Source organism: Patella vulgata, chromosome 5 (genome assembly GCF_932274485.2).
Source record: "Patella vulgata chromosome 5, xgPatVulg1.2, whole genome shotgun sequence".
NCBI classification, from domain to species: domain Eukaryota; kingdom Metazoa; phylum Mollusca; class Gastropoda; family Patellidae; genus Patella; species Patella vulgata.
This window is the reverse complement of record NC_065883.2, coordinates 79888292-80010187: the sequence shown is the minus strand read 5'-3', so window position 1 is coordinate 80010187 and position 121896 is coordinate 79888292. Positions and strand designations below refer to the sequence as shown.

The 121896-nt window shown below is 36.8% G+C and overlaps 5 protein-coding genes and 4 long non-coding RNA genes across 13 annotated transcripts; 4 read left to right on the top strand and 5 right to left on the bottom strand.

Annotated features, from left to right (window-relative positions):
* The first annotated feature begins 4775 nt into the window (after window positions 1-4775).
* LOC126822528 (clumping factor B) lies at window positions 4776-29835 on the top strand. Of its 4 annotated transcripts, XM_056101222.1 has the most exons (15): window positions 4776-4859; window positions 7885-10766; window positions 11337-11461; window positions 14068-14151; window positions 18070-18137; window positions 19207-19275; window positions 19599-19727; window positions 20855-20964; window positions 22055-22178; window positions 23198-23209; window positions 23955-24047; window positions 25516-25633; window positions 26619-26731; window positions 27353-27489; window positions 29648-29835. In XM_056101222.1, the coding sequence occupies exons 1-15, from the start codon at window positions 4833-4835 to the stop codon at window positions 29664-29666; spliced, it is 4110 nt and encodes a 1369-aa protein (XP_055957197.1). In that variant the 5' UTR covers window positions 4776-4832; the 3' UTR covers window positions 29667-29835. The 4 variants fall into 4 exon arrangements, 2 of the variants coding, with proteins under 2 accessions (XP_055957197.1, XP_050407421.1); XM_050551464.1 differs by lacking the exon at window positions 23198-23209; XR_008788208.1 differs by lacking the exons at window positions 26619-26731; window positions 27353-27489; window positions 29648-29835 and having other exon boundaries at window positions 22055-22191.
* Window positions 29836-31482: 1647 nt separating this feature from the next.
* LOC126822555 (uncharacterized) lies at window positions 31483-37481 on the top strand. Its single transcript, XR_007680865.2, has 5 exons — window positions 31483-31691; window positions 32839-33026; window positions 33743-34968; window positions 35763-35892; window positions 36799-37481. It is a non-coding gene; the product is annotated as an uncharacterized LOC126822555 (long non-coding RNA).
* Window positions 37482-38306: 825 nt separating this feature from the next.
* Window positions 38307-41336, bottom strand: LOC126822556 (uncharacterized). The gene is made up of 2 exons (XR_007680866.2): window positions 38860-41336; window positions 38307-38678 (listed from the first exon to the last, which is right to left on the bottom strand). It is a non-coding gene; the product is annotated as an uncharacterized LOC126822556 (long non-coding RNA).
* Window position 41337: 1 nt separating this feature from the next.
* Window positions 41338-93877, top strand: LOC126822550 (transmembrane protein 179). 2 transcript variants are annotated; one of them, XR_007680863.2, is made up of 6 exons: window positions 41338-41502; window positions 43469-43662; window positions 45257-45394; window positions 46153-46243; window positions 47197-47447; window positions 92893-93877. XR_007680863.2 is itself a non-coding variant. In XM_050551499.1 (5 exons), exons 1-5 carry the CDS (start codon window positions 41404-41406, stop codon window positions 47347-47349), a joined length of 675 nt encoding a protein of 224 aa, XP_050407456.1. In that variant the 5' UTR covers window positions 41338-41403; the 3' UTR covers window positions 47350-51991. The 2 variants fall into 2 exon arrangements, 1 of the variants encoding a protein (XP_050407456.1); XM_050551499.1 differs by lacking the exon at window positions 92893-93877 and having other exon boundaries at window positions 47197-51991.
* LOC126822541 (E3 ubiquitin-protein ligase TRIM71-like) lies at window positions 52793-55155 on the bottom strand. Its single transcript, XM_050551485.2, has one exon. The coding sequence runs from the start codon at window positions 54942-54944 to the stop codon at window positions 53478-53480; it is 1467 nt and encodes a 488-aa protein (XP_050407442.1). The 5' UTR covers window positions 54945-55155; the 3' UTR covers window positions 52793-53477.
* On the bottom strand, window positions 68948-75744 carry LOC126822563 (uncharacterized). The gene is made up of 4 exons (XR_007680879.2): window positions 75637-75744; window positions 70053-70160; window positions 69667-69775; window positions 68948-69170 (listed from the first exon to the last, which is right to left on the bottom strand). It is a non-coding gene; the product is annotated as an uncharacterized LOC126822563 (long non-coding RNA).
* LOC126821306 (ataxin-3-like) lies at window positions 88350-90713 on the top strand. The gene is given in 4 exon segments (XM_050549709.1): window positions 88350-88433; window positions 89034-89198; window positions 89495-89631; window positions 90536-90713. Coding segments are annotated over 4 exon segments (504 nt in total). The 5' UTR covers window positions 88350-88409.
* Window positions 93878-98683: 4806 nt separating the features above from the next.
* Window positions 98684-100536, bottom strand: LOC130013045 (E3 ubiquitin-protein ligase TRIM33-like). Its single transcript, XM_056101446.1, has one exon. It carries the CDS (start codon window positions 100282-100284, stop codon window positions 98830-98832), a length of 1455 nt encoding a protein of 484 aa, XP_055957421.1. The 5' UTR covers window positions 100285-100536; the 3' UTR covers window positions 98684-98829.
* Window positions 100537-110234: 9698 nt separating this feature from the next.
* On the bottom strand, window positions 110235-112693 carry LOC126822564 (uncharacterized). The gene is made up of 4 exons (XR_007680880.2): window positions 112613-112693; window positions 111346-111453; window positions 110960-111068; window positions 110235-110457 (listed from the first exon to the last, which is right to left on the bottom strand). It is a non-coding gene; the product is annotated as an uncharacterized LOC126822564 (long non-coding RNA).
* Between the last annotated feature and the right edge of the window lie 9203 nt (window positions 112694-121896).

The window sequence follows — 121896 nt, the reverse complement described above, 5'->3', positions numbered from 1 at the left end:
AACAGGGACAGCGCTAATGCCAACCCTAACCCTAACCCCAACCCTGGACCTAGCCATAATGCTTACCCTAACCCTAACCTACAATCTCGCCAACAATCACGTACGCTAACCTTATTTACTTTACATCTCAGCGACCTTGACAAAAATTGAGCTGGCCTTAACAAATAGATTTAGCCTTATGCAACAAACAAGTCATTTCAGGACTAACATATGGTCCAATTTTTTTTTAATAATTCGGGAATTACGTGTCTAAGTGGGTAAGGCGGTGGCTCGCTAGCCTGGAGGTCGAGTGTTCGATCCCTGCATTGGCCGAGAAAGTTCATCCAGATTTTCCAGCGTGGTTTCCCCTTGCCAGTGATGGGACGAAAACCGAGGTCCCGTATACACATTGGCGTGCACGTAAGAGATCCCTTGGCCCGTCTTCATTATCCCAGTTTAGGAGCAGAACAGTAGGACGTTAAACCCCATTTCATTACATTTATTTCAATAATTCGCTTGCGCGTAGAGCTCTTTAGCTGTGGGGGAAAACCGGAGGACTCTGAAAAAAAACCCACCAGGTTGGCAGGCGATCCCACTCCTTGTCATATACAAACAGGGAGTCCAAACGACGCCACTTTACTAAATGACAGACCTTGTGATATAACGCGCATGCGTTAAACCATTCGGGTCCCCACCGGCCATTAAGTTTAGAAATCTAGCTGTTGATTACAAGTTAAGTTATTTGTTGTTGGTGGTGTTGGTGAGGATGGTTGAAAACCAAGCTGTGATTCTAACTGTAAAATTCTTTCTTTTAGAAAGTAGTTCTCGTATTCGAGCTGAAGCGCTTGCTTATAGAACACCCGCTCTTTTTCTTTTTTCGCTTCTCGAGATTTTCTGGCCGAATCATTGTTTTTCATTCGGCGACTCCAATAACTCATGTCTTTTTGATCGGTCACCACCGGTCTTTTCTTCTTTTTTCTAATGATTGGTCTGGGTTTATAACCGGCAACTGTGACGCCATTACTCAACATGTGGTCGACGTCGATTTCAAAGTTATCCGGTGCCACCAACGCGTCACTGTCGGGCTGTTGTTTTTCGGGTGGTTGTGTCGCCGCGGTCGTCTGATCGCAGGAACTGTCCGGATTTGTAAAGTTCTCAGTCGTTTGATCGCTGCAGTTTAAGTTTGTGTAAGCGTGATTGGCGTTTGAATCATTCATATTAACGCCATTACTCAATTCCCGCCAAATTGACGGGATATTCCGACCAACGTTGCTATAATCGTCGTATAAGTCGACAACTTCCCGCCCAGATATAGGCACCGATTTCGGTGTGAAACGATTTAAATTATTATGGATATTTTCGTCAGCCCACGTTTGACCTTCTGGGTGCTGGTTGCCAGGATTGTTTGTTAGAACATCCATGTCTTCCCGCCAAATTTGCGATCTTTCACAGTTAAAATTGTTATCGTTGAAGTCACAGAATTGGTAGTTTCGCTGGTTGTTCTCGAACTGGTAGTCGCAAACATCTTGTTCTACTTCCCCACTATTTTGGTGCCTGTTGCTGCTGTATTCTGGATTGCACGTGGTCGGCCATGATTGTGGCGGATATGACGTCTGTGATAGTTGGGGATGTCGGCTTAGGTTATAATGGTCCGAGTCATCCACCAAAACACACGAGGCCGATATTATGGCAGATATACTGATATTGGTTCCTCCCGTCATCTCAGGAAAGCCTGGAATTACAAATTGAAACATAAAATGAAATGAAATGAGGTTTTACGTCCTAATTTTCTGCACCGACTGGGAAGTTTTGCTTGGATTTTTGTCCCGTCCGAACGACTAGACGCTGTCCTTGTCAACCCCTCCGTCCAGCACCACTGACAAGAGGAAACCACACTGGAAAATCCCGATCTCGGAGAGCTTTCACGGCCAACACCTGGACTAAACCAGGTAAACTACTGATTAGAAAATGGGGGGGGGGATGGTTATTTAACGCGTGTACGTTGTATCAGAAGGTCTGCCATTGAGTCAACTGGCGTGGTTTCCATTGTTACATAATTAGATTATCTGATGTTAAAGACGCTTCCTGCCAACTTGACACCTGTTCGTTATCGACATGCCTGAAGTTCTTGGTCTATGTGATTATGTAATGATTATGTAAACGTTAACTTGCTGCCATGTTTTATTTAAACTTTCTTTGTCTGATTAACATGTATCGAATGTAAACTTGATATGATACATTAGCCAGATGCCTAATAAGTTCCTTTGTTTGAAAGGGTTTATAAACCCAGATTAAGAAACAAATAGGAGAGGGGTTCAGGCATGACTTGAGAGCAGTCGGAGGCTAGGCGACGTCTGGTATATAGTTGACTCCAGGCCACGCAGGTCATGGAGTTAAGACCGGACAACGGCCAACTAATGTAGTTTAGTTCTGGGTGTCTTTAAAATTACGATGTTTGTACATAATATGTTAGAAGCAGAATAAAAGTATTAATAGAGGCTGAAACTAGTCTTGTCATCCTAACCTTATTAAAGAACCAATACTGTCACACGATTCCCCGGTTGTACGTGACAAGGAGTAGGGTCGCGCTGCCCAACCTCGTGGATTTTCTCCGGGTCCTCCGATACCCCCCCCCCCAACCCACTGCTAAAGACCCCTGCGCGCAAGAGAATTGTTGAAATAAAATTAAACCATAGTTTGTGTAGAGTGGAGGCTAAACCTCATTTTTTTCTCATTCTCTCCGTTTTATATATGAAATATGACATCCGAGTTCAAACCATCTCTCGGAGCCTCAGAGCCTCAGAGCCTGCCTTAGGATATCTCGAACTATGTACCGTTATATATGGAAAACTTTAAAGGGGTTTGTGTATATTTCGAGGTGGTGGGTAATTAAATATCTTACCTTGATAGGTGTAATTATTATGTGTTGTGGTGGAATCCATATTACAACACGGGAAATTTTCATCAAAATCCGTCATTCTCATTCCTACAAAATATAAGTTCAAAAAAATGTAAGTATTGGCGGGTAGGTACGTGAAAACAGGCGTTTGTCGAAAATAATAGCTAGCAAATTTATGGATGTTGTGTGAAAGTTACATGAATAATTAACAGCTATAAATTCAAATTCCGGACGATTTTCAGCACATAGAACAGATAAATAACGAAGTGGGATCCAGAAAGCTAATCGAAATGAAATGGGGTTTAAGAGCCTAGTATTTTGTTCCGACTGGGCTAATGAAGATGGATCAACGAGATGATACCAAATTCAGTGGTGGATTTCTATGATTTGCTTTATCGACTAATAGTCAAATTCGTTTAAAATGTATTTTGATTAAAATATATATATTGAGCTATCAGTCTGTCAGTTTCAAGTCTATAAAATCTATTAAAGAATATGCTTTAATCGGCTATACATTACAACCAAATATACATTTTAATCATCGGATACAATACACCCAATATACAATATAATCCTATATATTTAAAACCAGTAAGCTGTTGTCAAATATACATTGTTAAACGAATACAAATAAATCAATACCATGTATACCGAACATAGTCTTTCATCGATTAACCGTTTTAATTGAATATACCATGTTAATATACATACTAATCGAATATACATTTTATCGAATACACTTCAATCGTCGAATATACAATATCGAATTTCATCTGCTAAGAGATCTTTTACACATGAGCGAATGTGTACACGGGACCTCTATGACCCCAGATTTGCGCACCAAGAAAGCATATCAGATTATATGTAATTAAAAGTGACCGTAGGGGTTTTTAAATAATATCCATGTTAATAAATTTATGAAAATTTCATCAGACTAAATACAATTAACGATTAGTGAATGGGTATCCAGCAGGAATTTTAGAACGGGTGGAGCACATTTTGATTGAGTGCAAATATTTCCCTGACGTAACGTCAAAATACTATTTTTGCCAGTCTATCTCAGAATATATTTCGCCAACCGGTTCTATATTCTAAAACGTTAGACATTTTTTAAAAGAGACAAATTTAAAAAAAAAAATTAATTGTATATGTCTGATTTTGTTTTTAAAGACCCAATACCACTCTTGTTGTAACTGAATAATATGTCCCAATCTTTATTCTGGTCAACAAATTGTACTGTTTTACAATATTCCAATTAATTGATGATACAAATTTCATCTTAACACACCTAATTAAAGAAATTGGAAAATTTCAACTAAATGATTTGAAAAGCCTGACGTAAAGCTTTTCAAATGTGACTTGGATTTAAAAATATTTCTGAACCCTTTGGACAAGTAAAATAGGATTTAATGGATAATTTACACAACAGGTAGGACACTAACACATCTAGTATTTTCTGGAGCTGTCAAGGCAGCAAGAGTGTTATTGTCCCTTTAATATTTTATTATATATACATAAAGTTTGTGATATTTGTTTTTATTTTATTTTACTGTGATAGTTGGTTTTATTTACTAAAAACGATTTGTTGACTTTCTAAATGACCGATTTTAGGACACAGTTTTTTATTTTGTTGGTTTAATTGCTTATGGATAAACAATTAAGGCACTTGAATTTTTTTTTTGGGGGGGGGGGCATTGTTCTTTTCAAGATTATTATAATTAGCATAAACGGCTGTTGATTTTTTAAAGCTGATAATTTCTAGATAATTATATCAGTTCATTTTTGGGTGAAAACAATAGTATAACCAAATATTAGCTGGATGTGAAAGTCTAAGATCTAAGTTCTCTATGGATAGAGTTACAATTGGTGGTTGGTATAAATATCAGTTACGAATATCCAGTGTTTTTGAAAAAAACAACAAAAAGAAGTGTCCTGTTAATCGAGGCTATTCAAAATGGAAGCCACAGATGGCAGTTTGCCGGTAATTTATAATTTTTTCGATAAATTTATGTATTTTACGCCCACATTTTCAAATTACTATGTTATAATCGTTCCCGGGTATCAAAATCTCTATTTTTATTTAGAAAAAAGGCTAAATTTGAAACTGCGGGTTTATTATTGCCGTTTAATAACCCATTTCCAACAACATTTTTTCTTTGTTATTAGGGGCCTATTATAAATTGCATCGTAGCCTATTAAAATAAAATGGTGTTTAACGTCCTACTGTTCTGCACCAATCATGCTGATAAAGGCGCTCATACAACATGCATGCATTACAGCCTACTTTTATTTCGAATTCTAACTGTCAAGGTTCTTTTACGTGCACGCCAATGTGTAAACAGGGGATCAGTTTTTCATATGATCTGCATGACTATACATTGTCCATTAACAAGTCCTCTGTCCTACTGCTACATGTAGATAATAAAATTAATGTTACAAAGAATTATATTTGAAATATTGTAAGATTTTCCCCCTTATTCGACCAACATGTCTACCACCACCGGTTATGATTAAATTTTGTGTGTCAAATGAAGGGCTTATATTTGCCATGATTAAAACCTAGCCACTTGGATGGAATACATCTGAACAACTCTGCTTATTGCAGCTCATTCAGAAGAATTTCCATAATTAAAAACTTGGTTTTCAAGCTACTGTCTGATTCATCGTAAATTTTAAACGGATTTCTTCGATTATGAACAAACTACTTAACTTTGGTTATTATAAACTTACCTGTGTGTTTGTAATGAACTCCCGTTCGATAAAATCCATTGCACAACTAATTATCACAACGATGAGAACAATTTCTCTCTTGAAAAATTTGAAAATTTACTTGTAATTTCGACTGAGTCGATGTCAACAATGTCTTCGTGACGTAATGGTCGAATCCAATATACCTGTTGCGGGGGTTGGTTAACATTGAAAGATAGTTTGACAGCGCGATCATTTTGATCGTATATGGGTTTGGGCGACGAAAAATATCAATTGAAGGCAATTACATAGGAGATTTATATGGAAACCATTGATCGCCAGTCTATCAAATTTTCTTCACAATTAAAATATCACTGATTGCACGGATACTCGTAAAAATAAAGTCATGAATAAACTATAAATATCCTATCTTCTTTATGTTATAAATAATTTAACAAGGATCATGAAGCTTACCTCCGAATTCTCTGAGTGTATTTTTAATTTTATACGCATTCTTTCGATCGAATAATAACCGCTTCAGTAACATCTTTAAGCGTGTTGCGGCAGCCCTCAGCGTGTCTATTGCCGTATTGGGTGCCCGGGTGGGTATATAATGCTACTAAGCCCGTATGACCCCCTAAGAAGCGGAACATTAATTCTCGATTCGACAGTTTTGACCGAAGTGTGATTAAGCCCGTAAAACGAATGTATAGTTGTGTTTGTGCGGCATGCGTGTTCAAAAGTAAATAATCCCATCCGAGTCGCTAATCAAATAATTAGAACAAAATATTTCAAAAAGTAAAGCTATAAAATTTGCAGAGATTTTACTAGAATGTAAAAGACGGTAACTAAATACAGGAATGCGGGTAGTTATGTGTGCGAACGCTCAAACTCAATGCCAATTGTCGTAGGTATCCAGACCACTCGGACCAAAGACCACTCGGACTAAGACCAGTCGGACCAAAACAAGACCAGTCGGACCAATTAAATTATATTATAAGGCTAGACAATATGCTATTTATTTATTATTAAATCACAATACAAAGAAGCAAATAATTCTTATACGGAATTCTTATATTTAGAGTTGTTTGGTTCAATTTTGTGTACGGAAAATAAATCAACGATTAGTTTTAAAATTAATTAATAATGGTGCCAAAAAAAAATATCAATCTAATTTTTCTTTACTCTTGCAATGAGACTCGGTATGTCCAGACTTTTGACAGTTTCTACATATACGGGTATACTGTTCTTGTCTGATAGCCTAATTTTACTTTTTCCACATTCGCGGTATCCCCAGTGGTTTCATTCCGTTCTACCCCACTAACCCCTGGGTTACTATATATGGGGGTTGGGGGGTGGAGACACGTTTTCAAGTTATCCGCCCTTGATGCGTTAATATAAACAGCACATAATAATACGAAGACCGGACGTTTATATGCCCCTTTTTAAACGTGACTACAAGTGTGGTTCTCGATATTTTGCGATTTGGAATACAATTATCAATTTATTCAAACAACACGTTATTATTAGTTCGAGTAGTCATATTAAAACACACACAATTATCAATTATTATTATTATTATTATTATTGTTCGATTTATATAGCGCTTCATTACACGTGTTTATTCAAATAACACTTTATTATTGGTTCGAGTAGTCATATTAAAATAAACACAATTATCAATTTATTAAAATAACACTTTATTATTGGTTCGAGTAATTATATTAAAACAAACGCAATTATCAATTTATTAAAACAACATTTTATTATTGGTCCGAGTGGTCTTTCTGTTGGGTCCGAATGGTCTTTTTGTATGGTCCGAGTAGTCTATTTGTTTGGGCTGAGTGGTCTATCAGTTGGTCCGACTGGTCTTGAACCGAGTGGTCTTTGGTCCGAGTGGTCATGGATTCTTGTCGTAATTGTACTTGAATTTCCTATGCTGTCACCCCTAATACGAAATGATATCTTCCGCAGAGTGACGTAACCATCTTCCATATTGGTATTTTTCTCTGGGAAAAGTTTGTGATATTTCAATTTTTCAAGAGAGAACTTGTTTTCATCGTTGTGATAATTAGTTGTGCAATGGATTTTATCGAACGGGAGTTCATTACAAACACACAGGTAAGTTTATAATAACCAACGTTAAGTAGTTTGTTTATAATCGAAGAAATCCGTTTAAAATTTACGATGAATCAGACAGTAAGAGAACAATAGAATATTTGAAGAAAATGTTGGAATATAAATGTTTATCTTCAATTAGAAATGTGTTTTGATATTTGGAATTAACTGATTTATATTTTGTTGTATTTTGTTTGTAGGTTCAAGATGAAATGAATAAAGAGGCTGGTAAAATGGAGAAAGAATCTAAGGAAGAAGGAACAGTTCTGAAAGTTGAGAGTTCTGCTTCGGAAAGTGTTAACACTTCAAACCAACCCGACTCCACAGCTGTTAAAAAAAAATCTACTAAAGCGGAAACACAGACTTCATGTGAAACACAAAAACTTTCAGATACACCCACGGAATCAAACATCGTAGAAACACAAGCAGAATCTAGTGTGAAAATTGACCAAACAGAGTCAAACAAAAAAACAGTCACAACAGAAATACCCACAGAAAAAGACACAAAAGGAGAAAAACAACAAAGCGCCGACCAAGTTAAACTCGATGTAAAAGAAAAGCCTTTAAAGTCTGATACAGAAACCGTAAGTGCTAATGAAGCTGAAAATACAAACACATTAAATACCAGCAAAGCTGACAATTCACAAAAAACGACAGAAACAACGACGGAAATATCGCAACAAATTATACCGGAAAGAGACAATGTTTCAAAAGTTTCAGCAAAAGATGGAAAGGAAACTGAATCTAATCCATCTCAAGTTCAAAAAATGGAAGTGGACACAAGTGAAAAATTAATTTCTGACCAATGTGAACAACCACTGAGTAATGCCCCCAAAACTGATTCGTCTAATTTAGTTACAAGTAGTGAATTAAAAGCTCATGACATTGTTGATTCAAATGTTACAAATGTCGAACCTGAATCTCGAGACGTTATAGACACATGTGTAGCTAATACTTCTACAAGCACACATAAGTCAGTAGAAAACGAAAAGTCGAACATCACCAGAACTCCAAAAATTTCTAAAATGGACTCAGAAATGGATTCCAAAGTTGGCCCGGATTCCAAAGTTGGCCCGGATTCCAATGTTCACGCGGCTTCTGAGACATTAAAGGCTGCTGACCCAGTTTTAGATCCTAAAAGTGACCCCCTAATCATAAAAGATTCTAAAAGTGACTCTATACCTGTAAGTGACGCCCCAACAGTTGACCCGAGATCCACTTTAGATTCTAAAAGTCAACCTCTAATCGTAAAAGTTTCTAATGATGGTGACGCCCCACCAGTTGACCCGAGGTCCACTTTAGATTCTAAAAGTGAACCCCTAATCGTAGAAGATTCTAATAAAGGTGACGCCCCACCAGTTGACTCAAAATCCTCTTTAGATTCTAAAGGCGACCCCGTTCCAGTGAAGGATTCTAATACTGTCCCTAAAACTGACCCTTCACCAATTCTCGATTCCAAGACTGACCCCATAGAAATGAAAGATACTACTAATGACTCTGTACCTAAAACTAGCCCTGCACCAGATTCTAAAAATGACCCCATTGTTGTGAAAAATTCAGTTACTGACCCTGCACCCAATACTGACCCCAAAGCAAGTTTAGATTCTAAGCCTCATCCTAGATCATCTGGAGATTCTATAGAGAATCCAAAACCGGTGAGAGACACTGTGGCTAAAACTGACTCTTCCCCAGTAACAGATTCTCAAATTGAGTCAAAGAAACCTGTGATAGATGTTATTACGGATCCTGAACCGGTTCATGGTACAAGCTCTGAACCGGTTCATGGTACAAGCTCTGAACCGATTCATGGTACAAGATCTGAACCGGTTCTAAAAGACATTGAAAGTAAAAGTAGAGACGAAGAAGCTATGGACCATGATCCACAACCACCAACAGACACAGACAATATGATAACCAAATCTGATGTTTCATCTACCAAAGAAACTATTGCAGAGAAACCATCAAAATTAGATTCTGGCGTTGAAGAAAATGAAGCTCAGGCATCCGTAGAAATGGAAGATCGAGAAATTAAAAACGAGAAAGACAAAGTAGAGGATGTTTTAGAAAATATTGATGAGATTTTAAATGAAAAGCCAACAAACAAAGAAGCAGACCCTTCGGGAACAGAAAGAACAGAAAAGTCACCCAAGTCTAATATTCAGTCAAAAGAAAAGTCACCCGAGTCTAATATTCAGTCAGAAGAAAAGTTTTCTGCCCTTGATGTGCCGTTAGGCGAAAAGTTACCTGCCCCTAATGTTCAGTCAGCAGAAAAGTCTCCCGCCCTTGATGTTCCATCAGAAGAAAAGTCTCCCGCCCTTGATGTTCCGTCAGAAGAAAAGTCTCCCGCCCTTGAAGTGCCATCAGAAGAAAAGTCTCCTGCCCTTGAAGTGCCGTCAGAAGAAAAGTCTCCCGCCCTTGAAGTGCCGTCAGAAGAAAAGTCTCCCGCCCTTGAAGTGCCGTCAGAAGAAAAGTCTCCCGCCCTTGATGTGCCGTCAGGAAAAAAGTTACCTGCCCTTGATGTGCCGTCAGAGGAAAAAATGGAGGTTGATGAAGTCGAGGTGTCCGCTTTTAAAAGTATCAGTGAGAGTAAAGGTCTGGAGGAAACAGAATCAAATATAGACGCGGTTGAAACAAATTTGGACATAGAAGGCACACAAACTAAAACTGTAACGGAAGGAGAAATAAGGTCTGATGATATCAAAACAATTAATAACGAGAATGGTAAAACTGTAGAACATGCATGTGTTACCTCCCCTGGATCAGTTGATACGTCGGAAGACTCTCAGTTCTCTGTCGAGGCCCCCAACAGCCCTTGCTCCGTTGATCTGAATACCAAGGTTCGAGATGTAGTCACGAGGTTTAAAGAGACGGCTATGGATGGAGAAGGGGATACATCAATGGATGTTCCGGCGTTCGAAGACACCCCTCTTGGTACGCCATTATCAATGTTACATTCCGATACAATGGATAATGCCGAGGACACCAATATGTCAACCTTTTCAAACCAAACAACAGAAGGTCCAACTCCCACTAAACGTCCCAGATTAGGAAACCTAGCCAGTGCTCTAGAAGAATTCTCAAAGTAAGTTTTAAATTCTGTATTAACCAATACTCCAATGCTGCAGGGGGTGGGATCGGATTGTTCAATGGTTAGTACGTGCGTGCTGTATCACAAGGTCTGTCATTGAGTCAGCTAGCGTGGTTTCGATTTCCCGGTTGTACATGACAAGGAGTAGGGTCGCCTGTCCAACCTCGTGGGTTTTCTCTGGGTCCTCAGGTTTCCTCCCACTGCTAAAGACCCCTACGCACAAGCAACATATTGAAATAAAAATTGAACCATATGTTAGTCCAGAAATGAGTGGACGTTGAACCCCATTTCTCCAATGCTGCGATGCAATTACAAGAAATTTTTCTGAAACTTAGTTTACACGCTGTAGTAAGGGTCTGTGACTGTGCTTGATGCCATTTAATAAGATAATTTTTGTTTCCTTACGATTACAATTAATAAACGAATCAATTTCCTCTTCATTTACGGAAATAAAAAATGAATTGCAGAGCTTTCCACCTCAGTAATCGAAATCAGATATTTTCAATTATTTGTCTTTGTTTTCAGCAATATTATAAATAATCATTTATATTTCTTTTTGTTCAGGAATATTATAACTGTCGATAAATTATATGAGTATCAATGGCCACAAGATGGCGGTGAATGGCATATGTTGCAGGAACAAGTCAGTGAATATCTCAGTATAAAATCATTTAAACGGAAATATCCAGGTACCAAATCATATCTTGTTTTATTTTTCCCAAAATAAAATCCCTTAGCAACAGACTGGTCTAATAGTATTTATTCCCGGCCCCAGTTTCACAAAACATTCTCAGGCTTAAGTTAAACATACATTATGCAAGAGCTAAATCTGCCTATTGTCGGTCTTCCTTTGGGCCTCAGATGTCATAGAAATTATATCTTTATTTACACAACAAGCCCAAAATCAACTCTGTAGACCCACGGATGGCTTGGATACGGCTTGGATTTAAACAGGATTTCAATGATTAATTAAATTTTTAAATGGCGTCGTAAGCGTAGATTAACCGTTACGTTAATGTCATACTCCCGGAAATTTTAGATCGAGGCTAAATGATAGAGTGTACGAAGCGAGGCAGCGTGTCAGTCAATTTGATTTAAAGTTCGATATACGGCCTTGATATTACATGTATGTTTAGTTGTGGTTAAAATGAGAGTTTGGATGTCGGTATTATACGCTCTTTTGTCACTTGCGTTTACAGAAAAATTGTAAAAATTGATAAACATCGTAGCTAACATCACCCCAGTTGAATTGCAGCCCCATTGGATCACTGTTTCCTATTTGTCTGCTTAGGGAGTCACGTAGGCCTACCACTACAGTTACAGTACAAAAGTACACACAGGCTAACAAGAAGTCGGCTATAATTATGTACATTGCTGCCTCATTGATTTTGGTCCATTCCTTTCAAACTTTCGCTTCTTATCTATATATTAAAAGTCTAATTTTTAATTTGTAGTAAAAAATAAATGTGATACGAATTGAATTGCAACCCCGTCTCAAACCGAATAAGCTAACAGTACCACAGCCATTGAAAACGTTACTTGATAATTGAGATTATGTAGGTGGAGTTAACGCCTGTCAATCAAACGATCGGCCATTCTCGGAGATGGTGAAGAGAGAGTTGACTCCTATTTCTAGTCAAAAATTACAATGGTGATAACTTTGTTCAGAATTAAGTCATTTGACTGAAATTTTCAATATATTCTTCTTTCATCATCTATTTTTGAACTGTTATAGCAATATCTTTAAGAATTTACTGAACTTTCAATCACTGTTTATGAGAAATATCTTTGATCCAGAAACACAAAACTTTGTACATAGTTTTTTATTGATGTACTTGATACATTAAAACAACAAAAGTTTTATAAACGGCTGTATTTTAGTTAGAATAAGACGAACAATTTTGAGTAAATTCTTAACTTGGAAATTCCTAGAATGTCTTGTGACACTGGGCCCGGGACATGTTTTGGTTGGCAGCTTTTCATCAACTGGTGAAAAATAATCCTAAATTTGGAATTTAAAAGCGATTAGATATTGTGCATGTGCTCTAGATCTGAGGATTATTGATCCAGATGCTTGGATCATTTCTATGATTTAAAATCCCAAAGCGTCCAGGAATAAATAATTTGAGACCATTTACACGGTCTCATCAGTGTGTTGCTAAGGGATTTTATTTTGGGATTATTTTCTAAGGATTGCATCCTTCTTGTCTTACTGTATGACGGAGATCCACTCTGACCTGCAGCGTTCCAGGGATTCTTCCAGTCACCAGGTTTAGTAAGAAGTTCATTCGTCGCAGTCATGGAATTGTTTTATTTATTTTTTTTGTTAACCGATATTAAAATACAGATGTTATGACGTCATCTTATGTTGCTGTACCATTATTTCAAATAATTTACGGGTAATGGGCCAATCGTACATTATTTATACTAGATTAAATATTGGACTCCTCTGAGATAGTGTCGGTATTTTAAGTTGTTTAATAGTCCCGAGCAAGATGTCGAGTAATATGATGTCTCACTCTTCACCATTAAATCACACCTTAACTGATCGATGCATCGTTTATTGTGATGTAAATCCTGAGCTTGACACCATTCAGTATGGTTCTGATGGTTTTACGCAACAAGGTGCGAGGTTACCTGCCCTAAACTCGGACATTATCCTGGCCTGGGTTTCCGAAGATTGACACCATTGCTCTTGTGAGTATGGTCCCATATTTTTACATGACACCTGCCAAACCGTATATATTTTTATAGCCTGGGTTTCCTCCCGCTGAAATATAGCCCTCAACAGATTCAGTCAATGATAAAACCCATTTCCATTTGTAACTTCCTTGCTGTTAAACTTTCAACAGTTTGTGCACAAAACACGAAAAATGTTGAAAATATTCATATATTAAAAGTATGCATTATTGTCTATTTGTATGAAATGAAATGGGGTTTATCGTCCTACTTTTCTGCACCATACAGTGTGCTATTAGGGAAATTTTGCCCAGACAGCGGCACTACAGCCTACTCTTATATCGAATTCCAACTGTCAAGGGATCTTTTAAGTGCACGCCAATGTATACACGGGACCTCAGTTTTTTGTCCTACTTTTCTGCACCATACAGTGTGCTATTAGGAAAATTTTGCCCGGACAGTGGCACTACGGCCTACTCTTATATCGATTTCCAACTGCCAAGGGATCTTTTACGTGCACGTCAATGTGTACAGAGGATCTCAGGTTTTTGTCCTATCCGAACGACTAGACAGCTGTCCTTGTTATGTGATGTATCATTGATTTGTATAATTTCAGACATGTATCGTCGGTTTGTTGATAAAGAAGAAAAAGAATTTTTAATGGACAGAGGAGTTGTAACAGAAACATTGTGTGATTTAGGTGAGTGGTTGCTTACTCTCTCGTCTGTTGTGTCCCAATTGTTACTGGTGAAATTTTGAAACAACTGCAAGAAATTAATGTGCTAAATGTTACCTACGACCAATCACCTTAATGTTAATATGTATTTTGGTTCTGTCACTAGTACTGGGTATTGTTACTGCAAGCACGATAGGATACCTATTGCGATTGATGTGGATCAAATTAAGGACCCAAACAATTTAAGAATATTTGTGTACCTATGGATAATGTCTGACGTGGATAATAAAGAGTGACAGGTTAGTTATTGAAGCGACAAAAAAAAAAACCATTTAAAAAAAGAATCAAGAGAAGACGAATTGCAATACGATGATTGAACGATATATCGTGCCAGCACTATCTATCACAGAACCAAATTAAATAACATGACCACAACAATTGGAAGTTTGTTCTTCTGGGACATGTATTAATAATTTGACTTTCTATTTCGTGTTTAGGGGGGGTTGGATGGCCGAATGGTTAGCATGTGCGTGCTGTATCATACGGTCTGTCATTGAGTCAACTGGCGTGGTATCGAATCCCCGGTTGTACGTGATAAGGAGTAGGGTCATCTGTCCAACCTCGTGGGTTTTCTCCAGGTCTTCCGGTTTCCTCCCACTGCTAAAGAGCCCTACACGCAAGCGAATTAATGAAATAAAATTAACCATATGTTAGTCCCGAAATGACCTAGTTTGTGTCGAGTGGACGTTAAACACACACCACAGTCTCTCTCTCTATTTCGTGTTTAAAACGATAAAATACTCGGTGGCTTTACTTACAGGCTTTTAGTTCCAAATTTTAAAATTTTGAAATTTTAAATATCATTCTCGAGGGGCTGGTTATTTTTCGAGATCCCCGAAGAACTAAATGGAGTTGGTGTTAAAAGGTACCTAATAAATCATCTTTATCCCCAAAAGTAATAATATTTAAAAATTAAACATTCTCTAGACCTGAAATGTTATCTAAATTATTAATTAGACATTAATTAACCTATCCAGACCATAATCAACTTTAGATGGCATCGATAGCCTGTGATATTTACCCGATTGGAATACATTCTTTGGAAAAATAATTAAACCTAAAAATGGATAATCAAGACTTTGTTTTTTATCGTACCAACTTTAATAATGATGATCGAGGCTAATATCTTGGTTTAGAGTGGAGCAATTTGACTGAAATTTTCTGTATTTTCTATTTACGTTATCTATTTTTTAACTATTATAGTGAGAACTACCAACTCTTTATCTAATCTTCCATAATGCCCCTGTAAGGTAATACAAGAATAAATTAAGGAGATATAAGACAATATATGACTTACCTGTAGAACTCGTAAACATTAAAATAAACAGATAACCGAATATTTCCTAGTTTTTATATAATAATTAATAATCACCTGTAGTTTAATCTAAGAAACCAGGTGATAAAGGTGTAAATTACACCTGAGATTTACCTGTATTAATAATTACTTTTCTTGTGGACAGGTAAATTTAATTTCTACATCCCTATCTTCACGGAGGGAGTTTAATCAATCTTCAGATTATCAAAGAGTGTAATTATTATTAACACTATGTCATTTGTAATTCGATATTTGTATGCTACTGAATTAAACTAATGTGTCTTATTGCTTTGGAAGCTGACTGAGGTTGCTGCTTTGAGCAATAGAAATAAACACCTCTTTATTTCAGTAATTACCTCCCCTGTTGAGTGTCATACAGGCTCCCTGTCTCATTTGATTGCCTAAGGCTAAAGCTCCAAAGGTAGATAATCAGAATCTCACCATGCCTTTTCAATAAATACCTTATTAATTAAAATCAGATAGAATCATTTATTTGATATGAGTTTTGAATTTGATTTGAAAAAAATATTAGATATTTTAGAATTGTTGTTTAAGTTTATAAATAGATTGATATTTTATTACATAAAACATACTTTTGGAGCAGCATGTAGATTATACATTATTACATTATCTTCACTGATTGGCATTTAGTAACAGAACATATTAACACAAGGTACAATTTTATGGATACACAATTACTGAGTTTAATACTAAGCGACGTTTCAACGAGGATACTTTCGTCTTTATCAAGCAAATATTAGGAATGACAAATATATAAAAATTGGTTGAAATATACGTTAAGAAAGTATATACAAAATATAAACTAAAGTTATGAATACCTGATAGTTGCTTGTATGAAAGAATTTATAAATTAGAAATATCTAATCAAACAAATATATAAAAAGTGGATGAAATATATATTAAGATATAAACCAAAGTTATGAATACATGATAGTCACCTGGACTAAACATTAAAATCGAATGTATGATTGAATCATGAATACCTGATAGTCGCTTGGACTAAACATTAAAATCGAATATGATTGAATCATGAATACCTGATAGTCGCTTGGACTAAACATGAAAATCGAATATGATTGAATTTATAAATTAGAAATATCTATTCGGTTTAAAGCTTCATACTGTTTAATTAAACACCCATATTTTCTGTTGGAGTATAATTTTGGCAGCTCTGTCCATTTTATTATTTTTTTTCAAACTCCCTGGAATTTTCAATCATTAGTGGTAGCTTAGTGAATAGACGTTGGCTCGCTACCCCTGAATTTCCATGTCCACGACCTTTTGTTGGCTGAGAAAGTTCATCAGAATTTTCCGACGTGGTTCACCCTTGTCAGTGGTGCAGAATGTACGGCATAGGAAGGGACAACATCTAGTCATTTTGGTGGTACCAAAACACTGAGGTCCAAAGCACACATTGGCGTGCACGTAAAAGAACCCTTGGCAGTTGGAATTCGATATAAGAGTAAGTCGTAGTGCCGCTGGTTAGTCAAAATTTCCCTATGGCATATGTCTGTCTTCATTAATCCAGTTGGAGTTGAACAGTAGGATGTTAAACCCCATTTCATTTCATGTTTTCACCAGATTTACTACCATTCAATAGGGACTAAAGATAAAAGCCTGGATATAGAATTTTATTTAACATACATTAAAGATACATTATGGGAGATAAGATAAAGAGATGGCAGTTCTCGCTATAATAGTTAAAAACTAGATAGTGTAACGGTAATTTGCTGAAAATTTCAGTCAAATTGTTCCACTATGAGCCGAGAAAGAAGCCGGTAAAATTTTTGCATAGTCTCGGTTATCATTACTAAAATCATTAATATAAACAGCATAGTCTCGATTATCCACTTTTTCTGATTTAATTATCTTTGGCCGATAGCGGCATATAGGAATCTAATCCAGTCTACATCGAAGGCTAGCTTTGACATCGAGAGTTTATTATGGTCTGGATAAGTTAATTAATGTCTAATTGATTATTTAGATAACATTTCAGGCCTAAAGAAAGACTTGTAATAAGCAGATTTTGCTCTTGCATAATGCATGTTTAAGCAAGAGCTAAATCTGACCATTGCAGGTCTTTCTTTAGGCCTGAAATGTTTTATAAACTATTCATCATACATTATGCAAGAGCTAAATCTGCCTATTGCAAGTCTTTATTTAGGCCTGAAATGTTATCTAAATTATTAATTAGACATTAAATAACTTATCCAGACCATAATCAACTCTCGATGTCATCAGATTCTCAAGATTTTAAGTAGATTAGAACGGTTCTTCCTTTCAATGATTTACTTTAAAAGCCTTGAATATACATGTACCGGTACTGTTGTTACGATGGTCAATGCACAAATCTTGTCAAAATTACAAACAGTGTTAACTTGGCTCAAAATAAAGTAATTTGAATGAAATTTTTATATATTTATTTTACATTATCTATTTTGGAGCTATTATAGTAATAACGGTCAGCTCTTTATCTAAATCTTACATAATATATGTTTAACTATAGAGAGATAAACTGTATGAATAATTTGTATATATTTCTGTAGGTTTAACAGCTGTACGTAGTGACGAAATCTTTGATCTCATGTATAAAGATTATCCAGAAAAATATCAGGTTAGTATGCTCTTATATCCAGTCTTTTTATTAATGGCTTATTCAACCAATATCTTTGTTAAATTTATTTTTTATTATGAATATATTTCATGTGACAGTATTTACAGTCATTACATTTACTTTATCAGGCTGTTGTTGACTCAAAATTAAAATATCTAGTTTCAAATTTTGTTTTCGACTGAAAAGCATGTTGATTATTTATTATGTCTGGTTACCTTGGTAATTAGTAGCACTAAATAATAAACAATTATTCTATTATGTTTTTTTTTATCACAACCAGGTTTTAATTCACTTCAAAAACTTTGCGTTTTGATGTTCAGACTTTTAACTTCAACGTGAAATTTAAGTGAAGTACTGTCGATTGGATCAGACACAAAATAAAAGCAAGATCCCCCGTACAAATTGGACGAATGTGTATTTGATTGATATCAGTTTTTCCATGTATTAGATTTAACATGCCTTGTGGTTTCATTCTATAGGAGGGAGGTTGGATGGTCAAATGGTTAGCATAAGGCCTGTATCATAAGGCCTGTCATTGAGTCAACTGGTGTGGTTTCAAATCCCCACGGTTGTACGTGACAAGGAGTAGGGTCGCCTGTCCAACCTCATGGGTTTTCTCCGGGTCCTCCGGTTTCCTCCCTCTGCTGAAGATCCCTACGCGCAAGCAAATTATTGAAATAAAATTAAACCATATGTTAGTCCCGAAATGACCTAGTTTGTGTTGAGTGGATGTTAAACCCCATTTCTCTCTCTCTCATTCTATAGGGGGGAGCTAAGGTGACTCAGTAAGACATTAGCTTGCTAATCTGGAGGTTACGTGTTCAATCCAGGGGTTGGCCGAGAAAGTTTATCAGGATTTCTGGTGTGGTTCGCCCTTGCCAGTGGTGCAAGATGATCGTTCGGATGGGATGAAACCTGAGGTCTCACATACACATTGGTGTGCACAAAAAGGTCCATTGACAGTTGGAATTTGATAGGCCGTAGTGCAGCAGTCCATGCAGAATTTCCCTAGAATTTAACCCAGAGCAGAACAGTAGGACTTTAAAGCCCATTTTATTTATTATTTTAGGAATTTACTGAGTTTATGCACGGCAAACAACGACAGACTATATTTGAACAACATAAAGAATATGATGCCGTGAGTTTATTTTGATCGTTTACATCTCTAATAATTTACAATAGAGCAATGCACCCTTAAATTCTAATTTTAAGATTCCAAACACTAGAGCAATACCCCCTTTAATTCTAACTTTAAGGTTCCAAGCTATAGAGTAATACCTTTTTAGGTTCCAAACAATAAAGCAATACCCCCTTTAATTCTAATTTTAAGGTTCAAAGCAATAGAGCAACAGCCCCTTTAATTGTAATTTGAACTGTGTTGTTTAAATGTTATATTAAGGTTCCAAGCAATAGAGCAACACCCCCTTTAATTGTAATTGTAACTGTGTTGTTTAAATGTAGTTAAATGTAGAGAAGAGTAAAATGGCTGAATACATGAAGAAAGCTATGAAATCAGCAGCAGAGTTTAATCAACAGATACAAAGAGATAGAAAGGAAGAAAGAAAAGCTTTCTTTGACATGCAGACGTTTGTAAGTTGTTTTATTGATTTCACCATTATAAGATAGGAACCAACATGTCTCCCAACATCAGTGTTATTTATAGTAAAACTCTTGGTTATAAGATAGGGGCCAACGTGTCTACCAACATCAGTGTTATAGTAAAACTGTTTGTTATAATATATAAGTAACACCGGTCACTATATCCTGCACAAGGGGGTTGGATGGCCGATTGGTTAGCAAGTGCACGCTGTCATTGAGTCAACTTTCGTGGTTTTGAATCCCCGGTTGTACATGACAGGGAGTAGGGTCGCCTGTCCAAACTTGTGGGTTTTCTCCGGGTCCTCCAATTTCCCCCCACTGCTAAAAGATACCTACACGCAAGCAAATTATTAAAATAAAATTAAAAAAACATATGTTGGTCCCGAAATGACCTAATCTGTGTTGAGTGGACGTTAAACCCCATTCATCTCTGTCTCTCACTATATAGTAAAACCCTTGGTTATAATATATAAGGACCTAGCTGGCTACAACACATTTGACATATCTGCAACTTAGAATCACTGCCTACCTTATAGGTGTACGAAGTGTGTGGTTACACATGGCCCACAACTTAAATGACTCTGAACATTGAACAGAATATTATTCCTAATTAAATATCTTTTATGATAGTTTAGTGCCCAAAGGGATGGTTTCTATATGATTTTATCTGATTGTATATAAATGTTTGTCTTTGTTCCTCCCCCTTGTCAGTGATGCAGGACGAAGGGCCTGACAAGGACAGCTGTCTAGTCCTTTGGATGATACAAAAAAACGAGGTCCCGTGTATACATTGGAATGCCGCTGCCCGGGCAAAATTTCCCTCATAGCACACTGTATTGCATATGCCCGTCTTCATTAGCCCAGCATAGGAGCAGAACAGTAGGACGTTAAACCCCATTTCATTTTTCTTTGTTCCATATGTTGTATATATATTTTCATTGTACTATGGTTGTCATTCTTTGCTTGATAAAGACGGGAGAACCTTCGTCGAAACGTCGCTGAAATAAATCCTTTAAGAACCTTGTTTGCCATATATTTGTGTCAAGTACGTGTTATTCTCATTTCGGTACTAGTAGGATGTTAAACAAGTTCTATATTGTTTGTTTATTTTGTTACAGCATGTACATTATCCAGAAGGTCGTTATAAAAGACTACCAGCTAATCTAACCAAACCTAGTGCCTACCCTATAGCTTTATTACCCGGACAATTTCAGGAACATTACACCAGGTACTATTCAGTCTTAATTACCTTATAGATACTTTTATTACCTGGACGGGGGGTTTGATGGCTGAATGGTTAGCGTGCGCGTGCTGTATCATAAAGTCTGTCATTGAGTTGACTGGCGGGGTTTCGAATACCCGGTTGTACGTGACAAGGAGTAGGGTTGCCTGTCCAAACTCGTGGATTTTCTCCGGGTCCTCTGGTTTCCTCCCACTGCTAAAGACCCCTATGCGCAAGCGAATTATTGAAATAAAATTACTTAAACCATATGTTAGTCCCGAAATGACCTAGTTTGTGTCGAGTGGACGTTAAACCCCATTTCTCTCATTCTCTTTATTACCTGGACAGGTTCAGGTATATTATACCAGGTAATATTCAATCTTGTATTACCTTAAAGATACTTACCTGTGTACAAACCGTGTGATTTGATGATAAATTTGGACTATAAAGTTTATAGTATAAACATATTCAAACTAAATTAAAACTATGCCAAAAAGAACCATCAGTTAATCTGGTAATCACTTATCAGATGTGGAGCCCATGGAACTGACATGGAAAGTGTACCTAGTCAATTGAGGTCATCTTGTAAAAGAACTCAAGATGAAGAACGGTAGGATGATCTTCTACCTCGCACTGCACACCTATTACATGAAACCCCATTCCATTCTAAGGCCAGGGGTATATATTATTCCATTTTAAGGCCAGGGGTATATATTATTCCATTCTAAGGCCAGGGGGTATATGTTATTCCATTCTAAGGCCAGGGGTATATATTATTCCATTCTAAGGCCAGGGGTATATATTATTCCATTCTAAGGCCAGTGTATATATTATTCCATTCTAAGGCCAGTGTATATATTATTCCATTCTAAGGCCAGGGGTATATATTATTCCATTCTAAGGCCAGTGTATATATTATTCCATTCTAAGGCCAGGGGTATATATTATACCATTCTAAGGCCAGACTAAGGCCCATTAAAAGAAGCTTAAAGTATTTGTAATTTCACCTTGATTGATTGTTTATAATGCTGCTGATGTTGTATTTAACCTTGTTTGATTGTTTATAAAATATAATGTTGGTGATGTTGTATTTAAGTTATACATCCGATGAATTAAAATATCTACCTATCAACACGGCCATGTACGATCCCCCGAAACTTGTTGAACCTGTCCAGAAAGTTGCGAGCACAGAATCTTCGGAGGTAGAAGATAGTCAAGAGGTAATTCATGGAGGTCAGCAGGTTTGGTCTCTCTTTACATCATCTCATTCTATCATTCCAGTGTTTTTAGTTTTCTACTTGTCCCCCGTGTGTATTTCTTATTACCGGTAATTATGTCTACTGCGGTCATCCTGAAAAATATTTGTAAATAATAGGCATTCTTTGATTAGTTTTATCGTGTTTAAGATTTGTTCATGGAGAAGAAAGGGTTAACTTCATTTTTCCTTAACATTTTAGATTCGATATCCTTGAGTGAAATAGTTCGGTGAAACAGCGTCTGTTTTCTTTACTATGATTAGGTTTACTTAAACTACAACTTTACCATTTGAAGGATCAAGGGCTGTCATTGAGTCAAGTTTGTCCAACTTTGTGAATTTTCTACGGATCTTCCAGTATCATACCCTTCATCTCATTTAACCCCTTTCCTTACCTTCATCTCATTAAATCCCTTTCCTTATCCTACCTTCCGTACGTGACAAGGAGTAGGGTCGTCTTTCCAACCTTGTGGGTTTTCTCTGGGTCCTCCGATTTCCTCCCAATGCTAAAGACCCCTACGCGCAACCAAATTATTGAAATAAAAAATTTGAACCATGTGTTAGTCCCGAAATGACTTAGTTTGTGTCGAGTGGATGTTAAACTTAAACCCCCCCTCTCTCTCTCTCTCTCTCTCTCTCTCCCTCTCTCTCTCCCCTACCTTCCCTCTCATTTAATTCCTTACCTTTCCTATCATTTAACCACTCCCCTTACCACGCCCTTTCCCACATTTAACCCCCTTCCCTTATCCTATCCTTCCCCACATTTAACATCTTTTCTGACTTAACCTTCTTCTCATTTGTTTTAAACTAAATAACATCACATTAATTCAAACCAGTATAATTAATGTTTTATGAGTAGACTCAGTCTACTAGCCAGTATAATTAATGTTTTATGAGTAGACTCAGTCTACTAGACTGTATTTTATATTTTTATCAAATAATGTTGCTTAAGCTTTGATCTTTTTATTTTAATGCTGCTAAAAGAAAGTAGCCGAGGTGGGTTTATATTTTATTATTTCAAATCATATCACAACAATTTGTCATAGAGAAGAATTAATGTAATAAAAACAAGGCTATATAGAGTGGTGGATTATACATCACGTTCGGACATGAGAGAGTCATCTCAAAATATATTATACATAAAAAGCCCTAAAATCTATCAAATTTCAAGGTTGTCTAACTTGTGCACTTTAGATCATTAAGGTCTGTCATTGAGTGGCATGGTTTCGAGTCCACACTTGTACGTGACAAGGAGTAGGCTCGCCTGTCTAACTTGATGGGTTTTCTCCGAGCCATACAGGTTCCTACTACTGCTGCTCAAGCAAATTATTGAAATAAAATTGTACCATAGGTTGATTACCAAAATGACCTGGTTGAGTGGATGTTGAACTCCATTTATCTCTTTCTCAGTTTCCCTTAGTGAGCGTAAAATAAAACACAGACAAGAATCAAACAAGAATGAACAGAAACCTCGCAAAGCTCTCCCCCTTGTACAAGATAAGCTGCAGTTTCACATCCAAGTCTGGACCACAAATAACTTCTGGGGGTGTTTTCTTAGTCCCAATTCCAGTGTTTCAATAAAGTCTGCCACTATGGTATCATAAATCAATCTACTTTCAGCTAAATTACAAAGGGTTGATTGTTCACAGAAAATGTATCTTATTTACAGCTTGTAGCCATGTGTATTAATTGTATTATTTACTGGACAGCATGTGTATTGTATTAATTGTATTATTTACAGGAGAAGACCGTGTCTAGTGATGGTGATAGTGATGGTAGTAGTGATTCAGGTAGTAATAGTGACGGGGAGACAGAAAATAAACAAATACCACAGGTAAACCTCATTAATCCTCATTATTTATCAGGTAACATCTACAGCTTAATCTGCAATGTTAGTCGTGGATCCTGATTATACATTTATTAATCAATCTCTAATATTTCATGGATTAATTCATGTTAATATGACCTACTTAAATTGATGAGATTCAATCAGATTTAAATCGTGGCATAATTGTGCATTTTGTCATTCCTTAAAGATACATTCCTGCATATAAACTGGGTGATTTAATGGTATATATGGACTAAAAACACATTCAAACTAATTAATTTGTCATAATTTTGCTTCAAATCCTTCCCAAACATTATAATTGCGAAGTAATGCCCTGCTATAAAAATTTGATCAAACCAGGTCATGTTTACGTCACATAACTTACCTCTCTTGGAAGTCAGAGGAGAATTCATTGCATACATAAGACGATGTTGTCTTTAATCGCTTACTATTTATTACAAATATCGAATCCTAATTCTCGGATTATTCACCACCCGCGTCTTTTTCCGTCATTTTTATCTCAGAAAGTGTTGTACGTCTAACTCTTCATAAAGTTTATCAACTTGTACATCAAGCGCTCAATGTTCGTGTGTGACCTTTGACATCACACGTGCAGAAATTCCTAATCGTCGGGCTGTTGATTAGGGGAACCCTTACATTTTTATCCTGTACAGTATATGCTCCATTTGTGTTTTTCAGGGAATTCAGTATTTTTCTAGTAAGATTGGATATCTCTACTTTCCATATATACCAAAATTGCCATACTTTTATTGGAAATAACCACCCGATAAATACTTTTCTGGGAACCCATCTTTAATCCAAGCAAAAATTTATTCAAATTTAATATTTAGGGATGAAAGAAAAAAATAAAAATCACCCGTAGTTAATCTCCCAGGTTGGATTCAATCAGATTTACATCGTGACATAATCGTGCGGTTTTTTGACAATATCCTTTTTTTTATGGGAATATTTACTCAAATTGATATTATTTAAGATTTAATTAAGAAAACGGAACAAAACCATTACCAGTAAAGATCTTCTGTTTCGAATTTAATCGTATTCACGTCATCACATGATTTTATTATGACTTTACGTAATTTAGGGGCACTCTCTGACTCGCACATTACAGTATAAGAATGCAGACAGACGACTCAGTAGATGGGGGATTTGGATGGCCTAGTGGTCTAGAGTGCCGCACATCGACCTCTAGCTGGCCGGTCACCTCTGGCTTACGGTTGTGGTTTCGATCCCTGGTGTAAGCGTATATGGCTTGGAGGATGTGGCGCCTTCTCATCCTCGTGGGTTTACTCCGGTTTCCTTCCACAGGAAAGACCCCTGCGCGTGCACTAAGATAATGAAAATAAAACAAAAGACAACCGGTCTGCGATATCAACTTCGGTGGAAGCGGACGTTAAACACCAACAACAACAACTCAGTAGATAAATAAACGAAGTTTTTAATTTCTAATTTTCAGAAAGCTGATCCTGTTAAAGAGACAACTTGTCGACGTTGTGAGAAGAAAAATAAAAATAAAAAACGTATCAGAAAAGTAAAAGAAGAAATAATAAACTGTTCTGAATGTGGTGCTGGAGGTATGTACTTATATATAAACTGTTCTGAATGTGGTGCAGGGGGTATTTACTTGTATATTGTATATATACTGTTCTGAATGTGGTGCAGGGGGTATGTACTTGTATATTGTATATAAACTGTTCTGAATGTGGTGCAGGGGGTATGTACGCGAATATTATATTTCTAATCCAACATGACAGCAGGATCCTAGAATCAGGCTGTTATGCATTCTGTTTCTAATTTTACTTTTGGGGGGGGGGGGGCCGAATGGTTAGCATGTGCATGCTGTATCCTAAGGTCTGTCATTGTGTCAACTGGCGTGGTTTCGATTCCCCAGGTTGTACAAGGAGTAGGGTCGCCTATCCAACCTTGTGGGTTTTCTCCGGGTCCTCCGATTTCCTCCAATTGCTAAAAAAACCTTACGCGCATGCAAATTATTGAAATAAAATTGAACCATGTGTTAGTCCTGAAATGACCTAGTTTGTGTCGAGTGGACATTAAACTTCATTTATCTCTCTCTCTCTAATTTTACTTGGGACAGAATTTTGTAATCCATTTGTCGGGCATTCTATTTCTAGTTTAACTTGCGGATAGGAGCTTATTGGTATTTTATTTTTTTAACTTAGGGAACAGGATCTGGGATGTCTCAAAATTCAGTTCTTGTATAAATTCTATTTTTAATTTTACGTGGTTTTTCCAATCTAGGCTCTGGAATGTCTCACAATCTGGTTGTGTATATCCAATCTAACTTGGGGGGGAGGATCTCGCATCTCTCACAGTCTGGTTGTGTATTTTTATTTCTAAGGTGGTTTATCAGTAGTGTTGGACAGATTTGGACTCTCCCTGTGCTTAAGGGGGTTTGGACGGTTCCTGTACTTAAGGGTGTTTAGACGGTCCCTGTGCTTAATGGTGTTTGTATACAGATTGTGCTGTAACAGTAGCATTATTTGGTGTCATTTTAAAGTGTAATATTAAATAAACACAGTTTTATTTTTATCTGTACAGGTCATCCAACATGTTTAGAATTAACAGCTGAAATGGTGGGTGTAATACAGACGTATCCTTGGCAATGTATGGAATGTAAAACATGTGTTGAATGTATGGATCCGTATGATGAGGTAATTTATCACTGTAAAACTCATACCATTTACATTATCAACCGGGAGCTGGGTAAGACGCTGGCTCGCTAGCCTGGAGGTCATTATTAACCGGGAGCTGGGTAAGACGCTGGTTCGCTGGCCTGGAGGTCATTATCAACCGGGAGCTGGGTAAGACGCTGGCTCGCTGGCCTGGAGGTCAGATGTTCAATCCCGGCACTGCCCGAGAAAGTTCATCCAGATTTTCTGACATGGTTTCCCCTTGTCATTGCTGCAGGACAGAGGGCCTGACAAGGACAGCAATCTAGTCATTCGGATGGGACGGAAAAACCGAGGTCCTGTGTATCCATTGGCATGCATGTAAAAGATCCCTTGGCAGTTGGAATTCGATATAAGAGTAGACCATAGTGCCACTGCACGGGCAAAATTACCCTCATAGCACACTGTATGGCATATGCCCGTCTTCATTAGCCCAGTAGGATGTTAAACCCCATTTAATTTCATTATCAACCGATGACCTTTTCTGATTGGCGTTGTATCATAAGGTCCGTCAGTGAGTCAAGTGGCCTGGTTGTACGTGACAACCTTGTGGGGTTTTTGCAGGTGATAGAGGCTATCATACATTCTGTGTTTTTATTACAGGATAAGATGATGTTCTGTGATAGATGTGATCGAGGGTATCATACATTCTGTGTTGGTGTTAAAGCTATACCTACTGGACGATGGGAGTGTAAGAGTTGTAAGGTTACCATGGATACGGCCGTAACACCCAAATCAAAGTGAGTTTTTTCTATAATACAATGTAAAATTATTAGGGCCAGGAGTTCGTACTTGGACATATATGTCGTCTGGGACTGCTTGTATTAAACATTGGGTGGTTGGATGGCCGAATGGTTAGCGTGTGCGCGCTATCTCATAAGGTCTGTCATTGAGTCAGCTGGCATGGTTTCGATTCCTTGGTTGTACGTGACAAGGAGTAGGGTCGCCTGTCCAACCTCGTGGGTTTTCTCCGGGGCCTCTGATTTCCCCCCAAAGCAAAAGACCCCTACTCATAAGTGAATTATTGAAATAAAATTGTACCATATGTTAGTCTAGTTTGTGTCGAGTGGACGTTAAACCCCATTTACCTCTCTCTTGTGTTAAGCACTGACTTAAATTTCTCAAGACCCCCTCAATCAATTCCACCCGTCAGTCAGTTTTTGTATGTGTTTTATGAGATATTCTATAATTACAAATCAAAATAGTCAATAGGACTGAGAAAAGAAATGAAATGAAATCAAATGGGGTTAACGTCCTACTGTTCCCTCCTAAACTGGGCTAATGAAGACGGGCATACGCCATACAGTGTGCTATGAGGGAAATTTTGCCCGGGCAGCGGCACTACGGCCTACTCTTATATCGAATTCCAACTGCCAACGAATCTTTTACGGGACCTCGGTTTTTCGTCCCATCCGAACGACTAGACAGCTGTCCTTGTCAGGCCCTCCGTCCTGCATCACTGACAAGGGGAAACCACGCCGGAAAATCTGGATGAACTTTCTCGGCCAATGCAGGGATCGAACACCCGACCTCCAGACTAGCGAGCCAGCGTCTTACCCACTTAGCCACGTGATCCCCCGACTGAGAAAAGAAATAGCCATGTTAAATTCAGTTTGAATTTCAATAGCTGTAGCATACTAAACTTGTGCTGTCTGTCTACATAGCTGTAGCATACTAAACTAAGGCTGTCTGTCTACATAGCTGTAGCATACTAAACTTGTGCTGTCTGTCTACATAGCTGTAGCATACTAAACTTGTGCTGTCTGTCTACATAGCTATAGCATACTAAACTTGTGCTGCCTGTCTACAGTTAGCTGCGCTTGAGAACAGACACTAAGCTAGTTGAAAGACATTTTAAGTCCTTAATCAAGAATTTTAGTCGAAAACACTAAGTATATTTTTGGATATTGTCAAGTATTTATTCTGCTTCCAATTAATAAAATTGAAGAAGTTTATTTAGTCTCTGTGTGTATGACAGATGTGAAACGGAGTAGAACTGAATCACAAAAGAGTATACTAATATTTTGATATATCGGCCATGTAGGACAGAGATCTATTTTGATATATCGGCCATGTAGGACAGAGATCTATTTTGATATATCGGCCATGTAGGACAGAGATCTATTCTCGAAGTATGAAGTAGATTCATCTCTGTGCAGTAGATGGCTTACGAGAGGATTGATCAAACATTTCTCTAAAACATGGTTACATACATCCTAATGCTCCTAACCCTAACCCAAACATTTACCTAAAACATGGTTAAATACGTCCTAATGCTCCTAACCCTAACCCAAACATTTACCTAAAACATGGTTAAATACGTCCTAATACTCCTAACCCTAACCCAAACATTTACCTAAAACATGGTTAAATACGTCCTAATACTCCTAACCCTAACCCAAACATTTACCTAAAACATGGTTAAATATGTCCTAATACTCCTAACCCTAACCCAAACATTTACCTAAAACATGGTTAAATACGTCCTAATACTCAGGGAAATATTGAGAAAGAGTAAATAAAGATGTGGGGGATCTTCAGAGATTTGTAAAATGTCCCAAAGGGTCTGCTAGTGGAAAAGGGTTAAGCCATCACTAGCCGAATAAATCGCCAAAATAGAAATTCGACTCAATGACACTGGGCACGTTAAGCGAATTTCGGGGTCGATTGATTTGGCTAGTATGCCCATCACTTCAGGATTGTGAACTATTGTATTGGTGTGGTTTACCTTTAGGATTGGCAACTACTGTATTGGCCTGGTTTACCTTTAGGATTGGGAACTATTGTATTGGCCTGGTTTACCTTTAGGATTGGGAACTATTGTATTGGTGTGGTTTACCTTTGTTGAACCATATCTTGATACAATGTAATTAATTTATTTATTCTGAACTCTTTCAGACGAGGAAGTCGACATTAAAACAGGGATATAAAGACAAGAATCGTGGACCAATCAAAATCATCCATCATCATTCATTCATTGTTATCATATTTTTGTATGTCATATTAAATTAAAAATACAAAATTTCATCCCAACATTTTTTTTTATGTCATATTAAATTAAAAACAAAAAAATTTCATCTCAACAATTTTTGTTTGTTGTATTTTTTTTATAGCTCCCTATTAACAATATTCAGTGATTTTAAGCAATGAATTAAGGAAATGGGGTTTTAAGTCTTACTCACGCAGGGCTGATGAAGATGGGCAGTGTATCAGGATATACGTGCACACCAATAGTTTCTTTTACACTGAACCTTGATTTGTCATCCCATCCAAATGACTAGACAGGTTTCAAGAATGTCAAATTAGTAGGACTTTCCTGTTTCACTGTGGACCCCGGAGTTGATTAATTTGTTGCAAATTACTGAAAGGAACAATCCCCCTTGCCTATAGAGACTGTGGGCCTATTCTGTCTGGGGTGTTGGATGGCCGAATCGTTAGCACGTGTGTGCTGTATCATACAGCCTGTCATTGAGTCAACTGACGTGGTTTCGAATCCATGGTTGTATGTTGCCTGTCCAACCTCGTGGGTGTTCTCCGGGTCCTCCGGTTTCCTCCCACTGCTAAATACCCCTACGCACAAGCGAATTAATGAAATAAAATTCACCATATGTTAGTCCCAAAATGACCTAGTTTGTGTCAGTGGACATTAAACCCCATCTCTCTCTCTCTCTCTCTCTCTCTCTCCTATTCTGTCTAAGGGGTCCCTAAAGTTTAAAGGACCTAAACCTTGCATGGTAATCCGTGTAGCATCCTCAAATAGTGTTTTGTTTGTCGTTTTTTTTTTAAATTGTATAAAGTGACTTCATTACACAACACTGAGCAAATAAATCTGATAGAAGTAGGCTATTGGTTGAGGTGTCTTGAATTCTGCTAACTCTGTCACTATCAGTAACAGTTTTGGTCAATAAACCTCATTGAGGCCTATTGTAGCCTAAACATCAAAATCTACCAACTGTTTTAACAACAATTAGTCTTCTGACCAACTTTGCGGGTTTTCTGTGGGTCCTCTGGTACCCCCCACCCCACTGTTAACGGTCCCTATGTGCAAACGAATTGTTGAAATAAAATTGAACCATATATTAGTCCCGAAATGACCTGGTTTGTGTCGAGTGGACCTTAAACCCCATTTCTCTCTCTCTAACAACCTTGAGGGCTTGCTTAAATTTATATGGACATCAATGATTGAAAAGGTATTGTGTTAGTTTGGACACAGATCACCAAATATCCGAAACAAGGGCCAAAGCTATTTTTAGTCTTCCTCTCCCTTTTCCTTTTTCCCCCTTTTGCATGGCGATTTTTGTTGACTTTTTGGTGTAGAATTGAGGAAAAGGGTTTGAAAATACATTTTCTGCCAGGTTTTGGTGAATATTCATAATTTTGATGCGGAAGGATACAAGAGTTGAGAGGTTGGTTACGTTGAAATGTAGGGCCTGAAATTGCATGTTTACTTGTCTCTACTTCCAGCTTGTGTATCTCAAGTTTTTCATGAAGAACCTCATACGTGCTTTTGGACAAGTGGTTGCCACATGTTGCTCCATCTGTGGTAGAAAGCGTTCTACCCAACGAAAATTTGGGAAAAAGTTAGAGCCGGTCTAAGATACGAGAATTAACATTGGAGTCAATGGGGAAATCTTTAGTGATCTGTGTCCGTTTGATTCCAGTTTTGTAAAACGAGTTACCCCTCTTGATTAAGTTAATCTCGGACAACCAGCCATGTATCCGCCCTCCACAACGCACAATACTGGATCTTCAATGAGTTACTTTCTATTTTTCACTCGGCAACCGGCTGCAGATTTCACTCGGCCAACTTCGGTTACTCCTCTACACCAAACCATGTTTCCAAACAGAGTTATCTTTCCGTGACCCGCAAATTATATTTTTAACAATGAGTTGAATTCTATAGGAGGTGTTGGAACTCCCGCAAACAGTGCCGGTGGTGCAAGTAAGTTATAAAAATAAATACAACTGACAAAAGGTTAAGGACCACCTTAAAGTAAAACAAGACAGGAATATTTGGTCATTTAAGTAATAGATATTTTTTAATTGAGGATTTCGAAAAATATAGGAGTCCATTAGATGATCTGGTCAGGAAAAGGATGAGGATTACAGACAAGAGTAGTGATAACCATCGTCATGTGTATCCCTCTCTCACTTGGAGAGAGAGAGAAATGGGGTTTAACGTCCACTCGACTAACATATGGTTCAATTTTATTTCCATAATTCGCTTGCGCGTAGGGATCTTTAGCTGTGGGAGGAAACCGGAGGACCCGGAGGAAACCCACGAGGTTGGACAGGCGACCCTACTCCTTGTCACGTACAACCGGGGATTCGAAACCACGCCAGTTGACTCAATGACAGACTTTATGATACAGCGCGCGCACGCTAACCATTCAGCCATCCAACCCCCCCCTCTCTCACTTGGATCACGTCCTCAACACCTCTTGTTTGATTAGTACCATGGTACCAAAGGAACCTGACACTATTCTTCTTGGAGTGGCAAGACTTATGCTGGAAGTATTTTGTGATGGATATTACATGGTTCCAAATAAAAACCATCTGAGTTTATTGTTGATGGTTAAATATCAAACAGACCTCATTTTAAACGGTGGTGCTTATCTTTTTGACACACATAATTTTTACCGTACTACTGCTCAAAAGCTTTTAATTTTGTTTTAAAATTCTGTTAATTCGTTGATAAATCACGTTATTCTATTCTCTAGTCATGGTAGTCAGTTAAACTTGAAACCTGTATGTTTAAGTTGTAACCACTGTAAAAAGGATGGCTGTAGAAGAATCATGTTCGTTCTGAATCTAAATGTAAAACCTATTCCCCCCCCCCTCCCCAGCCGCTGAACAACAGAAATGAGCAAAGTGAACCTGGGCACTAAACAATATTCAGAATACAAGTTATTTAGAAGTTTATTTTGTTTGTGGCTTGATAAATACAAGAGAACACTTTTCAAGACGTCGTCAGAAATGAACTGTGAAAAAACTTGTATTTAATACACCGGTATATTAGTCATGGTTTATTCAATACAGTTACTAAATGCAGCTTTAACAAACTACATTTTTTAATGGTTTATTTACAGAGAAGAAATGGGAAACATTACCAGACTGCCAGACACGCCCCATTGATAACAAAGGTCTGCCTGCTGCCGCTGTACACAAAACACCCAACCCAGAACCAATCGATGCCACAAAATTGCCGCTAGCAGAAAAAATTCGACGACTTTCAATGTTTTTACGAAGTGAAAAAAAAGTAATCAATGAAATTATGGTGAGGTTTTATTTATTAAAGATACATTATGGGAGATGGAGATAAGATAACGAGTTAGCAGCTCTCACTATATGTCAGTCAAATTGGTCCACTATGAACCGAAAACTAAGCGGATGAAAGTTTCGCCTAGCCTCGAAACTAATAGTCTCGATTGTCTATTGTTGTGATTTAATTATCAATGAGCGATAGCAGCATATAGAATTGTAATCCAGTCGACATCGAAGGCTAGCCTTGACATCGGGAGTTTATTATGGTCTGGATAAGTTAATTAATGTCTAATTAATAATTTAGATAAGATTTCAGGCCTAAAGAAAGACCTGAAATTGACAGGTTTAGCTCTTGCATAATGCATGTTTAATATTTTTCACAATAATCTCATTAAAAACACAGATTCTGCTTTATTTTTATTTTTATTTTTATTCAAGCATGTATTACGTATAAAATTCTTTTATTTGCCCATCTACATAAGACCAGTTGGGCGAGTTTGGGTGGTCGAAGCGTTAATGCGTCATTACCCGCTTGTACGTGACAAGGAGTAGGGTCGTCTGTTCAACCTTGTGCGTTTTCTCCATGTCCTCAGTGTTTCCTTCCACTGCTAAAGACCCCTAATGAAATAAAATGAACTATATGTTAGTCCCGAAATGACCTAGTGTCGAGTGAACAATAAAGCCCATTTTCCTCTCTTTCCCATTAAATCCTATTTTATTTCATTTTAGTTGTTTGAGAATTCTCTGATGAGTTGTAAAGTTGGAATTAGACCAGATTTTTTGATGTGGTGTGTTCCTAGCCAGAGCTATCGGCATCAACAAGAAAGAAATCAAACTGTCATGTTTCAAGAAGGCGGTGGAACTTTATCGTACCCTTCCTGTCACTGAAATTTTGAACCAGGATGATATGACCCCAAAAGTTATCAAGGAGAAACTGGAGAATTTTAACTCGACCGTTGCTAAGATGGAGAAAGAAACAATTGCAGAGTTACCCCCACCATCTATTTTGAAACAGATCCAAGATATTCTAACCAATCCTAAATATGCTTCAACCAATTCAGTCAGCAAAATGGAGTTGGCGGCCTCTGTGGCTAAATGTCGAGTCCGTTGTCGATATGATGTAGAGAGTTGTAAAGCTGAATCAGGGAAAGTTTATCATAAGGGAATGTACTTTATTGACAACATACTACAAGGTGCAGGTGTTTCAGTTTCCAAAAAAACTGCTAAGTCATTGTGTTATAATATGGTGGTTGAACGACTGACCACCATGAATGTTGAACATGGCAACATCTTAGATGGTGTCGAACAGTCTGTCATAACAGAAGCAGAAGCACAGGTTCAGAGCACTTTGGTAAAGGCAGCACCAAATCCTAGGGCATTTGATCTCCGTGAACAGTTTGTCAAAATGAACGAACTTAGCAGTGCCACGCATCCTGCATCCATCATTACTGTCTTGGATGGAATTTTCAACGATGTAAAATTGACGCCCATTTGTCTGTACCGTCGTAGCATGAACACAGAAATAGAAAAGGAGAAAATTTTCTGTAACCTCTATCTAGCTGGTCATCTCATCATGATTGGTGAAGCAGAGAACCGAACAGATGCCCAAGCAGACGCTTACTCTAAAGCCCGATAAGTTTCACGAACTGTGACCCCGAGTTCATCCTCCCCCAACACAGTAAACTTCAACCACACGACCAAGCAGCAACAGATGTTATCGACTTTCGTGTCAAGGGCAACTGCATTTTGGAAGATAACTGTTCGAATCTTCATCGCTTACAATGGACCCGAAAACCTATATCAACACTACCAGCCAAGGATATCGTTGTCTTTGAGGACGTCAGTTGGATAGTAGATCGTAAAGTTCAAGGTTTCTATATTTTACAACATTCATGTTTTGTCAACAATATGTTGTTGGAATGGGAGTTTTTTGACAATGATGATCGTGTATTCAGGTAAGTTGCCTTAAGGCCTAGTCTGGTCTCCCGGCCATAATCTTAAGGCCTAGTCTTGTGTCTTCCGGTCTCAACTGTAAGGCTTAGTCTTGTATCTTCTGGCCTCAACTGTAAGGCCTAGTCTTGTGTCTCTTAAGACCTAGTCTTGAATCTCTTAAGACCTACTGTAGTCTTGCGTCTTCCGGCCTTAACTGTAAGACCTAGGCTGTGTTTCCTGGCCTTAGCCTTCAAGCCAGAATTTCATATTTTCTATGAAAGTCAAAACATAATTATTTCTATGTCTTTTGCTCAATAGGTTATCAACTCACTATTATACGACTATGGGCATTATTTCCCACCCTTAAAAATCATTGACACAGGAAATAATAACACAATTACCTCCCTTGTTTTCCTATTGCCTCCATGCATTAGCTATCTTCAAATGTTGGAATTCGAAAATGATAATTTTGCCAATTTCGCAGCTGGCAATAGTGAATTATAGGATTAATAGGATTATTCTTTAACAAGGTAGGACTGTGTATGGATACCATCTATTTTAAGGCTTTATTTTAATAAATTTTAAAAATATAACTTAACAAATATGAAATTGTAGCTTTAAGATCTAGTCTTGTCCCATTGATCAAAATTTTGAAATGTTCAGTTTGCTTGTTACTCTTCTTTTGTTTTTAGGGGTGGTTGAGTGGTCCAAGCTCATAAGATCTTTCATTGAGTCAAACCTCCTGGGTGTCAGTCCAAAAATGTTGGTTTGTTTTGTGTGAGTGTTAATCCCCATTTCTCTCTTTTTTTACTTTAAGATGTCAGATGAAGATACAGAAGGAAGATGTTGGAACCGAACCTGCAGTGTCTCTTAGTAAGATAGGCTCTAGAAATTTTGCAGCAGCTGATATCTTGTTTAAGCTCTACGAAACACAACCAGTCATAGAGGTAAGTTATTCTATTGAATACTTGAATTAGCTTTAGGGCTATGGATTCCTGAGCTAAATAGGGCCTACATTATATAAAGATAGGTTGCCAGGCAACTAAACATACGCCCACAGCAGCTAAATCGTCCGAGCGGTCGACAAGAGTTGTCGTATATTTGTTCTTTTGTAGGTAATTAGGGGGCATTTAATAGACAACTTCATACAGATGACATTATAATTTTCGTGTGGGCGTATAAAAACCAATTTAGCCAAGCATTGCATTTCTACACCCTTTCACTGAAGCAACGTTCCTGTCCCTTGAGCAGGGTTATCCTGTGACAACACCAGAAGATTGATATATGGGTGGGCTGGTCTAGTGGTCTAATGCATGCCCTTTAGATCATAAGATATGTCCTTGAATCAATTTGAGCCAAGCTTGTATGTGACAAGGAGTAGAATCTCATGTCCGGTATCGTGCATTTTTTTCCCGTTCCGTCAACATGCTGCCAATGGCTATACAAGGGACCTTTTTTCTTGTCCAGTCCATCTTGCCCTTGCAACAAGACGAAAAAAGGCTGGAAAAACCTGAGGAACTTCATTGGCCAGATTAAAAACAGATTCTTATCAATGAGCCAGTGTCCTACACACCGAGTCAGAACCCACCGAGCCAGCGGTTTACCCACAGAGGTGGGTCTTTACCCACTGAGACATTGTCTTACCAACTGAGCTGGTGGCTTAACCCCTGAGCCGATGGCTTATCCACAGAGCTGGCACCTCATGTACTGAGCCACTTTGGTTTTCGTTCTGCTCTTGTATTGCACATAAAAATGCCTTCCTGGCTAGGCACAGATTTGACCTTTAATTGATGAATGCCATTATTTAAAGTTAACCTAGATATCATGTCTTAGTAAATCGTTTTTCATTCCAGGTTTCTGCTTACACTAAACCTGATCAAGCGATAGAATCTGTCAGTTTTGATACGTTGCTTAAAGAAGCGGAGGTGTTGAAGAAAGCTGCCGAGGATGCAGGAGAAAACGTTACAGCTACTACAGCTGAGGGAACTGATTCAGAAACTGAGACCAGTGACACAGATGTTGAAATGAGGGAAGAAGTAACAGATTCACAAGCTAAGAAGAAATATCCTAGAAAACCACATTACCGTCATGCTGATAGATTTATTTTAAAAGCTGCCCAGGCACGACTAGACGAATTCATAAAAGTTAAAATGCTAAAAGATCTACTGTTTGGACCTGCTTTCCCTCATCATATCACACGCCAGATTAACGGCTTACTGTATAACCTCCCCGTTCCAGTTCGCTTTATAAATCATTCCACTAGAAATCAGATGTACACCATTGTAACGCAAAGTATGTCACCGATCAAAATTGTCGCATTTCTCAAAGCCAACGGTGGACAGTCTGGTCGCTTTCGTTTAGTCGACAAATCAGAACTTCCGACACATAAGGACATTTTACCAGAACTTAAAAGTAGGGAAATTTTAACTAAGATCAAATCCAAATTTTAGTAGAAATTTCAATTTTGATTGGCTAAGCACTAAAACCAATCAAATTGTTGGCTTTTTTTTGCTAATAAATATAAGTGCTAGTCTAATGTCTTGTCTCAATTACATCTTCAACAGTATGGTTTTGTTTCTAATTTAAAATCCAAATATTTGTCTAAAGTCTTTACCAGTTGTGTGGTTGAGTGGTCTGATGTATGCTTTAGATCATAAGGTCTGTCATTGATTCAAGTGCCATGGTTTGTTTTGAAGGTACTTCCAACCTTATTTGTCTTATTTTCGCCAGTCATGTTTGGCCGTTTTGACTGACTTGCAGTGAAATTGACCAACTGGAGAATACTAGTAGATCATAAGGTCTGTCTAAAGTTTAGACAAATATTTGGATTTTAAACTAGATTTATAAGGGGCATTGGCGCCATTGGGTAAGATTAGATAAGAGCTGACAGTTCTCGCTATAATAGTTCAACAATAAATAATAGAAACAGAAAATGCTGAAATTTCAGTCAGATTGCTTTGCTCTGAACCGAGATATAGGTGATTCAGTTTTAGGCTACAGAGCCAATTTTCTGAAAGGTAACCTTTTCTGTGGTTCAAGTATCTGATGTGAGAATCTGGGCCCTGTTTCTCGAAATCTTAACAGTGGGAATGCAGTCGACCCTACTCTTGGAAACGAAGCTAAGCCTCTTCACTAAATGACAGACCTTATTATCCAACACGAATGCATTATCATTTGACTCCACCCCCTCCCCTGCAGTGACACATGAATGTTGTGACCAATAACCACTTTCCTGTCTTAAGGCCTTTGAAAACAGTATTCCTCATTATTAATTTGTCCCAACTAATCATGGTTCATGAATGCGTGTTCTCGATATGTTGACACTTCTACGATGGTGGGTGACTACGAGTCATGAGTGAAATAATCTTATTTCGTTTAATCTGTTATACTAATATAGAGAAAATACAATTTACATTTTATGGATATAACTGTTACAACAAATAACACATCTACACAAATTTTTAAGTTGACCTCATTTCAATCAAAGTAAATACATGTACCCGTAAGTATTGTTTATATTCGCGTTACGTTTGGTAGTGGAACCGTGACACTGACATATTGTACATCGTTGACTTCAGGGTTAGGCTTGTTGTCTACCAAAGTTAGGTTAACATCTTCCACTACACTGCAGTAACATCATCAAGCTAACCTTTGCTAAAAGGTTAATGTTAATAACATCCACCAATTAGTCTATACACTAAACACAAGACCTGCAGCATTCAATCTCTGTGATCTGTAAATAATTAATAAAAAAACATATGAACTTACTTCAAATTTACACACTATAACTTATTACATAAACTTTATGTAGATAAGGAAAGTGAATTTTGAGATGCACTCCAATGACAAGTAGTTGATTTACATAAAAATTTACAAAAATAAGAACTGTTAATGAAAATAATAAACTGATTTACCTCAAGATAGATAATTGGAAATATTTTCTATACTTTTCTTCTGAAAAATGAAAGGGCGTAGTTTTATTATAAAACAAGGAACATGTACTACAAAAACATATAATTATTAATGTACCCCCTCGCCAACACGTACATTTGGAATTCATTTAATATAGTTAACTAAAAAAAATGTTAAAATCACAATTAATTATGATACCACAATTACAGGCTGGTAAAATCAACACAAAGTTCATACATTAGATTATAATAACCAGAATCGACTTTAAACTGATGTCTCTCACATATCAATGCCATAACTCTTGCAGTAATCATCAGATCTCGCTGAAAATCAATAGGCGTCTTGTCTCATGACCTTAAACACTGTGTATAAATTTAAAGTCAATTGGATTTTAACTTTAGCCTCTAGAGTGTTCACAAGATTTTTCAAAGTGATCAAGGGCCATAACTCTGGTAGTAATTATCGGATATCGCTGAAAATCATTAGGCTTCTTCGTCTCATGACCTTACACACTGTGTAACAATTTGGAGTCCATTGGATATTAACTTTAGCCTCTAGAGCGTTCACAAGATTTATCAAAGTGATCAAGGGCTATAACTCTGGCAGTAAATATCAGATATTAACTTTAGTCTCTAGAGCGTTCACAAGAAATTGTGGACGACGGACGTATAAAAATAAAAACAAAGTTTAAAAGAATCAACTTAATTAACAAAAACAATAATTAAACAATCAAAAACTAAACAGATAAATCAAATTCAAACGGAACAAATAAAGCAAAGAAAAGGAAAAAAGCAGTTCATTACCATTCTACATTAAAAAAATAAAGGAAATCAACTTGCGAAAAAAACTTTCATAAAATAAGAGTAAAGTAACACTAATGTTAATACTTTTTTAACGACACTACTTGGGCTCCCGGCACCCCTACACCCAAGCCTATCCACACCACAACAAAGGTCCATTTCATTGATTTTTTTCAATTTAATGGTCAAAGCCATCAAAAAAAAAAACCAACCCATTTAAAACACTGAGAAAATAATTTCAAATTCTACCTTTATAATCAAGAAATATAAACTTTAAATATGTAATATGTAATTCAGATCTAATTTTCCATCAAAATCAATGTAAATGGACCTTTGTTGACCAGATTAGCAAATTACATTGATACTAACTTCAGACTTTACAATTTTGTATAGAATTCGAACATTAAATGATCATGCGACCGAACCTCCAGCATGAGGTCCCTAACAATATCTATTTAAGAATAACAGAAACCATAAATTAAAGGCGTTTTTAGGACCTGAGCTTCGACCATATTAGATAGTAAAAGCTTAATTGATTCTATTAGTTAAGTATAATATTTGAAATTAGATCTATAATATATAATTATGATTTTAATAAATCTTAGCTGACAATAACGTGCGGATTTCATTCAGTTTTAAAATTGGTACTATATAGAGCCTAGCCAGTATAGCGATTCTGAAGGGAAAATACCGCTTATGACTCATGACGTCACTCAAATATGACAGAAAAGCACTTATTTTGGTGCCATCCCACGCATTGACTGGTATATAGAGCGTTTTGATCATTTGAAACTTTGAGTTTGACCTGAAACCCTATTAATTAATAAATAGGTAATATTAATAAAACAATACTACTAGGCCTATTTATTAGTATTTAGAATATATATCATATGTAGGCCTACATACACTGTCATACAGTGCCTTTATTTACAAGTTACATCTGATTTATTAACTGATTATCAGACTTATCCATTTGTGTGTATCTCATTGATCATTCTCAGGCTCAAGTTATACTCCTGACAAGTCCATGAGTCACGATACTGTGACCCCCTGTTGGTTGCTGTTGTACTTACTTGTAGTTAAACTGTCACTACTACAACTTAAGGGGTATAAATAAAATGCTTGAAATGAAGTCGGACTAGGTAGATATCTAGGCCTAATTATAATGTAGACTTGTTTTCATATCGATTACCCGACGCCAAGACCACTTCTACTGTACTAGCACTAATTTCAATGTAGGCTACTTAGTTAGTAGTCTTACCCCAAAAGTTAGAAAAGACTTCGTCAGCAAAAAAAATTATTTACAATCGGTACATCTATGATTAAGATTTGATTTATGCAGTTTTAGTCAAATACTAGCCTACTATAAAGTAACAAACTTCATTTACATTACCCAGGTCAGAAAATCTCCTCAGAAAATAAAAGACAACTGTTTAGTGTTTGTAGCCCAATAAATATAAGAAGCTGACGCCGTTAAAAACAGTGTTAGCCTAAACATCAGAATATTGCGCCAAAGGCAAACCAGTTAAAAATATAATTTGCGGGTCACGGAAAGATAATTCTGTTTGGAAACATGGTTTGGTGTGGAGGAGTAACCGAAGTTGGCCGAGTGAAATCTGCAGCCGGTTGCCGAGTGAAAAATAGAAAGTAACTCATTGAAGATCCAGTATTGTGCCTCAACAACAATAATTTTAACTTTTTATTCGCCTGAGGGGTTTGAGGAAGTGTGTGATAGTTTTTGCCAAAATGAAGATTCCGGACGTACAGTTGTTTATCCAGGCCTTGTTGTATTTGACCATCGTCTTTACAGGCTTCACTACTGCTATTTCGGTGGGCCTGACAACGGTGAGGAAACTTTTTTAGAAGTTGAAAGTAAAAGAAGCCGACAACGAAAGTGTTTGTAACCCGAGATCTTACTGACCTACATATCCATATCAACTGTTTATGGCTGTTGACTTGACTGTTTTAGGAAGTTTTACACAACTTGATCGAAATTCTCAATTGTTTATAAGAATCAAATTATTGTTTGTAGGCTTGCTGATCATATTAGGGGCTGTTTATTTAGCTTTCTACTAACTCGCCGGTTAGGCTATATATTTTTTGGACAATCGCACCGTAAAGTAGGCCTACTTTCAGGAACATTGCCAAAATTTGGCGACCTTGAAATGTTTTGATTTCAGGGCCGCAGGTTTAAAGTTCATAAATAGATCCACAATAAAGCTTTAGAGCTTGTTAGTAGACTAATTTTATTGAGAAATGAAAAAACACTACAGAGCTTGGTTTAATTCCTACATTTGTGCTCTGCCTCTGGTGTAGGCATACAATTTTATAACCAGGGCTAGGCTATAACCTGTGTAGGAAGACAAGGCCATGCAGATGAGGGTAATTGGGCTGGGACAGTGGAACTATACTGCCTACACATGGAATTCCAACTGTCTTTTACATATACGCCATATATAGGACCTTGTTTTTTTTGGTCCCATCCGAATAACATGCTATTCCGTGCAAGGTCCTGCGTCACTGACATGGCGAAACCACGCTGCAAAATCTGGAGGATATTTATCACCAAATACCAGGGTCAACTGGGACATCCTGCAAGCCACCATGTAAACAACTAAGAAATGTAATCATTAAATGTAATCAGTAATGGAAGATTAATCAAAAGTTTGCCTAATTAGCCTACATTTTGTTTACTTATCCATTACATATTTTGTTGCAAATACATGTATCAATATTTCCAACCATGAACAGCCTTAATTCTAGCATCAGAGAAGTAAATTATATATAACCCTAATCCAGTGATTTCTCAACCGGTGTGCGGCGAAATTTTGAACTGCGCACTAAGAAAATGTGAAAAATCATGTGATCCAAATTGAGTATTCATAGGTGTCTACTGATAAGTTCATAGCTGTGTATTTCCTTATTTAATAGTTGGAGTCAATCTATGTGTCTATGACTAGTCTCTGTCTTAGACATGGCAAGGTTTGGGGGCGTTTGGAAAAGTGGACAATGAAATATTTATGAAACATTTTCTTTTTATTTCGCTGGAACAATAATAGTTTATCCTATCATCTTGTAAGATGTGGGGAAAATATATTCTACAAAATATATTAATCTGTGGTTGTATGCCGCCTGGCTTACCATGTTTTTATTTTGCAAAATTTAAATTTTCTTCATATATATTTAGCCAGGTGTGCCACTATTTTTACATGTGTTCTAAGGTGTGCCGTAGGTAAAAAAAGGTTGAGAACTACTGCCCTAACCCAACCTATGTATCAACATTTCTAACCTGCCACCTGTTAATAGTCAGGCAATCAGATTTTTGGGGAAGACAGATAAAGTGATAACAAAATTAATAAACACCTGTTTTGCCTTCAATAGCTGGCAAAATAAGGTACCCAAAATTCCATGAAGAAAAAAAACAACTTTTCAATATCTTTTATTATTACGGATGCTGAACAAAGTGGATTTCTGAATAAATACGGGTTGTAATCAAAAAGCATTGGGTAATGGGTATATAATCGTCTAAAATTATATATTCCATATCTTCTGTTGTCTAAAGTACGGTGGTTGTAATTATTGCACACGTCTTGTCAAACCTTCAAAGGCTAATATCTTCGCTCACAATAGATTAATCTGAATAAAAGTTTCAATATTATAGTAAGAACTGTCAGCTCTTTATCTAAATATTACATAATGTATCTTTAACATGCAAAGTTTCCACGATGATACTCTCTCGTTTTTATCAAGAAAATGAAAACTAGTCTAGTCTCATTTTCACTGTGTGATTTTTCTTTTCTTTGTTTTTCAGATGAATTTTGATGGGAACTGCATATTGTACAGTGATGTTAATTGGAAGAATGCAACTTTTAGCACATTTGATTTTTCTGATAAAGTCAACTGTAACTTTCCTGTATATTTTAATGTGTTTGCCTGTATATTCTTCAGTTTAGGAATGTTCTGTTACTTTACCTATGCCATCTGCCAAAAGGATCCTAATATTGGGTTTGTATATTAATAAACTTCAACCTTTTTATAAAAATTCCAACCTCGTGGGTTTTCTCCGGGTCCTCTGATTTCCTCCCACTGCTAAAGACTCCTAGGCGCAAGCGAATTATTGAAATAAAATTAAACCATATGTTAGTCCCGAAATGACCTAGTTTGTGTCGAGTGGACGTTAAACCCCATTTCTCTCTCTCTCTCTTTTTATAAAAATAAGTCGCTATTTACCTGGTGTTGCATGAGTATAGAGAGATTTGCGCCAGAAGTAGTATAACTCTGAAAAAGGTATTTTATTGTCTGCAGTCCTGTTCGATTCTCGGCTTCTCAGCTGCTGCCCTTAACCCCAAATTTCAATCCGTGGGCAACCCTAGTGTAGCTGGTAATCCCTATAGTGTAGCTGGTAATCCCTAGTGTCGCTGGTAATCCCTAGTGTAGCTTGTAATCCCTGGTGTGGCTGGTAATCATGTAGCTGGCAATGATGGTCACAAATATATTAAGGCACTTAAAAATCAGTGAGATCTAAATATTACAGAAAGGATCACAAATTATACAAATTTTTAGTTGAAACTGCTCTGAACTAATGAGATTTCATGTTTTTATGGTTGTACATGGATATCGTATCGTTGTCAATGCTGTTAATTTTATTATACCGGTAATTGCTATGTAGTTAGCCTTTAAGCTCCCATGTTCCTGAAGCAGCGACTGCAAGTTTTACAACATCTGGATATTGCTAGATTGCTTTACAATTCCAGGGGCATGTTTCACGAAATTTTAACTAAGATAAAAACCAAATTTTAGTAATTTGATTGGATAATATTAGATTGATTTCAGTGCTTAGCCAATCAAAATTGAAGTATCTACTAAAATTTGGATTTCATCTTTAGTTAAGATTTCGAGAAACAGGGCCCTGAACTTATAGCTACGATATCACCCTTTACGTGAACAGTAGCGTCCAATTAGGGGTTGTGACTCAAACACACTTAAATCAACCATAGCGACCTGCACGGAAATCTTGACATTGATCGAACCATGAACTTTGCAACTTGATTATCACAGGTAGACATTTTAGCTGGGAAGCGCCAGACTTGGTATTTGGGATAATCGAGGAATCTGATAGGCTCACAAGATGGATGAAATTAGTACTGAAATATGCAGGTATTATGCGAATGCCTTGATAAGATGTACGAAGTTAAGGCGAGATCAAGCCTTCTATTAAAGTTGCAATTGCAAATTTTCAAGTTATATTTTTAAAATGTATTAAAATAAAGCCTTAAAATAGATGGTATCCATAAACAGTCCTACCTTGTTAAAGAATAATCCTATAATTCGCTATTGCCAGCTGAGAAATTGGCAAAAATATCATTTTTAACTTCAAATTCCAACGTTGGAAAATGGCTGCCCCATGTTGTCAATAGCAAAACAGGGGAGGTAATTGTGTTGTTATTTCCTGTGTCATAGATTTTTTAAGGGTGGGAAATAATGCCCATGATCGTATAATAGTGATTTGATAACCTATTGAGCAAAAGACATAAATAATTATGTTTTGACTTTCTTAGAAAATTTGAAATTCTTGCTTTAAATTGTTTTAAAATTTCAGATCACAGATGTGGGTAATGCCGTTTGTTTTGATCAGTGCTGCCATGGCTATCGTCTCGTTCATCGTATCCTGTATTATCAGTGTTGGATTTAAAACACTTTGTGATGGGATAACGAGTTCACCTGGAAGATTAACCAGGTAAAAACACAACAACTATAAGTATTGATGTTCAGATTAAACACCTTATCAAGGGGAGATAATCAAACAGGGGGAGATAATCAGACTGGGGGAGATAATTGGGAAATTGATTAAATAATTTATTTATCTTTCAGACATTTACAAAATTGGTGAAGTCGGGTTTCAAATAAGGTCCTCTGTTCATTTGAATCCATAATTTGTTTCCAAATCAATGATTTAATGACCGGGGAAGGATTTGTTGGAGGGTTAGAGATAGTTTAATTGTGGCTGTGAATAAGATAATTCCTCCCTGTGTTACTGTCTGTTCATCAGTATCAATAACTGGCCGAGAAAGTTTATCAGGATTTCCCCTTGTCTAGTCCTTTGGATGATACGAAAAACCGAGGTCCTGTGTATACATTGGCATGTACGTAAAAGATCCCTTGGCAGTTGGAATTCAATATAAGAGTAGGTCATAGTGCCGCTGCCCCGGCAAAATTTCTCTCATAGCACACTGCATGGGGTATGCCCGACTTCATTAGCCCAGTCGGAGCAGAACAGTAGGACGTTAAACCCCATTTCATTTCATTTCATGTTATCGGTATCAAGAACTGTTGTGAGGCATAGATTTAAGATTTAAAGAGTTTAGGGGAAAGGGAGGTAATCAAAGATGGGGATAGTAATTGCATCATGCTTATAAATACACCCACACACACACCAACAGAGAATAATTTCGAAATTAAAAGGACTGAATTTTAGGTATTTATAAATTCTTTCAGTTGCTCTCAAGGCCAGCGTATGAATTGGAACGCCCAGAGGAATACAGATTATAATGGTTCACATTACTACGCATATTTTACAGTGGCTCAGGTTTGTTCTTTAGATATGATTCCACACTTGTACGTGACAAGGAGTAGGGTCACCTGTCCAACCTCGTGGGTTTTCCACGGGTCTCTCTCTCTCTCTCAAGGGGTGTTGTATCTTAAGGTCTGTCATTGGGTCAACTGACATGGTTTCGATTCCCCACTTGTACGTGACAAGGAGTAGGGTCGCCTGTACAACCTTGTGGGTTTTGCGGTTCCCTCACCTGCTAAAGACCCGTACGCACAAACGAGTTATTGAAATAAAATTGAACCATATGTTAGTCCGAAATCACCTAGTTTGTGTCGAGTGGACATTAAACCCCATTTCTCTCTATTTAAATATCCCTTCCAGAGAAAAATGGAGGTTAACTTCCACCCAAATTAACTAGGTCAGTTTGGGACTAAAACATATTGGATCGTGTTTTCCCTGAGTTACTTCCCCCGTATTTAAATATATTGGAACTTCCCCGTATTGGAATGTATTGGAATGTGTTTTCCCTGAGTTACCTTCCCCGTATTGGAACGTGTTTTCCCTGATGTACCTCCCCCATATTGGAACGTCTTTTCCCTGAGTTACCTCCCCTGTATAGGAATGTGTTTTCCCTGAGGTAACCCCCCCCCCCCCCCCCCATATTTGAATGTATTTGAACGTGTTTTCCCTGATTTACCTTCCCTGTATTGCAACATGTTTTTCCTGAGTTACCTCCCCCGTATTGGAACGTGTTTTCCCTGAGTTACTTCCCCCGTATTTAAATGTATTGGAACGTGTTTTCCCTAAGTTACCTCCCCCGTATTTTAAAAGCCATCCCTCTGTTTTCCTGAGTTACCTCCCCCGTATTGGGACATGTTTTCCCTGAGTTCCCTCCCCTGTATTGGAACATGTTTTCCCTAAGTTACCTCCCCTGTATTTTGAAAGCTATCCCTCTGTTGTTGCTGAAGTTTTATCTATGTTTATTTCAGACAGCATCCTGGATTGGTTTCTTAGCATGGGTAATACAGTGTGCTTTGGGTATCGTTAGATTCGTTCGTAACAGAAGATTGCGATCACAGGCGTATGATAACTCGGTTAATGCCGATACTGCGAAAATAGGTGATGTGGAGCCAACAGCATAAAGTTATTTATTATTGTCATCAACTTAGAATCAAGTTTCTCTGTAAAATAGGTTTTTATTATTGTCATCAACTTAGAATCAAGTTTCTCTGTAAAATAGGTTTTTATTATTGTCATCAGCTTAGAAAAATAAAGTAAAGAAATTGTTTACAGAAAGTTTTTTCTGATTGTCAACAACTTAGAATTAGAATTTAGAATCCAAGAAACTGTTTATAGGTTATTTGAGGTTATCTAAAACAGAGAGATAAGGGAGGTAACCATGATGATTTATTTACTTGTCGGGTTCTATAAACAATTTCTGTAAGATTTAGGCCAGTAACAATTTCTTCATACACAAACAGTACTTAATATCAATCGTTCTATATCATTTTTCATGACGTTAAAACCAGTTTAAGGTTCAGTATATTTGATTACTTCTTATTGACCTATTGACCTTTGTTGATCTGTTTTGACCAATATGTAGTTTAATATGCTGTGTTTACAGTAAGCTATGATATTAAGTAATAAACGAAGGATTGTGTTAGAGAGAGTTACATGTAACAGAGATTAAATTAAGATATATTAGTGTAATTTAAAATAGGTTAATTACAGCAAAGACTCATTGCTGCTATTGAACTCGTCTTTACCTGCTGCTCGTTATTGACAAGTGACTTGTCTTTCAGTGTTAAATTTACTCAATTTACAGTATTTACAGTTATATAACGATCAGCAGCAGGCATTAGATATATGAATATAATAAAATTATACACTGTACAGTATTTAAAGTTATATAACCATCAGCAGTAGTCATTAGATATATGAATATAATAATATTATACACTGTACAGTATTTACAGTTATATAACGATCAGCAGAAGTCAATAGATATATGAATATAATAATATTATACACTGTACAGTATTTACAGTTATATAAACATCAGCAGAAGTCATTAGATATATGAATATAATAATATTATACACTGTACAGTATTTCTCATATCATCATATACTTATCCAAATATATATTTTTAAATTTATTTTACAATATATTTTATAATCAAAGTATTTTTCACTTTATAATAATATTGCTTTCATATATATTTTTAATTTTTTCAATCAAATGTTTATTATTACGATATAGAATGCCTTATATTATTAATGATCAATTATTCCTGTAAAAAGGGCTACCACACACCAGAGTCATAATAAAGGAGATGGCTGATTCAGTCCAGAACGTCTCGAATTTACGCAGAATTCAGTCCTAGTGTGAGTAGAATCGTGACTTTATTAAACACAACGATATGCCTGAGATGTCATGGTGGGTTGATATATTTTCCTATGCAGTCGATGCATGTTGGAAACCCCTTCTTTTACTCCACTGTCACTATTTTAGGGGATTTAGAGAATTCTTTACCGGAACATTCAGTCGAGTATCCCCATATTGAGAAAGTCTGGTGAAATTGTGATTTGGTAACAACATGGCTTGGTTATCTAATGTAAATATAGATAGGATGTCAGCTGTTTCGTACTTAGTTCAACAACGTGTAGGAAAAGGTACGAATCAATCTGAGGTAGGAATGAACTAAGTACGAAACAGCCTGCACCCTATAGATATTTACCCTGGTCTCGTATCTTCCACAGAACTATCATTCTGTTCTGATGTTGATATATCACACCTACAGATTGACTAACAAAATAGCGACTGGCCAGACTCTTTTTATATGACCCTGCGATAGACCAACGATTATTTGTTGATACTAGGCCTATAGGAATCATCAACAGATAATCCTTGATGTGTTCAGGCCTTTAAGCTAGTTTATAATAGTCATTTTTAATGTTATTTATTGTAAAAAAAAAGCCTTAGTTGTTTATATTCACAATATCTATTTAATATGCCTTAAATATTATTATATTACCCAGGGTATTCATTTCAAACATATTTTACCAAGTTGGTGAAGTGATAGGGAACTGGCTTCACAACTAGAATCTCCTGGATTCAACAAAAACATTCAGGATTTTTCAGGTCTGGTTTTCACTCATCCTGGGTGGCATCGTAGTTTGCCAAGTTTGGGTTCTCGGGCTATTGGACCGGGGAGTTTGAGAAGAGTCTGACGAAGAAAGTGTGCTTCGTTCTGATTGGATAAATAATCAAGTTATATATAAGACAATTTTTATGGAAGCTCATCACTGGGTTTAGTCTAAAAGCACAAATATTTGTGCTTGATAATGATAAGACGAGGGGGTTGGATGGCCGATTGGTTGGCATGTGCGCTCTGCATCTTAAGGTCTGTCATTGAGTCAACTGGCGTGGTTTTAATTTCCTGGTTGTATGTGACAAGGAGTAGGATCGCCTGTCCAACCTCGTGGGTTTTCTTCGGGTCCTCCAGTTTCCTCCTACTATTAAAGACCCCTACGAGCAAGTGAATTATTGAAATAAAATTGGATCATATGTTAGTCCCGAAATGACCTAGTTTGTGTCGAGTGGTCCTTAAACCTACCTCTCTCTCTCTCTCTCTCTCTCTCTCAGAGGATAAGAGACCATATTCGTTGAAAGGTCATGCTTTTAGAATAAAACCAGTGATTGATAACCAATAAAAATGGTGTTATGTAAATGTGTTTCCCAATCGCTAAATGCCCCGTAAAGATTATGAATAATCAAGCTCCGTCTGGTTAAAGAAGAGTAGGTCGAAATGTTGCTGTCTGGGCAAAATCCTCCTCTAGCATTGCATACTTGACCACATGTTAGTCTCAAAATAACCAAGGTATTGATTGTGTTGACTGGATTTTAAAATGTATTCCATTTCATTTTGGTTATAATCCGATTTGAACATACCTTAAAGCTCACAGGAAAAGCTGGGACGTCATTTAAGTCCTTCTGCTCATATTCTAGTCTATATTTCTATGAGCAGAAGGAGAATGGCGGAAATCGCTAACGTTGAAATTAACGTGTGGTAGGGAACCGTGACATTCGTTTTATACTTATGGAAAAGAAATAGTGACTAATTTTTAAAATTTATGAAGCTTTTACAGAGAGCTTTAAGCCCAACATTCAAGTGAAATGAAGCACTTCCAGTGAGCTTTAATGTCTGCTTCAAGTGAGAGTGTTGTCAGAGACAAGCGTTTCTTAGGCATTAGTGAGAAGCTGGTCTAGCATTTTGTACATAACATTATGTATGTTATATAAAAGATTACATTCCATTCCTTGTGATAATAAACTATGGTATAATGATAATAAACTATGGTATAATGATAATAAACTATGGTATAATGATAATAAACTATGGTATAATGATAATATGCCATAAAACATATCATAATCATAATGATAATTCATTAGATATGTGCCCAAAAACTTACTTAAAATCATTAAAGAAAGATTTTCTCTTTAATCAAAATAGAATAAAATTTAGTTTTATACCCTGCTGTTATGTTTTAATGTGTTCAGTTATTAAACAAGTTTTATACCCTGCTGTTATGTTTTAATGTGTTGAGTTATTAAACAAGTTTTATACCCTGCTGTTATGTTTTAATGTAATTTAATATGTGTTCAGTTATTAAACATGTATTATGTAAGATTTAGATAAAGAGCTGACGGTTCTTGTAATAATAGTTTAAAAATAGATAATGAAAAATGAATATATTGAAAATTTCAGTCAAATCACTTTATTCTTAGCTAACGTTATGAGTGTTTGATGTTTCAACAAGAAATAGACGATTGTCTAGTACTGTTGCCATAGTAATAAACAGAGTGATGTGTATTTTAATGGTCTAATCCATGCAATATCTCAGCCATCTGAAATTTGATTATGGGTTTGTCTTGTGAATATAGACCTGCAATAGATAGCTTTATCTCCTACATAATGGATCTTTAATCTGTCGCCATGTTTTATACTGTTGTATGATATAAAAATACGAGCACAATCAAAGATGGAAAGTAATCTTTTCCTGTTGCTATGGTAGAATAGATATAATGTAGTATTTTGTTGCTATGGTAGAAGACATAATATTTTGTTACTCTGTTAAAATAGACATAATGTAATCTTTTCCTGTTGCTATGGTAGAATAGACATAATGTAATCTTTTCCTGGTGCTATGGTAGAATAGACATAATGTAATCTTTTCCTGTTGCTATGGTAGAATAGACATAAAGTAATCTTTTGTTGCTATGGTAGAATAGACATAAAGTAATATTTGTTTGTTATGGTAGAAATTAATATACAGTAATATTTTGTTGCTATGGTAGAGATTAATATACAGTTGATATAAAAATATTGAACCACATGTAGATATCAGTCCAAGACTGGAGTTAAAGGCAACTATCACAGATTTTCAGACATTTTCAGATGCAATTGCTTTTGTGCCTGTCATTTGGTTTAAGTACAACTAAATTCATTATTTCCAATGGTGAAACAAATAGTTTTTCGAGTCAATATAATTTGATTATGCAATTTAATTAATAGTTTTGGACTATTCAGACATGATCGGTTCAATTCCACTAATTATAAGGTCCACAGTGTGTCGTATTCTACTCACATGTAGTCAAAGATAACAAGATGTTATAAAGGATTAAAATTGTACATAAATATTAAAATCTCTCACTCATATATAAATAGTTTTACAATGTAATTATATTTTCAAATTAAATTTCATTGTTATTTATACATTTAATTGTTCTTTGTTGTTTCTTTAAAGTGGAGGGGGGGGAGGGGCACGGTGGCTAGCTAGGGTTAGGGTTAAAGTGGAGGGGGGAGGGGCACGGTGGCTAGCTAGGGTTAGGGTTAGGGTTAAAGTGGAGGGAGGGGGGAGGGGCACAATGGCTAGCTAGGGTTAGGGTTAGGGTTAAAGTGGAGGGGGGGAGGGGCACGGTGGCTAGCTAGGGTTAGGGTTAAAGTGGAGGGGGGGGAGGGGCACGGTGTCTATCTAGGGTTAGGGTTAAAGTGGAGGGAGGGGGGAGGGGCACAATGGCTAGCTAGGGTTAGGGTTAGGGTTAAAGTGGAGGGAGGGGGGAGGGGCACAATGGCTAGTTAGGGTTAGCGTTAAAGTGGAGGAGGGGAGGGGGGGAGGGGCACGGTGGCTAGCTAGGGTTAGGGTTAAAGTTGAGGGGGGGAGGGGCACGGTGGCTAGCTAGGGTTAGGGTTAGGGTTAAAGTGGAGGGGGGAGGGGCACGGTGGCTAGCTAACCTGAAGGTCCAGTGTTCTATCCCTGCATTTGTCGACAAAATTCATCTGGATTTTCCGGCGTCGTTTTTCCCTTGTCAGTGGTGCAGGACGGAGAGGCTGACAAGGACAGCCATCTAGTCATTCGGATGGGACAAAAATCGAGATCCCGTTTACACATTGGCGTGCACCTAAAAGATCCCTTGACAGTTGGAATTCGATATAAGAGTAGCCCAGTAGGAGCAGAACAGTAGGACGTTAAACCCTATTTCATTTCATTAGCCCAGTAGGAGCAGAACAGTAGGACGTTAAACCCCATTTCATTTCATTAGCCCAGTAGGAGCAGAACAGTAGGACATTAAACCCCATTTCATTTCATTAGCCCAGTAGGAGCAGAACAGTAGGACGTTAAACCCCATTTCATTTCATTCCGTTTCTTTCAAGTGGATTTTGGAAGTCAGAGTGGCTCAGGGAGTAATGCGCTCGCTAACCAACTAAACAGTAGGTCGAATGGTCGATCTCGGGGTTGGCTGGGAAAGATCCTTATGATTTTTCAGAATTATGCAAGATGGAGGGCCTGACAGTGAATGGTGTCTAGTGTTTTGGATGGGACAAAAAAACTGCAGTCCTATGTGGGCTTGGAGAATCATTGGCAGGTGGAAACTCCCCCTGTCCAGGCAAATATCTTCCATGGCACACTGCATGGTTTATATATTTTTTATGAGTTCGGCTGATGAAGTAGACTAGGATGTTAAACCCGGTTTCAGTTTGATTTGAATAACTGAAGTGTACTGGATGACCGGGACAATAGGTTATCTCTCGTGCAGCATAATAATTAGATTATTTAAAGTTAATTCATATATAGGTTCAATTATTAGTTTTAATCAGAATAACATTAGTCTAATTATTTACATCTTTCAATGCCTGTTATTTTATTAATTGTTGTTTGAATTGTAAAGTTTCTACAGAATAATCAGAATAACATTAGTCTAATTATTTACGTTTTTTATTATTTACGTTTATTTTATTAATTGTTACTTGAATTGTAAAGTTTCTATGATCATCAATAAATCCACTGACAGGATTACTGAGTCTCTTCCAGTCAATAAGATCAGTATAACAGACCCAATCACCAGGTTCATCAGTCCCATTACATTGTTTAACTACAGATTGTCTATCATCTGTTTTATTTATAACTTTATATGTGACGTCAACATTACATGACGTAATACTTTTATCTTCTACGTCATTCAGGTATAATACAACATATAATGATGACCGGTTGTTAGCTACACTGATACTCCATGTAAAACCTGAAACTACATGTTGTTTACCATTATACCTTCTAAACCTTCCTGGCACAGTATCCACATTAAAAACATCTTCAAACATATTCTCATGACAACTTACAACTTTACCAAGTTGATTAATTAACAAAGTTTTATCTATCTCTGCTACTTGAAACGTTGAATATCTTACATCAGGTATATCCAATTTTCTGCAACAACTTTCATCTTTCTCCTGTCTAACTTTAGGTAATCTTTGTAAAACTTGAACAATCGACGATTCTTCTAAAACATTCACTGAATATTTAACACTAGCTTTTAAATCTTCAGTTTGTCTTTTAATATCCTCCATTAATTTTTTGAGTTTTCCATCAACATCATCATATACATCTTCGTCACAGGATGTTTTCATTTGTTGTTTCATCTGGTCTCCAAGTTCTCTCACCTCTCTACAAATTCTATCAACCTGTTCATCTATCTTGTCACATTCTGTCTTCACCGAATCCTTCACTTCACTGTACTTCAGATTTAAACTTTCACTGAAGTTTTCAAGTTGATCAATGTGGGTTTTTATTTCTTCGTTTAATGTTTTTAATTCTCCTTTGATTTCTTCTCTTACTCTGTCATCTTGTAAATTTAAGAATTGGTGTCCATTATGATCAATGACATAGCAATCAGAACAGACGGCCATTGAACAATCTTTACAGTAAAATTTTACACTCGTCTGTTGATGATTTGGACAGACATCACGTGGACTGGATTCATATTTCACGTCTTCTGTCACGGAGTTGTTTGCCCCTGATTCGGTGCTGAAAGTCAGCAATGCCTCGTATCTAACGACAATATGATCTTTACAGACTTTTAATTTATCATGGGTCGTTTTACAAGAGTCACATAAATATTGTTGACAATCTTTACAACTAAATTTAGATAAACTATTTATACATACGTCACATTGTGGAATGTTAGTGTTTACTTTCGGTTTCAGTTCCTTCACTCCACCCTCTGGTAATGAAGATTCGACACGACACAAAGGACACGGAAAGTGGTCATTAGTGGAGGTTTTGTTCACATAATCTTCTAAACAGATGAAGCAGAACGAATGATTACAGTCCAGTTTTACAGCTTGTTGATAGTCATTCAAACAAATAGTACATACTTCCTGTTCAGCCATGATTGTCTCTTTAGCAATGTTGAAGAATCGTTTGTTACATCAGCTGTATAAAACTACAGAATCAATCAGTTAGTCTAATATAACATACGATATTAAAATCTAAAGAATTAAAACACTATAGTGTACAGTCTTACAGGTAAATAGTCTACTAGATAACTATGACAACAACACATTCTCTTTAGCTGTCAATCACATCACGCGTCGTCTCGAGCGCTTGATATTGCCTTGACCTCGGCGTCATACATCACGTGATCCATGTCAATATAGGACTGTGGAAATAGATAAACAATCACTATCCAAGAAATATTTAAAATATGTCTATACTGGCATGACTTCTTTGTAATTGTTGACATTTGGTTTTAATTAATATCATAGTTATGTTATGTTTATATTGATGGTCAGGGTTCACACTTATATTTAGAATATTATCGACAGGTCACGTGTTATGTATTTTATCGTCAGGTCACGTGTTATTTATATTTAGAATATTATCTACAGGTCACGTGTTATCTATATTTAGAATATTATCGACAGGTCACGTGTTATGTATATCTCGACCTGTATTATCAACACACCTCGTGTAAGATATATTTAGCAGAGTATATCTTTTAATATTATGTCATATAAACTGTTGTTTAATTGTATTCTGCTCTCTGTTGGGTATGTTTACGTAATATATTAATAATAATAATGCTTTATTAATAATAATAAATGATAATAATGAAGTTTTATATAGCGTCTTCTCAATTTTGACACATGTTCAAAACGCTTTTTGTAATGGCTCTACTGGTAAAACTGTTGAAACAGGAAAGTCTTTAGTGCGGATTTAAATTGATTAAAGGTTTGTTGATTCTTGATCTGTTGTTGAAGTTCGTTCCATAATCTAGGACCAGCTGAACTGAAAGACCTAAACCCATATGACTTTAAATTATATCTTGGAACAACTAGTGACTGTTTATTTTGAGAGCGAAGTGATCTAATAGGGTTGTAGTCATATAAGAGTTCAGATAAGTATTGAGGAGCTGCATTATTGCGACATTTATACACTAATGTTAGTATTTTGTATTCGACTCGCGCCTCAGCAGGTAACCAATGTAAAGAAGCCAGCACATTTTGGATGTGATCAAACTTATGTGTCCTTGTTACTATTCGGGCTGCAGTATTAAGAACCTTTTGGATCTTGGCTAGAAGTGCTTGTGGGATTCCATAGAGTAAACTATTACAATAATCAATCCTTGATAAAATAAGTGATCTCACAAGTAGTTTACAAGCGTCAGCAGTGAGATAGTTTCTGATGTTGTATATACAGCGTAGATGATAGTAGCATGTACAGCATACCATATCAACCTGAGTGTCCATTGTCAGAGAAGGATCAAATATCACTCCAAGGTTTCGAACATTTTTGGAGAAATTTATTTCTGAATTACCAATGGTGATTTTAATATCAGGTAGTAACTTGAGTTGTTGTGATGAACCTACTAAAAGAGCCTCTGTTTTATCGTCGTTCAATTTTAGTTTGTTCGCTTTACACAACTGCAGGATATATACACGAGTATGGTAAAGCATACAATACAAAGTACAATACAATAATAAACATCAAAGAACATATTATATCCTTACTTTTATCTACAATAACGTATTTCTCTGTTGGTAAGTCAAAGGTAGAATTAACGGATCAAAGTGTTGGGGGGCTAACCGGTCTGCACCCAGTGGCCCAATATAGACATAAAAGTGGGTTCGTGAAAATAGTGGCTAACACATGTGGAGACGGGGCGGGCTGGGGTATTACACGTGACTTCGGGCTTTCATTCCAACCGTGTTACAGAATAGGGTTAGAATAACCAGCTATTGGGCTACAGGTTGTGTTTTAAACCTAGTTTTCGTCCTATCTGAATGACTATACGTTGCCCCTTGTCCTCCATCCTGCACCACTGACAAGGGGGAACCACGCCAAACAACCCAGATGAACTTCCTAGGCCAATACAGGGATCGAACACGGGACCTCCATGCTAGCTATTTACCGTGGGGTTCCACCTTCTCTAGGGGGGGGGGGGGCAGGGGTTCTCGCCCGGACGAAGGGGGTACCGCATACATATCATATCATATGAGAGCTTCGGGCATATTTTCGGGCATGCAGTAGACAAGAAAAAGACGGGAAACAGGTATAACAGGTATCAATATATTATTCTGCACGTCATATATTGTTGTTTACTCAGCAGATTGGAGAGGGGTGCATAACCTGAATATAGCCAGTTTATGTCTGTTTATTTACGATGCATAAAAATCAGATCATTCTAATGTTAGGTTTTTGAAATACAATTTTAAGAAATTGAGATTGGTGTACCGATAAATTTATTTTATGCCTATTTGCTGATTTCGGGTTTTCGACAATTTTGTATACGCCCACATGTCATATATTGTCGTCGCCCCCGTCTGTCAGTCCACCCGTCTGTTGTCCACGCTCTGGAACGCTAAACGATTAAGGTCACTAGAAGAATAATCCTATTGATTTTCAATGATTTCCGATAGAAATGTTGTATACTAAATGCTAGTGTAAGGCAGAACTGGAAGGCAAATGCTACTGTGGGCGTATGTGGGGGAGATTGGTTGTTCGAATGGTTAGTGCATGTACGTTGCATCATAACGTCTATCGTTGAGTCAACTTGCGTGGTTTCGATTCCCCGGTTGTACGTAACAATGGGTAGGTTCACCCGTCCAACCTCGTGCGTTTTCTCCGGGTCCTCCGCCCCCCCCCCACTGATAAAAACACATGCGCGCAATTGTCCCGAGATGACCCAGTTTGAGTCGAGTGGACGTTAAACCCCATTTCTACCTCTCTCTGTGGGCGTATGTTTCGTTGCCTGCCAATCTATTTTTAAAATCCACAACAGGCCAATGGATAATGTAATATTTATTTTAATTAGAATAGACATCGAAAGGGAACGATTAAAACTTTAAAAATCTAAAAAATAAAAAATGGCCAAACAGCAATTTATCCCAGTTCGCTAGGTTTTGTGTATTTGTTCATTATACTATTGGATGAGTTTTCTAGCTAATGTTACTATTTCACAAACTATAAATGATTGAAACAACATTTATTTATTGTTTTAACTATATGTATTTATCTTTTATAATTAACACGATGTTTCTTGCTATTAATACAGTTCACCATGATGATTCCTGACTGCTGTCTATTACAAACAGGCTGACTACGGGGCTGAGATGTATTATATAAGATTTAGTTAAAGACCTGACTGTTCTCGTTATAATACATGTAGTTCAAAAATAGATAATGTAAGATATAGTTAAACACCTGACTGTTCTCGTTATAATACATGTAGTTCAAAAATAGATAATGTAAAATGAATACTGTATATTGAAATATTCAGTCAAATTACTTTTTGCTGAGTAAAGTTGTGATTGTTTAATTTGTTTTACACGGTATAGCTTAATTAGTCTCGATTGTCAAGTATCATTGCTACGATAATAAAGAAATTTAACACTAAATTGTTAAATGCCATCAATTCATTTTTTTTTAATTTATAAAAACAATGTTTTAGTAACGAGATACCGAAACAAACCAATGACTTATATAAATTGGCCTCAATGTTTGTTTGTTTTTTTTAGAACAAATATTTTATATATATTTCTTATTGATTTGTTATAATATTAGGCCAAGCTGCTCTTTCAATAAAACGCTTCTCTCTTTTCTGTTGACTTGTAAATTAAATGAAATGAAATGGGGTTTAACGTCCTACGGTTCTGTTCTGACTGGACTAATGAAAACGGGTATACGCCATACAGTGTCCAATGAGGGAAATTTTGCCCATGTAGCGGCAATATGGCCTACTTTTATATCGAATTCCAACTGCCAATTTTACGTGCACGCCAATGTATACACGGTGTCCCGGTCAGGCCCCACGTCCTCTGTTGACTTGGACATAGTCAAATAAATCCATGAGTGCAATTACATGATCTAACGCGAGCAATTCCGCCCCGCCCTTTCAGTAAAATTCCCCACCCCCAGTCCACTCTCCCTGGTTGACATTAAAAACGCTACAACTTTTATAGTTTCCAATATTTTTTCAAGATATTTAGAGCACTTAAAAGCGTGCGAACATTCTTTGACTTTTAAGTCTAAAATCGACAATCGTACATATATCCTCTAGATAAGATAAGATAAGATTTTATTGTATCGAAACATCCATTGATGACAGCATACAAAATAAACGTACATAAATTTATAAAAATATGACAAATTATATATATATATTTACAAACAAGATAAATGATAATTTTAATCTAGGTTACACATTTACTAACAGGACAAACAATATGATAATCATCTCAGAATACATATTTACCTCAAACTGGTCTGATAGTGAGACAACATTCAACACAAGTATGATGACTGGGTATAAATATTATAAATACATAAATAACAGAAAGACTTAGTATAGGTATTGACATGGAAATATGGTAGCCTATAGGAATTGTGCGAAGAATTCCTAGCCAAACAAATTATCTGCGATGAGATATCAGACTGTAGTAGACATAGTTCATATTATATTTTAATATGATGCTTGATTAATTGGATGGATTTTACTATATTTACATCACATTTTAATTTCATAAAATTATTTTATAACTAAGATTTAAACGCCTAAACTGTGGACTTGGTTGTAACTAGGCATAATCCGTCGTCAGGTCACTGTTGAATTATGGGACGTTATTGATTGTGACGTCATGATAGAGAGAGAGAGAGAAATGGGGTTTAACGTCCACTCGACACAAACTAGGTCATTTCGAGACTAACATTTGGTTTAATTTTATTTACATAATTCGCTTGCGCGTAGGGGTCTTTAGCAGTGGGAGGAAACCGGAGGACCCGGAGAAAACCCACGAGGTTGGACAGGCGACCCTACTCCTTGCCACGTACAACCGGGGATTCGAAACCACGCCAGTCGACTCAATGACAGACTTTATGATGCAGCGCGCGCACGCTAACCATTCAGCCATCCAACCCCCCACGTCATGATAGCCAGGCTAAGATTTACCTGCCTGTAGTTTATTGACACGTCAATGAAACTGAACTCTGAACTAGGAATAATGAACATTGGTTCAGTTATGTCTTTTTATATTAAAATATTTGAATTATGTCCACTACAGCCCGAAATCGTGTCGCCGATAATTTGTCTGGCTAGGAATTCTCCGCACAGTAGAATCGTTGTCCTTTTTTCACGTCTAAAAGGGTTTATAAGTGCTATTATCAATATCGTGAAAAAAAATATTGGAAACTATAAAACTTGTAGCTTTTTGAATGGCAACCAGGGAAAGATTGGGATGGGGTGGGGGGACGTAATTGCGCTCATGGATTTATTTGACTTGTGTCCAAGTCAGCAAAAAAGATATATTTCTTTAAAAAATGAGACATTGTGGCCAATTTATATTTATATAAGCCATTGGTTTGTTTTGGTATCTCGTTACTAAACATTGTTTTTTAAAAACTGAATAAAAAACAATTATCGTTTCTCTGATACTTGATACTTGACAATCGAGACTAATTAACCTATACCGTATAAAACAAATTAAACAATCACAACTTTACTCAGCAAAAATTAATTTGACTGAATATTTCAATATACAGTATTCATTTTACATTATCTATTTATAAACTACATGTATTATAGCCAGAACGGCCAGGCCCCTGTTTCTCGAAATCTTAACTAAACATAAAATCCAATTCTGATTGGCTAAGCACTAAAATCAATATAATATTATCCAATCAAATTACTAAAATTTGGATTTTATCTTAGTTAAAATTTCGTGAAATAGGCCCCAGCTCCTTAACTAAATCACAAATAAGAAAATGAATAAAACTTTAATTCAGGAAATAGTTTACAACAAATAAAATATTTAGTGAAAACAGTCCTTCCGTGACGGCAATAACATTTCTGTCCAATCGGGCAAAATTATGCCCGGGTGATATAGGCTATGCCTGTTCCCTGATCCCTTTTCATAAATTTGAAATAAAATATTGTTTATAAAAAAATAAAAAAAATAAAAAAAATTGTCTTTGTGTGTATTCCTGATTGTCGACGTAAGTTTCTATTGAATTTAAAACTTAAAAACAATTTTTAAAAAAATACCAACTGTGATGGTTCGCTTAGTGCTGGTCCTAAAAAGTAATATATGACCATGTTTTCATGGAGGGGGTATTATAAATAAAAATAAAACCTCCATTATTCCATTATTCGTTAGGTTTGGGATAGTCAGGCCATTTCGAGCTAGGACTGTTCTCCTAGGACGTTATCGAGTTTTGACCGGTCGCGTCCTTATTTTTCGAGTACTAGTTGCATTTTAGGGGTAACTAGTACACCGGTACTGATGACCTTTCTACACAATAACCCACTATATGATCGTCTGCTAAGAGTGCCTCTAATTTTCACCTCCATATAGATTATTTGTCACGCATGTAGATTCATTTCAAACAACTTTATTTAAAACTAATGCAAAAAGAGGTCAAATTAGTTTTTATTAGAATTATTCCCAGACAAGCTGCGATTGTATTCCAGACCCTTGAAAGTGATAAAAAGTGAGGGCGCTCTTCACATCGCCGCCACAAAACGTAGATAAACTGTATATATTTTAATAAGCATTCATTAGTCCACGCAAAGGTCACATTTTACACTAATTGTAGGGTCGCCTGCCCAGCCTCGTGGTTTTTCTCCGGGCCGTCCGGTTTCCCCCCACTGCTAAAACCCCAACGCAAAAGTGAATTATTGAAATAAAATTGAACCATGTGTTAGTCCCGAAATGACCTAGTGTGTGTCGAGTGAACGTTAAACTCTCTCTCTCTCTCTCTCTCTCTCTCTCTCTCACTCTCTCTCTCCCCCTCTCTCTCTCTCTCGCTCTCTCCCTCTCTCTCTCTCTCTCTCTCTTCTCTCTCTCTCTCTCTCTCGGCTTGAAATGTTATCTAAATTATATAACATACATTATGCAAGATCTAAATCTGCCTATCGAAGTATTTAGTTAGGTTTCAGATGTTAAAGAAATTATTAATTAGACCTTTATTTTTTACATGACAGGTTCAATAGCAACCCTGTAGACTCTCGGATAGCTTGGATACAGCTCGGATTTAAACAGTCGTCTATTTAAAATTAAATTAATAAACGGCGGACCAAGACCAAGCTAACGTTTACCGTTAGTTACTGACGTCACTACCAGAGACTGGCGATGAAGTACCTGGCAAGCGAGGATACCATAGTCATTGGTGGAGTTATCGTCTGTCAATCAAAGGATCGGATATACTCGTAGATGGTGCGGACACAGTTGATGCCCATTTCTAGTCCAAACTTCCAACAGTAACAACTCCGTTCAGAAAAAGTAATTTGACTGAAATTTTCAATATTTTCTTTTTTATCATCTATTTTTGAATTAAACTCTTTATAAAGCTCTTAACCTTTAATTAGCCATAATCTGTAATTAACCATAATCAACTCTGGGTGTCATCGCTAGCCTGCGATATGTTAATTACTGTTGTCCTCTAAATGTATGTTTAGTTGCCATTTTTGTTTTCTTTATTGTTTGTTTGATATTTCTTTATTATAAGCTTATATAATATGATATATATGCACTTGGTAAATATTATTACTGTGTAGTTGCTAGTTTTATAGAGTAGGAGGGACATGTTGAAAATTAGATCTTGTGTACTAAATATGTTCCCTCAGAAAATAAAGTCATTAATATTATTATAATGGATTTGAAGACATTTTATGATGGATAATTTAACATAAAAATAGATAATCGAGACTTTGTTTATAATAACACCAACGTTAATAATGATGATCGAGGCTAGTCTAAAATTGAATAGCTAATGTCTCGGTATTTGAGTGAAATTTTAGTATCTTTGTTCATTATCTATTTTGTTTTCTGTTATAGCGAGAACTGTCAGCTCTTTTTCTAATCTTACCCAATGATCCTTTAGAGTCAATAACCACTTCATATGAAAATGTTCAACATACATTCTTACCCAATGATCCTTTAGAGTCAATAACCACTTCATATGAAAATGTTCAACATACATTCATGGCACTCGGCAAACCTCAACAGATTCCTGTACCCTATATCTAATCTCGGCTGTATGACCAAGTCCGCCATTAGAACTACTTTCAAGTTCCCGGATTACAATGGCGTTGTCCATGACGACTAATGACGTTATTGATGACGACGTATTTGAAGAATGTTTTATCATACAAATTTTCAAAGTTTGAAGCTGTTTTTCTTTCAAGTTTATCCGATTTTCTTTAGACAAGGACAAATTTGCACTGAAAATTCTACACACGCTTCGAACGACGCAATTTTGAGAACTTCTTTCTAAACGCGGGCAAGTTTCCCTTATAAGTAAACCGGTGCCGCATCGCAAAAAACATTGTCTGCGATATCACCTCGGTGGAAGCGGACGTAAAATACAACTAACACTAACTAAGCATCGCAAATGTATAGGCGTAGGTGCATATCACTTACTGTCATACAGCCGAGACTAGATGTAGGGTTCCGGAATCTGCCGAGGTTTGCCGAGTGACATTCATGGTTATTCTAGATTCCTCATGCCAGTGTATATGAGGCACCCCGCCCCTCCCCAAATTGTGAGGCGCCCCATAATGATCACACGATTAACCCCACAGCTCGATGAATGGGGCACACAAAACGGCATTATTGATGGGGTGCCTCAACCCGGAATGGCGCCCATAATGCCGAGATTGGTGGGCCGGCCACGAGGATAATAAATCATCATTGTTTTTTTTGGCTTTCGGTCACCGCGGTCCAGGAAACCAGTTAACCACACATTATGCATAATATTCCATTCCTTTCATACCTCTAGCTATTTTCGTATTTTTTGTTTTGTTTTAGCTTTTATTTGCTTTGTGTTTATATTTGTTCTGCTAAATGAAATATAGTAGCCTATAGCCTTAAACCGACGCTATCTGTATGATGTTACACACTGTGATTGTAATGTGTTAACTATGTACTATGTACTATCTGTATGATGTTATACACTGTGATTGTAATGTGTTAACTATGTACTATGTACTATCTGTATGATGTTATACACTGTGATTGTAATGTGTTAACTATGTACTATGTACTATCTGTATGATGTTACACACTGTGATTGTAATGTGTTAACTATGTACTATGTACTATCTGTATGATGTTACACACTGTGATTGTAATGTGTTAACTATGTACTATGTACTATCTGTATGATGTTATACACTGTGATTGTAATGTGTTAACTATGTACTATGTACTATCTGTATGATGTTATACACTGTGATTGTAATGTGTTAACTATGTACTATGTACTATCTGTATGATGTTATACACTGTGATTGTAATGTGTTAACTATGTACTATGCCGTTATTGATTACTTTGAAATAAAGATTTTTTAAAAACCAAAAAATAAAAAGCAAAAAAAGAGAGGTAAATCTGCCTATTGCAGGTCTTTCTTTAGGTCTGAAATGTTATATAAACTATTAATTAGACATCTATTAACATGAAAAGACCTTAATCAACTCTCGATACCATATTATGTGTCGGATTTTCACTGGATTTGAATCCGGTCTGCTGTTCAACACTCATTGATGATTAACCGCAAAACTGGATAATCGAGACAATGTTAATTATCGTAAACAACGGCAACAATGGCAATCGAGGCTACAGTGATTTTAAAATAAGGTTTTAGAGTAAAGCAATTTGACTGAAATTTTTAGCATATTCTCTTTACATTATCTAGTTTCTAACTATTATAGTGAGAACTGCCAGCTCTTTATCTAATCTTCCATAATGTATCTTTAAACATGGTGTATTGTCTACCATTTTTGTCGCCCTTCCTTGCTGGTGCCTGCTTTGTCCATTAATTGTGATGTGTTTAAAACTTCATTTTGAAAAAATACAAATTTGTTTTATGGTTTATTATTGATAATATTTGGAATTAAATTTGTTAGGTGTTTATATTGGTCGCACTTTTCTCTCAAATTAAAAATAAATTGTTTATTGGAAATTAAACATAAACATTCTTATAGCTGTAATAATATAATACCAAGTACGAAAAATCCAACCATTAGTGAAATTCGAAGTCCTAAAAAATAGTGTACTCAGCAAAATTAATGTACGGTTGACCATTTACATATACGAGGTGTATTAGTGGTAACGTGTGTCCAGAAGAGTAAACTTATCATGTCTGGCGCCACACCATTAGACGAAATCTCGGTAAAATAGTGCATATGAAGAACAGTGATAACACATAATTTATGAAAATAGTATAAGCGTCACTTAAAGGAGCTAAATCGCTAATATTTGGGACCTAGAAATTGCCACAAATGGGTCGCAACGCATATAATAATGTAATATGAATGTGTATGAACTGATTTACATTCAATCGTTTCCGTTTTAACTCTAATTTCAAATCAGTTATGTTCGACGAAATACGCCAGAAGTCTCAATCAAATTGCAATCTCTTGCGTCTGGTTATTCCAGTCTACACCGATAGTATTTATTGCGCATGTTCTCCAGATAAGAATATGACGTCACTGTTTGACATGACACGTGAAATATGTCATATACCGGTACGTATTCAATGAGATACTTCACAAAATCCTCTGATGGACATGACGTTGGTTTCTCCGACAATTGATTATAATTCTCCGTAAAAATGCCTATATTTATTATGGCCTACATGTAAATAACAGTAGATTGACATATTTCTTACTAAACTGATAATGGGGGGGGGGGGGGGGGGTGGATGGCCATATAAAAACCATGACTGATTGTTCAAGTGGTGTAGCTGTAGTTTTATCAGACAGGTTATCGAGTATATTATAGGGGCGGCATGGAGGGGGGGGGGGCAAGATGGCATCTGATTCTAGCGGATGACCCGGAGTTACACAGGCTAGACCAAATTTCTTAAGGCCAACTTAAGATTTGGTTAAGGGTGCCGCTGAGATGTAAATAGGGCAGGTGATTGTTGGCGAGATTGAAGGTTAGGGTTAGGGTAAGTGTTAGGGTTAGGGTTGGAATAAGCTCTAGCCTTGTCTACATCTCGTGACACATTTTAAATTAATGGTCATATTTTCCTTTTGGGTATGTCATTTACATGTATTCGATGTTGCTGGATTCAATTCTGTTCTAAAAAATAATGAATTTTGAGAATCCATGACGGCAGAATTTCAAAATGGCCACCACAATGAAATCCTAAATGGCTGAATATTATTTAATTAATTAGTCTTCATTTCGACTAATTACGAACAGCTCAGATAGTGTAAATTCAAACCGACAATCAAAATCTATTCTAACATGGCCATTTTTTGCCAGGCAAAATGTCCCTCATACAACGCCGGATTAACCATGGTGGGGGCCCTGGGGCCTGGAACATGTGGGGGGCCCCTGATCACCAACCGCAGAGCTGTGGACCGCGAGCGCAAAAGTCGCGAAGCCCCGCAAGTTAATTTTCTGCCAGAAAATTAGCGCATTCTGGCGTTATTTCAGTGGACCAATCAATGCGAGTGCTATAAAATGATGGCATTTCTAGAGGAGGGGGCTGGACGCAACCGATATTTTTGTGGGGGGCCCTCTAATGTTGGGGGCCCTGGGGCCTGTGCCCCATGGTGCCCCATGGTTAATCCGGCGTTGCCCTCATGGCACACTGTATGGCGGGTGCCCGTCTTCATTAGCCAAGTCCGAGCAGAACAGATGAACGTTAAACACTATTCCATATCATTTCATTTCATTTCTACAACACGTTCTCATCCGTTGGTATTTGTCATCATGGAGTTAGGGAGCAAGAGAAACGAGGTTTAACGTCCACTCGACACAAACTAGTTCATTCCGGGACTAACAAATGCTTTCAGTTTTTTCGCTTTCCACGCAAAGTCTTTAACAGTTGTAGGAAACCGGAGGAAGCCTTCGAGGTTGGACAAGCGATATAAACCGATCAATCGTATGTTATTTTACAGCTGCAAACGAAAATGTTTCCAGAAAACCAATGTATTGTTAGTTAGTTTACAGCTACAAACGAAATAGTTTCAGTTTTATCCAATAAACCTTTTATTGCCCGTCTGCGTAAAATTATATGGCGTTAAAACGTGTTAGAAATTTCCGTATTACATGGCTCTGATGCCCCCCCCCACCGCGTCTAGAAAATTTTGAAATTTGTCAATGCCGAGAACGCTGTTTAAAGCGCCTCTAGCATTCCAAATTCCAACATAAAACCATTTAAAATAAATGATAATGAAAGAGAAAAAACCTGATTATTCACAAAGTGTATCATGAACAATTCATCTCATAAAAAATTCTTTTTAATTCTATCATTTAAAAATGGGGGGTTGGATGGCCGAATGGTCAGCACGTGCGCGCTGTACCATAAAGCCTGTCATTGAGTCAACTGGCGTGGTTTCGAATCCCCGGTTGTACGTGGCAAGGAGCAGGGTCGCCTGTCCAACCTCGTGGGTTTTCTCCGGGTCCTCCGGTTTTCCCCCACTGATAAAGAGAGAGAGAGAGAGAGAAATAATGGGGTTTAACGTCCACTCGACACAAACTAGGTCATTTCGGGACTAACATATGGTTTTTAATTTTATTTCAAAAATTCGCTTGCGCGTAGGGGTCTTAAGCTGTGGGAGGAAACCCACGAGGTTAGACAGGCGACCCTACTCCTTGTCACGTACAACCAAGGATTCGAAACCACGCCAGTTGACTCAATGACAGGCTTTATGATACAGCGCGCACGTGCTAACCCCCCCCCCCCCTCCCACTGCTATAGACCCCTACGCGCAAGCGAATTATTGAAATAAAATTAAACCATGTTAGTCCCGAAATGACCTAGTTTGTGTCGAGTGGACGTTAAACCCCATTTTTCTCTCTCTCATTTAACTATGAATAGACTGGTAAAAAGGTTGAACACATGGGTATACATCTATACCACAGAAAAGGGCAGGGTACCAATTGTATAGCCGGGTATCAGGGTTCCGGCGCCCCTAGCAGAAATAATAAATTAAACCAAGTGCGAACAATCTAAACCTTTAGCTGCCTTTTCAGTACGCTCATGTCTGACGTTGCCCAATTAAATGTAACCATTGCCTACTGATCCGTCAACAAGACACCATCATTAAATAATTCTATATTCTTCAAGCCTTCGAAAATGAGATGAAATGGAGTTTAACGTCCCACGCCGGAAAATCTAGATGAACTTTCTCAGCCAATGCAGGGATCGAACACCCGACCTCCAGGCTAGCGAGCCAGCGCCTTACCCACTTAGCCACGCGATCCCCTCTTAGTACACGTTAAAGGCAATAACGTCATAATCAGTACGTGTAGCACCGGAGGTGGAGTTAATTACCCAGTATTTTTGATATAATGCATGTACATACAATTTTAGCGGGGATCGCGGTGGCTCGTTAGTCTGGAGGTCGGGTGTTCGATCCATGCATTGGCCGAGAAAATTCATCCAGATTGTCAGTGATGTTGGACAGAGGGCCTGACAAGGACAGCTGTCTAGTCGTTGGGAAAGTAGCCTAGCAGTCCATCGCCACCAGGCCTATGTCTCTCCCCAGTCTGAGCTATGCCTTTTCACCAAATGTCAGCCTCGGTAGATCCCTAGCCGCCAACCCTGAACAGACATACGACAGTTATGAATAGATTATGGAAAGGTGATATTTGTCATTTTCATCCTTCACATCGTCTGATGTGTCAAACATTATATACAGCACCTAGTTAAGGTGTCCAACTATTGATACGTTCAATCAAATAATGGACGTCAGCAATGATTGGTGTTTAACGATATGTAACGGAATATATAACTCAGTTTGAAACGGAATATATAACTCAATTTGAAACGGAATATGTAACTCAATTTGAAACGAAATATGCAACTGAATAAACATAAACCCAAGTAGAAATCTTATTTCATACATGATTTACATTCTAAATTTTCTTCTTTCCGGAAAGGATATGGAACTACCCTACTATAATCAAATCAGTGTATTCAACATATTAACCTAGACGCATAGTCAAAATAATTATTTTATTGGCAATGTTACTCCATTCCTTAAGGACACATCTTTTTCATGCAGATGCTGGAAGGGTTGGTCCTTTTCACAAACTGGAAACAACAATTGGGCAGTCTCTTTAGGACACATCCTGGGATCTGGAGAGCACTAGGAACAATTCTGAAAGAAAGGAACCATATTTGCATAACATTTGACGGAAGGTAACAGTGGTGGCAGTGGTATTCGTAAAAATATTTATTATTATTATTATTATTATTAACTTTTGTGTTTATTTTAATAAAAATCAATTATAAATTGTTGGTTAAACAGCTGTTTTGAGTAATTGATGTTACGCCTAGTTTGTGAGATTTTGGGACTCGGAAGTCAGCACCTTAACGTTGTATCCATCTTGACCCCCCCCCCTCCCACGCTGATTCAATTCCTGGACACGCACTTGCATGTAATTTTAATTCTTGATTTCGTTTTCAGCCAAAGATGTCAACTGTTGAACCGACAGCAGCATTGGCTTGAGCTATAGACCTAGAATTCTGCCCATGATAAATTGTTTTAACCTGTTAACTGATCTATCCCACAATACTGAATTAAAATGTATTCTTATCTTACAAGCTAAACACATATTCGACCCTAAGGTTGTATCTTAAAAAATCAATCGTACCCACAAAAATGTAAAGCATTCTTATTACAAGTATACCGCACACATTCAGTGTAGGAAATCCTAGACTCTCCAACTTCTAAAGTACCTGCAGATGTTTCACATGTTGAACCTGTAATAAAAATAAAATGAAGGAAGCATGAAATGAAATGGGGTTTAACGTCCAACAGAAAGCTGTGGAAGGAGACCGGAGGACCCGCGGAAAAAAAACAATCACGAGTTTGTCATTGACCCTAGTACCTATCACGTACAAGAGAGAGGTCGAAACTACGCCAGTTGACCCAGTAACACACCTTATGATAAAGCGCGCCGACGCTAACCATTCAGCTATCCAACCTCTCGCGACCTGTTTAAATAAAATGTTTTCTAGTTTGTGAATGTCTACTTACTATTTGGATCCCTAGCCTTAGCAGCACAAGCTCCTTCGATTTCATAAACTAACATCGCCAAACACCCAACACCAAGCAATATACTAGCACACTTCATCTTCGGAAAAACTAAAAAATCAATTTTCATCTAATGAGACCAGTATCACACAGCATTTGGGAAATATTCCCCTTTTCTCTTCAGTTACTTCCCGCCTGTATCACTACTGTTTGTAATCTGACTAAAACACAGATCCTATTTCGTTTCGTTTGTTATAGTTCAAAATTTCGTTTTACTTGTCTTTACTCCACTAGAATCTGGAAGAGTTGTTATCATTGACGTGTTCTGGGTGATGTGAAGGATAGCCAATGAAACGGTCTGTTACGGCGAGCTTTTGGCCTGAGGTGTACGGAACTGTGGGCAATCAAAGGTGAGATTGGGACTTTCATGTGGTTCAATTTAATTTCATTCAGTTACCTATGCGTGGGAATAAACCGGTAGACCCTTAGAAAAACCCAACAGATGGACAGGCTACCCTACTACCGGTGGTCGGTAACAATGATTAGCCATGTCTATCGTATATTTAATATTTGCTGACGCCAAGATTGTTCTGTTCTTTAAGCAATTTGTCACCAACCACAAATGAAAAGCTGACCCCTCTTCGTTCTGAGATGATAATTTGGGATGTTACAAAATTTCTCTCCTAATCAAAGCATACTGTCCCTGTTAGCCCAGTCGTTGCGGTAGCACGTTAAACTGGCATGCTAATGCGTACATGAGATTAGATCAACTGTTCCTTGAGACCCCCCTTCCTGCACAAATGGCATGGGGAAACCACGCCAAAAAAGCGCGACTAAAACCTGAAACGACCGAGTTTTCTCTAACTAACTAAGCCAGCGCGGTTCCATGAATCTGTTATGTTGTTCACTTTTTGTAAATATAACTTATTCATCCAAAACGATATTTTTTATGTATATACGTACATGTAGTCAGATGTTCGACTTGTCTATACCGATATGGTGTTAATCCTATAAACAATGGAGTTAATTAGAATTGTTTAATTAATAGGATTAACCACTTTGGTAACAAGTTTCTATAGTTTTAACTTGGCAACGTAGGATATATAAATCCAAGAAACGTGTCTACTAGCCATAAACTTATTACCAGTTGTTCCTACTCTTTAGTTCCAGCCCCGTATAGCATAGAGACTGATTACTAGGCAGAGATCGTCCTTACATTAAATCGAATAAAACTTACCCTGGATTTCAACTTTACAGCACCCAAGGGATATTCTCTGTAAAATGATATTAAATTCAAACAACACGATATTTATATACTTTTGTTATGAACATCTGCTGTGTATGTGTCATCATTTTATTCTTTGATACCACTAAATATCACTGTATTGATTATGTTCATCAAAAAAAGAGTTGGATGACAGGTCGAACCTATTTACAGTTAATAACTCACAAATTGAAACAAAATGCTATTATCAAAGCGAACTACTCAAATGGACAAAACCGGCTATAGGTCAGTCATCAAGTACCTGCAACTGAAAGTCCACGATAAAGAAGTGGGCTGCAGAATTTAAGTGTGGCAGAACGAGAGCCTTAAAGTTACAATTTCATATTTTCTAAGAAAGTCAAAACATAATTATTTCTATGTCTTTTGCTGAATAGGTTGTCAACTCACTATTATACGATCATAGGTTATCTTTCTCACACTTAGAAATCTTCACACCGGAAATAATAACACAATTACCTCGCAATTACCTCCCTTGTTTTCCTATTCCCCCAATTTCTCAACTAGCAATAGTGAATTATAGGATTAATAGGATTATTCTTTAACAAGCTAGGACTGTTTATGGATACCATCTATTTTAGGGCTTTATTTTAATACATTTTAAAAATATGAAATTGTAACTTTAACGATTACTCTCGTCCTGGAAGGTCATCAATAGAACCCATTCAAGAAAACATTACCCGGTTGCATGACATGGCGATGACTGATCGACGATTGACCACTCGACATATTGTCAGTGTTGGGCGCATTATCGCCAACGAGTCAGGAATGGCAAAAGTTTCTGCACGAATGGTGCCAAATATCTTTACTTTGGATCAGAAACGTGCCAGAGACCCGTTTCCTAAAATGAAAAAGGAACTAGCCGGTCGTCAGCTGTGAGCGATTATTTTAGGGTGACTGAATCAAATTTCGTCCTGGCCGGCATCCATCCCTAGCAAAAGTGTGTACACCTCGAAGACTACGTAGAAAAATAATTGGAAACCATGACTGCGAACGTTTTTTTTTTACAGATAGACTTAGAACTTTTCAGCCAGCTCTCGCATATGTTATAGAATATAACATAATTTATAGTATGAATATTCGCCCACTATGCCAGGCGGTGAATACAGCAACTTCAATGTGGTCCAATATAGCCTAACTCAGGTGATTGACCTAAATTCCAAACAATCAATCAATTGTCGCGGGAATGATGATAATAGACTACACTGTAGCCAACATACCTATATTTAGTCCTGGATCTGACTATGGTTCTGTAGGAAAGTTTTAGTAGGGAGAATTTTTTTGAAGAGATGTTTAGTAGGGGGGCTTAGTCAGTATTTTGGACTTGGGTGGACACTCACCATGTGGTAGGGTATTCCCCTATGACGTCATCAAAGATGGCCGCCGACGTTATTTCAATTTTATCCTACCTGCTATAGTTTCAATAATAATAATAATGCATATTTATAAAGCGCCAATCCATCCACAAATGCATGCTCTAGGCGCGTACTATGTACTCTATGGTCACTATTTACACACATATCCGGGCAGACTCTAGCTAAAATACACTGGTAAATAAATGAGTATTTAGTTTTGCTTTTAAAGATTCAAATGATGGAACTGTATTAAGGTGATGGGGTAAAGAATTCCACAATATAGGTGCACGGTACTGGAATGTTCTCGAACCGAAAGTTTGTAGATTATACTTTGGAAGCACAAATCTTGTGATCTTAAAGGGACAATCCCGATTTGAACAGAGTCTCAAAAATAAAAGTCCGAGTACGTAGGAAATTTAAGCGCGGGGTGTTATCTCGCTTCTCAGCCGAGAAGGCTGTGATGGTCCCCAGCTTCCCAATGATTTCTACTTCCCAGTGTCTCAATGCATATCTAAAGAAAATTAAACTGGCTCTTTCTTATATAAAGGTGATACATACATGAGTCAGTTTTGAGCCCCGGGAAATTGACCAGGCTCTTCCCCTACCGGATTGGCCAGTTGCAAAGACGATACCCTGGATATAAACACGGTGGTACTTATATGGGCATCTAGAAAGATGGCTAAACACGTTTCTAAAGCATGGGATTAGCAGACTATGATGTCATTGCCCCATTTTAAACTTCCAGACATATTTTTGTTAGCCTAGATTAACAATAAATAACACTGTTTCAACGTCAAGGTAATTTCACTGTCATATTGTTCGTTTTCTTCCACTTTAACCTAAACACAGAAAAATATAACTGAAGTGTTCCTGAATGACTCAAGTGTCCTAATTTCAAAATATTATTACATTACACTTAATATTGTTACAGTTCAGTTTCACTTTAACTTCGCCAATTCATCATCTTGGATTTCCATTGTTCAATTTCAGCTGTCATCGTCTTCTTCTTCTAAGTAAGGTATTTCGTTTGTCACAAGTTCCAACTTCTAAGTAAGGTATTTCGTTTGTCACAAGTTCCAACTTCTAAGAATTTTTAATCGGCACTTCTTTTGACGACTTGTGTTGGGATAAATTTATTCATCCTCAAATCAAACATGTCATTGTTATCAGATCAAAAACTAAGTAGTCCTAATCTAAAACTGTATTTAAATATTAACCTAAGAGTATTTCTTAACCTTATTATTAACTTTTATTCTTAATTAAAATTAACTTCTGTTGTATTAATACACTGCGAGGTGTCTCTTTAATCATCAGAATTCAAAAACAGTATCAAATTACCTTTGACCTCTTAACCCTAATGATGAGAATTTCTGCTTAGGCTAAGAAGCGATAAGCAATTTGATTGGTGAAGACTTTGGAACATAACAACTCTGCTTTTAATTGAGGTAGAATGTTTAAACTTGATGAAGATGTTCATCAGGTGAATGTCTTGCCTGAGTTCAATGATTAACATTTCGAGCTAACGTTAATCAATTTCATTGGTCAATGCCTTTGAGCAAGGTAATCTTTATTCTATCTTATAGAGAGTGATGAAACTTAGTGTATAGTTTGATTCCTCGATACTTTTGAAAAAAATGAATGTGCGATTAATTAATATGTATCATCTATTTATTTTGGGATATCGGCGGGGGACATCAGCCTCACTGTTGGCTTGTTTATACTTTTGATGGCCTACTCTACATGATTTTGTTAATATTCTTTTGTAAATATTGCTCTACTGTTTTCAAATTTCATTTGTAACTTCTTTAACTTCTGTTATAAAGGGTAAAATGTAAGACAGGCCTCCTGGCCTAATTTTCAACCCTTTGAAAATAAAGTTATTATTATTATTATTATTATTATTAAGATCTGACAAATCATAGTGTGGGTTCACGCCAGGGGTAAAAAAACGGACTTTTGACCCTATCACGCCAGACATTGCTTAATCAATCAGCGCTGACGTTTCTAGTGGTTTACCAACTGTTCCTAGCAGTAAAGACAAGTAAAACGAAATTTTGAACTATAAAAACCAAACGAAATAGGATCTGTGTTGCAATCAGATTGAGTTTATTCATCCCTTGATTCCGTGAAATAGAAACAAATTTTGCCACCAAAGCTGGTTTGAATACTGTTTGGTGCGAAGTGAACGTACCGTTTTCTGCGTGCCTAGTTTGTGATATTTTAGTATGTTTAGGGTAATAACGTGTCTTAAAATGTTTCTATTATAAAGGTAACAATTATTATCGTGATACATATATATATGTAGATTTTATTAACGCTAGGTATATATTCAGGCTATGGACTAGGTAGAAATTAGCCCGATTTTCTTCAAATTTCGGAATGTGACCCCACAAGTATTACATTTGTGTTGTGTCATCAACTTGTCAAAGACGATACCTTGCATACTCCTCGCAGTGTCCCGTTTGATTACAGCTAATCCCACTACGCACTGCTGGAAAGAGGGAAAATTCTTGTTCTAAATTATGATTTGGTCAATAGTCCGATTAACTACCAATCGCTAACTGCGTTACAAAGGCATTACCCTTAAAACAGGGTGTCAAATTGGGCCAAATATGTTTAGGGGAGACTCCAGATTAAACGAGGGATTGTCATGTTGCTGTACTCAAGTGATAGATTTGATTAAACGGGAAGAATAGACACACTCCCTCAAAAGTTCAAGTATCAGAAGCCAATCCAGCAATGGCCAGAGAGGGATATCTCGGGCCATTGCTCCAGGAATATGATACCTTGTAGTCTAATTATCTGACCCAGATGGTGTGGTGTATCGGGTATATTAAGTGTCATATTAAACTGCTCTATATTTACTGTCTGTTCCAAGAGATACCCCGACTCTCAAATTCCTTGCCATTTCTTCAGTTTTTAATTTAAACGGACAAAATTAGTGACATACCTGAAATTGTCATCCCGTTGCTCTCTTCGTCGAGCCCTAACGTCTAAAACTTCGATAAGATCCACTCTCCTCTTGAAAATTTCACATATTTCGACATCGTTTCTTTCTCAAAATATCAACATTACCAGTGCGTCTGCGTATAGGGTAGACATATATCTCTTAATCGGGTACATTCGGTTAGAAATATTTAGTGAAGGAAAATTCGCCCGTTTCTTTTGCGGCAGTAATACTTAGGTTTTAGACTGTGGATCATGTTTTTTGGTCGGATTAATATTATATTATAAGCAACTCGGTTTTTGGGAGCAAGGTCTAGAGATATGGCATTTTTATAAATACTTTATTAGTTTTCCAAAAGTACATAGGTTCTGATCAGCTGTATATAAATATTCAAAATATATTTGTCCAGATTATTTCCCTTTGGATTATCCGATTGACACAGAATCAACGGCATAGTATACATGTTGGCGGTAGCTATAATAATAATTGATACGAAATATTATCTTATCTCAAATTAGCTGATATATATATCTGGATAGTCCTCGTAAATATGCAGAGCAAGGCGGGAATCGATTTTCGTACTCCGTTTTCCCGCAAATGTTATTTAACTTTTTTATTTTATAATACACATGTATTTATATTCTAAACATTTATCTACACGTAGGGGTGATATATAAGATCAACCAAATATCCATGAATCATTTTGAATTTTTGCTATTTCTGAGAAATAGGTAATTTTGTGGAAGTCACTTTTCAAAAGAATAAAATATTGTTCTATTTTAATGACATTTGCACGATTTGATACTGCGACTGTACATTATTGTAACATTCTTGTCATTAGAAATGGCATCATTTTGGCAAAATTGTTACTTTTAACCCTTGTAGCACAAATTAGAAATTTCCCCGATTCTGATTGGTCGAAAAGTGTGGTCGAATGGACAATAAACCCCTTCTGAATTATCAAGGCGAATTACTGCGTATAAATATTACAGTGTACTATTTTTTTCATTTTTGTGCTCAATGATTTCGCGTCTCGTGTTCTAATGATTCAAGAATGGTTAAATGGACAATAAATCCCCTCTAAATACATACCAGGGAGTGTTTATCTCCTGATTAAACAAACTTGAATTTCAAATGTACCTGTTTGTTCATAATTAAATTTCAAAACTTTAATTCCACATATCGAAAAGCACAACCCACTGCGAACATATAAGTATATCAAAAGATAGTTTGTAAATTTATGCAATTGTCCAAAGTAACTTTTACGTTGTTTGCCCAAACACATCTACAGTGATTTTGAAAAAAAAACCCAACATATTTTCAACCCTTAAAGCAAACATGTTTTTTTTTTCTAAAGAGTGTTATTCAATGCCATTTAATAATGATGTTTACTAATTTCCTTTAAGTAATATTGTGTAGATATCCGATAAAGCATTGGTCATTTTGTAAGGGTTCCACTCATCAACATGCTATCAAAAATGGCCATTTCGACTAAATTTGTAACACGTGTATCATGCTCATGGGAATATGTTAAGTGAAGTCCTTTAAAGAATTACGGGCACCGGTGAAACCCGTCATGACTGCATCGCAGTTAAAGTTTTCCATAATTTTCTGAGCTGTTTCTAAGCCCCCTTTTTGCAACATAAATACCGGTATTTTAATATTCCTCACAGTTTACTGCTGGGTCTTAGATATTCATAGTATTGTTATTTGACAACAGTTCAGATTTATTTCAGATATTCAGCTAGAAAAGACCAAAAAAAAGTGAATCTTCGAAAATATAACCCCTTGAATAATTTATTATTGTTATCAACAGTTAATTATTTAAAGATTAAAATTACACGAGATGTCAAGAAATGAATCAAACTATTACGTGTATGTAGTTATTTTGAGAAACAGAATTATTTACTCCTCGCAGTGTTTCATTTGAATAGATCTAATCCCACTTAACACTGCTGTAATAGAAGCAAATTTCTGTTCCAAATTATGACTGGTCAATAGTTCGATTAACAACCAATAGCTAACTGCGTAACAATTTCATTAGGCTTGAAACAGAGCTCCAAATTGGACCAAATATCTTTACAAAACGTTATGCCATGACTCACGAAATTTACGCCGAATTAACCAGTACATAGCCAAAAATTGCATAAAAACGTATTGCGTGACAAGCGAGGCTGTCTAAACGGATACAATATAAACAATACTGTTTGGGGCGAATAATACTTTAACCGTTTTCAATACCTTAAATCACTATCCAAAGTTTCAGGGAAGACACCAGATTAAACGAAGGGCTGCGATGTTGCTGTACTTGGGGTAGATTTGATTGAACGGGAAGAATAGATACACTCCCGCAAAAGCTCATGAATCAGAAGCCAATCCAGCAATGGCCAGAAAGGGATTTCTCGGACCAATAGCTTCAGGAATACGTGTTCTGCGTTGCATAACCTTGATTGAAGATATGAAATGAAATGATATAATTGATGTTTAATGGCACGCCAGCATTAACCGGGCGATAATACGCCAGATTAATTAATAAAATTATTATATAAAAATCGTTTTACTTTTGTTGTAGGCTTCACGAGAAATTAGGTTACATATACAATTAGTCTAATCATTACTCCAGCCTAAATTCAACTTTTAATTGTCTAAAGGCAAAGTCTTAAGCAAAGGAATAACTTATATTGACTATGCAATTCCCGATTACTTTTGCATATTATGGACCAAGTTATTGTGTACGCCTATAGCCCCCTTCAAAATTTCCTTCACATGCAGTTCAGGATAAAATTTGTATGCAGTTTATATGAATATCAAAACGCTACATATTCAACTCAGTTGAGCAAACAGCTGTGGTTTTGGATTCCGTAAAACTAAAAGTTATATTCTACTGGGCCGAAACAACTTCCTTGACATCCAAGTAGACCGAAACGACTCCCGCCAAACCAACGCCCCCTCCCTCTTCGACTCTTCCGGATAACTAGGTCAAACATGGCTGATGTTCAACAGCGCGATGTAAACAAACTATGATTTTTCATGAGAGAGAGGTTATATGGCTTGATCTGAATTTGGTTTCCACGTGTAAGAAAGTGATGGGGTGGCAATTCTAGGTATGTCACTAAGTTTTAGCCGTTTAAATTAATATACGGTAATAAAAAAAACAAAAAAACATGTGATTAAAATATTATATTAAGTTATAGTAAGTTTATTATACATTAATAATAATAATAATAATAATAATGACTTTATTTTCTGAGGGAACATATTTAGTACATGAGTTCTAATTTTCAACATGTCCCTCCTACTCAATAAAACTAGCAACTACACAGTAATAATATTTACAAAGTGCATATATATCATAGTATATAAGCTTATAATAAAGAAATATCAAACAAACAAGAAAGAAAACAAAAATGGCAAATAAACATACATTTAGAGGACAACAGTAATTAACAAGGGTTCAAAGATTTAACGTGTTTTACTAACTCCTTTTTAAAGATAAAACATGCAGACGCATATTAAATTAGATATAATAGAAGAAACTTTATTGCACAAAAAACCTTGCAACGTTATGTACATATACAAATAAAAATAATATTAATTTCCATAGAAAGGGTTCAATATCGAAATATTAACGGCCTATTGAGCCATTGTACCTGTATATAATATGTGACAACAAGGTACAATACTATTTACAAAGTTAAGAAAATTTGATCCAAAAATGTGAACATTTACAGCTTATTTAAATACAGGGGAAAAGTCACCCTAAAACAATCTATTTTTGCATTGGTGTGAACATGAAATATTGTTTGTTAACAAGCAGTTGCCATATAAGATACGCCCGTATTTTGCAAGAGATGGACAGAGAACAAGCTAACAAAAAGGTGTTTTTTTCACAATCAGGTCATAATTCAAGAAATCAAGGTCTCCAGGGGATCCACGAGCTAAAAACTCGATTTCTTGTACAATCGGGTGCCATAATCCAGGAAGTTAGGTCCGGTATGCGCGAATATCGAGATGAATCAAGATCTTTGGGATATAAACATAATTTTCACTTTTATCAAAATCAGATAAAAATTGTTACCTGTAGAGGGACCACAACCTTGGTATTACATACTTTTACACTCTTTGCCTACAAGGAGCGGCCATTTGTCGAGCAGTTTCGATCCGATTTTCATGACATTCGAACTCCATCATTATTGTGGCGTGCACGTAAAAGATCCCTTGACAGTTGGAATTCGATGTAAGAGTAGACCGTAGCGCCGCTGCCAGGGCAAAACTTCCCTCATAGCACGCTGTATGGCGTATGCCCTTCTTCATAAGCACAGTTTAGGAGCAGAACAGTAGGACGTTAAACCCCATTTCATTTCATTTCATTTTCATTTTCACGAAATTCAAACTATACCGTCATTATAGTGAAATGGTGTTATATTTGAACATTTTTTTTTAAATCAAATAAAAAAAATTGACTTCTAGAGAGTTCACAAGCTAAAAAAATGATTTTTCTAACAATCGGGGGTCTCAATCCAAGTTACGATCTGATACATGCCAATATTGAAAGGAGCCGAAATCTTTGGGAAATAAACCTATTATATTTCAAGTTTTATCAAAATCGGATAAAACTTATCTAATTAAATGTGTTTGCAAATTCTGTACAAAAACACACACTAATACGATGCATGTACTTTGACTTGGGTTTAAACATGCAAAGTCTTGTCCAATTAAACATATGTTCTGTTTTCAGAAAAATATTTTGAAAAATATAATTATAAATAGCTCGATCACCTTTATTAAAATATGTCAATTATTTATTCTGGCATACAATACCAGTCTTTTTAATGATAAAACTTGGTTTTTGGAAGCAATGAACAACCGATAATACTTTATATAAAAAGAGCTTTTTATTTTGTAGATCAAAATGTTTTCATTTGATACTCCCAATGGCAATGGCAGGAAAGTTTATAGTTGTCAACATTCATCTAATTAAACAATTTATATCAGGGTAATCTAATGAAATGGGACACGTTGTTTTGATTAGCATACCAAGCAATTAAGAATGAGTTCGCGAGAGAACCATGCAAAATTTAAAAATACCGGCACAAGCGGTGTCGGGCGATTTTGACCAAACTTTGCAGATTTGGTCTTGGGTACCCCATATGCCCCACGTGAAATATGCCACGTGAAGTATGCCCCACGTGAAATATGCCCCACATGAAATATGAGGGTCATCAACCTTGTAGTTACGCAGAACCAGCTATGGCCATTTTTGAGTTAAAAAAAACGTCAATTTTTACCAAAAAAAAAACCCCGTAAATTCAAATAAATTGCCTGTTGATTTTTTTTACTTTTTTTAATTATTTTTTTTATGAATGATCTTGTCTACTACTTCAATATATATTACTATTAAATTTTTCCGAAACCATTTGAGGCCATGAGGAATTTATCTTGAGACGTAGTATTTGCTATATGCTAAAACATATAAATTTCTTGAAGCTATATCTCACCCACTGCGGGGCTGAGGACAATTATATTAATAATAGAAGTTGAGGACTACTAATACTAATATTTAGTTTTGACAAAATGACTGGTACGGATTTCTTTCATATTAAATTTGATGGCCGAACTTGAAGAAAATGACTTCATTTCTGACATAATTTTTCCAATAAAATCATTCATTGCCTGGATTATTAGGCCTGATAATGCCCCATGCAAGCGCTTTATAGCAACCATGTGTAGGGCTGATACAGATGATTCAAGAGTTCCACAAGGATCGGTCCTTGAACCTGTCCTTTCTGTAATGTATACTAAGAATTTAGGACTAGTAACCCTACGCGCATATACTATTTGTTTTTGTCTTTTTGAAATATCGCTTCATTCGTTTGTCTAGTATAGACAGATGTATATGACCACTATGCTAGTTTTTACGATTTGCTGTTCAAAAATTCATCATCCTTCTACTAGATCATGAGATTATATTGCTGAAATTAAGCTTTTCAAACTTCATCGTTTAAAAATGTTAACGGTGTAATTGTGAGCTCAGTTTTCATGATTAGATACTTATCAGACAGATAGTTAGATAGTAAAGTATAGCGATATTTTTTAATTTGAAATACTTATTGGTAATAAACATAAATATAAACGCATTATATACTTTCATCAAATAATTCACGTTTAAAAAATGTTCATTATCAAAACTACAAAATAAATATAAACGCATTATATACTTTCATCAAATAATTCACGTTTAAAAATATGTTTCATTATCAAAACTACAAATACTTATTGTAATCCTTATAAGACATATAGAAATAGATTTCACTAAAAATAAAACACACTTATATGGATATACTACTTCTGAATTTATTAACATGCTACGTTTCGATACACATACAGGTATCGTTTTCAAGCAAATAATGATAATCAACAATAAATGTGGTACAATATATAGGTAACAAGTGGAAACCATTTAACAGAATAATCAATACTATCAACAACGCATTATCAAGATCAAAGAAGTTATATGAATTAACATGATGAAAGAATAACACTAATAATACAAAAGGAAGAGATTAGAGGATAATTGACTACTAATAATACAAAAGGAAGAGATTAGAGGATAATTGACTACATGAAACCGTAACATCAAGACGCTAATTAACTATATGAAACCATAACTATAAGATGAGATGAAAGTCAGAGATAGAAACAATCATCACAAGTGAAAACCTTAACTACAAGATGAAATAAAGGGGGGGGGGGTCATACACTTATGACCACAGACACTTCTCATCACTAACACACACTGATTAAGAATTAAATAAATCAACCCAAAGATTTGGGAGGAAATGTCCTGAGTCTCTGTTTAATTTTGGCTTATGTGTGTAAATAATACGATTTTTTTTCGTTATTTTTGGACTAAAATGGAGATTATTATTACTAAACGAGTTGAGTGCCACCCAATTTTTTTCTTGATCTTAATACTACAGATCTTTGCCTTTTCAGTCAGCATTCCAAAAGAATTTGTATACCCGCAGTGGGTGAGATATAGATGGAATAAAATGACATACCTAAATTGAGCTATGTTGGTACCTCGATGAAAGTCCATCAAACTTTAAGAATGTATACCTACTAACCATATCTGCTACCCTATAAAGTTTCATAAATCTACTCGCCGTAGTTTGGTTGTATCGTATATTTGAAAAATGGCCTGAAAATAATGATTTTTGGGGCCTTTTTCGGTCTTAAAATTTCAAAATTTTTTCTACACTTTAAAAATGGGTAGATTGATCTAAAATTATGGCAGTGAGGTTTGGACGGGTTACCCATCATACATAAAAAAAATGTTGAAAATTGGTCATCCACCATGTGCCGGTCCCTGCATGGTTCTCTCGCAAACGCATTCTTAAATGTCAGCGAACCCAGCATAACACAGACATCCCAAATTTAGCCCTTTTACTGGGCTAGTCCGTGGACTGTATTTGCTCTGTGTATTTCTTCACAGTCAGAGAGAAGATACCCCATCTTGTGGTAACAATGTATTGTGACATCACATCTTGTGGTAACTATGCTTGACATCATACATTAGTATGCAATGATAGTTCTTTAAATAAAAAGACAAAACTTCTTTTTTGAGTGTTATTAAAGAATTTTTTATTGTTCTAGCATTGTAAATGTGTTAATTTTTTTATATTTTTGAACTTTATCCATGTTTTCACTTAATAATGTGGTGTGTGTTTTTCATAAACAGCCTCATTCTGGTCTTTGTTTCATAGAAATTGACAGAAAACTAGAGCAGGTAGGATAAAATTGATACAACGTCGGCGACCATATTTGATGACGTCATAGTGGAATAACCTACCTCATGGCGAGTGTCCACCCAAGTTCAAAATACCTACTTCCACACCCACTAAACATTTCTTCAAAAGAATTCTCCCTACTCAAACTTTCCTACATAACTATAGTCAAATTCTGGATTATAAATACGTTTATAGGATGTCCCTTTGTACAATTTCTGGCGCGGTTCCCTCTTGTCAGATGCAGGACGGAGGGCCTGGCAAGGAGAGCTACCTAGTCGTTCGGACGGGACGAAAAACCAAGGTCCCAAGTACACATTAGCGTGCATGTAAAAGATCCCTTGACAGTTGGAATTCGATATAAGAGTAGGCCGTAGTGGCGTTTTCGGGTCAAAATTGCCCTCATAGCACACTGTATGGGTTATGCCCGTCTTCATTACCCCAGTTCGGAGCAAAAGAGTAGGACGTTAAACCCCATTTCATTTCATTTACTTTCCACTCGGTGCTGTACAAAGTCTAAAACTGGCCGGAAACTTGGCAAGGGGAGTGTGTGTGGGGGGGGGGGGGAATACTTCTTCGGACTATAATCACGTAATGAAAACATTTTTCCAAGGGATCACTTTTACATGTCAGTGCTAGAAATTTTAATATGATGTTTAACGCATAACATGATCATCAACATTCAGTAATTAAATGGCTAATGTATTTTAATGCAATTAAAGGAGCTATATCGCTAATATTTGGGACCTAGAAATTTTTCCAAATGGGTCGCAATGCATATAATAATGTCATCTGATTGTATATGAACTGATTTACATTCAATTGTTTCCGTTTTGACTCTAATATCAAATCAATTATGTCCGGCGAAATACGGCATGAGTCTCAACCGAATAGAAATTTCTAGCGTCTGATTATTCCAGTCTATTGCGCATGCTATCCAGATAAGTTATGGCGTCGCCGTTTGACATGAGTTGTGGAATATGTCTAGCCTGGTTCTTTCTGGTCACTTGTTACAAATGACGATGAAACGCACTATGGTACACGATTCGTGTACCAATGATAAAATGTTTATTTTGTCTTAAATATTGGATATCAGAAGCCAACCTTTTCCCGGTAAGATCACAACATCAATGTTGATTTGAATTGACAAATAATTCGTATTTTCAACGTGTAAGACTTTGGATGATATTGAGTTAGAGACTTAGCTACTTTAAAATCACTGTTTGTAATTTTCACAAAATGAGGCATTCATTATTACCGTACTACTTTTAAATTCAATCATTAAAAGGACGAATCGTTCTAATCTACTTAAAATCGCAGTCACCCGATGGCCCAGAGAGTTGATTTAAATAATATATAGTTTATATATTTAAAGCCTAAATAAATACCTGCAATGTAAATTTAGCATTTTACGTATTTAAAGTTACAATTTCATATTTTCTAAGAAAGTCAAAACATAATTATTTCTATGTCTTTTGCTGAATAGGTTGTCAACTCACTATTATACGATCATAGGTGTCATTCTCACACTTAAAACTCATTTACACCGGAAATAATAACACAATTACCTCCCAATTACCTCCCTTGTTTTCTATTCTCCACCATGGAGTAGCTATCTTCAAACGTTTGAATTTGAAGAGGAAAATGATATTTTTGCCAATTTCTCAACTGGCAATAGTGAATTATAGGATTAATAGGATTATTTTTTTAACAAGGTAGGACTGTTTATAGATACCATCTATTTTAGGGCTTTATTTTAATAAATTTTAAAAATATAACCTAAAAATATGAAATTGTAACTTAAACATATTTAATATTATTATTGTTTACAGTGGTCGATCCTAGTAGGAGGAACGGGGGAGGGGCTAGTAGGAGGAACGGGGGAGGGGCTAGTAGGAGGAACGGGGGAGGGGCTATATTGTTTACAGTGGTCGATCCTAGTAGGAGGAACGGGGGAGGGGCTATATTGTTTACAGTGGTCGATCCTAGTAGGAGGAACGGGGGAGGGGCTATTATAAATTATTCTTTGATAATCGGGCTATTTCGCGAGAGTATTTATGGCGCTCTACACATAACCCACTATATGATCGTCTGCTAATTTCGTCAATGCCACAATATTTATTTTGAAATTTATATTCTGTCATTAAGAGATGTACAGTTGGGGGTGTAGCTGATGGAATTGAATGTTTTATTGGAGTCCAGATATACGAAACAAATTATCATTGCAACCCCTAGGTTTTAAAATATTCTCGGAGGAGAGTCCCCCCCCCACCCCACCCCACCCAGTCTCTCCATAACCAAATATCCCATATCTGCCACCGATGGTCTTTTTCCCCTCCGCACATGGCGCCTTTCATATTTTGTGACTAAATTAATAATCAATTCAATATCAACATATTTTCAAACATAGAAAATAATATTGTTATCTACATTTTCGTCTAGGAAAATAATATTGTTATCTACATTTTCGTCTAGGAATTTCTTTGACTTCACGTCGTGGTGATATGATCAATTAACTCTGGAACACTTTTAACGTTAACTATGTTTTTATATCTTTACTAGCAGGATACCCGGCTTCGCTCGAGGGTCATAACTCCGAAACCGGAAGTGGTAGACTAACGCCACCTGGCCTATGTTACTCCCCGGTCCGAGCTACCCCTATATCCCAAATTTCAGACTCGGGGCAGACCTAGTGTAGCCGCCAACCCCGAACAGACCGGCTTCGCTCGGGGGTAATAACTCCGAAACCGGAAGTGGTAGACTAACACCACCTGGCCTATGTTACTCCTCGGTCCGAGCTACCCCTATACCCCAAATTTCAGACTCGGGGCAGACCTAGTGTAGCCGCCAACCCCGAACAGACCGGCTTCGCTCGGGGGTCATAACTCCGAAACCGGAAGTGGTAGTCTAACACCACCTGGCCTATGTTACTCCCCGGTCCGAGCTACCCCGATACCCCAAATTTCAGACTCGGGGCAGATGTAGCCGCCAACCCCGAACAGACAGACTTCGCTCGGGGGTCATAACTCCGAAACCGGAAGTGGTAGTCTAACACTATCTGGCCTATGTTACTCCCCGGTCCGAGCTACCCCGATACCCCAAATTTCAGACTCGGGGCAGACCTAGTGTAGCCGCCAACCCCGAACAGACGGGCTTCGCTTGGGGGTCATAACTCCGAAACCGGAAGTGGTAGTCTAACACCACCTGGCCTATGTTACTCCCCGGTCCGAGCTACCCCAATACCCCAAATTTCAGACTCGGGGCAGATGTAGCCGCCAACCCCGAACAGACAGACAGACAGACGACAGTCACAAATTAATATATAGATAACATCCATATAGTAAACTTCACACACAGCTATGGCATTAAATATAAGCTAAATATAAGTTCTCTTTCCCTAGCTTGTCCAATCCAAGTGGTGTATAAATCATGTCCGAATGATGTTTGTTTCCCAGCCTCTCAGCCTAGGAGGCTGTGGATATGATGTTACCCAGTCAAACAACGAGTCAGTCGTCATGCGTTTATCTGCTGTTCTAGCAGCTTCAAAAATGTCCAATGGTTTTGTAACCGAAATCCCACTCTATGTCGACCTGAATTCCAACCATCCAATCAGACTCTTGCAGCTGCATTCACAAATAATAATCGATGCCCGAAAAATATCGCACAAAGTAGAGTGGCTCCAGACAAAATGTTTTAACCCATAGTCAATTTAGTACATATTCGTGGTATTCAATTAAAAGAAAGGTAAAATTAGTGTTTTATAAGATTTCGGGCACTTTATTTTGCCAACTACATAGATGAAATAATATTTTTATTTTCACAAGACCCATCTTCCCGAAAAGTCAGATTGCCCGAAAGTTAGACGGCAGTTGTGCAACCATGACAACGCAGGTATGAGGAAGTGCCGAAATAAACAAGCCGGTTACATCATGGACCTATATATACGGCCTACACTGATCAGCTGTGAATATTCGCTAAGCCGCTACAATCACTGATAAGGATGAAATTGATGCGACTTAATGAGCTAAAAATATTAACTTTTTTTCCTCCGACAAATTAAATTCTAAAACATTTTTTGAAGTATTTATAGGTCAAAATTATTTCCTATTTAGTGTAAATGGGTATTAAAATGAGTAAAAGGCAGCATTCTGCCCGATTCAGTAACGTCTTATGTAAACAATGCACGCGCCATTGAGCCAATGATTGACGTCGCGGTATGTGACGTCACGTGTTGAAGGCAGTCATCTATTACAGAGGTCCATGGTCATATCGATAGGCTGGTCAATTAAACATCCCTAAAAAATAAACACACCTTTCAGGTTTTTTTTAACAAAGCCCCCGCCCCCAAACATACACACTTTAAAAAAAAACAATATGTTGTCTATTCAAATAGTTTTAGTTGTTAAATTGAGTAGGAAAGTCAATGGGAAAATAATAGCAATCGCGGGCCACTTGGCCCTCTTCTTTTTTTTGGGACACAGATCACCAAATATTCCTACGAGGGCGAAAGTTATTTTTAGTCTCTCTCTCCCTTTCCCTTTTTCCCCCTTTTGCATGGCGATTTTTGTTGACTTTTTGGTGTAGAATCGAAAAAAAGGGTTTGAAAATACATTTTCTGCCAGGTTTTGGTGAATATTCATGATTTTGAGGCGGAAGAACACAAGAGATGCGAGGTTGGTTACGTTGAAATGTAGGGCCGGAAATTGCATGTTTAATTGTCTCTACTTCCAGCTTGTGTATCTCAAGTTTTTCATGGGGAACCTCATACATGCTTTTGGGCAAAAGTTTGCCACATGTTGCTCCATCTGTGGCAGAAAGGGTTCTATCAACGAACATTTGGGAAAAAGTTAGATCCGGTCTAAGAGACGAGAATTAACATTAAAGTCAATGGGGAAATAATTAGTGATCTGTTGCCCTTTACAGCTTCCTGAAGATTTGAGAGTGATCTCCCTTGCATAAATAGTTCAGGAAATTCGTCTGTTTGTTGAAATGGAGTTAATATTTCATGAAAAGGTAACTTATTTCTGTGAATTATAGAGTGAATATTCACCGTTAGTTCTGAACAGACTCAGACACCCTCGCAGACTGATTTGAATATTTATTAGTTTTAAATAAGAATTTATAACCGACGTGTGATCGAGTGACTCATAAATAATATTTCCTGTTTTTAAAATCAAGTTTTAATTCAATTCCTGGACTGTAGACTACCTGTCTTTCTGTATTTAAAAAAAAAATAATGTTTCATTCCATGTCCGACAGACATGTTGTAGATTTAAACATACAAATGGTTGTCACAAACAAGTTCATGTGTTTTATAACTATGATTTGAACCCATCAATTTTACCTTGCAAATTAAAATGTATATCGAATTCCAACTGTCAAGGGATCTTTTACGTGCATGCCAATATGTAAGTTTTTTGTCCCATCCAAACAACTAGACAGCTGTCTTTGTCAAGCCTCCACCTGCCTCCGTTATTATTCAACTCCCAAGAAGTTGACAAGTGTAGTCCTACCTGGTGTACAAAATTAGAAATACAAGTCAAGTAAAGCCTAAAATTATTTGTCTCTCCAAATCACCAGTGTTAATAAACGTTTATTTTGATATGTTTTCAGCAAGAAGGCTCCTTGTGTGCACAGCATTGTTTAAATGCATTGCTCCAAAATCAGTACTTCTCTGCGGTAGATTTAGCTCAAATAGCTGAAAGACTGGATGTTAGAGAAAGAGAATTTATGGCAGAAGGTGGGGTACACACATGAGAATATCAGCAGTTTCTACAGGTGAGACTTAATGAAAGTAGGCCTAGATCAATCAGCAGTTTCTACAGGTGAGACTTGAAAGTAGGCCTAGATCAATCAGCATTTTTACTGTATTTAATATTGACAGCAACCCTCCAGTAATTTTACTGTAATTAATATTAACAGCAACCATCCAGTAATTTTACTGTAATTAATATCAACAGCAATCCTCCAGTAATTTTACTGTATTTGATATTGACAGCAACCATTCAGTAATTTTACTGTATTTGATATTAACAGCAACCATTCAGTAATTTTACTGTATTTAATATTAACAGCAACCCTCCAGTAATTTTGATGATAGTGGTTTCTTCTCTGTACAAGTTATATCTGATGCCCTAACAGTCTGGGGTTTAAAGATGATACCATACAACAGTCAAACAGAACAAGCTAATCAAGCAAGAATAAATCCCAAGTAAGTCCTTTCCCCTGAAAGTAAGTCTTTTCCCAGTAAAAGTAAATCCCCCTCCTTCCTCTTCAAAGTAAGTCTTTTCCATCCTCACAGTAAGTCTTTTCCACTCTCAAAGTAAGTTCCCCCCAGCATCACCAAAGTAATTTTTTTCCACACTTAAAGTAAGTCTTTTCCCCCGCAAAGTAAGCCTTTCTCCCTCAAAATAAATGTTTTCCCTTAAAAATATTTTTTTTATTGAAAAAAGTAAGTCTTTTTTTATTGAAAAAAGTAAGTCTTTTTTTATTGAAAAAAGTAAGTCTTTTTTTATTTTATGTGAGTCTTTTCCATTCAAACTAACTCTTGTCCATTTAAAGTAAGTCTTTCCACACACCAACATGATTGTTTTCCTAACTTAAAATAGGGTTTCCTGTCAGATTATTTCTCCAGCCAGATAATTTCACTCTGAGTCAGCTGATGCAGAAGATGAAAGCTCGGGAAATATCGACTTCACAGGGTTAGGGTGTTGAGAGCTCTGGTAACTGTCGACTTCACTGGGTTAGGGTGATTAGAGCTCTGAAACTGTCAACTTCACTGGGTTAGGGTGATGAGAGCTCAGGAACTGTCGACTTCACTGGGTTAGGGTGTTGAGAGCTCTGGTAACTGTCCACTTCACTGGGTTAGGGTGATGAGAGCTCTGAAACTGTCAACTTCACTGGGTTAGGGTGATGAGAGCTCTGGAACTGTCGACTTCACTGGGTTAGGGTGCTGAGAGCTCTGAAACTGTCCACTTCACTGGGTTAGGGTTAGGGTGCCGATTGGTAAAACAATGAACCAGCCACTATGGTATCATAAATCAATCTACTTTCGGCTAAATTACAAAGGGTTGATTATTGCTACTTACATGTAAAACCTTTATTTTCTATTGCAGTAATGAACGAGCATTTATTTGTAATTTTCAACAACATTGGTTTGCTGTTAGAAAGTTGGGTCATCAGTGGTTTACTTTAAATTCTTTGTTAACTGGTCCAGAACTTATATCTGATACGTATCTTTCTTTATTTTTAACACAGTTACAACAGGAAGGTGAGTCATTATCTATACAATAAAATAAAATTTAACGTCCTACTGTTCTGCTCCAATGGGCATACGCCATACAGTCTACTATGAGGGAAATTTTGTGCGGACAGAGGTGCTACGGCTTACTCTTTTATTCAATTCCTACTGCCAAGGGATCTTTTACGTGCACATCAATATGTACACAGGACCTTGTTTTTCTGTTGTTTTTTGTCAGGCCCTCGGTCCTGCCCAAATGACAAGGTGGAACCATGCTGGAAAATCCTGATGAACTGTCAGGGGCCAATGCAGGGATCCAACATGGGACTTCCAGGCTAGCGAGCCAGCATCTTACTCATTGAGCCACTGTGGCTTCCTATCTATACAACAAGGCCTTCTTCACAAAGATTAAATATTTTATAAATTTGCCTCTTGATATGCCCACCACTGATTATACATTTGTATTTTTAAAGCACTAAGGGACAGCTGCAACATTTCAACATCTCTGCAAAACTGGTTTGGTGTGTGGAACGACACTGCAGATAAAAAATGATAAATTAAATGTGGAATCATTAGCACTGTAAGAGAAACAATTTGGAGGGTTCATAAAGTCAAGGTGTCTGTAGAGAAAAAGTTATGAAACAAACGAAGGCAGGTTAAAATTGTTGGTATTTGGACAAAGAATTTCAGTAGTTGATATCGGTCATATTAACAGGAGTGTATTTGCTCAGAATGGCTATTAAGAGGGCCCATGTTCAGGGGTGGATCTACTATGAAACTATTGAAGTTGTTGAAGCTTCAGGGATCGAAATCCTGGAGGCGTTGCAGCTGTAAATTTAGTCCACATTGTTTATTCATATAAAGTCCATATCCTAGAGATGGGGATAGTAATTATATTGCACTTATAAATACACACACACACCAACACACAGAGAGAATAATTTTGAAAATAAAAGGACTGAATTGTAGATATTCATGAATTTTTTCAGTTGCTCTCAAGGTCAGCGTATGAATTGGAACGCCCAGAGGAATACAGATTATAATGGTTCTCATTACTACGCCTATTTTACAGTGGCTCAGGTTTGTTATTTAGATAATATCCCCCACTTGTACGTGACAAGGAGTAGGGTCGCGTGTCCAACCTCGTGGGTTTTCCACGGGTCCGGGTCTCTCTCTCTCTCGCAAGTAATGTTGTATCATAAGGTCTGTCATTGGGTCAACTGACATGGTTTTGATTCCCCACTTGTACGTGACAAAGAGTAGGGTTACCTGTATAACCTCGTGGGTTTTCCACGGGTCCGGGTCTCTCTCTCAAGGGGTGTTGTATCATAAGTTCTGTCATTGGGTCAACTGACATGGTTTCGATTCCCCACTTGTACGTGACAAGGAGTAGGGTCACCTGTCAAACCTCGTGGGTTTTCCACGGGTCCGGGTCTCTCTCTCTCAAGGGGTGTTGTATCATAAGTTCTGTCATTGGGTCAACTATCATGGTTTCGATTCCCCACTTGTACGTGACAAGGAGTAGGGTCGCCTGTACAACCTTGTGGGTTTTCCGGTTCCCTCCCACTGCTAAAGACCCGTACGCGCAAACGAATTATTGAAATAAAATTGAACCATATGTTAGTCCCGAAATCACCTAGTTTGTGTCGAATGAACATTGAACCCCATTTCTCTCTATTTAAATATCCCTTCCAGAGAAAAATGGAGGTTAACTTCCACCCGAATTAACTAGGTCAGTTTGGGACTAAAACATATTGGATTGTGTTTTCCCTGAGTTACCTCCCCCGTATTGGAACGTGTTTTTCTGACCCTGAGTTACCTCCCCTGTATTGGAACATGTTTTCCCTGAGGTACCTCCCCCGTATTGGAACGCGTTTTCCCTGAGTTACCTCCCCCATATTGGAATGTGTTTTCCTAAGTTACCTCCCCTGTATTTTGAAAGCTATCCCTCTGTTGTTGCTGAAGTTTTATCTATGTTTATTTCAGACAGCATCCTGGATTGGTTTCTTAGCATGGGTAATACAGTGTGCTTTGGGTATCGTTAGATTCGTTCGTAACAGAAGATTGCGATCACAGGCGTATGATAACTCGGTTAATGCCGATACTGCGAAAATAGGTGATGTGGAGCCAACAGCATAAAGTTATTTATTATTGTCATCAACTTAGAATCAGGTTTCTCTGTAAAAAAAAATTTTTGTCATCAACTTAGAATCAAGTTTCTCTGTAAAATAGGTTTTTATTATTGTCATCAACTTAGAATCAAGTTTCTCTGTAAAATAGGTTTTTATTATTGTCATCAGCTTAGAAAAATAAAGTAAAGAAATTGTTTACAGAAAGTTTTTTCTGATTGTCAACAACTTAGAATTAGAATTTAGAATCCAAGAAACTGTTTATAGGTTATTTGAGGTTATCTAAAACAGAGTGATAAGGGAGGTAACTATGATGATTTATTTACTTGTCGGGTTCTATAAACAGTTTCTGTAAGATTTAGGCCAGTAACAATTTCTTCATACACAAACAGTACTTAATATCAATCGTTCTATATCATTTTTCATGACGTTAAAACCAGTTTAAGGTTCAGTAGATTTGATTACTTCTTATTGACCTATTGACCTTTGTTGATCTGTTTTGACCAATATGTAGTTTAATATGCTGTGTTTACAGTAAGCTATGATATTAAGTAATAAACGAAGGATTGTGTTAGAGAGAGTTACATGTAACAGAGATTAAATTAAGATATATTAGTGTTATTTAAAATAGGTTAATTACAGCAAAGACTCATTGCTGCTATTGAACTCGTCTTTACCTGCTGCTCGTTATTGACAAGTGACTTGTCTTTCAGTGTTAAATTTACTCAATTTACAGTATTTACAGTTATATAACGATCAGCAGCAGGCATTAGATATATGAATATAATAATATTATACACTGTACAGTATTTACAGTTATATAACGATCAGCAGCAGGCATTAGATATTTGAATATAATAATATTATACACTGTACAGTATTTACAGTTATATAACCATCAGCAGTAGTCATTAGATATATGAATATAATAATATTATACACTGTACAGTATTTACAGTTATATAACCATTAGCAGAAGTCATTAGATATATGAATATAATAATATTATACACTGTACAGTATTTACAGTTATATAACCATTAGCAGAAGTCATTAGATATATGAATATAATAATATTATACACTGTACAGTATTTCTCATATCATCATATACTTATCCAAATATATATTTTTTAATTTATTTTACAATATATTTTATAATCAAAGTATTTTTCACTTTATAATAATATTGCTTTCATATATATTTTTAATTTTTTCAATCAAATGTTTATTATTACGATATAGAATGCCTTATATTATTAATGATCAATTATTCCTGTAAAAAGGGCTACCACACACCAGAGTCATAATAAAGGAGATGGCTGATTCAGTCCAGAACGTCTCGAATTTACGCAGAATTCAGTCCTAGTGTGAGTAGAATCGTGACTTTATTAAACACAACGATATGCCTGAGATGTCATGGTGGGTTGATATATTTTCCTATGCAGTCGATGCATGTCGGAAATCCCTCCTTTTACTCCACTGTCACTATTTTAGGGGATTTAGAGAATTCTTTACCGGAACATTCAGTCGAGTATCCCCATATTGAGAAAGTCTGGTGAAATTGTGATTTGGTAACAACATGGCTTGGTTATCTAATGTAAATATAGATAGGATGTCAGCTGTTTCGTACTTAGTTCAACAACGTGTAGGAAAAGGTACGAATCAATCTGAGGTAGGAATGAACTAAGTACGAAACAGCCTGCACCCTATAGATATTTACCCTGGTCTCGTATCTTCCACAGAACTATCATTCTGTTCTGATGTTGATATATCACACCTACAGATTGACTAACAAAATAGCGACTGGCCAGACTCTTTTTATATGACCCTGCGATAGACCAACGATTATTTGTTGACAATATAGGAATCATCACTAGATAATCCTTGATGTGTTCAGGCATTTAAGCTAGTTTATAATAGTCATTTTTAATGTTATTTATTGTAAAAAAAAAGCCTTAGTTGTTTATATTCACAATATCTATTTAATATGCCTTAAATATTATTATATTACCCAGGGTATTCATTTCAAACATATTTTACCAAGTTGGTGAAGTGATAGGGAACTGGCTTCACAACTAGAATCTCCTGGATTCAACAAAAACATTCAGGATTTTTCAGGTCTGGTTTTCACTCATCCTGGGTGGCATCGTAGTTTGCCAAGTTTGGGTTCTCGGGCTATTGGACCGGGGGGTTTGAGAAGGGTCTGACGAAGAAAGTGTGCTTCGTTCTGATTGGATAAATAATCAAGTTATATATAAGACAATTTTTATGGAAGCTCATCACTGGGTTTAGTCTAAAAGCACAAATATTTGTGCTTGATAATGATAAGACGAGGGGGTTGGATGGCCGATTGGTTAACGTGTGCGCGCTGCATCACAAGGTCTGTCATTGAGTCAACTGGCGTGGTTTTAATTTCCTGGTTGTATGTGACAAGGAGTAGCGTCGCCTGTCCAACCTTGTGTGTTTTTTCCGGGTCCTCCAGTTTCCTCCCACTACTAAAGACCCCTACGCGCATGCGAATTATTGAAATAAAATTGGACCATATGTTAGTCCAGAAATGACCTGGTTTGTGTCGAGGGGACGTTAAACCCCATTTCTCTCTACACTAAACAATGGGAAATCTTTTGATGGTTTTAAAGCAGCCTTGCTTGTGGAAGGAAACAAACGAAAGACTGTTTACAAAAGACTACTTTCATGTGGAGGTGCATCAATCAATCTCTCTATCTCTCTCTCAGGATAAGAGACCATATTTGTTGAAAGGTCATGTTTTTAGAATAAAACCAGTGATTGATAACCGATAAAAATGGTGTTATGTTAATATGTTTCCCAATCGCTAAATACTCCGTAAAGATTATAAATAATCAAGCTCCGTCTGGTTAAAGAAGAATAGGTCGAAATGTTGCTGTCTGGACAAAATCCTCCTCTAACATTGCACACTAAACTACATGTTAGTCTCAAAATAACCAAGGTATTGATTGTGTTGACTGGATTTTAAAATCCATTCCATTTTATTTTGGTTATAATCCGATTTGAACATACCTTAAAGCTCACGGGAAAATCTGTGACGTCATTTTAGTCCTTCTGCTCATATTCTAGTCTATATTTCTATGAGCAGAAGCAAAATGGCGGAAATCGCTAACCTTGAAATTAACGTGTGGTAGGGAACATTGACATTCGTTTTATATTTATGGAAAAGAAATGTTGACTAATTTAAAAAAATTATGAAGCTTTAACAGTGAGCCCAACATTCAAGTGAAATGAAGGTTTTCCGGCGAGCTTTAATGTCTGCTTCAAGTGAGAGTGATGTCAGAGACAAGCGTTTCCTAGGCAACCGACGAGAAGGTCCAGGCATTAGTGAGAAGCTGGTCTAGCATTTTGTACATAGTATTATGGATGTTATATAATGTTAAAAGATTACATTCCATTCCTTGTGATAATAAACTATGTACTATGGTATAATGATAATAAACTATGGTATAATGATAATATGCCATAAAACATATCATAATCATAATAATTCATTAGATATGTGTCCAAAAACTTACTTAAAATCATTAAAGAAAGATTTTCTCTTTGATCAAAATAGAATAAAATTTAGTTTTATACCCTGCTGTTATGTTTTAATGTGTTGAGTTATTAAACAAGTTTTATACCCTGCTTTTATGTTTTAATGTAATTTAATATGTGTTCAGTTATTAAACATGTATTATGTAAGATTTAGATAAAGAGCTGACGGTTCTTGTAATAATAGTTTAAAAATAGATAATGAAAAATGAATATATTGAAAATTTCAGTCAAATCACTTTATTCTTAGCTAACGTTATGAGTGTTTGATGTTTCAACAAGAAATAGACGATTGTCTAGTACTGTTGCCATAGTAATAAACAGAGTCTCAATTGCCAGTCCTTTTACTGAGTGATGTTTATTTTAATGGCCTAATCCATGCAATATCTCAGCCATCTGAAATTTGATTATGGGTTTGTCTTGTGAATATAGACCTGCAATAGATAGCTTTATCTCCTACATAATGGATCTTTAATCTGTCGCCATGTTTTATACTGTTGTATGATATAAAAATACGAGCATAATCAAAGATGGAAAGTAATCTTTTCCTGTTGCTATGGTAGAATAGATATAATGTAGTATTTTGTTGCTATGGTAGAAGACATAATATTTTGTTACTCTGTTAAAATAGACATAATGTAATCTTTTCCTGTTGCTATGGTAGAATAGACATAATGTAATCTTTTCCTGGTGCTATGGTAGAATAGACATAATGTAATCTTTTCCTGTTGCTATGGTAGAATAGACATAAAGTAATCTTTTGTTGCTATGGTAGAATAGACATAAAGTAATATTTGTTTGTTATGGTAGAAATTAATATACAGTAATATTTTGTTGCTATGGTAGAGATTAATATACAGTTGATATAAAAATATTGAACCACATGTAGATATCAGTCCAAGACTGGAGTTAAAGGCAACTATCACAGATTTTCAGACATTTTCAGATGCAATTGCTTTTGTGCCTGCCATTTGGTTTAAGTACAACTAAATTCATTATTTCCAATGGTGAAACAAATAGTTTTTCGAGTCAATATAATTTGATTATGCAATTTAATTAATAGTTTTGGACTATTCAGACATGATCGGTTCAATTCCACTAATTATAAGGTCCACAGTGTGTGTATTCTACTCACATGTAGTTAGGGTTAAAGTGGAGGGGGGGAGGGGCACGGTGGCTAGCTAGGGTTAGGGTTAGGGTTAAAGTGGAGGGGGGAGGGGCACGGTGGCTAGCTAGGGTTAGGGTTAGGGTTAAAGTGGAGGGGGGGAGGGGGAGGGGCACGGTGGCTAGCTAGGGTTAGGGTTAAAGTGGAGGGGGGGAGGGGCACGGTGGCTAGCTAGGGTTAGGGTTAGGGTTAAAGTGGAGGGGAGGAGGGGCACGGTGGCTAGCTAGGGTTAGGGGGGAGGGGGGGAGGGGCACGGTGGCTAGCTAGGGTTAGGGTTAAAGTGGAGAGGGGGAGGGGGGAGGGGCACGGTGGCTAGCTAGGGTTAGGGTTAGGGTTAAAGTGGAGGGGGGGAGGGGGGAGGGGCACGGTGGTTAGCTAGGGTTAGGGTTAGGGTTAAAGTGGAGGAGGGGCACGGTGGCTAGCTAACCTGAAGGTCCAGTGTTCTATCCCTGCATTTGTCGACAAAATTCATCTGGATTTTCCGGCGTCGTTTTTCCCTTGTCAGTGGTGCAGGACGGAGAGGCTGACAAGGACAGCCATCTAGTCATTCGGATGGGACAAAAATCGAGATCCCGTTTACACATTGGCGTGCACCTAAAAGATCCCTTGACAGTTGGAATTCGATATAAGAGTAGCCCAGTAGGAGCAGAACAGTAGGACATTAAACCCCATTTCATTTCATTAGCCCAGTAGGAGCAGAACAGTAGGACGTTAAACCCCATTTCATTTCATTCCGTTTCTTTCAAGTGGATTTTGGAAGTCAGAGTGGCTCAGGGAGTAATGCGCTCGCTAACCAACTAAACAGTAGGTCGAATGGTCGATCTCGGGGTTGGCTGGGAAAGATCCTTATGATTTTTCAGAATTATGCAAGATGGAGGGCCTGACAGTGAATGGTGTCTAGTGTTTTGGATGGGACAAAAAAACTGCAGTCCTATGTGGGCTTGGAGAATCATTGGCAGGTGGAAACTCCCCCTGTCCAGGCAAATATCTTCCATGGCACACTGCATGGTTTATATATTTTTTATGAGTTCGGCTGATGAAGTAGACTAGGATGTTAAACCCGGTTTCAGTTTGATTTGAATAACTGAAGTGTACTGGATGACCGGGACAATAGGTTATCTCTCGTGCAGCATAATAATTAGATTATTTAAAGTTAATTCATATATAGGTTCAATTATTAGTTTTAATCAGAATAACATTAGTCTAATTATTTACATCTTTCAATGCCTGTTATTTTATTAATTGTTGTTTGAATTGTAAAGTTTCTACAGAATAATCAGAATAACATTAGTCTAATTATTTACGTTTTTTAATTATTTACGTTTATTTTATTAATTGTTACTTGAATTGTAAAGTTTCTATGATCATCAATAAATCCACTGACAGGATTACTGAGTCTATTCCAGTTAATAAGACCAGTATAACAGGTATAACCACCAGGTCTAACAGTCTCATTATATTGTTTAACTACAGATTGTCTATCATCTGTTTTATTTATAACTTTATATGTGACGTCAACATCACATGACGTAATACTTTTATCTTCTACGTCATCCAGGTATAATTTAACAAGTAATGATGATGATCCTTTACCCACACCAATACGCCATGTAAAACCTGAAACTACATGTAGTTTACCGTTATACACACCACCACCTGACACAATATCCACATTAAAAACATCTTCAAACATATTCTCATGACAACTTACAATTTTACCAAGTTGATTAATTAACAAAGTTTTATCTATCTCTGCTACTTGAAATGTTGAATATCTTACATCAGGTATATCCAATTTTCTGCAACAACTTTCATCTTTCTCCTGTCTAACTTTAGGTAATCTTTGTAAAACTTGAACAATCGACGATTCTTCTAAAACATTCACTGAATATTTAACACTAGCTTTTAAATCTTCAGTTTGTCTTTTAATATCCTCCATTAATTTTTTGAGTTTTCCATCAACATCATCATATACATCTTCGTCACAGGATGTTTTCATTTGTTGTTTCATCTGGTTTCCAAGTTCTCTCACCTCTCTACAAATTCTATCGACCTGTTCATCTATCTTGTCACATTCTGTCTTCACTGAATCATTCACTTCACTGTACTTCAGATTTAAACTTTCACTGAAGTTTTCAAGTTGATCAATGTGGGTTTTTATTTCTTCGTTTAATGTTTTTAATTCTCCATTGATTTCTTCTCTTACTCTGTCATCGTGTAAATTTAAGAATTGGTGTCCATTATGATCAATGACATAGCAATCAGAACAGACGGCCATTGAACAATCTTTACAGTAAAATTTTACACTCGTATGTTGATGATTTGGACAGACATCACGTGGACTGGATTCATATTTCACGTCTTCTGTCACGGAGTTGTTTGCCCCTGATTCGGTGCTGAAAGTCAGCAATGCCTCGTATCTAACGACAATATGATCTTTACAGCCTTTTAATTTACCATGGGTCGTTTTACAAGAGTCACATAAATATTGTTGACAATCTTTACAACTAAATTTAGATAAACTATTTATACATACGTCACATTGTGGAATGTTAGTGTTTACTTTCGGTTTCAGTTCCTTCACTCCACCCTCTGGTAATGAAGATTCGACACGACACAAAGGACACGGAAAGTGGTCATTAGTAGAGGTTTTGTTCACATAATCTTCTAAACAGATGAAGCAGAAAGAATGATTACAGTCCAGTTTTACTACAGCTTGTTGATAGTCATTCAAACAAATAGTACATACTTCCTGTTCAGCCATGTTTGTCTATTTAGCAATGTTGAATAATCGTTTGTTACATCAGCTGTATAAAACTACAGAATCAATCAGTTAGTCCAATATAACATACGATATTAACATCAAAAGAATTAAAACACTATAGTGTACAGTCTTACAGGTAAATAGTCTACTAGATAACTATGACAACAACACATTCTCTTTAGCTGTTAATTACATCACGCGTCATCTCGAGTGCTTGATATTGCCTTGACCCCGGCGTCATACATCACATGATCCATGTCAATATATGACTGTGGAAATATGTAAACACTCATTATCCAAGAAATATTTAAAATATGTCTACTGTCATGACCTCTTTGTAATTGTTGACATTTGGTTTTAATTAATATCATTGTTATGTTATGTTTATCTTGATGGTCAGGGTTCACACGTGTCAACTTCTTAGAAATTCTACTTTTATTATCGTATTGAAATATCTATATTTAGAATATTATCGACAGGTCATGTCACACACGTGTTATGTATATTTAGAATATTATCGACAGGTCACGTGTTATCTATATTTAGAATATTGTTCTGATCCCGCCCTGTAGTATCAACACACCTCGTGTAAGATATATTTAGCAGAGTATATCATTGAATATTATGTCATATAAACTGTTTAATTGTATTCTGCTCTCTGTTGGGTTTGTTTACGCAATATATTATATCCTTACCTTAATCTACAATAACGTATTTCTCCTTTGGTACGTCAAGGGAAAAATTAACAGATCAAAGTGTTGGGGGGGGGGGGGGCTAACTTAATTGCCCGCCTGCACCCAGTGGCCCAAATATTAAAGGTCCCCCCAATATAGACATAAAAGTGGGTTCACGAAAATAGTGGCTCACACATGTGGAGGTGGGGGGGGGGGGCTGGGGTATTCCACGTGACTTTGGGCTTTCATTTCAACCGTGTTACAGAATAGGGTTAGAATAGCCAGTTGGGCTACAGATTGTGTTTTAAACCTATTTTTTGTCCTATCTGAATGACTATACGTTGTCCCTTGCCCCCCATCCTGCATCACTGACAAGGAGAATCACGCCAAACAATCCAGATGAACTTCCTCGGTCAATACCGGGATCAAACACGGGACCTCCATGCTAGCTATTTACCGGCGGGGTTCCACCTTCTCTGGGGGCAGGGGGCAGGGGTTCTCCTCGCCCGGACGAAGGGGGTACCGCTTCCTCCCCCCCTCCAAGCAACGGATCATGGCATCACCGTGCCCTGGGGCAGCCTAAGTTCCGGGCCCCAGTGACAAGATGACACCCTAGAGGATGGGGGTGGGTTCTCTTCTCTCGGGGTTTAGGGCCCCCCTCCCCCCCGAGAATTTTTTTAAAATTTCGACCTGAAAGTTTGGTCTGTGACGTATATTATATACTTAGTTCTAAGCAGAAAAAAAACTATCGCGGAGAGGGTGAGGGGGCAGTGGGACCGCCTTCCCACTTGTCCCCCTCTCTACGATATCGGTTCGTGATTTTTGTCAAGCGAGCTTGTTGAGTGAGACACGGGGGCCCCACGGAAATATTGGACAATTAACAAGACCGTTACCAGTCAACCAGAAATAATATTTCGTGTTTCAGGTTATGGAAACATTTCTAATATCAACTTCCCGCTGCCAACCCACCCAATGTGGAATCGTTGGTATCATTTTTTTTTTCTTCTGACCGATGTCCTTTGGGGTCCCCTTGCCTAATAATTTCAAAATCCATCGAAAAAAGGCCACTATGTTTCACTATTTTGGGGAAATGGTTCTTCATTATTTTTTTCTACAAAATATAAAAAGAAATTTATTTTTTTGTCACCAAATCGCCGGGCCCTTTCGGAGCCTGGGCTAAGGCATCCTCGGTTACCCAGTGTACTCATTCCGTTCTACTCCACTATACCCTGGGTTAATCCATAGGGTTTCCACGATTTCAAATTATCTGCCGTGGCCTAGAATGTAGCTAAAGTCTACGAACCAATCAGAAAACAGTTTACAAACCAATCGTTTCGCCTTCGTTTTTATAAGGGTAGATAACCATATTCATGTCCATTTATTTATGTCAATAATGTATATATTTATACTTTATTTATATTTAATTGTTTTATCAAAATCTGTAGTATGTATTATTGATTTCAAATTATGTATAACATCTATATGTTTGACTTTTGTTATTATTATTACTATTCGTTCTTTGTCTGAAGTATGTCATTCTGTTATGTTTGTAATTATTAAACTTATACTTGGCAATTTGATTCACAATATCGCTATCCTGGAGGTCGGGTGTTCGATCCCTGCATTGGCCGAGAAAGTTCATCGAGATTTTCCGGCGTGGTTCTCCCTTGTCAGTGATGCAGGATGGAGGGGCTGACAGGGAAAGCTGTCTAGTCGTTCGGATGGGACGAAAAACCGAGGTCCCGTGTACACATTGGCGTGCACGTAAAAGATCCCTTGGCAGTTGGAATTCGATATAAGAGTAGGCCGTAGTGCCGCTGTACGGGCAAAATTTCCCTCATAGCACACTGTATGGCGTATGCCCGTCTTCATTAGCCCAGGTTAGGAGCAGAACAGTAGGACGTTAAACTCCATTTCATTTCATTTCATTTTTGATTCACAATAACTTGTCTACGATATCACGTGGACATAAAATTACGGGAACGAACGAACGAACGATTCTCGATAAAACTAATGAGCCTACATTATTATATGAACGTCTGGACTTCATTAACATAATATAAAATTGGTTGTTAATGAATACCCATTTAGAATAGGCCAACCCCTAACATTGTCCAATGAGAGTTACTTCCCTTTGTCAACTTCCTTTTCAAATAACAATTTATGGGATTGGTCGATAAAAATAGTACAATCATCATGGGTGGATAACTTGAAAACGTGTCTCCCCCATAGATTAACCCAGGGTATAGTGGAGTAGAACGGAATGTGTACACTGGGTAACCGAGGATGGGGCTAAGGCATTTGCAGTGGGCCATTCAGCAAGTCAGTACAAAATATATGGTAGATAGATGTTAGAACAAAATATATGACAGATAGATGTCATAACATAACTAATAATATGAGACTGGGTGAAGGGTGCCACGTTCTCAAATCAATACTCCACATGATGATTCCTGACTGCTGTCTATTACAAACAGGCTGGCTACGGGGCTGAGATGTATTATATAAGATTTAGTTAAGACCTAACCGTTCTCGCTAAAATACATGTAGTTCAAAAATAGATAATGTAAGATTTAGTTAAAGACCTGACCGTTCTCGTTATAATACATGTAGTTCAAAAATAGATAATGTAAAATGAATACTGTATATTGAAATATTCAGTCAAATTACTTTTTGCTATGTAAAGTTGTGATTGTTCAATTTGTTTTACACCGTATAGCTTGATTAGTCTCGATTGTCAAGTATCATTGCTACGATAATAAAGAAATTTAACCCTCAATATTTTTTTTTTCAATTTTTAAAAACAATGTTTTAGTAAAGAGATACCGAAACAAACGAATTGGCCTTAATGTTTGTTTTTTTTTAGAACAAATATATATCTATTTTTTATTGATTTGTTATAATATTAGGCCAAGCTGCTCTTTCAATAAAACGCTTCTCTCTTTTCTGTTGACTTGTAAATTAAATTAAATGAAATGGGGTTTAACGTCCTACGGTTCTGTTCTGACTGGACTATAATGAAAACGGGTATTCGCCATTCAGTTTGCTATGAGGGAAATTTTGGCCAGGTAGCGGCACTATGGCCTACTTTTATATCGAATTCCAACTGCCAATTTTACGTGCACGCCAATGTATACACGGGGTCCCGGTCAGGCCCCACGTCCGCTGTTGACTTGGACATAGTCAAATAAATCCATGAGTGTAATTACATGATCTAACGCGAGCAATTCCGCCCCGCTCTTTCAGTAAAATACCCCATCCCCATCCAATTTCCCTGTAAATGCTACAACTTTTATAGTTTCCAATATTTTTTCAAGATGATTAGAGCACTTCTCAACCGTTAAAAGCGTGCGAACATTCTTTGACTTTTTAGTCTAAAATCGACAATCGTACATAAATCCTCTAGATAAGATAAGATAAGATTTTATTGTATCGAAACATCCATTGATGACAGCATACAAAATAAACGTACATAAATTTATAACAATATGACAAATTATATATATATATTTACAAACAAGATAAATGATAATTTTAATCTAGGTTACACATTTACTAACAGGACAAACAATATGATAATCATCTCAGAATACATATTTACCTCAAACTGGTCTGATAGTGAGACAACATTCAACACAAGTATGATGACTGGGTATAAATATTATAAATACATAAATAACAGAAAGACTTAGTATAGGTATTGACATGGAAATATGGTAGCCTATAGGAATTGTGCGAAGAATTCCTAGCCAAACAAATTATCTGCGATGAGATATCAGACTGTAGTAGACATAGTTCATATTATATTTTAATATGATGCTTGACCAACTGGATGGATTTTACTATATTTACATCACATTTTAATTTCATAAAAATATTTTATAACTAAGATTTAAACGCATAAACTGTGGACTTGGTTGTAACTAGGCATAATCCGTCGTCAGGTCACTGTTGAATTATGGGACGTTATTGATTGTGACGTCATGATAGCCCGGCTAAGATTTACCTGTCTGTAGTTTATTGACACGTCAATGAAACTGAACTAGGAATAATGAACATTGGTTCAATTATGTGTTTTATATTAAAATATATGAATTATGTCCACTACAGCCCGAAATCGTGTCGCCGATAATTTGTCTGGCTAGGAATTCTCCGCACAGTAGAATCGTTGTCCTTTTTTCACGTCTAAAAGGGTTTAGAAGTGCTATTATCAATATCGTGAAAAAAAATATTGGAAACTATAAAACTTGTAGCCTTTTGAATGGCAACCAGGGAAAGATTGGGTGGGGGTGGGGGGACGTAATTGCGCTCATGCATTTATTTGACTTGTGTCCAAGTCAGCAGAAAAGATATATTTCTTTAAAAAATGAGACATTGTGGCCCATTTATATTTATATAAGCCATTGGTTTGTTTTGGTATAAAAACTGAATAAAAAACAATTATCATTTCTCTGATACTTGATACTTGACAATCGAGACTAATTAAGCTATACCGTGTAAAACAAATTAAACAATCACAACTTTACTCAGCAAAAAAGTAATTTGACTGAATATTTCAATATACAGTATTCATTTTACATTATCTATTTTTGAACTACATGTATTATAACCAGAACGGCCAGGCCCCTGTTTCTCGAAATCTTAACTAAACATAAAATCCAAATTTTATTAGATACTTCAATTTTGATTGGCTAAGCACTAAAATCAATATAATATTATACAATCAAATTACTAAAATTTGGATTTTATCTTAGTTAAAATTTTGTGAAATTGTCCTAGCTCCTTAACTAAATCACATCTTGAAGAAAATGAATAAAACTTTAATTCAGGAAATAGTTTACAACAAATAAAATATTTATTGAAAACAGCCCTTCCGTGACGGCAATAACATTTCTGTCCAATCGGGCAAAATTAGGCCCGGGTGATATAGGCTATGCCTGTCCCATGATCCCTTTTTATACGCCCACATTTTCATGTGGACGTATTATGCCGTCGCCCCTGTCCGTCCACTGTGATTGTAATGTGTTAACTATGTACTATGTACTATCTGTATGATGTTATACACTGTGATTGTAATGTGTTAACTATGTACTATGTACTATCTGTATGATGTTACACACTGTGATTGTAATGTGTTAACTATGTACTATGTACTATCTGTATGATGTTATACACTGTGATTGTAATGTGTTAACTATGTACTATGTACTATCTGTATGATGTTACACACTGTGATTGTAATGTGTTAACTATGTACTATGTACTTTAGGTCTGAAATGTTATATAAACTATTAATTAGACATCTATTAACATGAAAAGACCTTAATCAACCCTCGATGCCATATTATGTGTCGGATTTTCACTGGATTTGAATCCGGTCTGCTGTTCAACACTCATTGATGATTAACCGCAAAACTGGATAATCGAGACAATGTTAATTATCGTAAACAACGGTAACAATGGCAATCGAGGCTACAGTGATTTTAAAATAAGGTTTTAGAGTAAAGCAATTTGACTGAAATTTTTAGCATATTCTCTTTACATTATCTAGTTTCTAACTATTATAGTGAGAACTGCCAGCTCTTTATCTAATCTTCCATAATGTATCTTTAAACATGGTGTATTGTCTACCATTTTTGTCGTCCTTCCTTGCTGGTGCCTGCTTTGTCCATTAATTGTGATGTGTTTAAAACTTCATTTTGAAAAAATACAAATTTGTTTTATGGTTTATTATTGATAATATTTGGAATTAAATTTGTTAGGTTTTTATATTGGTCGCATTTTTCTCTCAAATTAAAAATCAATTGTTTATTGGAAATTAAACATAAACATTCTTATAGCTGTAATAAAATAATACCAAGTACGAAAAATCCAACCATTAGTCAAATTCGAAGTCCTAAAAAATAGTGTACTCAGCAAAATTAATGTACGGTTGACCATTTACATATACGAGGTGTATTAGTGGTAACGTGTGTCCAGAAGAGTAAACTTATCATGTCTGGCGCCACACCATTAGACGAAATCTCGGTAAAATAGTGCATATGAAGAAGAGTGATAACACATAATTTATGAAAATAGTATAAGCGTCACTTAAAGGAGCTAAATCGCTAATATTTGGGACCTAGAAATTGCCACAAATGGGTCGCAACGCATATAATAATGTAATATGAATGTATATGAACTGATTTACATTCAATCGTTTCCGTTTTAACTCTAATTTCAAATCAGTTATGTTCGACGAAATACGCCAGAAGTCTCAATCAAATTGCAATCTCTTGCGTCTGGTTATTCCAGTCTACACCGATAGTATTTATTGCGCATGTTCTCCAGATAAGAATATGACGTCACTGTTTGACATGACACGTGAAATATGTCATATACCGGTACGTATTCAATGAGATACTTCACAAAATCCTCTGATGGACATGACGTTGGTTTCTCCGACAATTGCTTATAATTCTCCGTAAAAATGCCTATATTTATTATGGCCTACATGTAAATAACAGTAGATTGACATATTTCTTACTAAACTGATAATGGGGGGGGGGGGGGTGGATGGCCATATAAAAACCATGACTGATTGTTCAAGTGGTGTAGCTGTAGTTTTATCAGACAGGTTATTGAGTATATTATAGGGGCGGCATGGGGGGGGGGGGGCAAGATGGCATCTGATACTAGCGGATGACCCGGAGTTACACAGGCTAGACCAAATTTCTTAAGGCCAACTTAAGATTTGGTTAAGGGTGCCGCTGAGATGTAAATAGGGAAGGTGATTGTTGGCGAGATTGAAGGTTAGGGTTAGGGTAAGTGTTAGGGTTAGGGTTGGAATAAGCTTTAGCCTTGTCTACATCTCGTGACACATTTTAAATTAATGGTCATATTTTCCTTTTGGGTATGTCATTTACATGTATTCGATGTTGCTGGATTCAATTCTGTTCTAAAAAATAATGAATTTTGAGAATCCATGACGGCAGAATTTCAAAATGGCCACCACAATGAAATCCTAAATGGCTGAATATTATTTAATTAATTAGTCTTCATTTCGACTAATTACGAACAGCTCAGATGGTGTAAATTCAAACCGACAATCAAAATCTATTCTAACATGGCCATTTTTTGCCAGGCAAAATGTCCCTCATACAACGCCGGATTAACCATGGTGGGGGCCCTGGGGCCTGGAACATGTGGGGGGCCCCTGATCACCAACCGCAGAGCTGTGGACCGCGAGCGCAAAAGTCGCGAAGCCCCGCAAGTTAATTTTCTGCCAGAAAATTAGCGCATTCTGGCGTTATTTCAGTGGACCAATCAATGCGAGTGCTATAAAATGATGGCATTTCTAGAGGAGGGGGCTGGACGCAACCGATATTTTTGTGGGGTCCCTCTAATGTTGGGGGCCCTGGGGCCTGTGCCCCATGGTTAATCCGGCGTTGCCCTCATGGCACACTGTATGGCGGGTGCCCGTCTTCATTAGCCAAGTCCGAGCAGAACAGATGAACGTTAAACACTATTCCATATCATTTCATTTCATTTCTACAACACGTTCTCATCCGTTGGTATTTGTCATCATGGAGTTAGGGAGCAAGAGAAACGAGGTTTAACGTCCACTCGACACAAACTAGTTCATTCCGGGACTAACAAATGCTTTCAGTTTTTTCGCTTTCCACGCAAAGTCTTTAACAGTTGTAGGAAACCGGAGGAAGCCTTCGAGGTTGGACAAGCGATATAAACCGAGCAATCGTATGTTATTTTACAGCTGCAAACGAAAATGTTTCCAGAAAACCAATGTATTGTTAGTTAGTTTACAGCTACAAACGAAATAGTTTCAGTTTTATCCAATAAACCTTTTATTGCCCGTCTGCGTAAAATTATATGGCGTTAAAACGTGTTAGAAATTTCCGTATTACATGGCTCTGACCTAGTTTGTGTCGAGTGGACGTTAAACCCCATTTTTCTCTCTTTCATTTAACTATGAATAGACTAGTAAAAAGGTTGAACACATGGGTATACATCTATACCACAGAAAAGGGCAGGGTACCAATTGTATAGCCGGGTATCAGGGTTCCGGCGCCCCTAGCAGAAATAATAAATTAAACCAAGTGCGAACAATCTAAACCTTTAGCTGCCTTTTCAGTACGCTCATGTCTGACGTTGCCCAATTAAATGTAACCATTGCCTACTGATCCGTCAACAAGACACCATCATTAAATAATTCTATATTCTTCAAGCCTTCGAAAATGAGATGAAATGGAGTTTAACGTCCTACTCTTCTGCACCTAACCTGGGCTAATGGAAGACGGGCATGCGCCATAGTGTGCTATGAGGGAAATTTTGCCCGGGCAGCGGCGCTACGGCCTACTCTTATATCGAATTCCAACTGCCAAGGGACCTTTTACGTGCACGCCAATGTGTACACGGGACCTCGGTTTTTCGTCCCATCCGAACGACTAGACAACTGTCCTTGTCAGGCCCTCCATTCTGCATCACTGACAAGGGGAAACCACGCCGGAAAATCTAGATGAACTTTCTCAGCCAATGCAGGGATCGAACACCCGACCTCCAGGCTAGCGAGCCAGCGCCTTACCCACTTAGCCACGCGATCCCCTCTTAGTAAACGTTAAAGGCAATAACGTCATAATCAGTACGTGTAGCACCGGAGGTGGAGTTAATTACCCAGTATTTTTGATATAATGCATGGACATACAATTTTAGCGGGGATCGCGGTGGCTCGTTAGTCTGGAGGTCGGGTGTTCGATCCATGCATTGGCCGAGAAAATTCATCCAGATTGTCAGTGATGTTGGACAGAGGGCCTGACAAGGACAGCTGTCTAGTCGTTGGGAAAGTAGCCTAGCAGTCCATCGCCACCAGGCCTATGTCTCTCCCCAGTCTGAGCTATGCCTTTTCACCAAATGTCAGCCTCGGTAGATCCCTAGCCGCCAACCCTGAACAGACATACGACAGTTATGAATAGATTATGGAAAGGTGATATTTGTCATTTTCATCCTTCACATCGTCTGATGTGTCAAACATTATATACAGCACCTAGTTAAGGTGTCCAACTATTGATACGTTCAATCAAATAATGGACGTCAGCAATGATTGGTGTTTAACGATATGTAACGGAATATATAACTCAGTTTGAAACGGAATATATAACTCAATTTGAAACGGAATATGTAACTCAATTTGAAACGAAATATGCAACTGAATAAACATAAACCCAAGTAGAAATCTTATTTCATACATGATTTACATTCTAAATTTTCTTCTTTCCGGAAAGGATATGGAACTACCCTACTATAATCAAATCAGTGTATTCAACATATTAACCTAGACGCATAGTCAAAATAATTATTTTATTGGCAATGTTACTCCATTCCTTAAGGACACATCTTTTTCATGCAGATGCTGGAAGGGTTGGTCCTTTTCACAAACTGGAAACAACAATTGGGCAGTCTCTTTAGGACACATCCTGGGATCTGGAGAGCACTAGGAACAATTCTGAAAGAAAGGAACCATATTTGCATAACATTTGACGGAAGGTAACAGTGGTGGCAGTGGTATTCGTAAAAATATTTATTATTATTATTATTATTATTATTAACTTTTGTGTTTATTTTAATAAAATCAATTATAAATTGTCGGTTAAACAGCTGTTTTGAGTAATTGTTGTTACGCCTAGTTTGTGAGATTTTGGGACTCGGAAGTCCGCACCTTAACGTTGTATCCATCTTGACCCCCCCCCCCCCCCCCCACGCTGATTCAATTCCTGGACACGCACTTGCATGTAATTTTAATTCTTGATTTCGTTTTCAGCCAAAGATGTCAACTGTTGAACCGACAGCAGCATTGGCTTGAGCTATAGACCTAGAATTCTGCCCATGATAAATTGTTTTAACCTGTTAACTGATCTATCCCACAATACTGAATTAAAATGTATTCTTATCTTACAAGCTAAACACATATTCGACCCTAAGGTTGTATCTTAAAAAATCAATCGTACCCACAAAAATGTAAAGCATTCTTATTACAAGTATACCGCACACATTCAGTGTAGGAAATCCTAGACTCTCCAACTTCTAAAGTACCTGCAGATGTTTCACATGTTGAACCTGTAATAAAAATAAAATGAAGGAAGCATGAAATGAAATGGGGTTTAACGTCCAACAGAAAGCTGTGGGAGGAGACCGGAGGACCCGCGGAAAAAAAACAATCACGAGTTTGTCATTGACCCTAGTACCTATCACGTACAAGAGAGAGGTCGAAACTACGCCAGTTGACCCAGTGACACACCTTATGATAAAGCGCGCCGACGCTAACCATTCAGCTATCCAACCTCTCGCGACCTGTTTAAATAAAATGTTTTCTAGTTTGTGAATGTCTACTTACTATTTGGATCCCTAGCCTTAGCAGCACAAGCTCCTTCGATTTCATAAACTAACATCGCCAAACACCCAACACCAAGCAATATACTAGCACACTTCATCTTCGGAAAAACTAAAAAAATCAATTTTCATCTAATGAGACCAGTATCACACAGCATTTGGGAAATATTCCCCTTTTCTCTTCAGTTACTTCCCACCTTGTTAATTTGTTTTTCGTTTTGAGTGACGCATGTATCACTACTGTTTGTAATCTGACTAAAACACAGATCCTATTTCGTTTCGTTTGTTATAGTTCAAAATTTCGTTTTACTTGTCTTTACTCCACTAGAATCTGGAAGAGTTGTTATCATTGACGTGTTCTGGATGATGTGAAGGATAGCCAATGAAACGGTCTGTTACGGCGAGCTTTTGGCCTGAGGTGTACGGAACTGTGGGCAATCAAAGGTGAGATTGGGACTTTCATGTGGTTCAATTTAATTTCATTCAGTTACCTATGCGTGGGAATAAACCGGTAGACCCTTAGAAAAACCCAACAGATGGACAGGCTACCCTACTACCGGTGGTCGGTAACAATGATTAGCCATGTCTATCGTATATTTAATATTTGCTGACGCCAAGATTGTTCTGTTCTTTAAGCAATTTGTCACCAACCACAAATGAAAAGCTGACCCCTCTTCGTTCTGAGATGATAATTTGGGATGTTACAGAATTTCTCTCCTAATCAAAGCATACTGTCCCTGTTAGCCCAGTCGTTGCGGTAGCACGTTAAACTGGCATGCTAATGCGTACATGAGATTAGATCAACTGTTCCTTGAGACCCCCCTTCCTGCACAAATGGCATGGGGAAACCACGCCAAAAAAGCGCGACTAACACCTGAAACGACCGAGTTTTCTCTAACTAACTAAGCCAGCGCGGTTCCATGAATCTGTTATGTTGTTCACTTTTTGTAAATATAACTTATTCATCCAAAACGATATTTTTTATGTATATACGTACATGTAGTCAGATGTTCGACTTGTCTATACCGATATGGTGTTAATCCTATAAACAATGGAGTTAATTAGAATTGTTTAATTAATAGGATTAACCACTTTGGTAACAAGTTTCTATAGTTTTAACTTGGCAACGTAGGATATATAAATCCAAGAAACGTGTCTACTAGCCATAAACTTATTACCAGTTGTTCCTACTCTTTAGTTCCAGCCCCGTATAGCATAGAGACTGATTACTAGGCAGAGATCGTCCTTACATTAAATCGAATAAAACTTACCCTGGATTTCAACTTTACAGCACCCAAGGGATATTCTCTGTAAAATGATATTAAATTCAAACAACACGATATTTATATACTTTTGTTATGAACATCTGCTGTGTATGTGTCATCATTTTATTCTTTGATACCACTAAATATCACTGTATTGATTATGTTCATCAAAAAAAGAGTTGGATGACAGGTCGAACCTATTTACAGTTAATAACTCACAAATTGAAACAAAATGCTATTATCAAAGCGAACAAAACCGGTTATAGGTCAGTCATCAAGTACCTGCAACTGAAAGTCCACGATAAAGAAGTGGGCTGCAGAATTTAAGTGTGGCAGAACGAGAGCCTTAAAGTTACAATTTCATATTTTCTAAGAAAGTCAAAACATAATTATTTCTATGTCTTTTGCTGAATAGGTTGTCAACTCACTATTATACGATCATAGGTTATCTTTCTCACACTTAGAAATCTTCACACCGGAAATAATAACACAATAACCTCGCAATTACCTCCCTTGTTTTCCTATTCCCCCAATTTCTCAACTAGCAATAGTGAATTATAGGATTAATAGGATTATTCTTTAACAAGCTAGGACTGTTTATGGATACCATCTATTTTAGGGCTTTATTTTAATACATTTTAAAAATATAACTTAAAAATATGAAATTGTAACTTTAACGATTACTCTCGTCCTGGAAGGTCATCAATAGAACCCATTCAAGAAAACATTACCCGGTTGCATGACATGGCGATGACTGATCGACGATTGACCACTCGACATATTGTCAGTGTTGGGCGCATTATCGCCAACGAGTCAGAAATGGCAAAAGTTTCTGCACGAATGGTGCTAAATATCTTTACTTTGGATCAGAAACGTGCCAGAGACCCGTTTCCTAAAATGAAAAAGGAACTAGCCGGTCGTCAGCTGTGAACGATTATTTTAGGGTGACTGAATCAACTTTCATCCTGGCCGGCATCCATCCCTAGCAAAAGTGTGTACACCTCGAAGACTACGTAGAAAAATAATTGGAAACCATGACTGCGAACGTTTTTTTTTTTACAGATAGACTTAGAACTTTTCAGCCAGCTCTCGCATATGTTATAGAATATAACATAATTTATAGTATGAATATTCGCCCACTATGCCAGGCGGTGAATACAGCAACTTCAATGTGGTCCAATATAGCCTAACTCAGGTGATTGACCTAAATTCCAAACAATCAATCAATTGTCGCGGGAATGATGATAATAGACTACACTGTAGCCAACATACCTATATTTAGTCCTGGATCTGACTATGGTTCTGTAGGAAAGTTTTAGTAGGGAGAATTTTTTTGAGGAAATGTTTAGTAGGGGGCTTAGTCAGTATTTTGGACTTGGGTGGACACTCACCATGTGGTAGGGTATTCCCCTATGACGTCATCAAAGATGGCCGCCGACGTTATTTCAATTTTATCCTACCTGCTATAGTTTCAATAATAATAATAATGCATATTTATAAAGCGCCAATCCATCCACAAATGCATGCTCTAGGCGCGTACTATGTACTCTATGGTCACTATTTACACACATATCCGGGCAGACTCTAGCTAAAATACACTGGTAAATAAATGAGTATTTAGTTTTGCTTTTAAAGATTCAAATGATGGAACTGTATTAAGGTGATGGGGTAAAGAATTCCACAATATAGGTGCACGGTACTGGAATGTTCTCGAACCGAAAGTTTGTAGATTATACTTTGGAAGCACAAATCTTGTGATCTTAAAGGGACAATCCCGATTTGAACAGAGTCTCAAAAATAAAAGTCCGAGTACCTAGGAAATTTAAGCGCGGGGTGTTATCTCGCTTCTCAGCCGAGAAGGCTGTGATGGTCCCCAGCTTCCCAATGATTTCTACTTCCCAGTGTCTCAATGCATATCTAAAGAAAATTAAACTGGCTCTTTCTTATATAAAGGTGATACATACATGAGTCAGTTTTGAGCCCCGGGAAATTGACCAGGCTCTTCCCCTACCGGATTGGCCAGTTGCAAAGACGATACCCTGGATATAAACACGGTGGTACTTATATGGGCATCTAGAAAGATGGCTAAACACGTTTCTAAAGCATGGGATTAGCAGACTATGATGTCATTGCCCCATTTTAAACTTCCAGACATATTTTTGTTAGCCTAGATTAACAATAAATAACACTGTTTCAACGTCAAGGTAATTTCACTGTCATATTGTTCGTTTTCTTCCACTTTAACCTAAACACAGAAAAATATAACTGAAGTGTTCCTGAATGACTCAAGTGTCCTAATTTCAAAATATTATTACATTACACTTAATATTGTTACAGTTGGGTGGACACTCACCATGTGGTAGGGTATTCCCCTATGACGTCATCAAAGATGGCCGCCGACGTTATTTCAATTTTATCCTACCTGCTATAGTTTCAATAATAATAATAATGCATATTTATAAAGCGCCAATCCATCCACAAATGCATGCTCTAGGCGCGTACTATGTACTCTATGGTCACTATTTACACACATATCCGGGCAGACTCTAGCTAAAATACACTGGTAAATAAATGAGTATTTAGTTTTGCTTTTAAAGATTCAAATGATGGAACTGTATTAAGGTGATGGGGTAAAGAATTCCACAATATAGGTGCACGGTACTGGAATGTTCTCGAACCGAAAGTTTGTAGATTATACTTTGGAAGCACAAATCTTGTGATCTTAAAGGGACAATCCCGATTTGAACAGAGTCTCAAAAATAAAAGTCCGAGTACCTAGGAAATTTAAGCGCGGGGTGTTATCTCGCTTCTCAGCCGAGAAGGCTGTGATGGTCCCCAGCTTCCCAATGATTTCTACTTCCCAGTGTCTCAATGCATATCTAAAGAAAATTAAACTGGCTCTTTCTTATATAAAGGTGATACATACATGAGTCAGTTTTGAGCCCCGGGAAATTGACCAGGCTCTTCCCCTACCGGATTGGCCAGTTGCAAAGACGATACCCTGGATATAAACACGGTGGTACTTATATGGGCATCTAGAAAGATGGCTAAACACGTTTCTAAAGCATGGGATTAGCAGACTATGATGTCATTGCCCCATTTTAAACTTCCAGACATATTTTTGTTAGCCTAGATTAACAATAAATAACACTGTTTCAACGTCAAGGTAATTTCACTGTCATATTGTTCGTTTTCTTCCACTTTAACCTAAACACAGAAAAATATAACTGAAGTGTTCCTGAATGACTCAAGTGTCCTAATTTCAAAATATTATTACATTACACTTAATATTGTTACAGTTCAGTTTCACTTTAACTTCGCCAATTCATCATCTTGGATTTCCATTGTTCAATTTCAGCTGTCATCGTCTTCTTCTTCTAAGTAAGGTATTTCGTTTGTCACAAGTTCCAACTTCTAAGTAAGGTATTTCGTTTGTCACAAGTTCCAACTTCTAAGTAAGGTATTTCGTTTGTCACAAGTTCCAACTTCTAAGAATTTTTAATCGGCACTTCTTTTGACGACTTGTGTTGGGATAAATTTATTCATCCTCAAATCAAACATGTCATTGTTATCAGATCAAAAACTAAGTAGTCCTAATCTAAAACTGTATTTAAATATTAACCTAAGAGTATTTCTTAACCTTATTATTAACTTTTATTCTTAATTAAAATTAACTTCTGTTGTATTAATACACTGCGAGGTGTCTCTTTAATCATCAGAATTCTAAAACAGTATCAAATTACCTTTGACCTCTTAACCCTAATGATGAGAATTTCTGCTTAGGCTAAGAAGCGATAAGCAATTTGATTGGTGAAGACTTTGGAACATAACAACTCTGCTTTTAATTGAGGTAGAATGTTTAAACTTGATGAAGATGTTCATGAGGTGAATGTCTTGCCTGAGTTCAATGATTAACATTTCGAGCTAACGTTAATCAATTTCATTGGTCAATGCCTTTGAGCAAGGTAATCTTTATTCTATCTTATAGAGAGTGATGAAACTTAGTGTATAGTTTGATTCCTCGATACTTTTGAAAAAAATGAATGTGCGATTAATTAATATGTATCATCTATTTATTTTGGGATATCGGCGGGGGACATCAGCCTCACTGTTGGCTTGTTTATACTTTCGATGGCCTACTCTACATGATTTTGTTAATATTCTTTTGTAAATATTGCTCTACTGTTTTCAAATTTCATTTGTAACTTCTTTAACTTCTGTTATAAAGGGTAAAATGTAAGACAGGCCTCCTGGCCTAATTTTCAACCCTTTGAAAATAAAGTTATTATTATTATTATTATTATTATTATTATTAAGATCTGACAAATCATAGTGTGGGTTCACGCCAGGGGTAAAAAAACGGACTTTTGACCCTATCACGCCAGACATTGCTTAATCAATCAGCGCTGACGTTTCTAGTGGTTTACCAACTGTTCCTAGCAGTAAAGACAAGTAAAACGAAATTTTGAACTATAAAAACCAAACGAAATAGGATCTGTGTTGCAATCAGATTGAGTTTATTCATCCCTTGATTCCGTGAAATAGAAACAAATTTTGCCACCAAAGCTGGTTTGAATACTGTTTGGTGCGAAGTGAACGTACCGTTTTCTGCGTGCCTAGTTTGTGATATTTTAGTATGTTTAGGGTAATAACATGTCTTAAAATGTTTCTATTATAAAGGTAACAATTATTATCGTGATACATATATATATGTAGATTTTATTAACGCTAGGTATATATTCAGGCTATGGACTAGGTAGAAATTAGCCCGATTTTCTTCAAATTTCGGAATGTGACCCCACAAGTATTACATTTGTGTTGTGTCATCAACTTGTCAAAGACGATACCTTGCATACTCCTCGCAATGTCCCGTTTGATTACAGCTAATCCCACTACGCACTGCTGGAAAGAGGGAAAATACCGGTATTTTAATATTCCTCACAGTTTACTGCTGGGTCTTAGATATTCATAGTATTGTTATTTGACAACAGTTCAGATTTATTTCAGATATTCAGCTAGAAAAGACCAAAAAAAAGTGAATCTTCGAAAATATAACCCCTTGAATAATTTATTATTGTTATCAACAGTTAATTATTTAAAGATCAAAATTACACGAGATGTCAAGAAATGAATCAAACTATTACGTGTATGTAGTTATTTTGAGAAACAGAATTATTTACTCCTCGCAGTGTTTCATTTGAATAGATCTAATCCCACTTAACACTGCTGTAATAGAAGCAAATTTCTGTTCCAAATTATGACTGGTCAATAGTTCGATTAACAACCAATAGCTAACTGCGTAACAATTTCATTAGGCTTGAAACAGAGCTCCAAATTGGACCAAATATCTTTACAAAACGTTATGCCATGACTCACGAAATTTACGCCGAATTAACCAGTACATAGCCAAAAATTGCATAAAAACGTATTGCGTGACAAGCGAGGCTGTCTAAACGGATACAATATAAACAATACTGTTTGGGGCGAATAATACTTTAACCATTTTCAATACCTTAAATCACTATCCAAGGTTTCAGGGAAGACACCAGATTAAACGAAGGGCTGCGATGTTGCTGTACTTGGGGTAGATTTGATTGAACGGGAAGAATAGACACACTCCCGCAAAAGCTCATGTATCAGAAGCCAATCCAGCAATGGCCAGAAAGGGATTTCTCGGACAAATAGCTTCAGGAATACGTGTTCTGCGTTGCATAACCTTGATTGAAGATATGAAATGAAATGATATAATTGATGTTTAATGGCACGCCAGCATTAACCGGGCGATAATACGCCAGATTAATTAATAAAATTATTATATAAAAATCGTTTTACTTTTGTTGTAGGCTTCACGAGAAATTAGGTTACATATACAATTAGTCTAATCATTACTCCAGCCTAAATTCAACTTTTAATTGTCTAAAGGCAAAGTCTTAAGCAAAGGAATAACTTATATTGACTATGCAATTCCCGATTACTTTTGCATATTATGGACCAAGTTATTGTGTACGCCTATAGCCCCCTTCAAAATTTCCTTCACATGCAGTTCAGGATAAAATTTGTATGCAGTTTATATGAATATCAAAACGCTACAGCCCTCGGGGTCAATTAAATATTCAACTCAGTTGGGCAAACAGATGTGGTTTTGGATTCCGTCAAACTAAAAGTTATATTCTACTGGGCCGAAACAACTTCCTTGACATCCAAGTAGACCGAAACGACTCCCGCCAAACCAACGCCCCCTCCCTCTTCGACTCTTCCGGATAACTAGGTCAAACATGGCTGATGTTCAACAGCGCGATGTAAACAAACTATGATTTTTCATGAGAGAGAGGTTATATGGCTTGATCTGAATTTGGTTTCCACGTGTAAGAAAGTGATGGGGTGGCAATTCTAGGTATGTCACTAAGTTTTAGCCGTTTAAATTAATATACGGTAATAAAAAAAACAAAAAAACATGTGATTAAAATATTACATTAAGTTATAGTAAGTTTATTATACATTAATAATAATAATAATAATAATAATAATAATAATGACTTTATTTTCTGAGGGAACATATTTAGTACATAAGTTCTAATTTTCAACATGTCCCTCCTACTCTATAAAACTAGCAACTACACAGTAATAATATTTACAAAGTGCATATATATCATAGTATATAAGCTTATAATAAAGAAATATCAAACAAACAATAAAGAAAACAAAAATGGCAAATAAACATACATTTAGAGGACAACAGTAATTAACAAGGGTTCAAAGATTTAACGTGTTTTACTAACTCCTTTTTAAAGATAAAACATGCAGACGCATATTAAATTAGATATAATAGAAGAAACTTTATTGCACAAAAAACCTTGCAACGTTATGTACTTATACAAATAAAAATAATATTAATTTCCATAGAAAGGGTTCAATATCGAAATATTAACGGCCTATTGAGCCATTGTACCTGTATATAATATGTGACAACAAGGTACAATACTATTTACAAAGTTAAGAAAATTTGATCCAAAAATGTGAACATTTATAGCTTATTTAAATACAGGGGAAAAGTCACCCTAAAACAATCTATTTTTGCATTGGTGTGAACATGAAATATTGTTTGTTAACAAGCAGTTGCCATATAAGATACGCCCGTATTTTGCAAGAGATGGACAGAGAACAAGCTAACAAAAAGGTGTTTTTTTCACAATCAGGTCATAATTCAAGAAATCAAGGTCTCCAGGGGATCCACGAGCTAAAAACTCGATTTCTTGTACAATCGGGTGCCATAATCCAGGAAGTTAGGTCCGGTATGCGCGAATATCGAGATGAATCAAGATCTTTGGGATATAAACATAATTTTCACTTTTATCAAAATCAGATAAAAATTGTTACCTGTAGAGGGACCACAACCTTGGTATTACATACTTTTACACTCTTTGCCTACAAGGAGCGGCCATTTGTCGAGCAGTTTCGATCCGATTTTCATGACATTCGAACTCCATCATTATTGTGGCGTGCACGTAAAAGATCCCTTGACAGTTGGAATTCGATGTAAGAGTAGACCGTAGCGCCGCTGCCAGGGCAAAACTTCCCTCATAGCACGCTGTATGGCGTATGCCCTTCTTCATAAGCACAGTTTAGGAGCAGAACAGTAGGACGTTAAACCCCATTTCATTTCATTTCATTTTCATTTTCACGAAATTCAAACTATACCGTCATTATAGTGAAATGGTGTTATATTTGAACATTTTTTTTTAAATCAAATAAAAAAAATTGACTTCTAGAGAGTTCACAAGCTAAAAAAATGATTTTTCTAACAATCGGGGGTCTCAATCCAAGTTACGATCTGATACATGCCAATATTGAAAGGAGCCGAAATCTTTGGGAAATAAACCTATTATATTTCAAGTTTTATCAAAATCGGATAAAACTTATCTAATTAAATGTGTTTGCAAATTCTGTACAAAAACACACACTAATACGATGCATGTACTTTGACTTGGGTTTAAACATGCAAAGTCTTGTCCAATTAAACATATGTTCTGTTTTCAGAAAAATATTTTGAAAAATATAATTATAAATAGCTCGATCACCTTTATTAAAATATGTCAATTATTTATTCTGGCATACAATACCAGTCTTTTTAATGATAAAACTTGGTTTTTGGAAGCAATGAACAACCGATAATACTTTATATAAAAAGAGCTTTTTATTTTGTAGATCAAAATGTTTTCATTTGATACTCCCAATGGCAATGGCAGGAAAGTTTATAGTTGTCAACATTCATCTAATTAAACAATTTATATCAGGGTAATCTAATGAAATGGGACACGTTGTTTTGATTAGCATACCAAGCAATTAAGAATGAGTTCGCGAGAGAACCATGCAAAATTTAAAAATACCGGCACAAGCGGTGTCGGGCGATTTTGACCAAACTTTGCAGATTTGGTCTTGGGTACCCCATATGCCCCACGTGAAATATGCCACGTGAAGTATGCCCCACGTGAAATATGCCCCACATGAAATATGAGGGTCATCAACCTTGTAGTTACGCAGAACCAGCTATGGCCATTTTTGAGTTAAAAAAAACGTCAATTTTTACCAAAAAAAACCCCCCGTAAATTCAAATAAATTGCCTGTTGATTTTTTTTACTTTTTTTAATTATTTTTTTTATGAATGATCTTGTCTACTACTTCAATATATATTACTATTAAATTTTTCCGAAACCATTTGAGGCCATGAGGAATTTATCTTGAGACGTAGTATTTGCTATATGCTAAAACATATCAATTTCTTGAAGCTATATCTCACCCACTGCGGGGCTGAGGACAATTATATTAATAATAGAAGTTGAGGACTACTAATACTAATATTTAGTTTTGACAAAATGACTGGTACGGATTTCTTTCATATTAAATTTGATGGCCGAACTTGAAGAAAATGACTTTATTTCTGACATAATTTTTCCAATAAAATCATTCATTGCCTGGATTATTAGGCCTGATAATGCCCCATGCAAGCGCTTTATAGCAACCATGTGTAGGGCTGATACAGATGATTCAAGAGTTCCACAAGGATCGGTCCTTGAACCTGTCCTTTCTGTAATGTATACTAAGAATTTAGGACTAGTAACCCTACGCGCATATACTATTTGTTTTTGTCTTTTTGAAATATCGCTTCATTCGTTTGTCTAGTATAGACAGATGTATATGACCACTGTGCTAGATTTTACGATTTGCTGTTCAAAAATTCATCATCCTTCTACTAGATCATGAGATTATATTGCTGAAATTAAGCTTTTCAA

Excerpts from the sequence above, each read along its gene's own strand:
- LOC126822528 (XM_056101222.1), top strand. The coding sequence starts at position 4,833 with ATGGAAGCCACAGATGGCAGTTTGCCG. Across the intron at positions 10,767-11,336 it reads GCTCTAGAAGAATTCTCAAA|GAATATTATAACTGTCGATA; the intron begins GTAAGTTTTAAA and ends CTTTTTGTTCAG. Across the intron at positions 18,138-19,206 it reads ATTATCCAGAAAAATATCAG|GAATTTACTGAGTTTATGCA; the intron begins GTTAGTATGCTC and ends TTATTATTTTAG.
- LOC126822541 (XM_050551485.2), bottom strand. The coding sequence starts at position 54,944 with ATGGCTGAACAGGAAGTATGTACTATTTGTTTGAATGACTATCAACAA.
- LOC126822550 (XM_050551499.1), top strand. The coding sequence starts at position 41,404 with ATGAAGATTCCGGACGTACAGTTGTTTATCCAGGCCTTGTTGTATTTG. Across the intron at positions 45,395-46,152 it reads TCACCTGGAAGATTAACCAG|TTGCTCTCAAGGCCAGCGTA; the intron begins GTAAAAACACAA and ends AAATTCTTTCAG. Across the intron at positions 46,244-47,196 it reads CATATTTTACAGTGGCTCAG|ACAGCATCCTGGATTGGTTT; the intron begins GTTTGTTCTTTA and ends TGTTTATTTCAG.
- LOC130013045 (XM_056101446.1), bottom strand. The coding sequence starts at position 100,284 with ATGGCTGAACAGGAAGTATGTACTATTTGTTTGAATGACTATCAACAA.